The 144,179-nt window shown below is 38.0% G+C and overlaps 6 protein-coding genes across 8 annotated transcripts; 3 read left to right on the forward strand and 3 right to left on the reverse strand.

The window, feature by feature from the left end:
• The first annotated feature begins 7,628 nt into the window (after positions 1–7,628).
• Positions 7,629–8,216, forward strand: LOC122013813 (zinc finger protein GIS3-like). Its single transcript, XM_042570038.1, has one exon. It carries the CDS (start codon positions 7,629–7,631, stop codon positions 8,214–8,216), a length of 588 nt encoding a protein of 195 aa, XP_042425972.1.
• Positions 8,217–29,937: 21,721 nt separating this feature from the next.
• On the forward strand, positions 29,938–30,632 carry LOC122013815 (WAT1-related protein At5g07050-like). Its single transcript, XM_042570039.1, has 3 exons — positions 29,938–30,119; positions 30,207–30,386; positions 30,473–30,632. The coding sequence occupies exons 1-3, from the start codon at positions 29,938–29,940 to the stop codon at positions 30,630–30,632; spliced, it is 522 nt and encodes a 173-aa protein (XP_042425973.1).
• Positions 30,633–53,148: 22,516 nt separating this feature from the next.
• LOC122014503 (exonuclease 1-like) lies at positions 53,149–64,537 on the forward strand. Its single transcript, XM_042570739.1, has 12 exons — positions 53,149–53,324; positions 53,446–53,482; positions 53,567–53,741; positions 54,040–54,118; positions 57,292–57,336; positions 57,410–57,559; positions 57,638–57,752; positions 58,693–58,793; positions 59,288–59,385; positions 59,458–59,550; positions 59,719–59,936; positions 63,668–64,537. Exons 1-12 carry the CDS (start codon positions 53,247–53,249, stop codon positions 64,015–64,017), a joined length of 1,539 nt encoding a protein of 512 aa, XP_042426673.1. The 5' UTR covers positions 53,149–53,246; the 3' UTR covers positions 64,018–64,537.
• A 1,777-nt stretch (positions 64,538–66,314) lies between these two features.
• LOC122017223 (paired amphipathic helix protein Sin3-like 4) lies at positions 66,315–75,765 on the reverse strand. The gene is made up of 22 exons (XM_042574780.1): positions 75,362–75,765; positions 74,777–74,944; positions 74,522–74,690; positions 74,350–74,448; positions 74,098–74,268; positions 73,562–73,871; positions 73,311–73,444; positions 72,882–72,957; positions 72,737–72,766; positions 72,309–72,553; positions 72,053–72,207; positions 71,734–71,858; positions 71,338–71,592; positions 70,568–71,215; positions 70,379–70,467; positions 68,366–68,965; positions 68,188–68,288; positions 67,968–68,106; positions 67,732–67,884; positions 67,286–67,458; positions 67,114–67,225; positions 66,315–67,023 (listed from the first exon to the last, which is right to left on the reverse strand). The coding sequence occupies exons 1-22, from the start codon at positions 75,403–75,405 to the stop codon at positions 66,856–66,858; spliced, it is 4,164 nt and encodes a 1,387-aa protein (XP_042430714.1). The 5' UTR covers positions 75,406–75,765; the 3' UTR covers positions 66,315–66,855.
• Positions 75,766–77,037: 1,272 nt separating this feature from the next.
• Positions 77,038–81,320, reverse strand: LOC122017224 (proline-rich receptor-like protein kinase PERK9). 2 transcript variants are annotated; one of them, XM_042574781.1, is made up of 10 exons: positions 81,173–81,320; positions 79,917–81,110; positions 79,306–79,716; positions 79,139–79,225; positions 78,998–79,068; positions 78,832–78,908; positions 78,587–78,734; positions 77,666–77,827; positions 77,401–77,590; positions 77,038–77,313 (listed from the first exon to the last, which is right to left on the reverse strand). In XM_042574781.1, the coding sequence occupies exons 2-9, from the start codon at positions 80,713–80,715 to the stop codon at positions 77,405–77,407; spliced, it is 1,941 nt and encodes a 646-aa protein (XP_042430715.1). In that variant the 5' UTR covers positions 80,716–81,110; positions 81,173–81,320; the 3' UTR covers positions 77,038–77,313; positions 77,401–77,404. The 2 variants fall into 2 exon arrangements, with proteins under 2 accessions (XP_042430715.1, XP_042430716.1); XM_042574782.1 differs by having other exon boundaries at positions 79,917–80,869; positions 80,968–81,317.
• A 2,305-nt stretch (positions 81,321–83,625) lies between these two features.
• LOC122017226 (phosphatidylinositol/phosphatidylcholine transfer protein SFH8-like) lies at positions 83,626–92,653 on the reverse strand. Of its 2 annotated transcripts, none has more exons than XM_042574783.1 (15): positions 92,429–92,653; positions 92,237–92,346; positions 90,972–91,266; positions 90,289–90,388; positions 89,232–89,498; positions 89,061–89,138; positions 88,865–88,966; positions 88,726–88,775; positions 88,552–88,651; positions 88,377–88,475; positions 88,181–88,297; positions 85,519–85,651; positions 84,483–84,886; positions 84,054–84,128; positions 83,626–83,949 (listed from the first exon to the last, which is right to left on the reverse strand). In XM_042574783.1, exons 2-15 carry the CDS (start codon positions 92,268–92,270, stop codon positions 83,929–83,931), a joined length of 1,875 nt encoding a protein of 624 aa, XP_042430717.1. In that variant the 5' UTR covers positions 92,271–92,346; positions 92,429–92,653; the 3' UTR covers positions 83,626–83,928. The 2 variants fall into 2 exon arrangements, with proteins under 2 accessions (XP_042430717.1, XP_042430718.1); XM_042574784.1 differs by having other exon boundaries at positions 92,237–92,357.
• Positions 92,654–144,179: the final 51,526 nt, after the last annotated feature.

A 144,179-nucleotide genomic window follows, 5' to 3' on the forward strand; every position in this document is an offset into this window, starting at 1 on the left:
CCTCCTATACGTGCTTATATCTAGAGTCCTATGCAATCATGCTCGTATACATTCCTATAATTGGAGGATTGGCGGGCACCTAAAGAACATACGCTCTTGAGTCTCTAGCTCCATCCGGTAAAAGGAGTAGACTTTCTCCTCATCTGCTAGGTTCTCCAATTGATCCCTGGTAGGTAACCTATGGTGCCCTAGTAGCCATAGCATGAATGAGTGAGTAGGAAGTGCATGTTTCCTTCGTACTATCCCTGCCCATGGTTTGTGAGCTCTAGCATCTTAGAAGAAATCATATGTTGCATTGATGCCCTTGTGGTGTTGACTATACAATGCAACCACCCTGTCAATTTTTGATGCGCTAAATCCGCAAGCCCCAGTGATATCACCATCTGTCTCTGATCTGAACGAACTTCTTAATCAGAGGTGAATTTATGTGCTTCACCTGCCAATGCAAAATGTCTACACTCTGCAAGTATGTGTGATGCACCCATCTGATCCACTGTGCATCCTACTTATCTTGTATTCTCTATAGTACTTTATCTAATTAGAGTGCATCATTCCATACATTAAGTTGTGTGCATCACCAGCCTCCCTTCCTCTTTGGGCTTATACATCTCCAACCAAGCAATTGGAGGCCTTTTGGTTGTCATAGGAAGCTTGGGCCAAGGTTGTATATCTGGTTTATTACCCCACTAGGCAATAACAATATTGACATTCAGTAGTATTCTAACTCCCTAGAAGACTGACTTGATTAACTAAGCTTTACCTGTATAAGTTAGAGTGTTTTTGGGCCAAGCGTTGATCTTTTTTGCAAAGGCATCAATCAAGGAAGTATAGTCAGCTATCTTCAACTTTTTTGTGCCATTGATATCCCCAAGTATTTGAAAGGCATCTCTCCAAGCTGAAATCCTATAATGCTAAGTAAGGCTTGTCTAGTGGCTGCATCCATCCCAATCATGAAGATGAAGAAATAATCTTTTATTGATTATTTCTAGGAGTGACCGGTAGTACGCTTATTAGATGATATTCAGCCTTACCGTTTGACGTAAAGTCATCGCGCTGCTTTTTGGTCCAGAGGTGTTTTTCAATTTCTTTTCCGCTTGTATTCTTTGGTGCTTCATTATCATATTTCATTATTAATAAAATATTAAAATCTATTTTAGAAATACCTCCATTCGTCGCTTCCAAAATTTGAACTCCCTCTCGAACGTTGGTGGGTAGATGTTAGCTCCTGCATCTCGGTGCTTCAGTCCGCGGTTAGTCCTTCTGAGGCGTCCTTGCTCTAATACCACTTGTTAGGACCCTTGGCAATCTGCTAAAGGGGGATGAATAGCCCTTGCACAAATTAAGCAAAAAGACCTTTCTCGACTTATAGCTTAATTAAAAAAACACTTGCATAAGAATAATAAAAAGGACTAAAAGATAGAGGCACACGAGTTTACTTAGTTACAACCGGAGAGGTTGTTAATCCAAGGCAGTGAAGTCGCACTAATTTCTCCTTGAAGCGAAGAAACTTCTTTACATCAATGAAAGCACAGAAAAGATGAAGCTAAACAGAAATGAAAGTGTCTACAAGTGTTGCTTAAGCATTTCTTGTTGTTATTAGCTTCTGGGAGCAGGGTTGTTTATATAGCTTTGCTCGGGGCATCTGGAATGAGATAATATTTTATCCCCGACGTAACGGTACATGTCATGTCAAATTTACGAAGAATTGGGTTCCAGGCACCCTGGACTGGTCAGAGCACCCCGACCTGATCCGGGCGCCCCGGATCAATCCGAGCGCCCCAGATCAGTCCGGGCACCCCAAGCACAAGAAATCAGCTTTTGTTGATTTTTTGTCCCGGTCTCCTACTCTGGTTCCACTCGCATCGATCCGGGTCTTCCACTCTAGCTCCACTCTCTTGGGTGATTTTGGCCATCCAGAATAGGGCTCACCCGAACCCAACTTCTGACCCTCTTGCAAGCTTCTTCTCCGACTTCTCGCCCCTTGGAAATGCCACGCGCATCCTTGTCGTCCGCTCGCGTGCTCTTCCTCAGCGCCTCGTCTCTCAAACGCATGGAGCCCGTCGGCTCTCTCCCGTGCCGTCCTTCTCACTAACTGCATTTTTTGCTCGACATCCTATGCTCCTAAGTTCCTGCACAATTAGACACAGGGTTAAACATAACATGACCTAACTTAACTTGTTTAATCATATCAAAACTACCTTGGGGTACCAACAAGTCATGGCTAGGTGTCTCACCTGCGTCAACCTACTAGTGCCACAATATTGCCTGATAAAGACACGGAACATCCTCCGATACGTGCTTATATCCACAGTCATATGCAATCATGCTCGTATACATTCCTATAATTGGCGGATTGGCAGGCACCTAAAGAACATACTCTCTTGGGTCTCTGGCACCATCCGATAAAAGGAGTAGACTTTCTTCTCATCTGCTAGGTTCTCCAATTGATCCCTGGTAGGTAATCTATGGTGCCCTAGTAGCCATAGCGTGAATGAGTGACTAGGAAGTGCATGTTTCCTTCATACTGTCCCTGCCCATGGTTTGTGGGCTTTAACATCTCAGAAGAAATCATATGCTGCATTGATGCCCTTGTGGTGTTGACTATGCAATGCAAACCACCCTGTCAATTTTTGATGCGCTAACTCCGCAAGCCTCAATGATATAACCATCTATCTCTGATCTAGATGAACTTCTTAATCAATGGTGAATCTGTGTGCTTCACCTGCCAACGCAAAATGTCTACACTCTGCAAGTATGTGTGATGCACCCATCTGATCCACTGTGCATCCTGCTTATCTTGTATTCTCTATAGTACTTTATCTAAGAGCGCAGCATTCCATGCCTTAAGTTTGTGCATCCCCAGCCCCCCTTCCTCTTTGGGCTTATACATCTCCAACCAAGCAATTGGAGGCCTCTTGGTTGTCCATAGGAAGCTTCAGCCAAGGTTGTATATCTGGTTTATTACCCCACTAGGCAATGACAATATTGACATTCAGTAGTATTCAACTCCCTACAAGACTGACTTGATTAACTAAGCTTTACCCGTATAAGTTAGAGTGTTTTTGGGTCGGGTGTTGATCTTCTTTGCAAAGGCATCAATCAAGGAGGTATAGTCAGCTATCTTCAACTTTTTTGTGCCACTGATATCCATAAGTATTTGAAAGGCATCTCTCCAAGCTGAAATCCTGTAATGCTAAGTAAGGCTTGTCTAGTGGCTGCATCCATCCCAATCATGAAGATGAAGATATTTGATTTGGCCAAGTTTGCTCTCAAACCAGCCATCTTCCCAAACCTCTTAAGACAGTCCATAAGAATGCTAACTAAAGTAGTGTCACATCTAGAGAATAGTAGCAGGTCATCTTCATAAGTGTGTAATTCTGAGTTCCCCAGGTTTTGGATGAAAATGGAAGTAAGCTCATCTAGTGCTCTGATTTAACATATGTGTCATGTACTCCATGAATAATCTAAACAAATATGGGGAGAGTGGATCTCCTTGTCTGATCTTTCGTGCACCCCTAAAGTAGCCATGCATACCACAATTAATGCTAAGTGAGTAGGATGTGGTAGTGGCACATTCTCGTATCTAAGTAATGTAGGTATCGAAGAACCTAAGACTTGCAAGCACTTCCAATAGGAATTCCCAGTTGAATGTGTCAAACATCTTTTGCAAATTCACCTTGAGTAAGCATTGGGGCAAGATTCTCTTCCTAGTATAATTTCTCATGAGCTCCCGGGCCTATGAATATCATCTGTTATGGTATGGCCATGTACAAAAGCAGTATTCGCTGGATGGAAGTGGCGCTCTACAACTCTGGCAAGATTGGTAACTAGCAGCTTGGATATGACCTTGTAGAAGACAGTGTAATAAGAGATAGGCCTATAGTCAGTTACTTTGCTGGCATGATCTGATTTGGGCGCTAGTGATATGTGCGAGCGGTTCCACTGCTTTAGCAACCTGCCATTCTTGAAGAATTCCAGAACCGCCTTTACAAAATCATCCTTGGCTGTATCCCATGCATACTTAAAGAATTTCGCTCCATATCCGTTTGGGTTGGGTGCTTTCTGATCACCAATGCTAAAGAGTGCATGCCTCCTGCTGATCCGTGGAGAGTGTTCTCCCAAAGTCAAAGCAACTCTGAAGTATAGGTTGACATTAAATGCAAGTGCCAAAAAGACCCTGATAAGTATCAATGAATTCAACCACAATTTCACTCCTAGTGGTTGTTTGGCCTCCATCCGGCTTTTCAAGCACAACTATCTCTCTTCTTCGGTTATTCTGCTTGACCAGTGCATGGAAAAAACTTGTGTTCCTATCTGCTTCCTTAAAATACTTGGTTTTTTACTTTATGTGCACAGAATAGATAGTTTGCATTACTAAGTTAGGTTGCCAGTGTCTTTACGTGTTTATAATTATTCTCAAAGACTTCCTCTGTGAACCCAGCTTCTTGCAAGTGATGACGTTCGTCTTGTGCACGGCTAGCTTTCTCCTTGATGCGCTTAAAATGGAGCTGATTCAATTATTTGAGTTTCTTCTTCAAATGACTGAGTTTCGATTTCAAAATGTATTGTGTTGTACCCTCCATTTCCTACCAATGGGTTGTAGTCCAATTGCTAGCTATGAAGGTACTAAAATTAAAAAATTTGAAAGGCTTCTTCTCTGGGTCAACCTCCTCTAATAGTGATGAACCAAATAACATTGAATTTAAGGTGACCGATATAATTTCACGAAAGTTTTTCATCGACCGTCAAGATAAATCGCAAAGTACTCATGGTGGACTACCCAGAAGCCCAACATCTCATGCATAGTTGCGCGCCCCATTCGAAGAAAAAATAATCTCTGCAAATGCTCCGTAGTTAAGGACCGTGGGCACCTGGGTAACAACTTGACGTTCTTCCGTTACATCATAGTCCCCGGGCCAACCTCCTCCAATAGTTTTGCAAAAAAAAGGTAAAATTTGTTACCCTGACGGCCCCACGACTGTTCCACACTATTAAAAGAGAGTAAATCAGGAAATCAAAATTAGTCATCAGATGGAAGAATAATTCCTCAGATTTTATCAGAATTTGACCCTTACTCAATTCTATAAATATATCGTATGATAACTAACTCGACTATATCCAACATCCTCCAATAGTAAAAAAAAATGATAATTTCAGTTAGTCTTATTGATTCTCTCCGGGAGTGACCGACTCGGCCTCATAGAATTTTTCCATCGATCATCAGGTAAAATCGGAAGCGCATGCGGTGGTCAGCCCAGGAATCTAGTATCTTTTAATTACACCCACTATTTAGAAAAAAAAATTTGACAAATACATTATACTGGATACTGGATGAGTTTGCTGTAAACTTTTAATCATATTTGCATTTGTGCTGGTATAGTAAGTCCATCCAGGCTACAATTGTACAACAAACTGATTTTGATAGACAAAAGTTGTTGGTATATTCCACTGCAATAGAGCATATTGTACCGTTTTGGTTATATACGGTCTATTTTTTATGATATAATAGTCATTATTTACCATCTAGCTACCGTACACTGTTATCAAAGTGCACTGGCTACGTTCCTTGTGCTGGTCATATGCCTTCTACCAAATGACCGCATGTTAAAAACACACGTGGCATGCGTTCACATGCCGCCCTAGGTTAGCTCACATATATTTGAGTCAGATCTGACACTTGTATATGTATCCAAATTTTAACTCCAAGCTATCCTATCTACCATGGTCTTTTATTTTAAGAAATAATCAAAAGGCATTTTAAATTATATAAATCATCAAAGGACATTTATAAAAAAAAGGATACCTATCCGATGTTTTCTAAGATAGTCTTTTTTTAATTTAGTTACAATGTCTATTATAAATTACTATAAAAATTTAACTATTTCACTTTAATAAAAAATTATTATATACAAAATATTATTATATTAAAATATTTTTTATCAATCTTATCAAAATTACTTAAATTTCATTAACATCACTTTAAATTGATCAAATTATATTGTAGCAACTATTTAAATAGTTGTTATACAATTATAATTAAACTCTAAAATCTTAACCTTAAATCATGAATATTAAATTAAAATATTTTTTTATCAACTTAGTAAAAAATATTTAAATTTTATTAAAATTATTTTAAAATAATTATAATAGCTACTTAGATTCACGGTGTATCAACAACTAAAAAGTAATTGTTACTAGCAGTTAGTCGTAGCTGATACAATAGAGTTAGAAGTAAAATACAACATTATAACAATTACTCTGTAACTATTATACATTATAGTAGTTAGTCGTAGCGGCTATAATAACTTTTAAAATAAAAATATTTTTGAGAAAAATATTTTTTATAAAAGATATTCATTTGATGATTCATTAAATATGAAAATGACTTTTTAATTTTACTTTTTAGTTTATATACTGGCGAACTATGAAGTCATCAACTTAGCGTCTGCTCTAGCGTATCTCCACACTATAAAAGTGGTTAAATCATAGAGATTTAATCAACCTTAGCCAGAGATGGATCCAAACTATCCTAAGCTATAGCTCAATTCTTCTTGGATCCTTCCCTGGTTGTCTCTATCGAGCAATTACAGTCTGCCAAGATGAGGGAGAAGACGAAGGGAAAAGAAGAAAAAGTAACCAAAGTTTTCCTTCCTAAAGTTTATGAAGTTTCTATTGATTTTGCATTGTCAAGGAGAAGATGAAGGGGAAAGAAGAAAAGTAACACTGATTTGCATCGTGATAGATAAGGAAGATAAAGGGCAAGAAGAATTGTTTAATTTCCATTGAAAAAAAGGGAACAAACAAAAGGTACGGATTAATTAATTAAATGTTCTAACTCAAAAGGACGAAAAAAGTTTTAATTGATTGATTGAGAATAATTTTAATTTATTAGTAATTAGAAAAACAATTAAATTGTAAATTTGAGTTGTCAAGTAATTAAGAGGGTAAATAGTAAATGATTTAATAATAATAAAATTAAATGATTTAAATTGATTAAATTATTTAATTAATTTAAACAACTGTAGGAATTAATTACTCATAATATTTAGGATTATATTAAAATGTTAAACTTCTTTTTATATAGATTCGAGTTTTCAAAAAGCTCTACAAAATTTTAAGATAATTCTGCACATATAAGCTTTCCTTCGTCGACACTTTTCACTTTAATTGTTTGAGACCAAATACGGATTAAGACAAAGACTGTCTTGAATTATGGCAGATCCTAATATTATAGCTCCGGAGACTCTAGTTCATGTACAATGCATGTAATGGAACCATGCCGCTGGGGAGGCATCATAAAATTAAGATAACCAATTTAAAAAAATAATTAAAGGCCGAGACAGGCGCCGCAATCTAAGGGCTTCACTTCATATGTCCATCCCTTTAATTCTCTGGGGATGTCCCAACCCTTCAAATTCCATCACGTGTTATAAAGCCTATTAGAGTTCTTTTTATTTTTCATGATTTATTTATTTATTTATTTATATAATGAGAATTTTTTACTTTGTTCATCCTTGAATAATTAAATCCAGTTAATTTCCTTACAAAAATTCTCTCTATATATATAAACACACCAACTCAATCTTGTTCCTCTTCCTCTCCATATTTTCATCTGCCAAGTAACTGGAATGACGACAAAGCTGTTGGGGATCGACGCCGTTTCCGAGGCGGAGAAGATTTGTCCGGACTCCGATTCCTCGTCCTCCACGACGACGATCGCCGCCGCCGGCAAGCCAGTCTGCAGGAAGTACGACTGCCAGTACTGCGGCCGCGAGTTCGCCAACTCGCAAGCGCTGGGCGGCCACCAGAACGCCCACAAGAGAGAGCGACAGAAGCTGAAGCGCGCCGCCCAGATGCGGCAGCGCTACTACTACCGGATCCATCACGGCGGCGGCGGAGGGACCGGCTTGCTCCCCAGAAACACGATTTTGCCGGCCCTCGAGCCGCCACCGCACCTCTTCCAGGAGTACCCTCCGGCCGCCTCCGGGTGGATCTACTTCTCACGCGACGCGCCGGCGCCACCGCAACCGCGGCCGTCCTTCACGTCTACTCGTCTCTCGGCGATTATCCCCGAGCGCACCTGCTCGGCCACCGGCCACTTTCACGGCGAGCCGTCCTCGGAAAGGCTCAGCGTATCCGGCCAGAGCAAGACGGCGAGGGCGGAGGAGGCGTTAGAGTTAGACCTCCAACTCCGCCTGGCTCCGGCCGGATCATAAAGATAAAACCGCAATCAAGGGCTAGCTAGCGATGGCCGTGCATGGCTTGTAGTTGTAATATTTCCATGATCGTTTAGTTATAGTTTTTCATTTAATTCCCGTTTGCGGGATTGTCTCTAAGATGTTATATTAATTAGGGGAGCAAACCAATGAAGTGTATTTGCGAGTTTGTTTTAAGTTTGAATTAGTCTGTTCTATTTAACTCCCGTGCGTGTTTGGAGTCTACAAACATAACTAGAATATATTCGATAATTTGTTCGAGACGAATTTGAATGCATAATATTTCGTTAGAACGAGTAGCTTAAGAACTCTGATTATTTTTAAGGCAAAAATCAAAGGACCCAATTTCCATTTTTTATCAAAACCCGCCCGCGCCTCCTAAGATGATCCTACTGTTCTCAAGTAGGGATACAAATGAATCGAATCGAGCAGAGTAGTATAAAAAAAATTAATATTTGAGTTTGAACTTGAAAATATATATGATATTCGAAACTCGATTCAAAACTTGAAAATACAAACAAAGACTGAGCCAAGAATTTCACATCGACAGGGCGAAATGTATGTATTTATGTTGAGGGGAGGGGATCATGTTGTTGCCTCCTATTTGCCTCTCTTTCACCCCCTATTCCTATGCCTCATATATTTCTTATTCTTAAAAATTGAGGGAGGACGACAGCCGCAATCGCCCCTGGCTCCAAATAAAATTTGAGCTTAAGTTCAATTCAAACTGTCCCAACCATATTCGAAATACCTTAAATTTAAATTCGATTCAAATTATTCAAATTTTAATTTGAATATATTTATGTTAGAATTGTGTAAAAAATATATATATTTCGATTTGAATTCAGCTCACAAGTAGCTTATGAACAATCGAACAAAATATTATGGGTTCAAATTCGGCTCGAAAAAATTATTGAATATGTTCAAATTCAATAATTCTGTATGTGAATCGAATATTTTTTTAATCGACTCAAAAAGCTCACGAATTGACTCAATTCATTTAGACTCCTATCCTCAAGTACATTGTTCAACATTATTATCTACGATCATACATAGCAAATTCTGAACTAGTCAACCAATTATATGAACAAGATAATTTCGCATCGTCACAACTTATGATATCGTAATTGTTACTGTATAGTTGTAGCATTCAGTTAAACAACACGGACTGATCTTGTTCAATAATATTCACATTTAACAAATATAATATTGTAGCTGTTATAATGCATATCTATCTTGTTCATAAAATTAATCGGTCTATTTAGGATTTAATGTGTGTGTGGCAAACAATAATAATGTAAAAATATAATTTTAATTTTTTCCCCCTTTTTATATAGTTTTAATTTAAAGTTCTATTGATATTTGCCTTTTTATGCCATTTTAATTTAAATATATTCAAATTTAAATCATATTACAAAATATAATTCAATTATGTTCAAATCAGGTTGGAACAATTCAAATCAAATCGTACTCGAGTTTAAATTTTATTTCGGACCGAGCCAAAAGTATTTATATTTTAATTTAAACTTCAAATCTAATTCGAAATATCTCATATATATATTTTTCAAATTCCGACTCAAATATCAAAATCAATTTGATTTCTCTAAACAATTAATTATTAAATTTCAGAAACATGGAAACAAATGCGAAAAGCACTACTGTGGAGTTAAGTAATATCGATCGACGCTAGCTGCGAAACGTGGATGACACAATGTGCGATTGACAGAGAGCAGGTTGATAATTTGAAGAGGTTCCCGCTACGTCTCGTTACCTCATTGGCCATCTTCCTAAACCCTAAATCCTAAACTACAAACCCTAAACCCCATCCAAACTCCTACCTGCAACTCCCACTCTACGAGGAGCGATAGGTCTTCCAAATCCTTATAATATAATAAAAGAAGCAACTACGTAAAACATGGCAGGTTTATCATTCATTCTTTAATTAATCAATCAATTAATTAATTAATTAATCCTTGACAGGATTATTATCTATGGTATGACGTTGCTATTAGTCAACAAGTGATCAGAGAGTTGCTGCAAAGATCATCCTGAGATTCGCATCGAATATATTAATCATCATCAGCTTATTTTTATAATATATCCACCAGCATTTGGAGACCTACCCATCTGTCTTTGCCCTAAAATACATGCAAACTCGAGATGGATTTGAAACACCTGGACTGGATATTAATTGATGCATGAATTTAAGATAATATTGATGTTGAGCATCTGCTTTTCATGAATGGGCCATTTAATTAATTAAAGAATGAATCATGAGTACTAGAAAATATTTATACTCAGGCTATAATTGTCACATTCATCATTTATCACTTATCAATAATTGACACCAAATATATAGTAGTGTTTAACTATATTGATATCATGCTAATTATTAAGTGATTAATTGCTATTAGAATCATGACTATTATGATCGTTACGGGTGTGCTTTTTTTATAGGTGAATGTAAGTACATTAAGTTGAATAACCAAAATTATAAGTCCTTCATATAGAGGAGTCTCGCCGTAACAGTAAAATTGTTGTCATGTGACCTTGAGGTCACAGATTCAAAACGTGAAAACAAACCACTTGCACAATACAAGATAAGGCTGTGTGTACGACTCAATGTGGTTCGATCTTTTCTTAAGACCATGTATTAATGAAAATTTCGTACATCGGACTATCCTTTATAAGTCCTTCAGATGTACAATACGAGACTACATCAATACTTATCTCTTACTTCATCTATCCCTAACATCATCATACTATAAAAGGGGTTCTAGGGCTTCTTCCACTTACAAGTACTTTTGAGTGTAGTCATACTCCTTGTGATTAACTATGTTAATTATTATGTTAGAAGCAACATGTTGTCTGATTAGATCACGAATTACAAATATTTGTAAAAGCTCTATCATTGTTATTTCTCGAGGTAATCCACATTGATGTAAGGAACATGAAGGACCCACGATAATAACAAAACTGTTGGCGATAGAAACATCTCGAAAAATTGACACGTTTACGAAGCAGAGTTTCACGAAATCTTCCTTCATTACCTTCAATTATATATGATATATATTCTACTATTGTAATCATTAAAGGTGTTTTGAAAAATTGCTAGTGTTGAAAATGGGTTCTTAGATAATTTTATATAGGCATTCAATGAGTGTATCAGGATTTGTCATTGATTTATTTTTGTTTAGTAATTAAGCGTAAATTTGATTGAATCACTGGCTCGCAATCATATATAAGTACACAAAATCAGTATTAGACTAGATAGGTACGTAGCCATATGATTTGATACAAAGTTGACTAATATAAGTACAAATATGTGACATTAGAGCTACTGATTTTGAGTTCATTATATAATATTAGACTACTACTATTTTTTTTTATTAACAAAACTTAACGATGATTATATTTATAAATAAAATTTTGTTCTAAATTTTTATAACTAGTGTATCATTTAGTTGATGATTCTTAAAAACATAAGTCGCATAAATTCTAGATAGTCAAAATAAGAATTTGTATATATAGGAAATACAAGAATATATGAGTATGAATCATCGTTTTATCGAGAACATGTCATCAGAAAGATAAATACATAAACAAATATGATAAGAAACCTAATTGAAAAGTCATCTTTGTCTTTAGCGTCGTCCAGAAATAATCCTTGTGGAAGAAGATGCAGCAGAAAGAAAAGGAAGGTCTTCCAAGGGGCTTAGGAGTGACGGTACCGAAATGCTTTAGGTAAATGAGGAACCAAAAGCTCTGTCAAGATTAAAACCCTAAACCCTTGGGGATCAACCCTATATATAGTGGGCATCTATTATCAATCCATAGATGATAATAGAAGCGGGACTATATGTTCTACACATACAAGATCTACATCCAATAACCGAAACCCAATAAGCCTAAGTTAGATCACTTTAATAGATTCGATTTGTACTCATATACACAACTTATAATTAAATCCACTAATTAGAGATAATAACCAACAATCTCCCACTTGGGCTATTTGTGAGTTATATATGAAATACAAGTAAAACTTCAGTTGATATCAAACTTTATGGGTATAGAATACCCCTGTAAACAATCTGGTTCATTAACTTCATTGGTATAGAACTAAAAGGTCATAACTACTATATATAATCATAACAAGCCCCAACAGTAATCATAATACCAATGTCATTAATGACATAGATCAAGATGTAGATGTGTAGAGTGAAAATTACATGAAATGCGATCGGTACATGTCAATTTTCAACTAGTCCTAAGATGACCTTAAAAGAGGTTAGATCATATTTGTAAAATACTTTATGCTAAACTGTAATAGTAAATCATGATCAACTTTATGATTCTAAAAGGAATCTGTATCATATTTACAAATACTAAATGCTAAACAACAATAGTAAATAATGATATCGCAGTCAAAGTGTCAAACAAACATATAAATTCTCATTAATGTTTTGAACTTTAAATACGTACAATAATCAAAATAAAATGTTTATCTTTATTATCAAATATAGAGAATAAAATAAATACAAACTCCCACTAGATGAGTTCTTCTTCGAAAAGAATGACTCCCGTATCCACAACATACGCATGAAACACCTTAGGCACCAAGCCTTTGGTGAGTGGATCAACCAACATGGAATCTGTGTTGATGTGCTCTACCATAATCTGACTACTATGAACTTTTTCTTTAACCGCTAGAAACTTGATATCGATGTACTTGGACTTCGACGAATTACGATTGTTCTTGCCACAAAGTTCTGCAGCTTTATTATCACAGTAGATACTCAGTGGTCTGTCAATGCCATCAACGATCTGTAATGTTGTGATGAAGTTATGTAGTCAAATCTCATGATTAGATGCTTCATAGCATGCTACCAACTCTGCCTCCATAGTAGAAGTGCTACTAGTCAAAACATTCAATATAAGTCTAACTTTTGTATGAACATCTGTTTTGAAATATTTTGAAATGAGAATCACTTTGGTCAAATGTCTGCATTTATATATATGTCAATGTAGTTGTCTATTTAATTTATATTGTTGATAACATGGTATGTAGTGCCACACAGTAGATCATGTTATCGGTTCCTTATAAATTATAAATAGTAGCTCACAACCAAGATGGATTGGGACAAACCATTAGAACGGTTGTAGTGTAATTTGGTATTAGTTTGTCTTGACTATAAAATTATACTAGTACACTATGTGTGTATTGAGCAGGACAATTTGAGGTTGTTCGATTTATACTGACTACATAAAAGAATAAACCCTCTATTATTATAGATGTGTGTCCTCTTAATCCCTATATAACAATATGCACGTATACTTAGTATTTATTTCTTTAACTTATCAATGGGTGAGATTTATTCGTTAAATCAATAGGTCCGATGAGTTGGGAAATAGTACTGTTTATATGGTGTGTTGTTGATTATAGAAGGAAATTGTGTCCTAATTATTTAGGTTGATGATGTCCCTTTGAGGAGCTCATAAGGATTATTATGTAAACCCTACAGGTGGACTTAGTCTGGCATGTAATAAAGTTGAGTGGTACTACTCTTGGAATCAGATGTTAATTAATTGGGTTGTTAGAAACTCAATTAATTAACGACATACGATATCTTAAACACAGAGAGATTAACGCACTCATGATAAGAAGGATCTCATATTGTAATATGAGATTGGTGCGGTAGTTCAATAATAACCCTTTAGTGGTATGAGTTATTATTGATGGATTTGGGTTAGGTGTTCGTGCCGAACACAGGAAGCCTAAGCCCATCAGGAGGTCTAAACCAATTCTTCCTCTAGGTCCCTATTGTAGCCTCCATATAAAGCCTCGCATCCACCCATCCACAACTTGGTTTAGTTTAACTTAACTTGGTTTGGTTTAACTTAACTTGGTTTGGTTAAACTTGGTTTGGTTTAACATAGTTTGGTTTAGATTTTTTTTAAACAAAATTCTGTTATTTTTTATTTCTTTGTAACCGACGACAAGCCTATAAAAAGGAGTAGGCGGTGGCCCCAAAAATCTAACTTTATAATTTTCCTAATTCTCTTTTCCCTTGCTTGTGGTCGGCGGCACCTCTCTCTCCCTCTAGGGTCGGCGCCCCTTTCCCCCTCCTCCTTGCTTAGGGTTGGCGCCCCTTTCCCCCTTCCTCTCCTAACTAGGGCAGGCGCCCCTTCTTAGCAATCCATTGGTGGCCAGCGGCAAGAAGAAAAAGAAGAAGAGGAAAGAAGAAGGAAAAAGATTAGAAGGTGTCCCATCCTAGAGCCTCCTTTTGTAGCCGTCGGTTTGGAAAGCGAGAAGAGAAGGAGGGTGGTGTTGTCTTGGTAGATCGTCGCCCACACGACGTCAAAGAAGAGGAGAGGAATACGTCAGAAGATCAAGAGGTCTTTAGCTACAAAGAAAAGGTACAACTAGTTCTTAATTCCGCTGCGTAATTAGTTAGTTTTCTTTATATTATTTTTTGGAATACCAACACAAGAGGCTAGCGATCTTGTACTTCGATCAAGGTGTGCTTTGATCCATCAAGAACTTGCTTGATTGATTAAACACATGTCTGATCGAACATGCGGGTTGCTAGGAAAAGTTCTGTACTTGTACAATTTTTGTGCAGGGAAATTTAAGCTGAACTGAATTCCAGCGCCTTCAAAACAAAGGATGTTTCACCAAGATCTTTCATTTCAAAATTACCATATAGAAATGACTTGATTTGATGTAGCATACCAATTGATTGGTAAGATCCTAATCGATTGATCAATCGATTTGGAAAGTTTCTTTTCGCTAGGAGAACTCCAAATCGATTGCATCAAATGATTAGATCCTTCTTAATCGATTGGCAATCGATTTGGAAAGCTTATATTCACAAAGAGAATTCCAAATTGATTGTATCAGTCGATTGTCTCCTTCCTAAGAGATGGGTCGATCGATTTGGAAAGCATCTGTTCACAAAGAGAATTCCAACTTGATTGCATCAATCGATTAGCTCATTCCTAATCGATTGGTCATCGATTTGGAAAGTTTCTGTTCGTGAAGAGAACTTTATAATCAATTCAATTGATTGCACCAATCAATTAGGCAATTCCTAATTGATTGCACCAATCAATTAGGCAATTCCTAATTGATTGGTTGATCGATTAGACTACTTCTTTCTACTCGAGTTAGATATATTGCCCATCGATTATCATAAATTGCCAATCAATTGGTGCACCTAAACTAGGGTTTTTCAACCCTAATCTCTAGAACACATTTCCAATCGAAAGCAATTACCCCATGCCAGATGAACCTTCTATTCCATGGACTTTGTGTCTGGAGCTTCCTTATCTTCGGGTCTTCATTTACCCTAGCATCTGATCTCGCAATCTGCTCGGGTAACCTTTGCCAAGAATCTGGTCCTCGACCTTCTTGGAATTTTTTTACCTTGCATCCAGTCTTCCGACTTACAAGGACTTCTTCTTACCAAAATATGGTACTCAACCTTCTTGGACTTTATTTGTCCTGCAAACTTGTAACTCAACTTAAATACAACATATTAACTTAAACTCAAATAATTGTCAATCATTGAAACTTCTCATCTAGGGCATGATTGTACCAACAATCTCCTCCTTTTTGATATTTGACAATTTATTAAGTTTAGGCTAATTTCCAACATATTATAATATTATCAAGATGTATGATATATATGCATAAGAATTGCAATCAACATGAAGTTAATCAACAAGCATGAAAAGATTATGTCATAAGAACCCTAAACTTAAATGCATTAAGTCTCCCTCTTTACCAAACATCAAAATGAAATTAATACAAAGGAAGACAATAATGATAATGAACTCCCCCTCAATATATGCATCCAAGATAAATTGACACGCCCCTAAAACATATAGAAACATAAACATAAACAAGACAAGGGCACTCCCCTAAACTAATGAAATGATAGGGTACACCTCTACATATAATGCAAGCAAACAATCAGTAATGGAATAATATGACGAAGGACACCTTCGTCACAACATCAATCCATAAAAATGACTTATATCACACAAAAATGGTAACTACAGTACAACCAATAAAAGAACAAGTCATATAAACACAAAACAAACATTCATTCAAAGAGAGTGAATTGCATGTGTCAAAGAGGGACATAAAAGTCAACAATATAATCATCAGCAGGATCAATATCCACTGGAGGGTTAGCAACACTCGGAGGAGTGTTGACAATAGGAGGGATAACACTTGCTGGATGATGAGGAGGAGGATGGCCCGACGTCCACGAGCGCACTAGATCAGTCAAAGAAACAATGCTCGTCTACAAATCAATTTGTCGGCGTCCAATGGTCACAAGTTTCGTGTGCACCTCAATCATAACAAGAGTGTGATCCATATGCACCTCCTCGAAGCATGTGTCCATAGTCTCCTCGAGCACAACTGCACAAGAACATGAAATCGAAGATCATCATTATCTCCATACACGTCATCGGTAGCATCATCATCTTGATTTGCTGTCGTCAAATCCCAAGCTAGTTCATGCCCCATAGCTCATAGTCACGACCCCTCACCCAAGTGATGATCATCAATCCATCTCACGGTATCCCCGTCGGTCTCAATGCCAGCCAATGAGAAAGATCGAGCCGAGAGACTCTCGAATACTTCTTTATCATCTGCTGCAGCTTGCCACGCGAGACATCTATGCCCAAAGATGCTAACCATTTCGTGATGATATGTTTAAATGTCATATAAACAGTACCATGGGCAGGCATGACAAAATGAGTGATGTAGTGAAAAATGTTTAATGCTATGTTAATGTCAAGAGAATGACGGAAAGCATATAACATGAAAAGGTGAGAGGGTCGAATAACAACTAGTGTGTCATTCATAATAGGTAAAAGGCAATTGACAACAACTTTGAACAAAGTATTGTCTATCGTTGATATCTCAAGTGCCAAAAAATTAATGATCGAAACACTAGGGTCGTCCAAACGAGGTCGTTGGTAGAAGTGTTCATACATAAAAGATAAAAAGAGATGGTCAAAAGGTGGAGGCAGTAGATTTGGTAATGTGGGATAGAAAATAAGAGTATCCATCGATGGACAACAATGTAGAAACTCTTGAAGAATTATGGGAGAAAAGTCTATATTGTTCGATATGTCAAGTAACATCAGTATGCAAATTATTGTAGAATTCAACTACTAATGTTTCATTGATATGATGTTCATAATAAACAAGCTTTTTCAACTAATAATGGGTAATGATCCGAACTACATTGTCACAATGATGACAAAAGAATGCAAGGTCAATTGACCCAGCCAAAATGAGTTTGAACTTTTTCGAGTTGAATGTATGCTGTATAATGACATTTGGAAAGCGAGAGCCCGTGGGTGGTTAATAGTGGCAGGATGAACCCTCACCGTACTCGACCTACTTTTCCTTCTTCGTAGGGTGAAGAATGAATGCACCAATAATGCATGAGAAATAATAGCAATATGATAGAATGATGCATGAATGAGATGCAACAAGCAAACCGATTAGCAAATTTTAACATGAGGACTTAACTAACTGAATGAAAGCTAGGGTTTAGTGTTTTACCTTGGTAGCATTGGTTGCCCAGCAGGGTGAATGGATAAGAGAGAAAGACTAGTCGACACAAGTTCACCGAAGGAGAAAATAGTCATTAAAAACACACCGGCATCAAAAGACACCTATGTTTGAGGACAATGAGAAGCTATAATCGGGAGGTTGGATGGGAAAATCAAGAACACGAGAGGAGAGGAGCCTAGAGCTTACTGGAGTGACCTAAATGACATAGGCACTGCTGAAGAGACGTTGGAGATGAAAGACAACGAGCACGGCGATCATGGGGAAAAGTTCGAAGGTCTAGGGCTCGGGAGAAATAGGAAAGCAAAAGAGTGAATGAATCGATTAGTTAGGGCACAAGTTTTAAAACAAACCTCCTAATCAATTAACAAGTTACACCAATCGATTAGATGGGGTTTAATCAATTGGCTGATCGATTTTGATTAAATTTTGGGTGCAAGTAAATAAATACCAATCGATTGGTATGGTCTTAAGCGCGATCGGTTGATTGATTCAACAAGTTTTTCTGTGCGCGAAATGATGACTCGTAATTGATTAGACCAATCTATTGGTCTAACAAATAGATCATTGTAATCGATTAAAATGAGATTATACGTCGCACAATGATCATTACCAATCAATTGATTCAATCGATTGATAAGCAGTAATTTATTAGCCTAATCGATTTGCCCTAGTTCTTAATCGATCACTTGATCGATTCCATGAGTTTCTGCTTGTGGAAATTCATTACCAATCGATTGCCCCTGTCGATTGATGATCCAATCGATTACCATATATGAATTTCTTGATTTCAATTTCAAACTAAGATTTTGAAAATTATAAATAATTCTACGATTATCAAAAAATTATGAAATTTATGTAGACATTACTTATGTCATATACTATCAGAAAAAAATAATTTTCTATAAAAATACATCCCATTTTCAAAGATTGATATAAAATTAGAAATCATTGAAAACTTTAATGTTTCACTCTACTTTGTATCTAATTAATCAATGGTGACTCCTATCAAATGATAGACTTTACCAAGATTTTTCAAAATAATTTTGAAATAATTTTCAAAATACAATTTCCAACCATTATCATTAAGCTAATTAAATGCATATGACTTGTACACTTACTTTCCCCATGATTGAACACGTCAATGATTTATAAAAGATTTCAACTCTCTTGCTCAAAGTAATACATCATAACAAGCATTATGATCAAGAGGATTATTCCTAGCATATCACTCTCATCTAGATAAATTAAAAACAAACAAGGTAAAACCTATGTTCTTGTGAGATGCATTTTAAGGTAAATTAGTTTTATTGTGCTTCATCCTTGAAAAAAGGTAGATCCGCTACCTTAGCGGCCCCCCTAGTGCCGGCCCCACGGATATGGAGGGAGGTTCATGCAGGTACACAGGCCATAGGCGCATGGCGGGGTAAACCCCAGGTCGTCAGTTCCTGAGAATCGACCCCTGGCCATTACGTATTGTGCTTCATCCTTGAAGTGATCATGAAAGGTTGTTTAATTAACAAAACTCATTCTAAATTCCCTTTGTAAATATCTAAATTCAACTTCGAAAAGTGATTTAGTGAAAATATCGGCCAAATTAGATTTTGAGTCAACATAACTAAGAATAATATCGCCTCTAGTCATATGATCTCGAATAAAATAATATTTTACCTCAATGTGCTTTGTTCTTAAATGGTGAACTAGATTTTTGGTTAAATTTATAGTACTCACATTATTACAAAAGACTTGTATAGTTTTATAGATGAATTTATAGTCCTCCAAAGTATGAGTCATCTATAATAATTGAGACACACTCTCCTATAGCTATGTATTCAACTTCAGTTGTAGAGAATACTACACAATATTATTTTCTACTTGACAGATTAACTAAAGAAGATCCTAACAATTGATAACTATCACTAGTACTTTTTCGATCCAATTTACACCTAGTATAATTGGAATTAGAGTACCCTATAAGATCAAAAGTTTCGATTCTAGGATACCAAAGACCTACATTTTTAGTGCCCTTAAGATATCGAAAAATTCGCTTGACGACATATAAATGTGACTCCTTTGCACCATATCTTGTACATATACCCATGATAAACAATATATCAAGTCTACTAGCTGTGAGACAAAGGAGGTTACCTATAATACTATGAAACAACTTTGGGTCAACTTCTTTACCGTCAAGATCACTATCTAGCTTTGTGTTAGTGGCCATAGTAGTTATTTCTTTAGCATTGTCCATTCCAAATTTCTTGATGATTTGTTTAGTATATTTAGATTGATGAATGTATATTCCTTCTTTAGTTTGCTTAATTTGTAGTTCTAGAAAGAATGCCAATTTACCAACCAAATTCATTTCAAATTCACTCTCCATGTGATTTATGAACTCATTTAAATAGTTTTTGTTTGTAGAACCACAAATAATTCATCTACATAAACTTGAGCCACAAAAATATCCTCCCCACTATTTTTCAGAAATAAAGTAGGATCGATTTGTCCTCTATGAAATCCTTTTGACACTAAAAATGTAGATAATCATTCATACCAAGCATGAGGTGCTTATTTTAACCCATACAAGGTCTTTTTAAGTTTACACATGTCGTTTGAAAAATCTAAATTTTCAAACCCCGATGTTTTCTCAATGTAGACTTCTTCTTTAATGAAACCATTTAAAAATATCGACTTCACATACATTTGATACAACTTAAAACCTCTGTGAGCAGCAAATGCCAACATAATCCTAATGGACTCCAATCGAGTTATGAGTGCATATGTTTCATCATAATCTAACCCTTCTACTTGATTAAAGCCTCTAGCAAGCAATCTAGCTTTGTTTCTCACAACCACTCCCTTATCATCAAGTTTGTTCCAAAAAATCAACTTTGTATTAATAATTAATTTTTCTTTGAATCTAGGAACTAAATCCTAGACTTGTCTTCTCTCAAATTGAAATAATTCATCTTGCATTACTAAAATTCAATCTGAATCAAGCAAGACATCATCAATAGATTTTAGTTCAATTTTGGAAATTATGGCTATTTAACTCCCCTCATTTCAAAAGTATGATCTAGTTCTTACACCTTGTGTAATATCTCCCACTACTTGATCTAAGGGATGATTTGCATTTGTTCCAGTGGATTTTGGTTCTTAAGTTGTGGTGATTATCACATGCTCAAGTGGTAACTCTTCTACTCTTTCACTCTCACTCTCTTGATTTTCTTCCCTATTATCATTTTTCTCATTTAATGTTAATTTGTCTAATTCAAATTATAATTTAACCTCGATTGTTTTATTAGGATTTGAAGTTGGATTTTTTTTAAACACAACATTTAGAGATTCTTCAGCTATTTTATATATCTTATTGTAAACTCTACAGGCTTTGCTGTGATTAGAGTATTCTACAAGCATATCCTTATCCGCTTTAGAGGAGAATTTTCATAAGTGATCTTTGATATTTAAGATGTATATTTTACATCCAAACACTCTAAGATGTGTAATTGTAGGTGGTTTTTCAAACTATAACTCATATGGTGTTTTGTTCAAAAACTTATATATTAGAGTTCGATTTTGCATATAGCATGTTGTATTTATTGCTTCGGCCCATAGGTAACTATGAAGTGAATATTCATTCAACATGCTCCTAGCGGCCTCTTGTAAAACTATATTTTTTCTTTCAACAACTCCATTTTGTTGAGGAGTTCTAGGAGTTGAAAACTCATGTTTATATCCATTTTGTGAGCAAAAATTTATAAATATCTCATTTTCAAACTCACCTCTACAATCACTTTTTAATTGATTTATTTTTATATTTTTCTCATTTTCTACTATTCTATAAAAAGCAATCAATGTTTCTAAGGTATGATTATGATGTTTCAAGAAAAACACAAAATCATCTATCACAATTAAGCAATATCTACTACCATTCAAGAAAACATGCTTACTACTATCAAACAAATCCATGTGTAGTAGTTCTAATGCGATAGATGTACTCACAATAGTTTTACCTTTGTGGGTAGCTTTGATTTGCTTACCCATTTGACATGCATCACACAATTTGTCCTTTTGCAACTTCAACTTTGACCATCCTTACATCAACTCTTTCTTTGATAACCTTTTGATGTTTCTTATGTTGGTATGAGTAAGTCTCCGGTGTCAAAGTCAAGTTAATTTCTTCTTCTTTAGATATGAAACACTTAGCAAATACATTAGTAGCACCAAATAATTCAACTTGATAAATGTTTTCCTTTCTATTTCCAATAAGCATGGTAGTGCTTAGTTCACTATGTTTGATTTGACAATGAAATGAGTTAAACATAACTCTATATCTCAAATCACATAGTTGACTAACACTTAAAACATTGAAAGTCATGTCTCTCACTAACAAGATATTTTTAATCACAAATTGTTCATAAATTTGAATGTCTCTTATTCCTATAACCTTTAATTCACCATTACTATCAAAAGAGATAGTACCTTTATTTTTATTTTTAAGTATTGTGAACTCTGATAAGTCCCCCATTATGTGCCTAGAATATTTGCTATCTATAAATCATATTGTTGGATGCTCCCCCTCGGTGCATGCCTATTAAAATACGATGAACTAAATGTTTTGGTACTCAAATGTTGAGTTTGGTAGCATCAATAACATATTGCTTTGGTACCCAAGCTTGCATAGTTCTAACTTTTGAAACATGATTTATACTAATTAGGAACATGAATTTAACTTCTTTAAGCTTTGGTTTGTACTCTAATCCTACTTTGTTATAAATCATCCTTTGAGCTCCTAAAATCATGTCTAAATATTTAGATCTTAAAGTAAACTTTTCCAATGTACTTCTAAGATCATCTACTTGTAATTTCATGGATGCATTTTCATTCTTGAGTTCATCAAATTGATTAGCAACATTTTCATAATGCATGCAAGTCTCACATGATACTTTTCATTGCTAAATGACTTCAATCCATTTTGCAATTTCCTAACCTTAATTTTTCATTTTGACAAAGCATTTGTTAAATATGTAATAGCATACATCTTATCAAGTTTGGGAGAAGTTACCTCGTCATCACTAGATGATGACTCACTTGAGAATTCAACATCCTCACTTCGGTTATCTTCGTCTTCACTACTCTCCTCATTGCTTAGCGCCATGAGTGCCAAGTGCCTTGTGTTTTTTCCTTCATCTTCATCTGATGATCAACTTGAAGAGGAGTCATCCCATGTGGGCTTTCAAGGCCTTCTTGTTCTTAAGTTTCTCCTCTTGCTTCTTCAATTTTGGACATTCAGATCTGATGTGTCCTTTCCTATTGCACTCATAACAAACCACATCAGTTTTAGACTTTGAATTCATCGGAGGTTTACCTCTTCTTTTGTTGTCATTAGAGATCTTCTTAACATTCTTCTTGTTGAACCACTTAGAGCGTCTCATCATTTTTCAAACAAAGTTTGTCATCTCACTTGATGATAGCTCCTCGTCGCTGTCACTCTCTTGTTCAAATTCGGAAGAGGACTCTTCCTTCTTCTCCTTCTTCACTTCTTTATTTTTCTTATTGTTCTTTTCACTTGCAACCAAAGATATACATTTCTCCTTATGGCTTGCATTAGCTTGTTCATGTAATTATAGTTTATAAAATAATTCATCTAGTTTAACAATTGAAAAATCCCTTGAAACATTATAAGTATTAACTATTGATGACCATAATGAGTTCCTTGGGAAGGATTTTAGCGCATACCTTATGAGATCTCGGTTCTCCACACTTTCTCCAACCAAATGGAGACCATTTAAAAGTTCCTTAAACTTCCCATGTAGTTGGCTTACCATTTCTCCTTTCTTCATGATGAAATTTCACATTTAATTTATGAGAAGATCCCTCTTTGCGATTCTTGAGTCCTTTGTGCCTTCATCTAGTTCAATAAGCTTGTCCCACAACTCCTTGGCACTTTTCAATGGACCAACCTTATTTAGTTGTTCCAAACTCAGCCTGTATTGAAGGGTTACAGTAGCCTTAGCATTTACTTGTGCTTTCCACTTTTATTTAGTGGACCATTTTGAAGATTTCAGAATTTTTTCCATCTTGAGTTGGCACCATGAAACCCTCGATTACAGAGAACCAATTGTCGATTTCAGTTATGAGATAGTTCTTCATGCAACTCTTCTAATAGGCAAAGTTGCTTCCTTCATAATAGGATGGTCAAGTAGTACTATGACCCTCTTTCAAAGACATCTTTTCAGTTTAAAATTTTTGTTCTTTGGATGCAAGTCCTTCAAAGCAACTTTGCTCTAATACTATTTGTTAGGACCGGTAGAGCTAGAGGGGGATGAATAACTCTCTTTGATTCTTCTTTGCAGCGGGTACTTGAAACTTAAAACACACTAATGCTAACACATTTGATTTACTTGGTCTTCACCTCCTTGAGGTGACTAATCCAAGGGTTCATGCCAGCAATCACAAATTTCACTATGAACTCTCTATCGGACCCTTGGGCAGCTGGCTAGAGGGGGTGGATAACCCTGCAAAATTTAAACAAACCTTTCTCGATCTTTATAGCTTAAAAATAATCAACACTTGCATAAACAAAATAAATGACTAAAAAAATAAGAGTCACGAAAGGGTTACTTGGTTACAACCGGGGGCGTTGCTAATCCAAGGAAGTTGGAAGCGCACTAAACTCTCCTTTAGGTGGAGAAGCCTCTTTACAGCAGTTAACACAATTAATTACATAACAGAACTCAAGAGTATTCAGTTACAAGTGTTGTGTTCTATTTCCTAGGTCTAGGGGTCTTTTTATATACTCTGAAAAATCTTATCCTGGGTTGGAAGGCGCCTCCAACAGGCTGGAAGGCACCTCTAGTGAGGCAATAAAGGATAAGGCTTTATCCTTTGCCAACGACAAAATTTGCCCAGTCAAAGGCGCTTTCAAGTGATTGAAGGCGCCTTCCATGAAGGGTTGAAGGCGCCTTCAAGTGCTTGAAGGCGCCTTCCACTAGAAGGCTATGAGGGTACCTTCAATCCATTGAAGGCGCCTCCAGTAGCTACTACTGAGCTCCAAACTTCTCTTTTGGTTCTTCCGCTACTTCGCTCACTTGGGTGATTTTGGCCAACTAGAATATGGCTCACCCGAACCCAATTTCTGACCTTCTCCTCGAGCAGTCTTCCTCCCAATTTCTCATCCCTCAGACTGCTGCATGCGTCATTCTTGTCCGTCAGTGTACTCTTCCGCAGCACCTCGTCCCTCGGATGCACCGAGCCCGTTGACTCTCTACTATGTCGTCCTTCTCGCTAGCTGCGTCTCTCGCTCGACTTCCTATGCTCCTAAGCTCCTGCATACTTAGACACAGGGGTTAAATGCTAACAAGACTAACCTGACTTGATTAATCACATCAAAACTATCACGGGGTACTAACAATATCTTCCTTTTTTATGTGATCAAACCCAAGTTAAGTTAGGGTAAACCACAAACAAAAATAGTTTTAATTTTTGCAAGTAAAAATTTGCAAGTAAAAAAAAATTGAGATCTTAACTACTCCTTTTGATCATATTAAAAATGGGGTATCTAAAAGTCTAAGGAAAAATTTTCAAAAAAATATTAAAGTGTAAGCCCAAAAATTCGAGTCAAAAGAAACACTTTGAAAAAAAAATTTAACTATTAAAAAAAATATATAAGTGATGAAATTAAAAAAATTCTAAATAATTTCTGATAGAATTTTTGATAAACATTGAAAGTATTAGTTAATTTAAATGCTTAACAGATAGTCAATTAAATATTCTTTTCATTAATTAGCTTCCAGGCTATGGCAAGGCACTAGGCCTTCTTGGTTATTGGAACAACAACCACTTTCTAGACGAAACCTCTTAAAGAAGTTAAATATTTAATTTTCTCTCTGAAAGCCCTGATCTTAAAATTTAATCCAAATATGATTTTGGAACCCAATATTGTTAGGATGTATACTAAAAGCCTAGTTTTTTGTATAAACATTTATTTTGAAATGAAAATCACATTGGTCAAATGTCTGCATTTATGTTAAATGTAGTTGTTCATTTAATTTATATTTTAGATAACATTGTGTGTGATGTCACACAGAAGATCATGTTATCAGTTCCTTATAAATTATTAATAGTAGCTCACGACCAAGATGGATAGGGATAAACCATTGGAACGGTCGTAGTGTAATTTGGTATTAGTTTATCTTGACTATAAAATTACACTAGTACACTATGAGTGTATTGAGCAGGACCATTTGAGGTTGTTCTTTTTATACTGACTGCATAAAAGAACAAGACTTCTGTTATTATGGAAGTGTGTGCTCTTAATTCCGATATAATAACAAGCACATATCACTACAAGAAAAACCCTCATAGACATCGGTGGAACAACAACGGTTTTAAGCAAAAACCGATGTCTTTGAGTATTTTATACCGATTTTTCTAAAAACTGGTGTCTATGAGCGCAGATTTTCGCTCATAGACATCGGTTTTTTAGCTGGTGTCTATGAGCGCCTTTTTTTTTGTTAATAGACACCGGTTTTAACAGCGGTTTTTAAAACCCGGTGTTAATGAACAAAAAATAATAATTTAATTTTTTCACCGGCCAAAATTTACAACACTTCACAAAATTCCCTCCAAACCTAAACCAATATCGTGCCCCTTCTCTCAGCCTAAACCTAAACCTCAGCCTCATCTCCCTCTTCCCCTTCCGCCGCCTCGCCCTCGGAGATCTCGCCGTCGCCGTCCCCTTCGTCTGCAAGTCCTGGTACCGCGCCTCCCTCGACCCTAGCTGCTGGCGCCGTCTCAACTTCCGCTCCCTCGATTTCACGCCCTGGAGACCTTTCTCCCGCGCCTTTGCGCTCCGCTACTGCCTCCACTCCCCCCTCTCCTTCTCCGCCTTCCTCCGTTTCGCCCTCCACTGCTCCCGCGGCGTCGTCGACCAACTCGCCTTCCCCCTTTCCTCTGCCGTCTCCATCCACGACCTCGCCTATGCCTCTGTCAAGTGAGTCTACGCCTCCGTCTGGTTTCGTCGCCCTCATCGCTCACTACCTGTTCGACGAATTTGCTCATCGATTATTAGCGCAGATACCTGAGATTGAAGGCGCTGGCTTTGCCAGACAACCTGATGCTGGAGGACGACCTTCGAATCCCGGAGCTGGTGCGGCGGTGGAAGGATCTGGAGCATTTGGAGATGGAGATAGTTGGCATTTCGCCCCGCCCATCCTCTCTTCCTCGCGCTCCTGCAATCTGTCCTTTGCTATCCCCATCTCCCTCCCCAAACCTTTGTCTTTCGCCACCTCTTCCCTCCCGCGCCTTCACTCACCTCCCTCGCGAAACCCGGGGCCTTTCCGTGCCCAAGTTAGTGTCTCCGCTGCTCAGAAGACGAAAGATAGGTTGCCAGCCAACCTCATTGTGACGGAGACCAAAGGGCCTCACTCCACTGTCTGTACCTTTCCTTTTTCTACCTTCTAAATCGTTTTTACTTCTAATTGATCTGATAGTCAAGTGGAAGTGGTAGTCTTGCTTCAAGGCTATAATTTTCTTACTTTCTACCTATCTTCTTGTATAATTTGGAAATATGTTTGTTTCTTCATCTGGCAATTGAAATGAAGAGGCAATCTTGCTTCAAGGCTATAGCTTTCTTGCTATCTCTCTTCCCCTTGCCTGAGTGCATTCAATCGATTATTAGTCCTACAAGTTCACGAGAATCAATTTGTCCAGGAAGTATGGTTATGTCAATTCCCTGATAGCTCATCTTATTTGCAGATTAGGTTAAGCGTAGAAGTTCCTCCAGCAATAAGCCAAGAATGTTACGGAGAAGTCTTAGATGAATTTTCTAAGAAGGCAAAGGTATTATTTTCAGTATGCAGTCATTTAAGGGGTCTATTACTGTTACAGGATGAATAGGAATTCATCTGTAGGATAATTTTGTACTTAAATTATTTTCCATTTTCTGTTTTGATCATTATCACTCTATAGTAATCAGAAAAATTTGAATATGCTACCTAACTTTTACTAAGCCCTCTGGGCTCTGACATATACTAATCTATATTTCTTCTTTCTTTCTTTGGAATGTCAAGGAATTCAATATTGTTCTCCCCTTTTATCTTTTCATCCGATCCAAGTTTGTTGACAGTTATGTTTTCCAGTACTTGTTATTTACTTATTTCCACTTAAAGCATGATTGGAATTGCTTGTACTGGGGTTTAGTCATTTCTATGCTGAACTAAAGTTGAGGGAAGACCAAGCTAAGTAAAAATGGCCTTTTAAATGTCACTGGAAGCTTCTTCTCTTTTTCTACCTTCTGTCTCTAGTACTAGATTCTAATTCCTTTATCTACCTTTTCTTCTTGAATACTCATTATTGAAGTAGTATGTTGTGATGCCATGCAATTCCTGATAAAAAACCTTATTCATACAGGTTCCTGGCTTTCGGCAGGGAAAGAAAGTTCCAGAAAATATTCTTCTAAACTATATTGGTAGACAGAACATTCAACAAGCTGTAGTTGAGGCAACTTTGAAAAAAACTCTTCCACATGCTATGTCTTCCGTACATGAACATAACATTAGCTTGCCAACTTGTAGTAGAAGGCAGTCATTTATCCATCCAATATTATGACAAATTTCTGTTGAAATAACGAGTAGAGATTGTTGTCATACTTTTTTATTAATCCACTAGCATAAATCTTTTAATTGGTAGAAATTACCTTCAATGTCATTATTGTTTTAAGTGCCAATCCCTAGAAGTGGCAATGGGCATGGGCTGAGCGAGATGTGGCCAGCCCGCATTCCATGCCTAATATCACGTCGGCTTATAAATGAATGGGCTGGGTTAGGTTAATCTAGTCTTGAGTTGGCGCGACAAGTAGGTTTGGAAAGTTTAGCGTGCATGACATGCAAGACTAAAGCTAGTATGGTGCACTTTTACACCTTACAACAACAACCAAACCTTATCCCTAGGTGTGGTCGACTATATGGATCATTTTACGCTAGCTCTATCTCCTACTATATATGGATCGTTTAATTGGTTTTGAAGGACATCTATTGCAAATGATCTTTTCATGAAAACCTCTTCTTTTTTTTTTCCTGAAACTTGTCTCTTCTTCTCGCTTCAAATCTTTATGGTTCTTGATGGTTTCTTGAGATTATCCTGTAGTTTTGCCTTTCTTTCTTTAATTTCAATGACAAAGAGAATAGCCAGTCTGATGACTTGGTATCGTTCTTAGCATCTTTAGAATTGTGACATCGCTGCGTTTCCTCTATAAAGAAATGTCGTTTTGTTTTGTGTAGGATATTCTCGGACGTTGCTGGGGATGTAACTATTTATGTGGATGGCCAATCGTTCCTATTTCACAAGGTATACATTCTTAAACTGGCTCTGCGGACATATCTTGATATTGTTTTTCATAACTTCCTTTTCAATTTTTGCATATTGTTGTCCAAGTTCCCTCTGGTTTCACGAAGTGGAAAAATCTGGAAAATGGTAGTTGAATCCAGGGAGCCAGACCTTTCCAGATTAGAACTTCATGAGGAGATATGACTTGCGTGTGTGAACAATTTTTATCTTCTTTGAATTTTTATATATGACTTGCGTGTCTAGCAGGGCTGGATAGAAGATATCATGTGTGAACAATTTGAATACCACTGCTTTATATGTTAATAAATTTGAAGAAATATAACCACGGCTGGCTATACATAGTATAATCTCATCATGGTCTAAGGCCTTCATCAAAAAATGGTTCAGCATCAAAATCAAAGGTCAGGAGAGCCATGTCGACGAGATTGATAGCAAAGGTATTCCTGGTTTCTTCTTCTTGTTCAATTCCAGAAACCCTAGTCGACGAGAATAAAGTGCACTTGTTTGCCTGCTTTTCTCCCTAGTCGTCTTCATCTTGTCGACAAGATGATTTATTTGTCTGTTTGCTGGAGAAAATGATACAACAATTAGAGGAGTCTGATGTAGCTTGTTGGCACTTGTTTGCCTGCTTTTCTCTCATCTTTTTTCTATTCCTAGCTTTCAAATCATTTGTCTATCTTAGACTTGTTTGTTTGACAGAATCAATATGATTTTCTTCCTTTATAAAGAACCAAGGACAATAAAAATTGTCACAAACAATTTGGTGAGGAGATCATGGCCTCTGTGAAAGCATGTGCTCCATACTTCTATATGATTGTGTCCCAGTTCACGTATGTTGGATCCAGCATCCTCGGCAAGCTTGCATTAGGACAAGGACTAAGTGCACTTGTCTTCGTAGTGTACAGGCACCTTATTGCCATGCTCATCTTGGCTCCTCTTGCTTATGTGCTCGAAAGGTTCAAGGAGCATGTCTCATTAGAATTGTTGAGAATAAGATATATGAATACAAATTGAATGTTTTTAAACTCATCTCATGGTTGTAGGAATCGAAGACCCAGCTTCTCATTTGGTGTCATGCTAAAAATATTCATTCTTGCTATGTTGGGTATAACAATTCAGCAAAATGTATACTACGTTGGACTCCATCTCATTTCTCCAACTGTTGCCAGTGCCTTGGGCAATGTCATTCCTGCTTTTACTTTCTTATTGGCAATTGTACTGAGGTTGATTCAAATATTAATTCCAAGTAATTTTACAGTGAATTTAGTTCATTCAAATATCATTCTATATTTGGTCTTTTTTTGCTCAGGATGGAAATGCTCAACTTGAAGACTGTAAGAGGGAGGGCCAAGCTTGCAGGGGCCATCTTCTGCATCACTGGTTCCCTGATCTTCACATTTTGGAAAGGTCATTTTGTTGGGGGCCTTTGTTACTTCACCTATGATCCAACTTCATTTCGAAAGTCCTGAGAAAGGCGATGCCTGGCTTAAAGGCTCTGCTCTTATGCTATTCGGCTATTTTGCATGCAGTGTATCACTTGTTCTTCAGGTATTGCGTCAATGGTGTCCCTTGTGTTGTCACATGTATCGCTTTTGATGTAAAAAGAATGTTTGGGTATTTTATGGATATTGTTGTAAGAAGATTATTTATATAATTTGTGAATATTTGTGTATTTTATGGATATTATTGAATGAAGAATATTTGTACAATTTGTGAATATTTGTGTTTTTTTTTTTTGTTATTGTCGGTTTTAAAACCAAATTTGTGCTGTTAAAATATATACATATTACATCGGTTTTCCACCGATGTAAAACCGGTGTTATAAAGTAATATTACATCGGTTTTACACCGTTGATGAAACGGTGTCGTTAAGTGATACTACACCGGTTAATAACCGATTCGAAGACCGGTGTCGTTAAGTGATACTACACCGGTTTTAACCCGATGTCTAAAATGGCAGACTTTTAACATCGGCTTCATAGACATCGGTCGAAAATCAAATAGACACCGGTGGAAAACCGATGTCTATGAGCGTTTTTGTTGTAGTGTATACTTAGTATTTATTTCTTTAATTTATCAATGGGTGAGATTTATTCAGTTGGATCAATAGGCCCGATAAGTTGAGAAATAATATTATTTATATGGTGTGGTGTTGATTATAGAAGGAAACTGTGTCCCAGTAATCTAGGTTGATGATGTCCCCTTGAGAAGCTCATAAGGATTGTCAAATAAACCCTGTAGGTGGACCTAGTCCGACATGACAATGAAGTTGAGTGGTACTACTCTTGGAGCTAGATGTTAATTAAATGAGTGTCAATAACTTATTTAATTAATGGGCATTCAATATCTTAAACACAGGAGATTAACACACTCATAATAAGAAGGAGCCTGGTGTAGGCCTTTTTGCATGTCACGAGGCACTCCAAATTAATAAAGATTGGAACTCATTTAAACTAAAGAAAATGCGTGTAGTAAGGAGTCCCAAGTCGTGTTTTTCCAAGGTAACTAGCTAATGTGTGAAAATTCTATAATTGATTCAAATTGATTTTTCTTCAAATGAATATCAACTGAATTCTGTTTCTTATGCAAAGTCGAATCAATTTATTCAACTACTATATCTTCCACTCTTCATAACCATATCCAACTCCAACAATCAAGCTCAAACAAATTAATAGTGATAGAAGTAACAATCAAAACTTAAGGCAAGCATTCAACACTTAAACAAGTTCACAGTCCATAATAGATCCAATGAAGAGAATTAAGACTAGCTAACCAAATAACCTGACTAATCAAACTAATGTTAATCCAAGCATCTAATTTAAAGCACAAATCGGTTAGTAACTAATCCAGTAGTTAATCAAGATTCGGATTGCAGAAGTGCAGCAAAATTTAGAACACAGTACCAAATTGCAAACTAACCAAAACAAAGATGAAATTACAAAGCTAAACTATCAGATCTGGGTTCCAAGTAAGAAAATCAAAATAGAATTGCATAAGAAAAACTCAAACTAATCAAGATAGCAAAATAAAGGATCAGATCTGAGGATCTGAGCAAATGTGAGAACAAATTAAAGATAAAGACAATGAAAACTAAACCCTAACATTCCACAAATCCAAACCCGAATCAAAACTTCTTCAATCTGCCAAGAAACAGAGCACCTCTGAGAAACACCCTTCGGGTGACCACCAACGAAGAACAGAACTTCCAGCTAATGCATCTTCTCGTTCACTGCCTCTGGAACCCGCCCTTCGGGCTCACGAATCGGCTGCACACACATCGCACGAAGAACAGGAGCTCAACTCTGGAAATTTGCTTCATCCGGCCAATTGATCAGATCGGTGCGAATTCAGCAAATGGTATGAAGATGGAATGAAATCCGGAGCTTCTGAGAAACACCCTTCGAGCTCCGGTGGCTGATGAAATCGCAGAGCATGGGAAACACCCTCTGCCTGGATCGCGGGAAGGGGAACAGAATCTCGAGCTCACGGACTGGGAAACACCCTCGACCGCTTCCTGACCTCGGACGATGAACACCAGAAGCTAGGAGATCGCCGGCGACGAAGAAGATTAGCTCACGGATCTGGAATGTGGGAATGGAGACTGCGGCATCGCGGCGGAGAAGAAGAACACTGTAGCTAAAATCGCGAGCCGAGTCCAGGAAAGCACTGTAGCTTCTCAACGTTTTTAAACCTCTCCTCATCTGATCCAACGGTCCAAATCGATCCGGGCTTAATCAACGGTTGAATGAGCTCAGATCTGGATCAAAATCTCTGGATCTTCATCAACGGATAAGATCTGCTCTGCATTAGGTCAGATGGTCCAGATCTTCAATGGATGGTGTAGATCTACTTAAAACTTCAATGGACGATCCAAATCAATCCAGAGCTTGATCGCCTCGTTTAACCCTAAATCTGAACCCAAATGTAGCCTAATCTGATCGGGTCCATGACCCTTTTGATACCTACAAGATAATGAACAAATATCAGCATCAAAATACCATGAAAATAGACTAATTTGCAATTAAGTCCAAAATTAACACAAAGTATAAAAATGCAGTGTAAATATGGGTTCTATATATGAAACTATATCAAACCATGATTGTATGAATGAAAATAATAAAGTAAAATCATGGTTATCAGAGCCCATAATGTAATATGGGATTGGTGCGGTAGTTCAATAATAACTCTTTAGTGGTATGAGTTATTATTGATGAACTTGAATTGAGTGTTCGGGTCGAACACAGGAAGCTCAAGCTCATCGGGAGACCAAAACTAATTTCTCCTCTCGGTCCCTGTTATAGCATCTATAAAGCTTTGTATCCACAAAGTCCACTTCTTACCCAAGTAATGGGTCGAACACATCCTTGCTAGGTGTAAAGGGGTCGGCCAAGCATTAACTTGGAGCCCAAGAGGTGGTCGGCCAAGCTTGGTGCCCAAGCAAGGGGCCGACCACATAGGATTAAAAGGAGAGATTTTATTTTTTGTTAAAAATCTTTCCTTTTATAGCCATCCACATGGTTTTAAAATAGAGTTTTAAATTTTAAAATCTTTCCTTTTATAGCTATCTACAAAGGTTTAAAAGAGATATTTTAATTTTATTAAAATCTTTCCTTTTTTGTAGTTATCTATAATGTTTAAAAAGAGATATTTTAATTTTGACAAAATTTTCCTTTTTTGTAACCATGATTTAAAAGAGAAGTTTTAATTTTAATCTTTCTTTTTTAGCCTTCTACATTCTTTAAAAGAGAGAGATTAATTTTAAAACTTTCCTTTTATAGCCATCACAATAGGAAATTTAAAAGAGAGAGATTTTAATTATTATTAAATTTTCCTTTTTTTGCCATGACCAAGGATTATAAAAGAGAGGTAGAGGGTGCCTTAAAAAATATATATACATATCTCTACAATTTCTCTCCTGTCTTTTCCTTGGTGACCGACCTCTCTCCCTTTCTTCTTCCTAAGGCCAACGACACCTTGTTTCTTCTCTCCCTTTCTTCTTTCTAAGGCCGCCACCCATCTCTTCTTGGTGGCCAAAACTTGAAAGAAAAGAAGGAGCACTTGGTGGCCGGTTGCTTGAGAGGAAGAAGAAGAGAAGAAAGTTTCCTATTTTAGCATTCCTTAGTGGCCGAAATTTCTTGGAGGAGAAGAAGTGGTTCGGGTGGATTTCATCTTGGTAGATCGTTGCCCTCACGATGTCCAAGAGGAGGAGAGGAATATAGCAGAAGATCAAGAGGTCTTTGTTTACAAAGAAAGGTATAACTAGTTCTTAATTCCACAGCGAAACTAGTTTTTCTTTGTATGGATCCTAAAATACCAACACAAGAGGCTAGCGATTTCGTATTTCATTTTTGTGTTTCGATTTAGTGTTTTGATCTTGTGCTTCTATTAAGGTCTCTGTAGTTAAACCTAGGGTTACTGTAAGAAGTTTAAATATCCAATTTCTTTGAAAGACTTTGTCTAGGAAGTGGTGGATGATCCCATACCCAAGAAGGTCGAGTGTCTCGCCAGGTTTAACCTGGAAGCCAATCCTTGAAATAAATATTTAATCAACTTCTGTAACATGGGATGAACTTGGATTAATAATGTTAAGTATCGTTTGATATCTAAGTTTTAACTACTGAAGAACACATGAGTTGAAATTGAAGTGAAAATGTTAAGTTCCGTTTCCAATTCAAGTTTAACTCATGAGGAATACAGGTTGTTAGGAAAGTTCTGTGCTTGTACAAATTTTTGTATAGGGGAACCAGAACGGAATTCCAAGTAGCGACCAACAAATATATGTCCTTCCTACTGGGTTAATTAAAAATTTCTTAGGTATATACTCCTTTGATAATTTTCTAATTTGGCCCTTGTGATATCTAAAGTGTCAATTTAAACTATTATATCTTATAATATGTGAGCATGCATGATTTTTCTAATTTTCTATTTCTATTTTCAATTTATCATTTTCCAACTTCATTTTATCAAAATCTTCTAATTGACAAGATTTAGTTAAGTTTGATTTTAGTTCCTTATTTCCTTTTTCTAACTTACAATAACTTTTCGATAACAGTTTTATGAACTGAAATAACTTGTCAGGAGGAAGAGACCGTACTTGACTTACCTTATCGATCCCGTGATCCAAAGCTCCCCCTAGGGTACTACTTTCTTCTGATGTCGCTCTCCCTTCATTGATGCTCTCGATGCTCATTTCGAACGAGCTTGCGTCGTCTCCGTCTTCTTGGTGACTTTCCACTAGCGCAAGTCTGGCAAGGGCTTCTATCTCTGATTCGGACGACGTTTCATCCCACGTCTCCTTTAGGTTTAGATGCTTCATTTGAACTGGTCTTTTGTCCTTGCTCTTCAATTTAGAGTAGTTGTCTTTCACGTGCTCTTCTTCATTACAGTGATAGCATCTTATTTTTCTTCTTCGTCTTTTATTCTGCACTTGATTAAATCCATTAGATTTAAATAATTTTTAAAATTTTCTTACCACGAGCATTGTTTCATCATTGTTGAGAGAAGATTCAATGTCTCGTTCATCTGTTTTTGCCTTTAAGGCAATGTTGTGGTTTAACTCCTTCAAATCTGCACATCTCATTTCATGGACTTCAAAAGTTGAAAATAATTCTTCTAAAGTAGTTAATTCTATATCCTTAGATATATAATAAGCATCTACTAATGATGTCCATTCAGTATTTCTAAGAAATGCGTTAAGCGCGTACCTTAGCGAATCTCGGTTGCTTACCTTTTCTCTAAGATTCATGAGTTCAGTGATGAGCTCCTTGATTTTTGAGTGAAGGTGTGCAATGGTTTCACCTTCTTCTAGTTTGATATTGCTAATATGGTTTTTAAGAAGATCCTGTCTTGCGAGTTTCACCTCTGAGATTCCTTCGTGTAGTTCTAGGAATTTCTCCCAAAGCTCCTTGGTAGACTTGTAGACTCCGATCCGGTTAACTTCTTATGGCGATAAGATGCTCAGTAGATGGAACTCTGCTTTATCGTTTGCCACGAAGTTGGCCTGCTCCTTCTTCATCCATTGATATTCTTCTTTGCCCTTAGGTGCTACAAAATCGAATTTCATTATTAAGAGCAAATCGAAATAAGTTTTAAGAATATCTTCATCATTTTCTTCCAGCTCGCGAACCCCCCCCCCCTCCGTCTTAAACTTCGGTGGATAGATGTTCGGTTCAACCATCTCGTGTACTTTGTTCAGCGGTTAGTCCTCCTGAAGTGAATCTTGCTCTGATACTAATTGTTGGACCCTTGGGTGGTCGGCTAGAGGGAGGTGAATAGCCCTAGAAAATTTAAACAAACATTTCTCGATCTTTATAGCTTAAAAATAATCAACACTTGCATAAACAAAATAAATGACTAAAAAACTAAGAGTCACAAAAGGGTTACTTGGTTACAATCGGGAAAGTTGATAATCCAAGGAAGTTGGAAGCGCACTAAACTCTTCTTCAGGTGGAGAAACCTCTTTACAGTAGTTAACACACTCAATTATAGAACAGAGCTCAAGAGGATTTAGTTACAAATGTTGTATCCTATTTCCTAGGTCCAGGGGTCTTTTTATAGCCTCTAAAAAATCTCATCTTGGGTTAGAAGGCACCTCCAATAGGCTGGAAGGTGCCTCCAGCGAGGCACCAAAGGATATGGCTTTATCCTTTGCCAACGGCAAAATTTGTCCAGTCGAAGGCGCCTTCAAGTGATTGAAGGCACCTTCCATGAAGGGTTGAAGGCACCTTCAAGTGCTTGAAGACACCTTCCACGAAAAGGCTACGAGGGCGCCTTCAATCCATTGAAGGTGCCTCCAGTAGCTACTACCGAGCTCCAAACTTCTCCTTTGGCTCTTCCATTGCTCCGTTTGCTTGGGTGATTTTGGCCAACTAGAATAGGGCTCACCCGAACTCAATTTCCAGTCTTCTCCTCGAGCAGTCTTCCTCCCGGCTTCTCGTCCCTCGGACTGTCGCGCGTGTCCTTCTCATCCACCGGTGTACTCTTCTGCAACACTCGTCTCTCGGACGCACCGAGTCCGTTGACTCTTTCCCGTGCCGTCCTTCTCGCTAACTGCGTCTCTCGCTCGACTTCCTATGCTCCTGCATACTTAGGCACAGGGGTTAAATACCAACAGGAGCTAACCTAACTTGGTTGATCACATCAAAACTATCATGGGGTACCAAAACTCTCCTTCTCAGAATAACACCGAAGGTGGAGAAACCTTTCACAACAAACTTTCAAAGCTTTGAAAAGACTATATCAACAAAGGAGAGGAAGAAATGAATGATTATAAATTTTGACTTTGTTTTCCTTCTCTTGATTGCTTGAAGATTGAAGATCTGAGCTTGGCACTAGATGATAACAATGGAACAGTGTATCTTCTTCGTGCTCAAATCTCCCCTTTTTAAAGCTTCGAAATCTAGCCATTTATTTAGCTTTTCGTCGCTACTAATTGATTAGCAAAATTCCCAATAGATTACAAATTTTCTGACTTATTTGTTGAACGGTCATTAACTTTAGATGAATAGCTGAGATTACTCCATTTTGAATTTGAATCGATTAATAAGAGCCCCCAATTTATTTGCAGTCTTAATTGATCCAGCCGAATCAATTAGGAAACCTTCTTTTGTCGTAAACGACACCAATCGATTGCACCAATTGATTGGTAAGATTCTAATCGATTGATCAATTGATTTGAAAAGCTTCTATTCACGAGGAGAACTCTAAATCGATTGCATCAATCGATTAGATCCTTCCTAATCAATTAGTCAATCAATTTGGAAAGCTTTTGTTCACAAAGATAATTCCAAATCGATTGCATCAATCGATTAGCTCCTTCTTAATCGATTGGTCAATCAATTTGGAAAGCTTATATTCGCAAAGAGAATTCCAAATCAGTTGCATCAATCGATTAGCTCCTTCATAATTGATTGGTCAATCAATTTGGAAAGCTTCTATTCACGAAGAGAACTATACAATCGATTGCGCTAATTGATTGATTGATCGATTAGACTATTTCTTTCTAATTGAGTTAGATTGTCCATCGATTAGCATAAATTGCCAATCGATTGGTACACCTAAACTAGGGTGTTCAACTCTAATCCCTCATACACATTTCCAATCTTAATTAATTACCTCATGTCAGATGAACCTCCTGTTTCTTAGACTTTGTGACTGGAGCTTCCTTATCTGAGAGTCTTCATCTACTCTAGTATCCGATCTCGTGATCTGCTTAGATAATCTTTGCCAAGAATTCAGTTCTAGACCTTCTTGGACTTCTTCTTGCCAAGAATCTAGTACTAGACCTTCTTAGACTTCATTTGCCCTACAAACTTGTAAGTTAATTTAAATCCAACATATAACCTAAACTTAAATAATTATCAATTATTGAAACTTCTCATTTAGGGTATGATTGCACCAACATGATTCAATTGACTGATAAGCCTTATCAGTCACTAAACTTTCCTCTTTTGTCAGATCCCAAATCTTCACTGTGCTTATCCCTTTGGATCAGTCGACTAATCCTCTTGATCAGTCAACTGGATATGTTCAGTCAACTGCATCTTGGATCAACTAGAAACTCACTTGTTGTAAAACTAAGTTAGCATAACAAGTATATAAATGATAATGATTATGTAAAATAAAGTTAGAAAATAGATAATATGTATGAATGAGATTTACAGATATCACTTTCTGATCTCGACTTAGAAACCTCCATTGGTTTCTTTAATCCAATTATCACCTAAGGTTTGTTCCAACTGCCACTGGGACATGACCTCATCACTCTACTCCAAGAGTTTACCTCAACTTATTCGCCAAATATCTGGTCCTTCAGACCTATCTAAACTTTCTCTGCTAGTGTCTAATCATCTTGATCCACTAAGACTTTCCTGCAAACTAAATTAGCACAGTATTAAATAATAGTAATGTATAGTGTTAGCAACATTATACTTAGGTTTATCAAAATCTATTGGCCCGGTTGAGTGTACGTTGTCGACCGAAAACCTTTTAGTCACACTTGCTTGGAATTTACTCCTCTAAGATTTATCACTACCTAGGGTTCACTCCCCTAGGATTTTCCCTTTACTTGGACTCCTCTAGGGTTTTCCCTTTACTTGAAATTCACTCCTTCAAGATTTCTCACTTGCTTAACATCTAGATAGGATTTTTTTTCTTGCCTAACTTCCTATTAGGACTAGTCACCGAGTAGACTTCTCATTTACCTAACCTCTAGTAAGGATTTTTCACTTGCTTAATCTCTAGTTAGGACTTTTCCTTACCTAGCCACCAGTTAGGATTAGTCACTTAGTAGACTTCTCACTCTTACCTAACCTCCAGTTAGGACTTTTCATGTCTAATTTCTAGTTAGAACTTTCTTTTGCCTAACCTCTAGTTAAGACTAGTCACTTGATATACTTCTTACCCTTGGTTAGGTCAACCTTGACCAAATTTTATTAAACATATTGACAAACAAACATCAAAAACTTGAAGGTCTATTGCACCAACACGGACTTTCCCTCAAACATCCAATCAATCGAGAATTCACATATTTCCATAATGATATGATATTGTCCAGTTTGGGCCTAAACGTAAGCTCTCATGGATTTAGTTTTGGGTTTACTCAAAAGGTCTTATACCAATGGAGATATTTTCCATCTTATAAACTCATGATATTTTCTATATATTTTTAATTTGAGACTTTGATTGTATTCTCAACAGATTCTTAATAAGAAACTAATATATGTTGGAAATCAAAGTTAATAAATAGTTCACTTTTGAGACTTTTTCACCTAAGGTTTACTCCATTATGATTTTCACCAAATATCTGGTCATCCTTGATTTATACTTGTATTTATCTTAGAGTTCACTCCTCAGAGAGTCCCCACCTTGTTCGTTCAAGGTCATGTTAACTTTGGTTAATTTTTCTAAGACTTTTTCACCACCTAGGATTCGCTCCCCTAATATTTTAGTCAAGCATTCTATCATCTTTGATATGCTTAAGCTTTTCACTTAGAGTTCACTCCTCTAGGAGTCCCCACCTCTTTTGTTCAAGGTCACTGTTCCACCTACATGCTCGATCTAGACTATGGCTTTAATACAATTTATTAGGACCAAAAAAATTTACATATCTTCACAAGGATATGTCATAGTCCACATGCTCGATCACCTATTAGGACCAAAAGAATTCATATATCTCCACAATGATTTGATATTGTTCATTTTATACCTAAGCAATAAGTCCTTGTGGATTTATTTTTGAACTATATTTAAAAGATTTTATATCAATGAAGATATTTTTAATTTTATAATTTTAAGATATTTTTATATATTTTTAAAGTGAGATTTAATTGTATTCCTAACCGAGAGTTATTTTTTTGCAACTTGGGCATATAACTTGACCAAGAAACTAATAGATATTCGAAATCAAGTCAATAGGTAGTTGATCTTGGTCAATTCCAACCAATTAAATCTTAAAAGTAGCTCCATGAATTTGACTTATTTAGTCATAATCCTCGTTGATGAGATGCTTCATATTTTTTCCTATAATTATATATGCTTATTATTATGTTTGTTTCAAATATTTCAAATTTATTTATTAATATTTAGAAAATAGCAAGTTGGTTGACCAGAGTACAACAATTAGTCAACCGCATTGGACGCAGTCAACAAAAAATTTAGAAATAAAAAACTCAAAATTATTTGGAGTTGGTCAACCAGATAGAAGCAGTTAGTCGACCACATTTGTGTATCAACAATTTTTTTTTTTTTTGACTAAAAATAAATAACTCCAAAGAATTCAGAGTTGGTTAATTAAAGATGCCGAATGGTCAACCAAAAACTCGGTCAACGATTGACTTTATCGTGCTTAAAATCTAAAGATTAGTTGACTGCAACAATAAAGTGATCCGGTGATAAAGATGGAGGGATTATTTGTTGGCAGGAGGTCAACGACATGTGGAGATCAAGGGTCAAGAGGGTCAACATCAAGGTCGTACCGAGCGGACTGGCGGACCATCCCCGGACATCCGGTCGATCGGGCGCTCGGTCCGGGTCTCCCAGGCGACCAGACAAAAGACAACCCGACCATGGGGCGGGTTTCCGATGCTCAAGGTAAAAGAGTCTTTAAGCCGAGCGGCCAGGACGCTCGGCCAAGCTGCAGGACAGTAATCCTCAATCCCAGCCGAGCACGTGAATAGGACTTCTTGGAGGACATGAGCGTCGAGCGATCGTTCCGCTCGGCCCGGGAACAGATAAGAGCGCTAGGAGACAAAAGGACAGCTGGTAGCTTCATCCTGGAGACACCTGTCGCCGATAAACAGCATGGTCGGCGGCCGGAGCGGACATAATATCGTACGGTAGAAGCTTCCACAGTCACATCCGGGATATGCTCGGACGATTGCGGAATGACGTCAGGCGTACTTTTCTGACACAACCCTACTAAGGTATGTTTGGGGAAGCGTGCATGCATCGAGAAACGTGCCCATGCCTCCCCGGGGGTCCTATATAAGGACCCCTAGACTTCGACGGAGGTATGCAATCTTGATCACTGTAGCCACAGTAACGTTACTCTGCTTCTTCGCTGCCCTGACTTAAGCGTCGGAGGGTCGTCGCCGGGAAACCCCTCCAGGGTCGGCTTCTTTGCAGGTTCGCCGGAGATCTACACCACTAGTCGGAGACAGCGGAGAGTTCCACGTTCCCAGCGTCCGTCGACTCAGCGCTCGGGCAGGATCAAATTGGCGCCGACTGTGGGAACTCACCTGAATCCGAGCCTAGAAGATGGAAGAAGCTGGACGTCAACTCCTGGTAACGCTCTCTCCTGAGGAGCTCGAAGCACTCATTCAAGCGCGAGCCGCAAAGATGGTCGAGCAGCAGCAGAAGGCTCAAGCAGAAAGGATAACGTAGCAGGCCGCATCCGTCTCTGGAGGCCGAGCGGCAATGGAAGACCGACCGAAACAATATTCAACGTGGGCTCAGAACAAGGGGCAGACCGGCACACCAGGAGACGCGTCGGCCTCCCCTATTCCATTCCATCGAGCACTATTCCAGACGCCGTCAGAATTGGCCCTAGCCAACCAGGGATCGTCCGACGAGGCGCCTATCCATGACGTTAGGAAGGGCAAGGCGCCCCGGACGGATTCATCCCCCGAGCGGATCAATCGGCAGTTCTCCGACGCCATCCTGAGAGACCCACTACCAAAGCATTATGCGCCTCCGGCGATCGGAGAATACAACGGGACCACCGACCCGGATGACCATCTGGGTAAGTTCGACAACACTGCCACTTTACATCAATAAACAGATGGGGTGAAGTGCCGAGTGTTCCTCACCACCCTTTTTGGGTCGGCACAACTGTGGTTCCGAAGGCTGCCGGACGGATCAATAACAAGCTTCAAGGAGTTCCGCACGGCTTTTCTCCACCACTTCGCGAGTAGCAGACGCTATCAAAAAACTAGCGTCGGCCTATTCGCCATCAAACAAGGACCGAGGGAGTCGCTCCAGGCCTACATCCAACGTTTCAACCAGGTGGCCATGGACATCCCGACGGCCACCTCGGAAACTATGATGAACGCATTTACACAGGGGCTTGTGGACGGGGATTTCTTCCGTGCGCTCGTCATAAAGCCGCCCCGCAGCTACGACCACATGTTGAACAAGGCCAATGAGTACATAAACGTGGAGGAAGCTCAGATGGAGAGGAAAAAGGAAGCACCAGCCGAGCCGCCCGTCCTCGCCGAGTGGAAGTCACCATCCAATTATCAACCGCCAAGAGGACCCCGCGCAGAGATGGCGCGTCCGCATCAGCAAGCGAGGTCGCACGCTGTTCAACAAGTAGCGGCCGATCGGCCTAAGCCAAAAGGGATGGTGTGGACTCCCATGTTCTGCTCGCTCCACCAATCCGCCACACATAACACTCGGGATTGTCGGAGTCTCCCTCCAATCGCTCATCCTGCTCCTAGGAGTTATCGTCGCCGAACCCCATCGCCTGATAGGCAACATCGGCACCAAGAGGCCGGGCGGCGAGCAACCAGAGAATCACCCGAGCCGCACCTTCACCAGCCGCACAGATCTAATCCCCGGGCGTCGCATGAACGACCTAAGTCGTCCGCTCAGGAGGAAGAGAACAGAGGAAATGCCCCGAGGGGCAAAATCAACATCATCGCCGGAGGCCCAACCGGAGGAGATTCCAATAGGGCACGGAAGGCGAATGCAAGGCAGCTCACGATCCATGCAGATGGCTGCAGTAAGGAGCGGGCGAACGGGCCCGAGATCAGCTTTGGGCCGAGGGACCTCAAAGGAGTCGAAGTCCCGCATGATGACGCCCTCATCATTCGAGCGGTAATAGCTAACTACACTATTCACCACATTTTCATTGATACAGGCAGCTCGGTCAACGTCATCTTCCGGAAGGTATTTGACCAATTGCAAATTGACCGAGCCGAGTTGTTGCCGATGACAACCCCCCTCTACGGATTCACCGGTAACGAAGTTTTGCTGGTCGGACAAGTCCGGCTGGCTATCTCGCTGGGGGAGGAGCCACTCAGAAGAACGCGGACCGCCAACTTCATCGTGGTCGACGCTCCCTCCATGTACAATGTTATCCTGGGACGACCGGCTCTCAACGAGTTCCGAGCGGTCGTCTCCACCTTCTGCCAAAAGATCAAGTTCCCGGTGGAAGATCAAGTTGGGGAGGTCCGAGGAGATCAGCTTGCAGCCCAGCGATGCTATGTAGAGATATATGGTCCGAGCCAAGGCTAGATCCGCTCGGAAAGTGCCACGAGTCGAGGTAAACGCTATAACCGAAAAGCCACCTTCTCTAGTTTATGAAGAAAAAGAGGAGGTACAGATCAACCCTTCCCGACCGGAGGTCACGACTTTCATAGCAGCCGACCTGGAGGCAAGTCAGAAAGAGAAGCTGATTGGCTGCCTCTAGAAAAACTGCGACGTTTTCGCTTGGTCGACCCATGAGCTGCCAGGAGTCTCGCCGAGCATAGCGCAGCACGAGCTTCATGTCCGACCCGATGCTCGGCCGGTAAAGCAAAGGAAGAGGGACTTCAGTGCCGAACAGAATATCATCATCCGGGCGGAGGTGGAGAAGCTCTTGGAGGCTGGCCACATACGGGAGGTGCAGTTCCCGAGCTGGCTCACAAACGTAGTGCTGGTCTCCAAACCAGGCAACAAGTAGAGAGTCTGCATCGACTTCCGGGATCTGAACAAGGCCTGCCCAAAGGATTTCTACCCCTTGCCCCGAATCGATCAACTGGTAGACTCCACGACCGGATGCGAGCTGATATGCATGTTGGATGCCTATCAGGGCTACCATCAAGTGTCGCTCGCCCGAGAAGACCAAGAGAAAGTCAGTTTCGTCACTGCAGACGACACTTACTGTTACAACGTAATGCCGTTCAGACTGAAGAACGCAAGAGCTACCTACCAGCGGCTGATGAATAAGGTATTCCGGGAGCAGATTGGGCGCAACTTGGAAGTGTATGTGGACGATATACTTATCAAATCCTTCCGAGCGGTGGACATTTATGTGGATTTGGAAGAAACTTTCTAGACACTGAGGAGATACGGGGTCAAGCTGAACCCCCAGAAGTGCTTGTTCGGAGCAAAGGGCGGGCGTTTCTTGGGCTATATTGTGACCGAGCGGGGCATAGAAGCGAACCCCAGCAAGGTAAAAGCATTGTAAGATATGTCTCCTCCCAGAAATCTTCGAGAAGTACAACGCCTCACCGGTCGAATAACGGCGCTATCACGATTCATCTCCCGAACGACCGACCGAAGCTTTCCTTTTTTCAAGATTCTGGACAAGGCTACCAAGTTTCAATGGGACGAGGAATGCGATCGGGCGTTCGAGGAGCTGAAGACTTATCTCAATTCTTTACCCGTGCTGGTCAAACCGGCTGTAGGAGAGTCGCTCCGTATTTACTTGTCTTCGACCGAGCATGCTGTGGGCTCGGCATTAGTAAGGTCGAACGGCGAAGAGCAGCCCGTGTACTTTTTAAGCCACATTCTAAAGGATGCTGAAGTTCGCTACACTGGTCTCGAGAAATTGTCTTTTGCCTTGATCCTCGCCGCGCAGAGATTACGCCCTTATTTCTTGGTGCATACAATCATCGTGATGACGAACAGCCCGCTGGGAAGAGTGCTCCTGAATCCAGAAGCGTTCGGGCGGCTCATCAAGTGGACAACGGAGCTGAGTGAGTTCGACATTCAATATCAGCCCCGCTCCGCGATTAAGGCCCAGTCCTTGGCAGATTTTGTGACTGAAGTGCAAAACCCCGAGCCCGAAGCTATGTGGAAGGTATTTGTAGACGGATCGTCCACTCGGCTCGGGAGCGGAATTGACATCCTGTTGCTTTCCCCTCAAGAAGAGCGGATGCACCTGTCCGTCCGGCTAGACTATCGAGCAACCAATAATGAAGCGGAGTACGAAGCCCTAATAGCCGGCCTGCAGCCGCGCGGCACGTGGGAGCCATCCGGGTGACTCTGTTCTCAGACTCCCAGTTGGCCGCTCGGCAACTCTCAGGGTCCTTCGAGATAAACAATGCGAGGCTCAAGCTCTACGCGGAGGCCTTTGAAAAGCTCAGGGCCAACTTTGTAGAAGTTGTCATATAGAAGGTCCCCCGAGCCGAGAACCAGTTTGCGGACGAGCTAGCCAAGCTTGCCAGTTCGATATCGCCGGTCGTCATCCAGCAACCAATCGAGCAAGTGTCCCTGGTGACGCACATCGACCGGATGGAAGGTCTCACATTCCCGAGCGATTGGAGGACATCCATAATTGAATTTTTGCGATCGGAGGCCACGCCGTCCGATCGGGAGGAAGCCTAACTATTGAGGAGGAGAGCCGGTCGATTCACGCTCATCGGGGACCAACTCTACAAGAAGGCATTCTCCCGACCGCTGATAAAGTACGTCAGCTCGGAGGACGCAGAGTACATTCTCCAAGAGGTACACCAAGGATCTTGCGGAGGTCATCCGGACGACCGGTCTTTGGCTAGGAAGATCCTGCTGGCCGGATATTTCTGGCCTACTCTACAGGCAGACGCCGCTCAGACCGTCGCTACCTGCCTTTCTTGTCAAAGGTACCACAATTTCTCCCATAGGCCTACGACGGAAATGAAGGCGTCCACAGTAGCCTGCCCGTTTGACCAATGGTGTATGGATATCGTAGGGCTTTTCCCTATGGCAACTGGTCAGCGGAGGTTTCTACTAGTGACAGTCAACTACTTCTCCAAATGGGTCGAAGCCGAACCACTAGCCAAGATAACCGAGCGGATGGTCAAAAAGTTCATCTGACAGCATATAATCTGTCGGTTCGGCATTCCTCGTCGACTCATCTCGGATAACGGCCGACAATTCGTTGGTCAGGAGCTCGGAGAATGGTGCAAAGAATACGACATCGAACAACACTTCACTTCCGTGGCGTATCTTCAAAGCAACGATCAAGCCGAAGTGGCCAATCGAGAGATCCTACGAATACTTCGGGTTCGGCTCGATCACATAGGAGGAAGCTGGGTAGATGAGCTGCCCGGCGTACTATGGGCCATCCGTACAACCCCAAAGGAGGGAACGGGAGTAACACCGTTCCACTTGGTGTACGGCGGCGAAGCGGTCGTCCCAGTCGAGGTCGGAGTGAAATCCGATCGGATCCAAAGCTACGATGAGGACAATGCCGAGCGGAGGCAACTGGAGTTGGACCTGGTGGGCGAAGCAAGAGCTAAAGCAGCCGTCCCGCTGATGGCGTACAGGCAAAGAATGAAACAGAATTACAATAGGCGTGTAATTCCCAGAGAATTCCAGGTCGGTGATCTTGTATGGAAGAAGGTGAAGTCGGTCGGCGATGTGAGCGAAATGGCAGCTCCCTAGGCGAGGCCCTTTAAAGTCATCGAGAAGCTCCGATCGGGTGCCTACTACTTGGAAGATGAAGGCGGACGACGGTTAGATCGACCATGGAGCGCAAACCATTTTCAGCCATACCGTGCTGGATAAAAGGTGCACCAGTGTAATTCATTTCATGTACGTTCCATTCGTATGTATCCTTTGGCTGCAGGATTGAAGATAAGAAAAAATTGTGAAGAGTCTGAGTGTTATTCGCCGAACGGCAACCTACATGAAGACCGTCGAGCGGCGACGTTAAACTCTAGAGTTGAATCAGCGACTATAAAAACCCCGGCTTGAAGACCGTTGAGCGGGGACGTTAAACTCTAGAGTCGAACCGGCGACTATAGAAACCCCGGCCTGAAGACTGTCGAGCGGCGACATTAAACTCTAGAGTCGAACCGGCGACTATAAAAACCCCGGCCTGAAGACGGTCGAGCGGCGACGTTAAACTCTAGAGTCGAACCGGCGACTATAAAAACCCCGGCCTGAAGACCGTCGAGCGGCGACGTTAAACTCTAAAGTCGAACCGGTGACTATAAAAACCCTGACTTGAAGACCGTCGAGCGGCGACGTTAAACTCTAGAGTCGAACCGGAGACTATAAACTCCGCGACTTGAAGACCGTCGAGCGGCGACGTTAAACTATAGAGTCGAACCGGCGACTATAAACCCCCCGGCTTGAAGATCGTCGAGCGGCGACGTTAAACTCTAGAGTCGAACCGGCGACTATAAAAACCCCAGCCTGAAGACCGTCGAGCGGCGACGTTAAACTCTAGAGTCGAACCGGCGACTATAAAAACCCCGGCTTGAAGACCGTCGAGCGGCAACGTTAAACTCTAGAGTCGGACCGGCGACTATAAACCCCCCGTCTTGAAGACCGTCGAGCGACGACGTTAAACTCTAGAGTCGGACCGGCAACTATAAACCCCCCCCCGGCTTGAAGACTGTCGAGCGGCGACGTTACACTCTAGAGTCGGACCGGCGACTATAAACCCCCCGGCTTGAAGACCGTCGAGCGGCGACGTTAAACTCTAGAGTCGAGCCGGCGACTATAAAAACCCCGGCCTAAAGACCGTCGAGCGACGACATTAAACTCTAGAGTCGAACCGGTAACTATAAAAACCCCGGCCTAAAGACCGTCGAGCGGCGACGTTAAACTCTAGAGTCGAACCGGCGACTATAAAAACCCCGGCTTGAAGACCGTCGAGCGGCGACGTTAAACTCTAGAGTTGAACCGACGACTATAAAAACCCTGGCCTGAAGACCGTCGAGCGGCGACGTTAAACTCTAGAGTCGAACCGGCGACTATAAAAATCCCGGCCTGAAGACCGTCGAGCGGCGACGTTAAACTCTAGAGTCGGACCAGCGACTATAAACCCCTCGGCCTGAAGACCGTCGAGCGGCGACGTTAAACTCTAGATTCGGACCGGCGACTATAAATCCCCCGGCTTGAAGACCGTCGAGCGGCGACGTTAAACTCTAGAGTCGAACCGGCGACTATAAAAACCCCGGTCCTAAACTCTAGAGTCGGACCGGCGACTATAAACCCCCCGGCTTGAAGACCGTCGAGCGGCGACGTTAAACTCTAGAGTCGGACCGGCGACTATAAACCCTCCGGCTTCAAGACCGTCGAGCGGCGACGTTAAACTCTAGAGTCGGACTAGCGACTATAAATCCCCTAGACGAGGCAGCGTCGCGTTGAAGCACTTCAGCAAGACACTAGCAGAAAGTCCATGCAAAACGTACAGTCGTTTGACCGATCGGCGTAGTAAAGAAAAACACTACAGCGAAAAGCTCATAGAAGCCCCAGGTATAGTGGGAGGTCGTTGGACTAATCAGCGCAGTAAATAAAAACACCCCAGCGACAAACTCAGAAGTCCCAGGCAGAGTGGGAGGTCGTTTGACTGATCGGCTAAGTTAAAAAAATTTCTGTGAGAAAAAGGTCGAGAGACCGGTCGACACAGTTACAAGGAACACCCAGAATGAAAGGTTAACGCAGCAAAAGTTGGCATTCATTTAAAAATTACTTTTAAAGGTCCGCCGACCGGTACAAAGGCCACTCATTAGCATTAAAGTCTAGCCGATCGGTAGAATTATAGAAAATACTTCATTCAAGGTAGTTGAAAATATGTTTCGGGATGGTAGTGAGAAGCGTCGCATGCTCTGTGGCAGGGATGACCACGGAGTCGGGGAGATGGCCCTTGGACTTCAGATAGTCCGTAGTAACGGTGATGGCCAACTCGAAGGCGATGACCAACCGGTCGTAAACCTTCTCCACAAACTCCGCCGAGCGGATGTAGTTTTGCCTCAAGGCGGAGACGCGGCCCGACTCTGCCTCTTGGTACTCCTTGAAGGCGGCACGAGAAGCATCAAGAGCCTCCTGCAAGGCCTTCAAATCATCCTTGAGTTTGGTCACCTCCTCCGAGCGGCCTTTCTGCTCTCCTTCTAGCAGCTTGGCTAGCTCATTCACACGCTGCTCCAGAGCTCAGGCTTCCACATTCTTTTTATCCAGATTTGCGATAGCGGTGTTCTTTCAAGTGGTGACTATCTCAATCTTGCGGTCATAGGTTTTGACCTGCTTGTCAAGCTGGTCCAACATGTATGCCTGGTCGGCCTTCTTCTTCCTCTCGGCCTCTAACCGATCCTTGGTTTTGGCGAGCTCCTTCTGCAGCTCGGCATAAGAAGGGCCTCGAGAAGAAGACGGGCCGCCCTGACTCTTCAGCCTCTTCAGCTCCTCCTCCACCATAGCCAAGCGGTTGGAGATAGCAATCTCTTCCACCCATCGCTGATGTACACAGAAAGGTTAAAAGGTCGATCGGGAAGGCTACATAAAGAAGAGGAAATAAAGCTTACCCCTGTGGACTGCTGCATGTGGTTGTCCGCCAGTTTGTCAAGGGGTATCATAGCCACGCAGGCCCGGGCATCCGCCCACATCTCAGCATGGGGCCCCTTCATAATGATCATATGTTCGGGAGCTGTCGGCCGATCGGACTCGTCCATAAACGCCTTAGTAGGGAGGTGCAGGGTAGCCCTAATAGTGCGGCGCTGGCCCAGAGTCGTCTGAGTGGACGCCAAAGGATCAGAGGTCGGGCTGGACATGGTAGACAAAATGCCCGAGCGGAGGACTCGGCGTGGTGCAGGAGGAAGGGAGGTAACCGGCACCGCTTTGATGGGGGCCGCATGCGCATCCAACTGAGAGGGAGTCCGGTCGGAGGAGAGCGCCTCGACCGATGGCTCTTTACCGCGTTGACAGGCAGTGCCCGTCCGCTCGGACTCTTGCACTGCGGAGGTTGCCGAATGGAGAGGCATCTCAACTCGCCGTCTTTTCCTGTCGAGCAGGAGTTCGCCCTCCGGATCGGAGTCTTCCTCCCGAACGGTCGGTTCCTTGCTAGAAGTCGCACCGCCAACCTCATCCATAGGCGAAGCCTGAGCGGCCGACTCCCCTGCCTGCGCTTCACTCTCGTCCTCGTGAGAGCCGACCAGAGCAATGCCCAATTGCTCCATTTCCTTGGCCGTTGCCGCTTCGAGCGCGACCGCTTTCTTTATCAAAATCTCGAACAACACCGACTCCATTACGATGTTTGCTGCAAGGAAAGGAGAAAGAAATCAGTTAGAACTCAAGGCAAATGTACAAGTGAAGTTCTTACCAAAGCTGCTCGGGAGCGGGGTCCGGCTCGGACTCAAGCCGAATATATACATCACTCCTTCAGGTAGAAGCTTGTTGATGTCGAGCTTCAGACCGGCTAGCAGATTCGCTACTTGAAGATAGTCCGGTCGAGTCTTATATTTCTTCAGCTCGGGGGAGATGGGCGGTCCGACCTGCCATTTCGTACGGAAGGGGAGCCGCCCAGGAATACGAAGGTAGAAAAAGTTCTCTTTCCAATGTTTATTGGAAGAGGGCAGCTTATTAAAAAAGACTAAGCCGGGCCGAGCTTGAAACAGATAAGTACCCGGCTCGGACTGTTTGGAATAATAAAAATAATAGAAGACCTCCGGGCGGAGGGGAATGTTGTGTATCTTAAATAAGACCACAACTCCGCACAGGAGGCGAAAAGTGTTGGGAACCAATTGGGCGAGCGGAATGCCAAAAAAGTTACAAACTTCAATGATGAAGGGGTGGAGGGGAAACCGCAGACCGACTACGAATTGGTCGCGGAAAAGACAAAAGGCGCCGCTCGGAGGTTTGTTCGGCCGAGTGGAAGGTGAAGGTAAAATCAGTTCAAAATCGGAAGGGATATCAAAAGCATTCATCAGGCTCTCGACATCCGCCGATCGAACCGCGACTCCATGGTGGTATACCATGGGCCGAGAGCGAGGTCCGCGGGTTGAGAGGAACTTGCCATCGCCAGAACAACGGAGGAAGTAGAAATCGAAAGGGAAAGCAAAGGCGCAAGCAAAAAGATGAACAGAACAATAACCAAAAGACGAGAATTCGGCAAAGAATGCAAAGAAAACACAGAAAGAAAGAGGGAAAGACAAAGAACCTTACAGAGAAGATGAGAAGCGAAGGAAGAAGGCAAGGGATCGTTGGAATGACGAGGAGTAGGGTCGCCGGGGCACTAAGCAGGAGGAGGCTTCTGGACGCAAAGGCGAAGGTGCGGCGAAGGAGAAGGGCGAAGGCTTTATAGGGTTATGCCTGGGCGTCCTGAGCCATCAGATTCAGGTCACAGGAACCTAGGCCCACATCGCGTTGTTCATTTCAAACCGACGGACGTCACATCAGGCATAAGGTGGCGGCCGTACGAAGACGTCAGCCGCACCACGTGGCACTTGGTCAGAGGAAGGCATTTAATGAGCTCCATCACGAGGGAGAACCCGCATGCTCAATCATAATGGCGGAGATTTGCACGCATTCTGAGAAGATCCCGAGGACATCATCACAGGCCATTGGGGCAGCCCTCGGTAACTAGCCGACTGGCCCATAGGGACCGAGCGGAGGTATACTTTCGGTATTGGTGGGTCGGTTGTCGATTGGCCAGACTCATAGTCCAGTCAGTTGGACTTAATGCCTCCTTCGACTAGACTTGAGGGGGAGGCATGTGATCCGGTGGTAAGGACGGAGGGATCACTCGTTGGCTGGAGGTCAACGACACGTGGAGGTCAAGGGTTAAGAGGGTCAACACCAAGGTCGTGCCGAGCGGACTGGCGGACCATCCCCGTACATCCGGTCGACCGGGCGCCCGGTCCGGGTCTCCCAGGCAACCGGACAAAAGACAACCCGACCATGGGGCGAGTTTCCGATGCTCAAGGTAAAAGAGTCTTTAAGCCGAGCGGCCAGGACGCTTGGCCAAGCTGTAGGACAGTAATCCTCAATCCCAGCCGAGCACGTGAATAGGGCTTCTTGGAGGACATGAGCGCCGAGCGACCGTTCCGCTCAGCCCGGGAACATATAAGAGCGCTAGGAGACAAAAAGGACAGCTGGTAGCTTCATCCTCGAGACATCTGCCGTCGACAAACAACATGGTCGGCGGCCGGAGCGGACATAATATCGTACGGTAGAAGCTTCCACCGTCACATCTAGGATATGCTCGGACGATTGCGGAATGGCGTCAGACGTACTTTTTCTGACACAACCCTACCGAGGTATGTTTGGGGAAGCGTGCATGCATCGAGAAGCGTGTCCACTCCTCCTCGGGGTCCTATATAAGGACCCCCAGGCTTCGACGGAGGTATGCAATCTTGATCACTGTAGCCACAGTAACGTTACTCTGCTTCTTCGCTGCCCTAACTTGAGTGTCGGAGGGTCGTCGTCGGGAAACCCCTCCCGGCTCGACTTCTTTGCAGGTTCGCTGGAGATCTACACCACCAGTCGGAGACAGCGAAGAGTGTCACGTTCCCAGCGTCCGTTGACTCGGCGCTCGGACAGGATCAAAGAATATTATCTGAAGAAAATATTTGATGGGTCGTCCTTTAAAAAAAAATAAATGAGGGGTCCTTTTGACAATTTACAAAGGTTGGGCGCATTTTCAGAAAGAAATTAAAAGATAGGGGCATCGTGAAAAGTTCCCTGAAATAATAAGGCGGGAAAAAGCACGAAGTGCGGAAAGGGAAACAAAAACAAAAAGGGAACGAAGTGGCGGAACAAATTGGCCATTTTAACCCCGGTGCCTGTCTTTGATTGCTCCTTTCTCCGCTTACTCCCCAAACGCGCGCCGCCGCCTACCTTCAATATCCTCCACCGCAGCGGAGCAAACTTAGGGCGGCTGCCGCGGACCGAAGATGGGCATCCAGAACCTCCTCAGATTCCTCAAGCCGTTCATCCGCCCTGTCCACATCAAGAAGTACGCCGGCAAACGGGTAGATCTTCAGCAGGACATTCCCCATTGACCTTTTTTGCGCATTTGAAATTTCGAATCGATTTCTGATGGTCTGTTTAAGGTTTTCTTTAGCTTATCTTTCCTTTTTATTTCTTGGTCAGGTCGGCATTGATGCCTATTCATGGCTTCACAAGGGAGGTGAGCCACTGCTGCAAAATGCCTCATTTGACTTTGAGAAAGTTAAATGTTTTAAAATGTCTCCTTTTTCCTTGTTTTTGTTAGCTTATTCTTGTAGCATGCAACTTTGCCTGGACATGTCGGGGGATGTAGCGAATAGGTACCTCAGTTACTTCATGCACCATATTAATCTTCTCCGGCATCATCAGATAACCCCAGTGGTAGTATTTGACGGTGGCAAAATCCCTTGTAAGTCAGCCACGGAGCACGAACGGCAGAGGCAAGTAAAAGAGATACAAAAAGAGAATGTTTAGAAGCTAGCTATAATTCTTTTGTCCCTTTTCTTACTCGTGTATATCATATTGATAGGAGGTAGCTTAGAACATATGCCATCTTTTTTTACGCCTAGCTAGTTCCCTGGTGTTTATTAATTATACTCAGACAAATTGCTGAAAATGGAATATAAATAGAACTTTTTTTTTGGGTTTTCAATTTTTTTTACCTTTGTAATACTTAATTGTCAGTATAAGCTGTATGTTTTGAGAGTTTGTGTCTGACAGAAATTTACTTTGATTTAGCCGAAGGAAGGCTAATCTTGAGATGGCAAAGAAAAAGCTTAAAGAGGGCAATGCTGCTGATGCAGCTGAGTTTTTCCGAGTAAGATGTCTCTTTTATACACAATAAGTTACTGAAACAGAAACACGTTTCAATAAACTATTGAAACTTATGTCCGTTCACATAAGTGGCAGTCAAAACTGAAAAAAAAGCCCTCAACTCCTTTAGTTTCTAAAAAATTCTTCTTTTGAAACATTCATTTTTTACTGATTCTTAGGTTATGACATAAATTAGTATACCTTGAAAAAGATTCAAATACTGCAAAGAAAATAGTACTTACCCAAGATTCTGATTTTAATATACAAATTTAAATATGTAACTAATGTTGGATATGAAAACCAAAATTATTCAACTTGGTATCTTGTCCATTTTGAGAAATCAATCTGAAGATGACCCTATTAGAAACTAAGATAAAGCACAAATGTAATATTAGCCTTGTAGGAACATGACATTGATAATTGGGATTAGGAGCTAAGTAGTGACATGTTAGCCACTTGAACTTGGTGGCATGGTTGGGCATAAGGATTTGGGTGCTGCTCCTTTGATCCAGCCTATTAGGCATGTGAGTTGAGCATGCCAATCAGTACCAAGAATTGCGTCAGTGTGCATGGCTGTTGAGGCACAAGTTGGGCATGAGGCAGACTTTAGTTTTTACTAGCAAATGTAAGGATTGACATGATGGATTTGAGCATTTAGCCAAGCAAACATTTGACAAATGCAAGTCGAGGCATGCGGGAGCACATGCAATGCAACCTGATAGATTAGATTGTGTGTTGCTTTTGCTTGTAATTAAACAATCTCGTTTAACTATATGTGTTTGTAGCTTTCCTATGAGGATTGTGTGAAATATTGGTTTGCCGAATCAAGTGTTGAACTTGGTTGCCACACTGTTGGAATTTCTAAGGTAGAAAATTAACCTTGTGACAATTGATACAAAAGCACACAGAAGATAGCCTGAGGCAACAACAATATCAAGTAAAGAACGACGAGAATTGAAGGCTTGATCCATACTACACTTGTTCTTGAGGGAGAAGATGATTTTAATCTGATTGCGAAGATTGCTAATCTGGAGGCTGATGTGGATGAAATCCAGAGTTCTCTAGTTGAGGAAATGACACAAATCTGCAAAGACAACGATGATGATTTGTGCTGAAAATTGATAATTTAATTTGTTGTAGGACATGGAGCATTATTATATTATTGCTAGAGTGCTAGAAATCAACAAGAAGGGGAGTCTTGGCGCAATAATAAAGTTGTTGCTTTGTGACCAAAAGGTCATGGGTTCGAATCCTAGAAACAGCCTCTTGCAAAAAAGTAGGGTAAGGTTGCGTACAATAGATTCTTCCTCGGGACCTCGCATAACGCGAGCTTCGTGCACCGGGTGCCTTTTTTTTTGCTAGAAATCAACAAAGTGATAATTTCTAGCATGTACCTTGTGGGTGATGTGAAATTATAGTCGAGAACTTGTATGGTAGATGATGCTAGTGCTAGTGAGCCAACAATTGACACTTGGGATCAGTTGAAGAGGAAATGAAGGATTAGTTCCTTCTAAGCAACACTTCATGGGTTGCACGAGATAGTTTAAAACGTCTTAAACAAAAGGGGACTGTAAGGTATTATGTTAAAGAATTCAGATATTTAATGCTTTAGATTTAGATTATATCTGAGGAGGACAAGTTGTATAATTTCCTCTATGGTTTGTAGCCTTGGGCACAGATAAAACTTCAAAGCCAGAATATGAAATCCCTTTCTAGGACAATTGTTGTTACCGATGCCTTGGTTGATTTTCAAGTAAATAAACACAATCCAAACACCCCTTCATCTTCCAAATCCAAGAACAATCAAAAGGATAAGAAAGGGGAGTGGAAGAAGGATGGTAAGAAGAAAGACATGGAAAACAACTAGTGGAAGGGCAAGAATGATCATGCTACCTCCCAAGGCAAGAACAACTACAAGAATAACCAAGGTTGCTTCTTGTGTAGTGGGCCTCATCCAGCCAAGGATTTTCCCAAATAAGAGAAGTTAAATACTCTCATGGTAGAGGAAAATTTCAAAAGCCGAAAACAGGAAGTTGCTACTCTTGCACATTGCTGAAGAGAATGGGAAGGCTATCCATGTTATGGTTAACACTGGTGGTACTCATACTTCTGTATTTGCCAAACTTGTGCAACAATATGGGCTATCAGTGAGCAAAATGCCCAAGTTACATCAAATAGATGAATGCAAAAGCATAGGTTGTTGTGGGTATGATTTACAATGTCCTTGTAGTTGTTGGCAATTTGGTTGGAAAGACAAATATGATGGTAATTCCACTTAAGGATTTTGATTTAATTCTAACACATGCCTCACTTGGATGGTGTAATGGTGATGTAAGCCCTTGCTTTGTTTAATGTGTGCATCCTCATGGTAAGGGTTAGATAAGCAGAAAATAGAAGTCATATCTGCCTTGTCACTTGAGAAAGCTTTGAAGCGGGGTAAAGAAACTTATTTGGCTGCCTCGATTGAGATCAAATTTGATAAGAAGGTTGAGTTGCCTATTGTGTTGAAATTTTGAGAGAGTTTGTTGAATGTGATGCCACCAGACTTGCCAAAAAGCTTGCTACTGAGGAGAGCTATAGACCATAAGATTGAGATGATCCTTGGTATTGTTCCTCCTTCAAGGCCCTCTTATTGCTTGTCTCCACTTGAACTTGATAAATTGAGAAAACAATTGAATGAGTTGTTAGAGGTAGGACTTGTTCAACCATCCAAGGCTCCAACCAATGCCCCTTTGTTATTTAGAGGAAATAAGATGGCTTCTTGAGAATGTGTATCGACTATTGTGCTTTGAACAAGGTGACGAAGAAAAACAAGTATCCAGTCCCTTTAGTGCAACATTTGATGGACAAATTAAATAAGGCATCATGGTTCATGAACCTTGACTTGAGATCAAGCTATTGGCAAGTTAGAATTGCTACGGGGGATGAGGTCAAAATAATTATTGTTGGAACGTGTGACGTGGCAAAGGAGTATCATGGTGAGGCACTATTGATCCTTTTCAAAGTTCTGTTAAGTTGCTAGTTTTCTCTGCATTATCTAGTAAATTGAGCATGCTTATTTTGTTCACTGAATGAATAAGAGTGATGTCTGTTTTACTGTAATCATTTATCCTGTTCGTAGCTACATATGTTTCCTTTTTGATGCTCTTTTGGTAACTTGTGAAATTGTATTTCCAGAAAGCTATACATGTTACTCCATCAATGGCATATAAACTGATTCAGGTAAAGTTACCATCATAACAAGCTATATCCCTATGTTTGATGCCAATTAATTAATGCATATTTTTTATTACAGAAACTAAGATCAGAATCTATTGAGTTCGTTGTTGCTCCTTATGAGGCTGATGCTCAATTAGCATATTTATCTTCGCGTGAACCTGATCAAGGTGGCATTGCTGCTATAATTACAGAAGACAGTGACCTCATAGCATATGGTTGCCAAGCTGTATAAATGCTAGAACATCCTCTAGTGTTTTTTTTTTCTTGACTTCGTAGAGTGATTAATCAGAATCTTTTGTTCCAGATTGTATTCAAGATGGATCGTTATGGATACGGAGAGGAAATTATTATGGATAGACTCTTCGACACTGATTCTGATGAACTTTCTTTCAAAGACTTTGATAAAGAATTGCTCACAGGTCAGAGTTGCATTTATTAGGCATTTTAATACAACTATTATTCTTAAGTAGTTCTGTAAAATCTGTTCCAAATTCAAGGTTTGATTTAAGTAATCACTGAAAACTCAATTAATAATGGTTTGCACCTCTAACTTGCTATGATAAAATTAAAGAGGTAACTTATAACAACTTTTTTGACCTGGATCACTTTATATGCCATTGATGGAGTAATATATATAGCTTTCTGGAAATCAATTTTACAAGTTACCAAAAGAAGTAACTTATAACTTTTTTTAGTTTATGTGCCAATGACATTTTCTATGAAGCTCAAAACTATGATAAAGCTAAAGAGTCAACTTGTAATAACCTTTTTCAGTGACAAATTCATCTGTTAACTACAGATACAGGTGGTGGCACAGTTAGGTGACATCCAAGTAATTTGATTTGCAATGTTGTTTGAATATGGAGACGACTTTCATATCAACCCTTCAAAATCTAAAATGTTTTCAGTGATGCTTTTGTTATCTGTACTTGCTGCCTGGCCAAGGAAAATAGTGACTTAATTGACATGCTTTTTAGTCTGTTGGAATTTTCTGTTATTACACCCTTTTTTTCCCATCTGCAAAGAACATTAAATATTAAGGAATAACGAATACTGATCAGCTCATCCAAATTCTGGACTCGATATCTTTTGGTTGGGCAACCTGATTTTGCTAGTTCACACTAATCTCTAATTTAGCTGAATATATGTTTACCGGTTTGTCCCCTTTATATCCAGGTTGGTCCTTATTTTCCTTGATTTTCATCAATTTATAGTGCATACCTCTATTTAAAGAATCATAATTATGTTATGTATTATATGTGATTTAAATTTCTTAGTCTTCTATTAATTTTGTTAGTCATTAGGTTTATTATTAAAATGGTTCATGATAATTCTCAAGGTCTTCTCATGTGTTGACAGGCATGTGTGTGCTGGCTGGATGTGATTTCCTTCCTTCTATCCCAGGCATTGGAATTAAAAGAGCTTATTCTCTGGTTGCCAAGTATAAAAATTTGGATCGTGTAAGCCTGTTTGTTCCATTCTTATGTTTTAAGTCAAATCATTATCACCAAATCTCATAGAAACAAGAATCAAATGTTCCTTCTTAGTGAGCCTATGAATCTTGCAGTCCTAATAAGCATATTTGGATGTTAAAGAAGTTATGACTCGAGTTTGATTGGTTGTTTCTGTATCATTGATCAAGTGTTTGGAAACTATTATTCTAGTGGGCTGTAGGAGCAGCATGTCGTGTTCTGTGCAAAGATTGGCAGATGGACCATCCAGTTTCTGTTGTTCATTTTGGCACCTATACTATCTGGTTGAATTTCTCATACATGCCATTAGGCTTCGGCTTCAATTGCAAAAATGTTTAGTCATTTTTTATTCCTTTATTTTGTATCACTAGTTATAGCTGATGATAATAAGAAATGTCTTGGAATCCATCAGAAATATGATAGGAATTACTGTAACTGATATTTGATCATTTACTCATGCTAATGTTCTAATATTGTTTCAGGTACTTTCAGTTTTGAAGCTTGAGAAGCGATATAAGATGCCAGAACATTATTGTGATTCTTTCAGAAAAGCAGTAGCAGTCTTTCAGCATGCTCGTGTGTAAGACATGCAATGCAACAAATTTTTCTCTTCTAGAGTCTTGGCTCATTCATTATTTATTTATTTTTGCAGATATGATGCTGTAACTCGAGCACTTACGCATTTGAAACCTTTGGATGGGGAGCACCTTGAGTTACTAACGGGTGATCTGGATCTTCTGGGACCGTATCCTACATTAAAAAAAAATTCTCTTAACATTTTTAAAATTTTGTTTACCAAACCAAGGTATAAGCTATCTATTGAAGTATATTTGTTTTTCATTGATCCCAATGGTCCTCTTCAAAGTATCTCCGATTCTTATTTTTGAGAAAATTTTCCTTGATTATAAATAAGGGAACTCCAGCGGTCAGTAGCTGCTGCTATTGCAGAAGGAAAGTTAAACCCTATTACCTTGCAAGAATTTGATTACCTCCCAGAAGTGGAAGCATGCTCGGGTTCAGCCAGCACCCCCTGTTTCAACTCTATTCCTACCGATGAACTCAAAATACCTTTTGAAGAGGATAGCTGCATTATGTTATTGTCTCAGCCAGCCGACGAGGAGGATATTGAATGTAAGTCTGTCTGCATTTAGTCAGCTCTTCTTTATTAACCTTACCAGTCATATTATGCTAGTGATGCATATCATTTAACACCAAGAAATAGGATCCCAGTTTTTTTGCTACCAGCTATATTTAAGAGTACTTGACACTATCGTTTGGAATTAGGAAAGATCGCATGTCTTTATAAAAGTATTATTTTACATATTTGCCACTTTAAAATTTAATTTTTCAAAATTCTTGCACATATTCCATTAGGGTTTATCTTTTTTAAAACATTTATTGAATGATGTTTCTAATAGTGTCCTTTAAACATTGTAAATAATTTGAGTTTAATTATTGTAGTGTATTTATTTGATGACATTTAAATATGAAGGATATCAACAATATATTGGCATTTTTGGGTTAATTAAATGTTAACACGAGTCTAATTTAAAGTAATGTTATGTCTGAGCGATTTATAGTTTTTATTAATGTTAATTTTGTTTTGTTAGATGATCGGGATTTTTAAGTGGAGTCAAATCTGAAACAATTTTTTAGATTAAGTCATATTGATGCAAATTGGGCAGAACAAGTCAAATAGTTAGAATCCAAAATCAATGTGGAAAAGTTGAGGTCAAATTCATGATTGACCATCTTCAAAAATTGAATTTGTTGTGCATCTCCAAGCATCAAACACTAGCATCCACATATAAAAGTATTAACAAAGAAGAAAATGTGTGCACCACTTGGCTATTAAAATCTCTCTACAACAACTTGCTAAATATTAAAGAGAATCTCAACAAAATATACAAGTATATTTTTATGATTTGAATGCGGCAATGAGTTGTAGTTGAAGGAATTTTTTACAATTTACCGAGAATAGATTCTATACATGCATTGTCAATAAAAGAATGACTGCCATAAAAAAAGATGAGAAATGACAAGGGATCCAATATTGACTCATTGTCATGCTGATGCCAAGAAGACTCAACAATACATTGCTAATGTTTACCGAGAGTTCTTATGGAAAATATCTTGCTATCAATGAAGGCGACAATGGGAAAGAATAAGAAAGGAAAAGAAAGCCTTGGTTAAGGCATACCCTCTAACCTAACTCTATCTATCCCCACACGTTCTTTCCAAAAATAAGGGCGGAGAGCACCTCTATTGGGTTCAAAAAAACAAAAGAGAATATGAAACTAGGTAAGTAACACTATGGCTACAAGCCAGTGATGTGAAGTAAAACCATGGCCACAAGTCAATGATACAATGAACAACTTTGACTACAACTGATGATATAATAACAATCAAGTCTATCCCACTAAATAAAGTTAACTATATGGATCCTCCTACATTATTGATTGACTTGAGTATATGTTTTTTATCCTTTAAAATATATCTCTAGGGGTTTTTCCTCAACAATTATAATTCCAATTTTTTTAAAAAATATTTTTTATGTTGTCCATCTTCGTATGGTACATCCATCTTAACATCTTCATTTTTATAATTCTCATCTTTTACTTGTGTGCTTACTATATAGCCTAAAATTTAATCTCGTATAACATACATGTCTAATCGCTATTTTGTAATACTTCACTTTCAACTTTCGAGGTACTTTACGGTCATATTTAGAAAATACTTTAAAGTGTCATATTTATTATGGTTAGGTTAACTTCCCCTTCAATCTAAATTAACACACTTTAAATCCATTTAGTATGAAGGCATCATACTTACACTCTTAAAAACCAACACCTATTAGAGCTCCTTGAGTATATTGTGTATTTACCAAGGATAAAGCTCCTTGGGTATATTGTGTATTTACCAAGGATAACCTCCAAATATCTTTCTAATGACTCTTCTGGGCTTCTTAGAAATCTTACTCATGCTAATCTCATCCAAATCAACATTAGGGGTACCTCCCTTACAACCTTGATTCCACTCCTACACGGCTACACCTAGGATTGGTTTCATAGTTGTATGAAATTCTATGATGGGATGTCATACTCTCTTTGAACATTGGTTTGTATCCCAAAAGTTTTGAACTCGATACTTAATTTTCCATCTCTAAATCCTCAATTCTTGATTTTTCATGTCTAGTTTGGATCTTATTCTTTCTAGGAATATGTCCATCATTCTTAGGATTCTTGTTTAGATTTCTCTTTAGCTTCCTATCCTTGGTTGATGTAGGTCTACCATGACATAATTTAGAATTGTCCTTAAATTTATCATACTTTCTATTTTCATGATAAGGAGCACTAAAATCATAAAATTTAGTTCTAACATGCTTTTATTATTATAATAAAAAAGAATTTCATTATAAAATGATATCTTAGATTTTACCATAAAAGTCTAAAGCTTGAGTTTCCTCCCTTATCCTTAGTTGGGTGCCTTCCTCTTAGACATTGGTTTCAATAGTGTCCTCGTTGGTTGCAAGAGAAGTACACGATACACTCTTTGCCCTTCCATTCCAAGGGTTTGATTTCTTTTTATTTAGGTGCCAGTTAATCGGTTAACCATGGGTAACTGACCTGTTTCGGGCCAAGTTCGGTTTGGACCTCGCCCGGGGTTGGGTCTACCTTGGTCTTGATTTGATGTCTATAAAATTGATATGGACATGCTAAAAGGACCAAACCAGCTCAAATTTGAATCACTAAGCATGTCTTACCAAACATTGCTCACATATTGCCCATACCTAAGTCATGAGCTTCTCCACAAGCTCAAACCCAGATCTTAAAATCTACCTTTCAACTTCAAGTATGTTGCCAAGCTTCTATTGGACTCCACTAAGCTCTTCCATGTTCATATTTTCAATGTTTTTTCATATGTTGCAAAATTTCCTTTTCATGTAACAAATGACATGATAAAGATGTTCATGAAGGTCTTGAATGTTTGATGATTATGTTTGGTTGCTTAATTGAAGGCTCTCTAAGTTTTATTCAGTGATAATTGGCAGCAAGGAGTTGCGGCCATTGGAAGTTCTAGGATCCACATAAACAATGAGGGTGGATTTGATGAAGGTCAATCACTTATTCGTGACATCCTAAATTTTCTGAATCCAAACAAGGCCAAATTTTTAATTTCATGGTTTTGAAGGAATATATACACCATATTAAAAGGGTTTTCCTAAAAGAGGTGTTTCTTAAAAGACTTTCCATTGACATAATAAGTTTGGGTGAATTAGTGCCTTAGACAAAGTGAGATTTGGATCGTCTAAATATCTAAGGGCTTAAGATTAAGTCTAGTTGGGTGCTATCCAAGAGGCAAACTATTCAAGAGGTGTGGACAAGTCAATAATTTTAATGCATCAAATTTAGTAAGAATGCAACAATCATCAAGTCACCTATCTCCCTCAAGCAATAGCAATCCACTTCCTCTTTGTAGACATCTCCATCCATTAAATTGCATATTCTGGATGTCAAATTTTGGTGGTGGTGTTTCCAAGAGAGGTGGATCATATGTTTTTTCTCTGCAGTGCAATTCATAGAATGACAACCAATCTTATTGTATCCAAAGAAAATGTCAGATAATGGTTTCACATTGGCGGAGTTGAATCAAACCTCAAGGAAAGTAATCATGTGCTTCGAGATTGACAATTGCTAGAACTCACTTTTCCAACTAACTGATAACTATTTTCCAACAAATATTATATTTTATGAAAGCAAATAGCCCAAGTATCTATTTTCCCTAGTCACCATTCCGCATGATATCTGCATTAGCATTTCATGTTCTTTTACTCATCTCTTAATGTATATTGATGCGTTTAGTAATCACAAGGGTCGCACAGTTGGATCCCATGTATATTAAAGAAGCTGTAGCACTAAGCAAGTTGGTTGCACCGAAGGAGTGCCAACGAGTACAAGAGATTGAACTGAGTGAAACTTCCTTGGTACCTGATAACAATCCATTCAAGAGGAGGAAAATGGAAAAAAGTGGTCCAGAAAAAATCAATTTCTTCATGCCGGAATCGCAGAGAAGCATGCAATCAAATCCCGTAACACCACAAGCTGAAAAGGACAAGATTCAGAAGAAGCCCAAAGTGAAGACAGAGAAAAAACAGAGCTTGAGAAATGAGAAAAATGGTATACTCAAGTTTTTCCAGCGTTTGCTACAATAACTTATGTTACATTTTTCATCCTCACATCTTTCTTTAGCACGGCTTTCGATGTCTTAAGGTTCTGGAGAGCTTTAGGTTGCAGAATGCCTCCAAAAGTTTGGAATCATCTTTTACTATCTGCCTGACTGCCTTATTGATTGGTTCATTAAGTTAAAATGATTAGCCATTTGGTTGAGTTGTCTTTCATCTTAGTCACTTGTCTTATATGTGATATTGCATGATCACATTCAGCCACTAATACTTGGTGTTGTGTGATATCTAACTGGGAAATAGAATCACTTCACTGCTCCATTAAGTAATCAATCATTGATTCTGTAGACAATGTATAATTTAGCAATTTTCCAGTGAGGCTTAAGTTTTGATGTTACGCTAGTTTCACAAGTATCGAAGATGATGATTAAAAGACCAGACAGACAGCAGGGGTATTGAAGATGATGATTAGGGAGCTTAGACAAACATGAGATCAAATGTCGAGGTTCTATTCTCATCTAAGGTAGCATTTTCAATTAGTATCCTTTCCCTCTTTTGCTTTTGAAAATCTGTATTTATGTTAAATTTATTTTTAAATTGTTAATTGATACTACTTAATTTTGAATTAAATAATTCAATAGGCATACGGTTTTTAAAATATTTTATTATTAAATAAGTTTATGTTTATTACATTTATTTTTTTTCGTGGATTTGATACTTTTAGTGTATAGCTTTGAAATTTTTATATATTTTTCAATTAATATTTATTTTACTGGTTTGTTTGAGGCTGACTAAATTAATTTATTAATATCTTCAAAAAATAAAAGGCATTATATTTTTCTATTAGTTTTTTTTTTCAATTAAAACATTTCCTTTAATGCGTGAACAATAATCTGTTTTCTATTTTAAATTTTATTTTCCAGTCAACTTATTGCTACGCAAACAAATAGAAAAGTTGTAGAATCTAACGAGGCTATAAATACAACACCTTGTAGCCAAGCTTAACAACCAACAACTTCGAATACCCTTTAAAAAAAATCATTCCAAGTTCATTCTTTATGTTGTATATTCTTCTCTTTCTCAACTTGTTATTCTTTTGTAAGGAGATCAAATCGTAAGAAGCTTTTTCACCTCCAGTGTTGTCATGGTGTAGTTAATTTGATACCCAAGTGGTTAGCCTTATATTAATGGACAAGGGTTCAAGTGGTAGCCTTGTATCAATTGACAAGGATTCAAGTCGTGATTCAGAAAAATAACCCTCCCATTTAGAGGATCACTCAATATTTGATTTGTCTTCTCACCGTGAGACTGGAAGAACACTCGGTATGCACATTATCACATTTTGCATGAACAAGATATTAGAATTTTCAAAGAGTATTCCACTGACAGATGTTAAATCATTGTCTTTGGTTTGCTATTTTATTTTATTTTGTACTCATGTTGATTTATTATTTTATATATTTTTGTTGCACATACTATCATTGTAGACAACAAGCAACACAAGTAAACAAGTTTATTCACCTCCTAGCCTCTCTTTGCTATCCAATAAATGGTAATAGAGCTCAGCCACTCCACTCCAGAGGACTAGTTGCCAAAGAAGCATATTGTTAAAGAGATGGGGAAGGTAGGATGTGAATATTATTTGATGATTGAAATTGATAACTAGTTTATCATCGAGAAGAAAGGTTTTCCGATATCAACGTAAATGAGTTGAACATTACTACAGCCATTAGTCACTACAGCAACAATGAGAGGTAACAGGACCTCATCAACATTAGAGCTTAATTCAGTTGTCTGAGTTGCTACAGAGATTATTGAAACGTTAGTAGATCCATCACCTTAACACATTAACAGTTACAAAGATGTGAGCAATCATTTCAATACCATGAAAATCTTAAAAATAATCCTTGCAGACAAAGATGTCTACAATGAAAAGTAAGAGTAATATAACTGATTTTTCATCAATCAAGTCCAGTATGAAATTTTCTTATCAACCGCACCAGTAAAAAAAAAACAATAAAAGATTATGCACGATGAGAAAGCTACTATTGTGGGGAAAGAGATTGCCTCTGAGAGCTTCGCAAAAGCTTTTGCATATATTGATTTGGATGCTAAGAATATTGGTGATTCAGTCCTTTATCTGCATATAGTTGAATAAATTTTGTAACATATAATTATCACATCTGATTAAAAGGGTGAACTAAATGCTAAAAGTTTTTCCTTGTTCGATAATCTCTCTTGACACTACATTTAGAAGACATGTTTAGAAGGAAAAAATTTACCTTGTCAACCTGAACCTATGTCCACATAAGCAACTTGAACAGACATGAGCACCTGAAGTGCTTAATGTAGCAGAATAAACATTTAACATCTGAATGCTTACATATTTGCTCTGGTTGAATAGCAAAATGTTAACATAAGGTGGAGGTAAATTAAGCATCATATGAGAAGAAAGTTAGGGGCTGCATATGTACAAATTTGTTATGGAAGGGAAAAAAACACTAGAATAATGTTTATATGCTGATGTATGTACCAGAATGCAACCAAATGCTATCTGGAAATGGAAGGTAGTCAAAGTAAAGCCACCTAGAAGATCCATCAAGCTTGTTGGTGTGTTTGACTCAATTCAGAGACCACCTAAGAAATGACGAAGACAAATACATTGTAATTACAGACTGATTAAGCTTTGCACATATCGGACATCGCATACCTTCTCATATTTAAAATCATATCCTAATAACTGACAGAAACAAGTTACAGAGATTCCTGGGACAAAACTAGATGCTGGAAACAAATGAATAGAAACAATGGAGAAAATACTATTCCCTCTTTATGAGAGAAAAATCATACCACTAGAGGCAAAATGCATTAGGAACCTGACATGAAACTGGATATGAAATTATGGAAGCGCTGTACTTTAGAATCATTTACTTGTATGGGGTGTGCTTGGCTATTTAATATGATCCTTCTACTTGAGTACCGTCTTCTCTTTCTCACTCGGAATAACAAGTCTTCAGTATCTAGCACAAAAGAAACCTAGGAAGACAAGCAAAAATTACCCAAGTTATTGGATTTGCAGGTTAAAGAGATTGGCAGACTTAAGCTTGCAGAAGTTCAATGGAGTACCTTAGACGAACAGCAAGATATCTTGCACTCCAAACCATTGAGTACTTGAATTCCTTTCATAGCCTTGCAAATAGTGGAATACTCATCAGCTCTGCCATATTTACGCTTGTTCCTGCAAAACATATCAAGTCAAAACATTCACTACCATAAGAAAATGTGTAAATAACTTTACCTTCCCAGGAAGGCACCATATAATCCTTTCCTAACTGAGACACTTGAGAGAAATTCACTGTACAGATAGCAAGAAAAATTGGGATCTAATGATACAGCAGTAACTTCAGGTTTTTCATGTCCATAATCCATTAGCTGGATTGACAGCTGGGTCACATCTGAGGATTGAGAAAACTGGAAAAAAATATATTGTATGAAAATCAAAAAACAATTACAAAAGAAATTAGCTGATTAGTACTGTTTTATGTTTTATGTGCGTTGACTCTTATAATGAATATTTGAAGTGAGACTTCTATTTCACTCTTTACAATCAAGGATGCTACTTCTCTCTTAATATAAATAAAATTCATTGTTGCAACCAGTCTCAGTTAGTACAAACAAAATAAATGAAGCCATAAGTGGAAGTTTGTGTCACTAAGCATATTGACAAAAAAAGTAGCAACTCACACATTCAAATCTGTATATGTTCTCATCATGCAAAAGTACACGAGCATTTTCATGATAAACTACATCAAAAGACCTCCCAGCTCGCCTTGATTTTTCATACAAGTATAGATGGAGAAGTTTAATATCCATTTCATCTGAGGCTATTGCTTGAAGCTGAAAGCAAACATGCAAATGCTCTATGTTAAGAGGAATAACCACTTTCAAGACCTTTTATTTATCGTATTCAAAAAAGGTACCTGTTTAACGACTTTAAAAATTAGCTTGTCTAGTGTAAAAAGTACATAAGATTGAGTTCCTATGATAGAACGGCAATCATCTTCAAACTTGGTATTGTCAGAAGAACCATCAAGTAGATTGTATAGGGCGCTCATAAATCTGCAAACTCATATATTGTAAGACTCGTAAGAATCCATAAAACCAAAATAAATGAGGAACATGGTAGTCCTGTGACAGTACTTGGCATATAGATTAGGAGGATTTGAATCTTTAGAATTTCTCCATTTATTTTCAGCAGCTGATGAGTTTGTCTTAGCAGAGAGTATCCTTTCATATAGCATCTGCATGAAAATGGCATTCATAGTCTACTGCTGCAAACATGAGCTCAAAGAATTCAAATATAGACAGACCGCCTTACCTGATGAAGCCGAAACAGCACATAGAATGAATCATTTCCATAAAATATCCTAGAAGATATATCATGGTTATCCTGTAATGTTGCAGGCACATGTCTTGCAAGAGGTTTCACTGTGTTAATAAATCTTTCTGAATATGGTAATGATGTAATTTCCCCTTCGGCATCATGTGCCTCAACCATACCATCAGCCTCACCCTCACTTTCAGCCTTTACATCATGATCGTCATGCTCTGCATCATCATCTTCCTCATGATCATCAGGGGAACATTCCTCACCATTGCCAGATTCACTGCCAGATGCATCCTCACCAGCCTCTGATGCATTTTCACTGACCTCAGTGGACCGTTGAGCACTTTCTTCATCCTCATCATCAACTTCAGCATTAGAAATATCCTTTTGCTCAGGGGCTGCAGTTACAGAAGCATCTTCAAAAGCAACAAAATTATCCTCTTCAAAATCTCCAGTAGGTGACAATTCACCTTCTTCTCTTTCAATTTTGAGATTATTAAGTGAAGCAGAACCTTCACGCCTGAGATTGTTGTTGCATTCCACACTGCCACCACCATTTGCTGATATACCTAGCTTTCCAGAATTTCCAACCTATCACACAAAGACAACATTGAGTTTACATGAAATTGTCATCTCTAAGTTAAACATAAAAGTTCACTTGCAAAGTCAAAGGGTCATGGACACTGTCATAGGAGGATAAGTAATCGATGGTTGAAAATGGAGATGAGCTTTGGAAGTTGTGTGATAGTTGTGTTATCCTAGATGAAATATGCTTTTATAAAATAGGGCACAATCCATCATACTTAATTAAAAAAATAACAGGCAATTTAGAAAACTCATAACAAATGAGAATGTGAAGATGAATGTGCAGGATTCCTAGAAAAGATAAGATCAAAATTATTCTACCAGAAATAATTTGACAAGTACAAATTATTTCTAGTAGAAATAATTTGTGATTTCATTTTTACATTTTTGACAAGTACAAAACTACCAAGAACACCATGATGACCCTACATTGCTCCTATAGCCAAAATGAGAATAGACACAAATTCCTGGGAGAGTCTAATAAGCAAAAAATATGATCTTATCTTATGCTTTGATCATTGCATAGTCATCCTACACATACAATTGGTATAAAAGCAAATATGAGCAGACTCCTAATAGGCTAAGGAGCATCAATATAATCTCTTCTTTTTACAAGAGCAACAAACACCTTTTTATCATGAACAACATCTGGGACAAGGTGTTTGGACCCAAGGCGCAAAATCATTTTGCTGATACTGCACTACCCATATGGTAAAATTGAAGGCAAATATAGGTTCTTGAGAGTCCAAAAAGCGAAAATATGTTCTTGTTTCGTATTCTAGCAAGTTAAGGACAAGAAAGTGCTTTTGTTTTCAAAACCACTTTGATGACCCTACAGTACCCATATTGTAAGAACTTAGTTCGGAGGAGTTCAAGAAGTAAAGTATTTAATATTTTTGGCAAGCATTGAGTCCTAAAATGTTCGTGCAAAATCACCTTCATGATCCTTTTTAAACCATTTCAACTCAAAGAGAAATTTTTTTAAAAAAAAAAAACTAGGTGTAGCACTCACTCTCACAAATCCACACTTTTTCATAAAAATAATTAATTTAGGACCATAGAAAAATTTATATATAATAAAAAAGAGATAATTTTGGTACTTAGTGTTTGGGTAGATATCACAATGGGTTCATTTAGGTTTTCAGCAGATTTTCCAGCAGGCATAGGCGCATACCTAAGTTTTGCTTTTTTCACATATTACACTCCCTACATTGTTTCATTCACAAATCACACTCTAAAGGAAGATGTAAAATAATAATAATAAATAAAAATAGAGGTGCTTGATTTGGGAGAAGCCAGAATAAGGGGTGTAATGTAGCAAAAGCAATAAAAAAAATGGGTTAAATTAATGATTAAAATATATATCAAAGTTGTTAGTGGGGTTGAGCAAAAAAAAAACTATCGAGTAGAAATTAGCACCTCCACTGTAGGTAACATTTCACTAGTTACTTGATTTTCCATTAGAATCTCTGTTCCAAGATGCACTGTTCTTAAAGCACCAGTGATCCCTTCCAAAGCAAAATGACAGATGGTGAGAAAAAAAGGTGAGAAAAAAGTGAAAACAAAAATTGGATAGTTTCTAAGAACAAGTAACAGTTGAATTCATACCTGATGTATTCTCCAGGCCTGTTCTGGTGTGAACTTCAGCTCTAATTGCAACATTGTTACCACCTGGAAAATGTTCTGCAAGAACGTTTAGCACAGCTGCTCGAGTACCTTCATCGGATATAGGAGGACTACTCTGCACTCTTCCTTGAATGACATGATTTTCACAACGGCGAGTGCCTCGATCCACATTGTGGGAACAATTTTCAATATTGGTCCCATCTTCATTTACTAAACCCGGTCTGCATGTACCTACTTGTTCATGTAGATTGTTCCCATCACCATTACATTGCTTGGTAGCACCAGGATGTACATTGTTTTCAGCCAAACCTGCGATACTGGTTTTGACAGAGCACCCCTTCAGTTTTACATCTAGAGCATCTGAACTTTGATTTCGATTGGGAATGCCCAACAAGGGCTCCGAAAATGTACTCCATAATTTCATGACTTTGTCCAACTGATCCAAAGATGTGCACACTTCTCCACTTGAGTATTTTATGATCTCGTATAAATCCTCATGCATGTCTACATCTGCATACTTAAATTCCATATTGGCAAAGATTGGATGCCTATTTTTGGCAGCAACTGCAAGAAGAATGTCATCTTCCTTCTTCATCTTGTCATTGATTTCTTTAATTTCACCCAACAAAGCTGTCCAGAACATACAGCAGACGTATTAACAGGGTTACAAAACAAGAAAGGAACCAATGTCTTTCAATAAATGTTTTCTCTATAACACTTCAAAAATTGTAAAAGATAAAATAACTACATACTTTTCGTGCTCAAATTCTTTGAATCTTGTTGCTTAAAATAGAAACTGCGATGGTCGAGTGATTTGTGATAATTTTTGGTATATATTTCTGCCCACACTTTATTGAAATCTGAACGACACCTAGACCATTCCTCTTGCTTTTGCTTCAGGCGAGTCAATATCACTGGCAATGCAAGACTAGCATTTTTCCGTAGTATATCCATAACATCAAGACCATGATCTCCATATAATCGTTCAATGCATCTCAAATTCAGAGCTATTTGAAGGGACAAAAGAACACAAAGAAATTCAAAACAATTGAAAGATAAGCATTATTTCAAACCAACACATTAAATGATTAAAAGAAACTTAAGATACTTTATAGTGAGAGATCTATAAAATCAACGTGTATACTAACAAGTGAGGTGGTCTTCAATATGAACAGGATTCTCTGGCTTGACAGGGTCTTGCATCATCTCCAGCAATTCCTCCACGCATTTAGTTGTTGTATTAACTGATTCCAGTAACATATCCATCTCAAATCTACATTCACATCATGAAGAAAATGTCACTGGAAGAAAATGTCACTGTGAAAGACCCAATGACCAAAGTGCAGAATGAATAAGATGAGGCAAAGAACAAAATACAGCCAAAATATAAAGACATTATTTATCATTACAAAGTGGCCTTGGCTACAATGAAAGAGAATTTAACTAGGAAAAGATCTATGTCAACACCTGTCATCTTCACATCTAAATAAACTTTCTTCATATTGATTTTTTCGCATGTGCTTGAAAGAGTAGTCCTCACTTCCAGAAGTCACCGACACCCAAAAATCATTTAGTACTGACTCTCCGAGTTCTGTTCGGTGGCTAGTAGGAGGTATAGGATACTGAGAAACAACAATCAAAGAAACAAAGATGAAAATAAAGTGACACAAGACTAAATTGCAAAAGGATGGCACAGATGCTCGAACTTTTTGACAAACATTACATTTTTTGGAAGAAGGCGGTAGCTTGGGGTACATCGCTGACAATTTGAAAGGTCAAGCTCTGAAATTGGTTTCCACAAATTATGTTTTTCTTTGTTTGAGAATAAATTAGTTTTTTGTGAGATGCCTTTATCAACTTTTTCCCTTTCAGTGACTCTCTCCTTTTCACGATCTTTCTCCCTTTCAACCATTTCCTGGTCCCTTTCTTTGTCTTTATCCTCTATCTTAACAGGCTTAGTCATGTGTCCTTCATTGCAAAAGGGTAGTGTTAGGACAAGGAATAACATAGTAGAAAACAGCACAGGAAAAATGATATTACTTGAAGTAGTGAATTTGTTGAATTTATATCAATAACTCTCCTAAGAAGGAAACATAGTTACCAATTTCAACTAACATTAACAAGTAACAAGGACAAGATTTTTGGACATACTTTTGTTGAAAACCCCTTCAAGAAATCCATCTGCGGAAAAGGTTTTAATTAGAAAAATCTGAAAATCCATATAAGAAGATCTAGACAAAACAGAGAAAAAAAAAAATAGATGCACTACTGGCATCATGAAGATGTATAAGCCCACCTATATTCTCACAATGGGCCAAAAATTCATAGAAACCTTCCATAAGATCAGGATACTTTCCAAGGATGTCATTTACCTGTAAACAAACATAGTTTTCAGAGCATATCTCTTAATCTATATCTTTCCAAGGGCCAGGAGTATGTCTGAGAAATCTGCTAAAAAATATGTTACTAACAAAAATTTTTACAGCATCATGTCACTAACAACACATGCTAAATTATCACATGAATACTATAATAGTCAAGCTATCAAGTGCAAAGGTGCAACTATGATATGTCTCATTTGGGGGATCTAAACTGGAGAGATTAATTAGATACTACAAAATTCAACAGGTTATTGCAAATTGAAATGGTTCTATTATTTAAGGCATGCTAAGTGAAGTATGGTCACATTGCATATAATTCAAGATTTCAAGTATTAATAGCCTACCAGATTCTTTAGCTCTGTTCTATTTATTATCTCTTTGCTGTATATATGAAGGCATTTCAAAAATTCCTGATAGGTGTCAGGATGCAATTTCTCCTTCACTTTTTCGCAGAAATTAAATTCTCTAGTATATACACCTGCCACAAATAAGTTGAGCAAAAGATGAAATATTCAGAATATATGAAACATATGCAAGCATATGTAGCTTAATGGAATAAGACATCTGAATCAACTGGCATGATAAAAAGACTTACTCTTTATAGCATTTTTATCATCAATTGTTGAAGATGAAATGCTATACATGTCAATGTTCTCAGGACCATCAGCTCCTTGCTGCACATGTTCAGCAATAGAATCATCAGGCCTTCGAGATAAAGGTTTATGCCTATGCTGTAGATTATCTAAATCCCCACTATCATTCTCCAAGTCCTTCTCATCTCCTTCATGATCTTTCCTATCATTATCTGGTTTTCTATCCGGACGCCTTCTCTTTCTATCATGCTCTATATCAGGGCAATCAACACTGAAATCTTGATCAGTTTGTGATGTATAAGCTCTGTCCCGCTGGAAACAAAGGAAAGGTTAATTTTCAAAAAATCAGTGCTATGTTGTAAAAAAATACACACACATGTATGTGTGTGCCCGAGCATATACATAAATAGCTGAAATGTAGCCAGCAATTTAGGGATGTAACATATGAGATTATCCCACACAACCAAAAATGCATCAATTAGTTTTAAAAAACATCTGCAATTCAGAACCACAGCATTTATGATGACAAGGTCTGTACCTTGTCCACATGAAAATGCCTTGATGGAAGCATGATAGAGCTCTTGTCATCTCGACGTGAAAAAGCATGACCAGGATATCTGTGATGTGGAGCAGATATTGCTGAGGCATCTGGCAAAAAGTGTGTGAATTCCTCGAGCAAATCATGATGGTTCAAAAATAGGGCTGCTACCTATGAAGATATTCATTGTGAGATGTTAAACTCACAGATTCGTATTGGCAGAAAATATGTAACAAATTTAGAGAAAATTACCTCTTCATAGACCTCATGGATTGACTTGTTCTCTCTTCTGTACATATTCAGTATATCTAAGAATGACTTATAAACATGCTCATCATTCTCAAAACGGCTCTGCAATCAAAGAAAGGCATAAAGCACTTGCGAAAAATATTCTGCCACAGAATAATTTTTAAAACCTTCATACCTTGATTTTATTAACAAAATCAATTGCCTCCTCAAACTCAACCGGTTTCTTTTCTTCTGGTAGCTTAATCTCATAACCCTTTGGCAAGAAGGTGTTAAACCCCAAGATCAAATCTCGGTGCCCTTTAAATAACTCCTTCACCCTCATAATAACTCCATTGGTATCAATCCTGCAAGGAGTTCAATAAAATGCATTAAAAAAAACGTCATAAGAAAAATATAAAAGTATATCAGTTAAAAGGAAATCGAGTTGAACCTCTGACTCTTGAAGTCCTTCATGACCTGAAGAAATTCATCATACTTTTCTCTTTTGTCTTGAAATATATCCTTCACAGCCTTCAAGTAGGCTAGGGCATCGTTGGTTGTGAGCTTCGGGGTAATTCCAACAGGCGCAGGTGCTGGCGCCATATGAGTTTGCCCAGACCTGTAAAGAAACACAAAAATCCGTTGAATCGCAACAGATCTAAGAACCATATCATCCCCTACCTAAATTAAAGGCGACAACCACCATAAACAATAAGTAAAGCAGATGAGCAGCCTTTATCGGTATTCCTCTGCCTTTCATGATTGCAACAACTTGTATACTAAATCTAAACAGAAATCCTAAAGAAAAAAAAATAAGAACAATAAACCTACTTACGACACAAAAAAAGACAATCTTTTTGTACTTTCATCGGACAACATGAGCATTAAAAATTCGTAGAACTACAATATACGAGCAAAAATATAAACTATGAGAGAAAAACAAAGAACCGAGAAGATGCAAGCCCCCCAAATAATAGAATCTCAAAAAATAACAAATCCACAAACTACCGATACGGATAAGAGGAAGGAAACTTACAGATCCGCTCGAGAAACGTTTGGCCACTTGAGCTGAGAACCCATCAAAACCTCCTCCTACGTTCTTCTCATGCACCCATGAAATAACCGACAGTGGAAAACCAAGCACTCTTAGCAAACTCGCCTCCTTCCCTACCAAGAGATTGCAGAGATAAAACCTGGAAAAAGAAGAATCCTTGATCTCCACCGGCGGGTCCAATTCGGCCGGCCCGATCTGACAGCGAGAATTGGGGGGTCAAGGTGAAGAAAGCTCGCGCGAAAAGAGAAGCATTAGGCGTGCTGGTGGTGAGGAAGAGGGCGTAAAGAGCTCCAGGTCTTGGCCATCGCCAGGAAATGGAAATGAAGAGGGCGAGGCAGAAGCGAGCGGGGAAGAAAGGGGCTTGAAACCAAACAACAGAAAAAGCACAGCGATGGGGTGACGAAACCCTTATATAGAACCGAGAAGTTTCCGAAACCTCCAGCTCTCCCAGTTCTCCTGTCGTGGCCGTTGGATTTGAAGGTGGACGGCAGATAAAGGGATGAATTCTAGGGTAGGAAGTTTTGCTTCTGGCACTGGCACTGGGAGTCTGGGACGCCTATCGAATGACCGGTAAGCTTACCGTCTTTATCTGTTGCATTTGTAATATATATATATATATATATTTTATTTATTTATTAAACCATAATTTTAGTATATTTATTTATTAATCCGATAATAAGTTTCTTTTCTACGTGTTAACATAGCAAAACATGAATACAAATACTAAATAGTAAAATAAATATAAAATTACTATTTAAAGGTAGTTAACATAGTGGTAAAATAGATTACCTTTTGTATTGGTTATAATTCGAGTGAGAACAATGGAAAATAGAATAACTCAAACACAGTGATATCAAAAATGGATGAACATTGTATATCAAAAGTGATATTCACCTCTCCTATTACTACCATACGACGCACAATTTATTATATTAGATTTTTGTCTGTCATGCGCTTTTAATTATGTATCTATATTTACTTCTCTCTATATCCGTGAAATCGGCTCTAAGGGAGCCGCTGATGTGACAATTCCATATTATATTAAATTTTTGTTATTATTATCATGTGATGGTTAATTTTAATTTCCTAATTTACTTACTTCCAATGATATGTGGTAATCATCTTTTTTGTGACATTGTATTATATTTTTCATCTCTCAACTCTATAGGCTTTTTATCTATCAATATTATTGGACTTTCTACTTTTGCCAAATTTTTTGTCCACCTCAACTTATTTGAACATCATTAACACTAAAGATTTAATACGTCTAACTTAAACTTATACCAAAATGAGTATGATTGTACCAACAATTTCCTTAATAAAACACCACCATTCTTCTCCATAAATGCCTTTTTTTTTTTTTGGATGGCAATCAAACTATATCTAGATTGCTAATAATTTACGTTCAAAAATGATAGAATGGGGCACATAGAAGTTAATTAACATTTCATTATACCTATTTTCTTTCTTGGGCCTCCTAATGAATTAGCATTTTCTTTTATGATAGATTTGAAAGATATCTTTGAAAATCCAGTGAAAAAGGATTGTAATAGAAGAGGAACATGTATGAAATTTAGATATTTATATGCAAAAAGAAAAAAAGCAGCAACCCTTAATTCATTTTCTACAAAGACAGGATTGTCGAAAAGGTTGGAACAAAATGAAAAATAAGGACTTAGATATCATCAAAATCAATGTGACAATTTTGCATCTACAATGCAGATGATGTTGATACCAAATACAAGATCCTCCTTGAGCTGAGAAACTCTTTCAAAAGCTTACATCTCTGATCCTGATAAGGATCAACAGAGTAATAGGAACCTAAAGGCTCCAACAACGTTTCTGAAAAAAAGAAGAAGAAGAGTAGGCAAGTAGTGGCTAGTGCAATGTGCCAGCAGAGAGGTAGAAACAGTTCCAAGACCAACAAACTTATCCTGCAATATAACATAAGGAGTACAATCTATCAGGAAAAAAGCAGCATTGCTATTAGAATAATTCGAGAATCAAGAGCCCAAGGACACCTGATCACAGCTCTGACTGGCGACTCCAATTTGACTGGCTGTATTCGGCACTAAATTCTTGGCTTCCAAATGCCAACTTCTGAAATAGTCTGATATCGGCGGTTTGTGCCACATTGAACATTTCACTTTGGCCTGGTTTGACGCCGTTGGTGAGGTCGATGTCTGCTAAGCTATCGAGAACTCGCACCACCTGAAAAACAAATCAACCTGTGTGCAATGTAGCTAGAGAGCATAGTGTGTCGATTCGGTTCTTCTTCGTGCTTACCTTTCCCATACGAGGCCTCATTGATGCAGAATGGCGTGTGCATGCTGCAGCTGCTTCAACCATACGGAACATTTCAGTTTCATTGTAGTTATTTCCAAGCCTGGGGTCAGGCAATTCTCCGAAATCTCCGGTTTCAATTGCATGGGCGAGCAACGGTCGTGCCTGGAAGATCACAATTCAACCAAATTAAACCAAATCAAATGTCACACTTAGCCTACATTGCATATCTTTCAGAATGCATGACTAATGTTTGTGGAACTTAAATAACTTGTATAATTCTTGGATCCTCTTCCCACATCATCAACTTATTTCTTTGATCAATGTAGAAAGTACCAAATTGTGGTTCTCAGAAAGTCCAAAGTAAAAGAACATGCTTTGTAAACTAAATAGGACTTGAAGTAGAAATGCTTTTGTGTTACAAACACATGTCTCATAAATAATACATAAATGCTTAACTTAGCAAAAACAGATTATTGAGTAAATTTCTCTAGTGACTGACAAATTGATTATTGTTTTGTTTCATTTGCCTATCTTAGAGCTAAATAAATGCTTCAGCACAAAACATAAATTCATAATGAAGCATTAAAACTAAAGTGCATCTTTGAAACTATGGTAGGGAACATCCCTTGAATTCAGTGTTTTTTTTGCATTTCCTAGATGAAAGTGAATCGCAAAATGTCCTCCAAAGAATAAAAGGAAAAGAAAAACTTGAAGCACCAACACATCGCTTTAAGGTGCTCTCAGTACTTTGAATATGATACCAGTTTTGATGGTTGTATAACTTATGTTACTTCATTCGCGATGAATGTCTAATTGTGTTTTAAAAATAAATGCATTTTCACCAGATTTTCTAATACAAATAAGCGACAACATCTAAGCTGATATGATCAAAGAAACTAGGAAATTAGAAATACTTCTTACCCACTCAACAAGACTTTCATCACCTAAAGGGCGAGTGCCATCAACAGGCTTCTTTCCAGTTATTAGTTCCAAAAGCACAACGCCGAACGAAAATACATCGGATTTCTCAGTCAACTTACCACTCGATGCATATTCTGGGGCCAAATATCTAAATTTAGGAAAATCATATCAAAATAATTTACACAATCCACCAAACAATTTTGAAATCTTCTACTTGAATTATAGTTTTCTTTGCATTCACATACCCAAAAGTTCCCATTACACGCGTAGTAACATGTGTACAGGCATCCATAGCTAACCTTGCGAGCCCAAAATCAGAAACCTGATAAATGACAACAAGTTTTAAATATAACTAAAGGTATAGAGAATGTTAATTATGATCAACAGTCTTATATAAGATGACTTGACTACCTGTGCTTCAAAGTTGTTATCCAGTAGAATGTTTGAAGTCTTTATATCTCTATGAATAATTCTTGGATGACCTGGTTGAAATATCAGATCACTAAAAACAGATCACTAATTCATTACTACATGTTAGAGAGGAAAGCTTACAATCTTCGTGCAGGTACGCTAAGCCACGAGCTGAGCCAGCTGCAACTTTAACCCTAGTCGTCCACTCCATAACTAGCTGTCCCTTCCCTACAAATGGTAAATTTCACAGGATCAGTGGTCTTTACATGAGCCATCAGTATGTAGTTGTTGATAAGGGAATTCACTACCATGTAGATGAGACTCGAGCGTTCCATTAGGCACGTAATCGTAAACGAGTAATCTTTGGTTATCCGATATGCAGTAACCAACAAGTGAAACCAAATGCCTATGGTGCACACGGCTAATTATTTCAACTTCAGCTTTGAACTCACGTTCTCCCTGCCCACTGCCGACTTTCAATTGCTTCACAGCTACTTCTCTTCCATCGGACAAGCAACCTTTGTAGACACAACCGAAACCTCCTTCCCCAAGAACATTTTGAGGCGAGAAGCCGTCAGTGATCTCGTATAACTCTTCGTAAGAGAACCACGACGTCGAGCCAGCCATTGCGCCGCCTATTGACTCCGATACAAGGCTTGCAGACTTATGGTGGGTGTTGGATACAAGAGGAGCAGATGGAGATCTTGAATAAGCAGAATCTGATAAATAAAGGAATGGTCATCCACAATGAGCATATGCTAATTCAAAAATGAATTGTTTGTTAAACTCAAAGATGATGACTATGATGGAAACACAAATCTACAATATAGTATTCTAAATCCGTATGAAAACAAAATAGATTCATGTATAAAGATCCAGTTTCATCGAAGTAATTGCTATGAGGAAGAATGAGCATTACCTGACATTATGGATGATTGGTATGGTGATGGGTTGGCGAACCCCGTTTCATAGTTGAGAGCCGGCTTCTTACGCCTTCTTGCCATCCATAAGACGACGACGACAAAACTGAGCAGCACCGCCACAGTTACAACAGCAATACCAGCAGCAGTTCCTGAATTCACGCCGCCAGGAGATGGACTACTGTTGCGCTCTATGGGCGAACTAGGAGTTCCTGAATTGTTGGAGCTTGGACTGATCGGAGTCGGTAGAATTTGGGGTGTGGAGGGAGATGGGAGCGCAGAAGGGGGGTTTGGAGGGGCAGGAGGTGTTATGCCTGTAGAGTTGTCAGATGGAGGTGCGGCCAGCGACGGTGGAGGCGGAGAAGTCGTGGCTGGCGTGGCAGGTGGCGGCGGCGGCGGTGTGTTAGAAGGAGGCGTTGCGGAAGGCGGTGGCGGTGGATCAGGGAGGGGAGGGGTAGAGGCAGAAGGAGGAGGGGGAGGAGGCGTCACGTCTGGAGGGGGAGGAGAAAGCGACGGCGGTGGAGAGACCAGAGGCGGCGGTGGAGAGACCAGCGGCGGCGGTGGAGGAGGAGTAACAGCAGGCGGAGGAGTAAGGGCAACAGGAGGAGGAAGTGGTGGCGGTGGTAATGGGGGAGGTGATGGAGCTGGCGGTGGAGCGGGAACTGAAGGAGGAGGGGCGGGAGGAGAAGGAGGAGGGGCGGTAGGAGGAGGGGGCGGTAAGTCAGACGCCGGAGGAGGGGAGAGAGAAGAAAGTGGCGGCGGTGATGGAGGCGAGTCAGCCGATGGAGGGGAAGCCATTACTAGTTTTTTTCCAGAGAAACAACTCTTACTACGATTCCGTAGTAGAGTTCATGGTCAATGATGGAAATCTCTTCTACTGGTATTGCTTCCCAATCAATTAAACACGAAGATTGCAATGCCAAAAACAGCAAATTTCAAGAACACGAACTCCCTAGCGGTCGCAGACGTAGCACAAACTAAGCAAGCCATTCATATTCATCCAAAAGATCTGAACTTTCTTGGAGCAAAAAAAAAGTTGCAAGATCCCACCTTTTACAGAATTTCTCCATGCAAATGTTGATCGAAATGAGCAGGGCAGAGCTTCATAAAATTCAGATTTTGATCAAGATGGTGGATGGGGAAATGCAAATTAACGATTAGGAGGAGCAAATCCAGAGCGACTTCCGCACGTCCTGAGAAGCGAATTTCAAGTAAGATTTGAAAATAGAAGTTAGAGCTGTCGACAGGCAAAGACCTCGCCTCCTCTGCTCAGACGTGACGGCAACTCCAGCGATCTCGTAAGCTCGTCAACGCCACCAACTTAAACTACTTACGTAGCTCTTGTATTGTATTATTCCCTCGGTACAGGTTGCTAATTTTTGACCCAAAAAAAAAAATCTCTCCATGTGAAATTATATAGTGTATAAAGAAGTATAACTCATAAATGTAAAAAAAAATCTAGTAAAATATTACTGGAGAAAAAAAAATGAATAAGTAAATTGTTGTTTTTCTGACGATGCGCGTTGAACGCGCAGTGATTTGGGCTAAAGTAAAAGCAGTGGACTTTTGACTCGTTCAGAGCCTGAGCAAACGCGTTCCTGGGTGCTGGACCCCACCAAAATCTCCTTCACCTGATATTTAATTACATTTACAGCTGATGATTGATCATTGTGGTGCAATTCTTGCCTGTCCCCGTGCTACAGTGAGAAGAGAAGGTAAGCGGACGGACTTCTTAGACGGAGTATGAATCTCATCTAAAGTATATCACATTTGGATAGTTCGCAAAACTTACGAAGATAGGCTATCTGTTAAGATCCATCTGTCGAAGAGTTGAGCTGGGTAGGCCAAGTTGTCAAGGAAGATCGAATTGTAGGGAAGATGGAATTGGTTGGGAAGGTCTAGCTATCTAGGAAGACCGAGCTGCTAAGGAAAGATAAGTTGTCAAGTTGACTAAGCTGGTTAAGTGTTGAGTGGGACAAGTTACCAAGTGGGGAGGCCAGACAATGAGGTCGAATTGTTGAGCCTGGAGGCCAGGCTAGGAAGCCAAAATGTCAATATGGGATACCTAATAGGGAGTTGCCAAACTACTGAGCCGAGAGGCCAACAAGGGAAGGGATGACAAGGTTGTCACGCAGGCCAAGCTACCAAGTAAGAAGTAGGGCTATTGAAGCGAGAGGCTAAGCTACCGACCGAGGAGGTGTGTTGAGCACTGCAAAGGCTTAGAGACAATTTATTTAAAATACATTTGTCCCCTCTTCCACTGTACTTAGAGATTACATGGATGTGTGTTTTCCAAAATACAATGCGTCAACCAAATTAGCAACCAAATACTTGCTATTTATGGCAAATTGAACAATACTTGAATACTAACATTGGGAGAACTCTCAAGAAGAAAGCCAAACTGTCGGGTGAGAGATGGAGAACATGGAAGAGGAGTTGATGAACTCTTCTTTTCTCCTCTTTTTGCTTAAGATACGAACCTCCTTTGATAACTCTTAAGATACGAGCCTCCTTTAATAACTCGGAACAAATTGTCGCTTAACGCTTAAGAAATAGCCATTCACTGTCTCTCACCAACTAGCTTGAAACTCCAAGAGTTGATCGAGAATTAATGATGGGGTGCTACATGTCGAGCCTAGATTTTTGATCTATTAAAAAGTAAATTAGGAGATACATCATTTATAATTACGGTTGAATCATAATTATGATCTCATCATAATTGATTGTAATCTTTTTCTATATTCATCATCTCCTCAGATTATAGTTTAAGGTGGGATAGATGACCGGAGGTCACCCAGAACTTCTCCTCACTCGACGCCAAGCTATCTAGCCACTTGCCTATCGTCAACGGCTTCTAGCCATCTGTCCCGATCCAAATTATAACTTGGAGAGACTGTGAACTTAGGAAAAAATCACAATTAATTATAATCATGATCCGACTATAATTACAAGTGATCCATTTTTTAATTCATTTTGTTATGGACCAAAATATCTACCTCTACATCTATCATAAAAATAATCTAAATGATAGAATATTGATTGATTTACTCAGGCAATTTTTATCTGGACCAATCCTACATTCAACGATAGCAATCGTGCTCAAACACGAATCAATGAGATTTAATGCAATCTAAATTCTCAATTTACATTCCCTACCGAACTTTAAAACTGAGTAATAAATCTAGAGAAATTGAAATCACTTAAACTTAAACTAAAATAATCCTGCAAGCCACGTTAATGTAGTTATGCCCTTGAATCTCGATTTGACTGTGTAAATTGAAAATAATAATTTTTAAACTTGTCACAACTAGATAAAATTTATCACAAGTTTATTATAAGACAATTTATCACAAATTTATTATAAGACTTAGAACACTGATACACTCATTACAAATAATACTCACTAACCAACCTCACAAACACCAATCTGACATCTATGCCTTCCCATCTGAATTTAATAATGTAAATTAAGAACAATAATTAAATGGATATAGTAAAAATATATATATAAAAAAATCCCATGATTATTTCATTAAAAAAAAGAACATTTCAAAATAAAATATAAGTTGAGTATTATGAAAGTTATGCATGCAATTCACTAAAATAATGCCATTTTTTTTCTTTGACCATTCAGCACCGGCCCTATGCAGACGTTAATACATAGCTTTCTTGTGCCCAAGGACAAATAATTTCAGAGTTCACGAGTAGTTGACAGCGAATAGATTGAACTAATAAGAACATAATATTTGTTTATTTACGATAGTGGAAATGTGCTTTGTATCTGGTTCCACCATACAGCTTGGACAAATGCAAACTGAATCGATGATAAAAAAAATTAACGTAAACCGAACAGATATTTACTTCGTATGCTTCATGGTCAAAGTTTTAAATTTTTAATGTCAGGGAAGCCAATGTGCTTTTTTAACAACTCATTAAAAGAAATATCTAAATACCATTTAACCGCAGCAACAACAGGGTTTGTGCATTGAAAGCTATAATTGGACTCTCGCCTCAAAAGCAAAATCTCTTCTTCTGCAGAATGCACAAAAAAAATTTGGTATGTCTTGAGAAGCAAAACAAAACTAAACTAAACAAAAAGACTAAATAAACAAAACTCCAGATCAGTATTCACTAACCTGCATCTTTGCCTCTTCTTGACGGTCGATGTATGCAAGAAGTTCATCCTGCCTCATGAGAGCCTCATGCAGTGCCTAAGTTCGCCATAGATAAAAGGATCAATTGAGAATAATTTGCAAAGTATTATAATTTGACACATCTCAAAAATATCACTGGTCTATGAAGGGGAATGAGTAAATGTAACTTGACAATACGAGATGAAACCTTGAAATCATAGGAACAAAAACTAATAAAACAGACTGAGAAGGGCTTCACTCGACAATACGACATGAAAACCTTGAAATCATAGGAACAAAAACTAATAAAACAGACTGACAACACTTGACAAGTGTGTCCGCACCAAACAGGTCTTGGTTGAGCGTGAAGTTCCACTATATATATGTAGGATTTGAGCTTCATAAAATGAATAGGAAATAAAATGAAATAACCTTTTTAGTGACAATAAGCTCAGCCTCAAGTGCATCCACTCGACAAACAGCTGCATTGAGCAACTCATCTTTCTCTGAGGGCATTTCAAATGGCTTTGCTTGAAGAACATTCACTTTTTCTTCTAGCTCTCCTAACCTCCTCATAACGCAGGAAAGGAGGTCTGCCTCTGTAAATGCAGGGGCAGGGGAAGGAGGACGGAATTCTTCTTCAGTGATAGTGTCAACAGATGGCAGAATATTTTGCCCATCTGTTTGAGAAACTTCATTCTGGAACCTCTTCGACATATAATTGGTCACTGAACAAATCATTGTAAAAACAAAGGCAATGAGAGTGATGACGAATTGAGTCATTCGAACTTTGACTCCTTCAGAAGACTCAGGGATTTCAGGGATGGAGCATTCTCCTGCAATGAGAATAAACCACATAATTGCAAAGAGTCATGCAATAAAGCAACCATAGGTCTTAGGATTAGCCCACATAATTGCAAAGTGTCATGCAATAAAGCAACCATAGGTCTTTGGATTAGCTCATCTAAGTTTTTCTAGAACACTGAATTAAACAGAATTTATAATTTGTAGGCGCAGGTTTAATCAGATGCCGAAAATTACAAAATATTGAATTTCCAGATTACATGATCAAAATGATTAAAACCAGCATTTGTTTTACTTAGAGTTTGATGATTGGGATAGATTTATTTATTATAAGACAATTTGTTAACTATTGGAACCATAAATGAAGGACCATATAGTTGGGACAAGTACGTTTGCAAGCAAGTACATACTGTTGGGCACAAAAGCTGATCATCCTCCAACAAGATGATAGCAAAAGAGTATTGTTAACACTCCAAGGGAGACTTATATATGAAAAAGAAATAAAGAACTAAGCTAATTCTATTTATATGAATGCACAACCAAGGTAAATCAAATTGACAAAAATATTTAAACTTAGTTTCCCTGTGTTAGCATAGAAGTAGAAAACCAACTAATATAAATTAGGGCATTTTAACAATTCAAAAACGATATTTGGTTCATCAACCTTTAGGCGCATAAAGCCTTCTGCTAGAAATTTCTTTCTTGGATCCACCATCAACAGCCTTGTCCACTATGGGAACCTGTTCATCATACTCTTGAAAACCAGAAGAGAAACTAGTTGTCTTCATCATTTTGGCCTGCAAAGATAGAAAAATGCAAAGGTAACAATGTGAATAACTTCTATCAAAATCCATAAGATATTGTTATGAAGTGGCAAAACTGGAGCTGTGCTATCAATTAAAAAAGGTAAACCAATTTTCTTCCAGAAAGTCCTTTCTATATCTTTAAAAAACATAATTTTGTAGCACAAAACAAACACAAAATCAATAAAAGGAGTACACAAACATACATTTTATACTTTTGAAATACTGAAAAGCCAATGTAATTCCAGAATTAGGTTTTCAGTTAAATATAAAGTGAAATTGGGAAAGGAATTCCGTTGAACATGTCACTAGCATGAATGATCCAAGACTTGAATCTTTAATGCTATACCAAGCCTACAAACATCAAAAAGACGGAGCAAAAACCAAAAGAATTATTGCATGGTCATCCTGTACCACACTAACAAATGGAAACTACATATCTTTTTGTTTCCTACCGCAAGCCTCAAGCACAAAGATACCTAAATTCCACAAAATTCACAGGAAATTGAATAGACAAAGTTTTTTTTTTTTTTTTTTGAGAAATATGCAAGTTACACTTATCCCAACTACTGAAATCAGCTACATGAAACTTACCTCTCCATTGAGCTCTATAAGATAATATCACTAATAGTATTTAATTCAATCAAATCAATTTTTTATTTTTTTGTATTTTCTATACTAAATTTCCACTCAAATCAATTTAACTCTTCCAACAATAGAAAGTATTAGTTGCCTTTGCAAATGTCCAAAGGAATCTCAACCTATTTTCTCTCTTTGTATCATTTGTTGCTGCAACAGCTAAATACTTTCAGATATTAGTCTTCCTAGGAACTCCACATCCATATTGGCATTCAAATCTCTATTACATTAAATTATATGTGGTATTTGCTCATAGCTCGGTATTTTGATCAACAAAGTAGACTGAGTTAAGTACCTGGCAGTTGCACTATGGCTATCAATATCGGGATGGGTATAAGATGTTCTAATACATAGGCACTGCCTATAACAGATCTGTGGGACTGGTAGAATCAAAATTGGTGAGAAGAAATTTAAACAAAGAAAAATATGAAAAGAACAAAATAACTTGTTTAATGAATAATAAGATAACAAAATATATTCAAAGAACCCAAGAAAAATACATATTTTATTTTATTAAATATGAATACTAATATTGAGAGTATAGGAGTAAATTTTTTGATTGATATTAAGTAGTCCTCATTCCTGATTTTAACTAAATTAAATCTGAATTAATCAGCATTTAGTTAAATCCAACTTTAAATAAATTAAATATGAATTTAATTAAAATAATATGATCGTAATTAAATTAATCTAATTTTAATTAAACTAATATGATTTTAATTAAATATAATTTTAATTTAAACTATATTTGATAAAATTATTTTTTTAATTTAAATTAAAATGACTATAATTAAATTTGATTTAACTTAGTTGGATTTAATTAAATCTGAATATAAATAACTAAATTAGATTATATTGTCAATAAAAAATTAAGATTAATTTAGATTTAATTAAATTAAAGCTTGTTAAATCTGATCTACCGAAGCCTGATTTTAGTTAAAGTTAATCTGATTATATTAATTTAAATCTTATTTTACTAATTTTAAATCAGATTTCTTTGAATTTGATTTTAAATAAATGAATTAAGTTAAATATTATGTTAAATAAATTGTATTTAAAAAATAAGTTTAAATAAATTAGATTTAATTGAATTAAATCATTAAATCTGATTTTTAATAATTTAATTAAATTCGTAAAAGTAAATTGGGATGAATTTGATTTTAATTAATTTAAATCATTTATCTTTAATAAATAATTTAGAATAAATTAGTTATGATAAATTTCGTTCAATTAAATTCAATCTGATTTTATTCAATCTAAACTAATAAAATTCAGCGCTCCTCTTCCTTGTCCTTGAGAGTCTGATTCTTGAAGTTGAAGCTTGCACGAAAGTGACAATTTTATCGCTTCTCTTCTCAAAGTGACAGAATTGGCTGATTCCTTTATTTTCTATGTTTCTATCAATTTTCCTTCTATTCCATTATTAGTTTTTTTTTTTTTTGAGAGAGAGTGAGAATTTCGGTGTCTCAGAAATCAATTGGAATGAAATCAACCAATGTAGGTAAAATCCAAGTCGACCAATTCATATCAGGATTTACCAATTTTGCTAAAATAAGGATACTCTCCATTTCACCCATCCATTCTTTATCCGTATCTTCATCAACATCTCCTTGAACAATAGATTCCAAATATCTAAAAGTCTTGCTTATGAAAATTTCATGCCCACAAAAGAAAATTGTCATTTAAGTTAAAGCTAAGAGAAGAAAAAGGTCCAATCATCACAGATGAATATACAAGTAACTAATGTATATGCCACAAAAGAAATATGAAGGAATGTAAGCCATGTTATAAAATTAACACCAAAATCATTTTGAAAATCCTGGGGCACCGCATTTGAGCAGCAGGAAATGAAAACAAACAAACAATAAAGATACAATTGAATACCTCTTCATGTACTGGGGTCAAGCGAGGATTTGACAGATAATTCCTTGGTGCTTTTGGAGAAGTGATGTCTTCAGCTTCTGAACCAGATTCAGCAGTAGATGTATCACTGCCTTTTATCTATTGCCATGAAAAAAAAATAAACTTCAATGCATAATAAATTAGATGTCAGCAAGGAAAAAATGGAAATACAACTCACTGTTGGGTAGGGTGGCTTTGCATAGGCAATGATCTTTCCCACACCATTGGAAACAGTTACAATTTGCCTGACACATTGTGCTTCACCACTAAGCACCATCTGAAAGCAAACAAAAGCCAGTTGGCATACAATACATGAAGAAAAAAGAAAAAAAGAAATTGTGAAGGACAGAAACCTTCAGTATATTGGGCTCCTTCCAAGGACCTTTCTCAGCTTGTAAGCATCCTCCATGCTCTAAACAATTGCAAGAACCACCAAGGAACTCTGGCAGCTCACTAGAAATAGAAATCAAAGATAAGAGAACTTTCTTAATTCTCAAATTGCTACAAGACAATGTGAAAGCACACACCTGGGCTCAATTATCTCCAGGAGCTTATTCTGGTACTTCGTTCCAAGAACCTAGTGAAATTTTGATAAATAATCTTTAATATGCATCCTCCAGTTTCTGATTAAAGTGATACTCTATCAGAATAGAATAAGAAACTTACATGAATTTTTGTAGTAGTTCTTGGGTCAAGAAAGGATTTCACAGTATTCCATAGTAGCCTAAATCCTGGGCCAGCATTGACAATAAACATACGATGCAGGGTCTACAAACATTTTCACACAATTATATCTCTAATCAAAACCTATATTGTTAAACAAATCTGAAAACACAACTGAAAAAAAGATTCTTCAGAACACCTCAGGGTAATTATCACTGTCAATTTTCTGTAATCTCTGAATTAATTCTCTAGCAGTTTTGCTGAAGTTCTTCAATCCCTATAAACCAGGAGCGCCACAGTAAGAATAAGTGATGTTCCATGACATGTAAATTCATAAATTCAGCATGATATGGAGTCTCTGATACCATACCACTCCTTGAACATCAAGAATAGTTGTACTTGAATCAATATGTCTTTTTGCAGCAAGTGAACAAGCTGGGAATTTAATTGCAAAGCTCTTCTCAAACTCCTTCACATGATATCTGACATATCGCTCCATTGTGGTCACCTGCATTAATTTGTTAGGATCAACTTTCCCAAGCCTTTCAATATAAACTGGTCTTCCCTCCTTATCCACCCCATGGTAACCATGCGGATAATACTTCAGAACTTCATTTAGTTCGGAATATTCAAAGTCCTGGAAAAAAAAACTCAAGAGTTACAGTAAAAATAAAGCCAATTGGTTTTGGCAAGTAGGGTCTGCAATTTATAGTTCAGAAAATATCCCATGGATCTAATTATAGATATAGTACCATACTTAAGGAAATTATAAATATAAATATAAAGCAATTCTTCATGTTAATAATCAGGTCACAATTATGATAACTTGCAGTTTAACAAGCTGCTGACAATATTGTGAATACCATATAGTTCATCCATGTTTTTGATATACAGGGATCTTGAATTTGAATACCATATAGTTCATCAAATTTTCAATATTTTGAATTTCTTCTTTATGGGGATCTTGGTTTTATATGTTGTCAGTACAAGAGCAAGACAAATCAAGTTATCAAAAGCAACAACAAATCTCACATAGTTACGCATGCAATCCAAAACAACCAGTTCAGTGTTCATATCTGATTAGGGACGCTTTTACCCAAGTCCTTATGTTCCATTTTTGCTGAACTGATGATGAAAATGTGTGGTTGTTGATATTTATGTGACCGCAAACGCTTTGCTATTGTTAAAATAAGGAGTAAGTGCATTTCTGGCATGTATTTAATCTCGCTCTTGATGCAACTGTGGTTGATCTTAAACTTGTGGCACTTTGCCATGTGTATATAGTAATTTTTGCTAGGTATTTCAGGTAAGAGACGTATTTATTAGTTATAAGAGTATCAAGAAGAGATAAAGGTATGATATAATTCTCAAAAAAAAAATACTTGGCAAAAGATGAAACCCACATGCCAACACAGAACAAATCCTACCTCTATAACTGTGTCTGCACAAAACTCCTTTCTCCACTGAAGCATTTCAGCCCACATGTGCTTTGCTTTCTCTATATCAAATTTCCTTGCTTTAAGAAATCTAAGCAATAAGAAGGCTTTGAAATATTAGGCAAGAAGGTTAGCTACATAGCAAAGAAAAGAAAATTATTTCAGATGGAAACATAGATTATAGGATATGATGCTTGGAAAAGCTATAATAGGAATTTTAAAATATTAGATCTATAAAAAAAATGTCAGTTTTATTATGCTAGGTAGGAGAAATAATGAAATTAAATCAGAAATCGAATAACTAACATGAGAAAAGGAAAACATGCAAGTCAAACATCAAAGCACAATCGTGTCTTAACTTAGAGTGCACAGCAAAAACAAGCAAAGTTTTAGAAATACAATGGAAAAGAAGACAACAGTACGGGAAGAAAATAAGTACAACTAAATCAACTACTTCAAACTAAAAATGCAAAAAGAATGAGATAATTCTGAAAGCAAATTTTTTGATATAGTATCATTATGAATCTAGTTAATCATGACTGGCTACCAGCAAGAATTGAAAAACAAAGGCACAATGGGATTAAGCAACACACAAAAGGAACACTACTGAATAATGGCAGAAGAATATTAAAGTTATGTAATGTCAAAATAATTACTAAAGCCTACTAATTTACCTCAACATCATATGATAGTCATCATGCTTAGCTATCAACAATTCATCTAAAATTAATGATTGGCGAAAAGCATCAACAGCCTCTAGCTCCTCGATATTTCTAATATCCTCAATAGAAACAACTCTTCTGTCGCTCTTCCTCCTATTCCTTTTCTTCAAAGAATGCTTAAATCTACTAGATGCATCCAAAGCTTTTTTCTTCAGCGACCCAATTCTTGTCCTTCTTTCATCTTCTGAATTTTCAATATCTGATTTGCGCTCCTTTCGCTCATCATGACTTGAAAAACCCTCAAAACCTATGAGAAATTAGTGAAGTATAAGATCCATGTAGCGGACCCCAATAGTTGGGATTCATGGCTTCTTGTTGTTATTGTCATGTAATTTATCAAATGACTTTTTTATCAGCAAACAAAAAACAAAGGAACAAATTGTAACAAGGAAAATTCTACTTTATTTTAACTAGAGAAAAGTTGAACATAATTAAGTGAGGACTTCTTGATCAGCCATAAGAATATTTAGAAAATTTTCAATTAACCACAAAAACTTAGAATGAAATTTGAGAAATAATTTACTTAAAGATTATTATATCCTATTTAACTTATCAAACAAGTAATGGTCAAAAGAAATAAGAGATACGATCAAAGGCATGGGTAAAGCTCCGAGTGCACTTGAGAGAAAATTCAATCTGATTAAAAATTAGACAAAGAATTCGATTACTAAGCCAAATACTTGGGTAAAAAACAATGCAATTAGCAACCTCAAGTAGATTCTTACGTTAACTGAGAAAACTGATACACTTAAATACACCCCCTTCACTCTCTCTCTCTCTCTCAAAGTGGCCTAAAATTTTTGAACTCCACTAACATTTTGATGAAGAAGCTATCCATTGATTTGGTAGGCTTGAACCACTAGTTGAATTTTTTAAGCTCGTGTTTATGATAATAGACTGACTAGACCCTCCAAATCCTCTCAATTAGCGAACTAGTTGATGGCAAATGCGAGGAAAAATTGGGGTGGCACATACTTGGCATTCATGAGAGTGGTGAAAAGTAAACAATGCGAAATTGAAGCTGACAGGCGGCCCCATTACTATGATCAAAAATTCGATAACATAGTCAGCTAGTTGCGTGTATCAAGTAATCTCAATTTTTAACAAAGCTGCTAGGTAACCTGGCATATCAGATTGATCTACGACAAGTATCTAAAAAAACACGCACATTTTCTAACGGTCCATGTAATCTGACATAGAAGGGGAGAGCAACTCACAAGGCCTAGCGAACCGGTCCAGTGGCCCTGACATATTTACCAACCAATTACGAGAGAGAGAAAACCACTCGGAGGAAGATGACTGATAAAAACCAAATTGGCCAATTCCCCTGGAAAGAAACTGCATTCAGTTCAAAAGCCCCAAAATCTTCAGGATCTCGCCGAAACCCTACCAAAACCAGATCGAAGTACCTCAAAACGATCAGGCTGCACGCGGAACCAAGTCACAACTCCGTGGATGATCCTCCACAACGGAAGACCGGCTTATGCGCGAGATCGATGGGAGGGCGGTGCGCAAGATGAAGCGCCGACAGATCGAAGACGAGCCGAGGAGCGGGCGGTTGTGAGAGAGAAAGTAATAAGGGAGAAGGGTGCGCGATTAAAGAAAAGGAGGAAAAGAAGAAAAAGGAAAAGGAAAGCAGTGCGGAGTATTCGAGGGCAATAATTCGGAAATTGAAACGAGCCGAAACGGCAAGTAGGAAGCAAGTCCGAGTGTTGGTGGTCCCAGCGAAACGAGAGGACGCAGTGTGGTGGGGGCCCGCGCACCGTTGCCGAGGCGTCGGGTTTATTATTTTGGCTTATGCATACGTCCACCTCGCAACGTACCCGCTGGTTCCAGCAGCTGATGGTTGGGCCAGAGTCGATTACGGTGTGTAAGAAGGTGGTAAATACGGATATGTGTGAATGTTGACAATTGACGTGGAGAAGAATCCTATGTTGGAGCTAGGGCTAGCTACGATACAGCAAGTGGCCGTTACATAGACGCCATTGCAAGCATAAACGTCAACATATTAAAGAGAAATAACCACGATATATCATAATTATAGCGGTCGCTCAGGACTAGTAGTTAGGAATTAGGATCATAATGCACCGGCAGGTTGCAAGTCTAATCCTGCCCAATTAATTAAGCTTTGACTTAAGAGTTAGGGTCCCAACTAAGTTTTTTCCCGTAAATTATGAAATATGGACGGAAAAAATAAACGAGTGTGAAATTGTATGAAGAGAGTTTTTATTATTATTTAAAAAATTGTACTTAAAAAATTTAAAATGACATTTTTATCTATCCAAAATATCCTTTGTCGTTAATTGGCCTAACCATATGAATATAAATAATCATTCAAATGATTTTAAAATAACTTTAATCAAAGTAAATCAGAATAATTTGAATCAAAGCATCTTTCATATTAGAGCATTTTCCAAAACGGGTAATTGTATTTCGAAATTTCTCCATCATAATTTCATTAAAAAAAATCAAAATGCACACTTTTTTTGAATTTTTTATTTTAAAAAAATAGGTCGTCTCATGGTCAATAGAGCTATAAATGAACCAAGCATTCGTGAACAAATTTGGTGTTCAGCTTGATAAGAATTTATTTATGTTCATTTAATATACATAAGATTAATTAAACAAACAAACTTGAACAGTTCGTTAAGCTAAACAAACAAGCTTGAACACATATGTGTTCAACTCGTTAATATTCATCAATCATATTTATTAATAAAACTCTTTTCAATATGCTAAATAAACAATAAAATTAAATTAAATAAATAAATAAATTTAAATTATCAAGCTCAATAATTAATCAAACAACTAAAAGTTTCAAATAATCAAACAAACTTGCATTGAGAGTTTAATAGCATCTAAACGAATCAAGCTCAAACCAAGTTCAAGCAAAACTTGAATTGAGAGCTTGATAACATATAAATGAACCAAGCTCAAGCTAAGTTTCAAACAAGCTCAAGCTCATAAAAAATAAATCAAGTCAAGTTTGAACACTCATTTTAAAAGCTTAATTCATTTTAAGTTCGGCTCGACTCGACTTATTTACAGCCAAGTCGAGCACTAGGGCAATCAAGCGATTGAGTGGCGAGACAGGCTACCAAGTGGCCATGCGGCTAGACAACCAGATTCATCTAGGTCATTTGCTAATTGTGTAACTTGATTTAACGGCCAGGGAGGCGCAGTCGTCTGGCGGCCAGCAAAGATCATAATTTTTTTTTTAAATAAAAACAGCATGTTAGGAAAAAGCGCACTTTGAAAAAATATAAACGTATGGTGGGGTTTTTGAAAAAAATCTAAACTCAGATGCCTCTTTGATAAAATCGATGATAGGTAAAATGCCGAGATATAATTTTGATTAAATCTCTTTAAAATGGTGCACTTTTAAAGTGGTCTAGTTTAATTAAACTTAATCTAAGATGAATTTCAAATACAAAATTTTGAGCATATAAATTATAGATGCAATATTATTTTAATATCTTTCTAATGAAGTGCTCTTTAATGATATTAATTCAAGTCCGTTGTATTATGAGCTTCGAGGTAAATCCATTTTTACTTCCACTCACAAGGAATAGAATTTATTCCAAATATATTTTTGCTGCGGATAGAATTTGCTTGTTTGAAAGTGAAAGGGGGCAATTTTTTTTATTACTTGCTGGGTATGCCAAATTTTTCATCAAATAAATACAAGGAATAATTTTTGAAATATATTTCTCCAATTAATTATGACATTTGCTATGTTCCATTGCTTTAGAAGGAAAATTTATAATAGGAAAAAAACTAAAGGAGAAAAATTAAAGATAACAAAGCTCTTGGATTTATTTTCTATCTAATTTTCGATCTTAACCCTAAATGACACTCGTAATTCTCCTCCTCCTCCTTCGACCCCATGTGCAACACATGCAAATTGAGTCATTAGGGCATCTCTTATAGGAGTTTTTCAGTAGAAATTTATTCCTGGGAATATAGTACTATTGTAAGATATTTAAATTATAATTTAGATATTTTCAATATTCGAGTCTTAGATATGGTATATTTGTGAAAAAAATTCTTCTAAATAGAATAAGTAACCAAAATATTCTGAGTAATCCATCACACGCATTTCTCGATTTACTTTGGTGGCCGATGAAAAAATTATAATAGGAAAAAAATTAAAGGAGAAAAAGTAAAGTTAACAAAGTTCTTGGGTTTATTTTCTATCTAATTTTCAATCTTTCCCCCAAATGACACTCGTACGAATTCTTCTCCCCCTCCCTCGCATGTCTTGCACGTTGGGTTAGACCCCACGTGCAACACATGCCAATTAAGTCATTAGGGCATCTCTTATAGGAGTTTTTCAGTAGTGTCCTTGGGGACATGGTGTCACGGTAAGATATTTAAGTTGTCATCTAGGTACCCATGGTTTGAACCCGAGTTACGACGTATTTGTAGAAATTTTTTCTCTAAATAGGGAGTGTAACCAAAGGATGCTGGGCTTCTAAGTTGGCCACTGCGTGTGCTTCCCGATTTACCCTAGTGACCGGCGGGAAAATTTCGTGAGATCGGGTCAGTCACCCCTAGAGATAGTTAATAAGACTAACTAGGATTATCATTTTTTTCAGTATAAATTTGTTCTTGGGACTATAGGACTATGGTAAGATATTCAGATTATAATCCAGATGTTTTCATAGTTCGAGTCTTAGGTATGTCATGTTTGTGAAAATTTTTCTTCTAAATAAAGCACGCAATCAAAATATTCCGGGTAACCCATCACACGAGCTTCCCGATTTATCCTGGTGGTCAATGGAAAAATTTTGTGGGGCCAGACCAATCACCCCCAGGGCTAGCCAATGAGACTAACTAAGTTATCATTTTTTTTCCTAGTGAAAAATTTTCCTGAGACCATATCAGTCATCCAAGATTTGATATCAAAACTAATTCATCATTTTTGTATGCTTCACATGGGGTCTAACCAATTGAATCATTAGGGCATCTCCAATTGGAGCTTTTTGTGTTTAATTTTCTCTATGTTGATGTGCCAATGAAAAATAAAGAGCATGGTTCAAAATTTTAGACCCGCTTCTAGTTCACTTTCCTTTATTTTGTGGTGGGGCTCACACAAAAACCTCTCCACATTGGAGATGACCAAGAACCTCCAAAGTGGGTTTTTTATGTACTCCTTCATCGTCATCACATGTTTTTGCATCTCAATTCGTTCTCTTTATAATTCCTTTATTTTTTACCATCTATTATCGAATTTCATGTCATTAATATCTGTACTTTTAAATTTACCCTTTATTTTCACTACATTTTGCCCCATTAGATGAGTATAGACTTTACAATCCTCCACGCCTATAGAAGCATTCGGATTGCATGAGGATGTGTGCCCCCTTGATTTTGATATATTGGACTGTTTGTTAGCATAATGACCAACTTTATGTGGAGCATATTTCTCACAATATCTGAGAACTCGTTGAACATATTCATAGTTGAAGGACTTGTTGTCATGATTTTCCATCACATTTTATAAGCACATCCTCATCGCTCCACCCACTATCACGATATATATAAAAGTTATTGTATATGGCTATAAATTTATTTGTCATCGGACAAAGTCTATAAAAATATGATTTTAACTTCACCCAAGGTCATTCCACAAAATCATTAGGCTGATACTTATTGTAGTAATCAATAATTCATTTCTAAAAGTTTATTCCTTTTGATCATTACTGATGATTGGATTGGTGTTAATATTGACCCATGTCTTTGTAAGGTATATCTCTTCATCCATTGACCACTTTGTTCATTTGGTGTCATGCACACCCAAACTCGCTTCATTGCCCAACTTTAAAACCTTAGATGGTGTTACTAATTCTTTGTCGATCTTGGATACATCTATGTTATCCCTCCTTGATTTGTCTGAGAGCAAGAATGATGATTGAGAAGAAAAAAAAATCATAAGGAGAGGATGATATTACAAATTGGCTTGATATGGATTATCAATATTCGGGAGGATTTTGTTGGTGCAAATTGCACTAATAATCTAGTTTTGATGTATAACAAATAAGTTAAAGTTAGATGTGTTATTTGTCTAACCCTTCTAGCAAGTGTGCAGGAGTTGATTGATATAAAGGACCTAACACCAGGATGAAATCCAACTACGTCCGCCAGACCCGATAGTAGGTAGGAAGTCTAGATAGGTCTATGGGGCCCGATGTCTGACAAAAAATCCAGTTGGGTCCGCGGGACCTAACAACCGGCTGAAGTCCAGTTGGGTCTGTGGACCTGACAATTGGGAAAAAGACCTAGCGGGTCTAAGGCAAGTCAAACGATTGCAGTTGGTAAGTGGAGGTAAGCAAATGGAGGAGAGATCCAGTGAGGACGCGTTCCCCGTTGAGGGAGCTGTAGGTGTCAGTCTAGCTTAGGTCCATTTAGGAAACCTAAGTTGAGACCTTGACTAGATCCTGGTCTCGAAGAAACAAGATCTAATTACTACTACTGTTTAATTATGTTGCACGAACTCTATTTTGCAAGGTAAATATATTTTGTATTGCCTGAACTAACCTTTTTGCAGGGAAGAAACTACTGAAGAAAAGGAGAGTCTGGGCACCGCGCTTGGACCAGGCTCGCCCGAGTGACTGCTGCAAGCACCCTGGCGGTCTGGGCGCCTGGAGTCGGTCCAGGAGCTCGAACCCGAAAACTCATCCATAAGCTGATGTGGAGCGCATAGACTGACCAAGCCACATGGTCCAGGCGCCCAGAATGAACCTATATAAAGGCCTTCAACCAGGAGCTTTAGAACAACAACTACTATAAGTTTCTCACTTGCGTGCTGCTCCAAAAAGGCTCTGACAACACCAAAAGGCTGCTCCGAAGTTCGCGGAACGAGAGACTATATTTTGTTTTCTTTCTATTTGTTGATAACTTTATTATTTTCAGTTCTTGTACTCAACTTTTGTAACACTTTTTGCGAACTGATAGTGATTGTCCAACGAAAACACTCGACGAGTGTGAGTCTTGGAGTAGGAGTCGTCAAAAGCTCCGAACCAAGTAAAACTTTGCTTTGTTAACGTTGTCTTTTATTCTTCCACTGTGTACCTATTTTTAGTCGTAATTTTTCGACAAATGCTATTCACCCCTCCTCTAGCATCTTTCCAGTCCTACAAGTAGTATCAGAGCAGATACCGCTCTAATTTAGTGCACACCAATCAGGCAAGCGGATGATTTTTTCTTACTTTTAATACTTGTCTTTTGGGGGTTTTTTAGCTTTCTCGATAAAATCTAAATGGGTACAATTATTTCTTTGGATAAATTTTTCGTTGCAAACTACTCTGATTTGGTGCAGCACAAATTGAGTTTTAATACCTTTATTTTTCTTCCACACTGCTAATCCAAGACCTAGTCTTGGGACTTCTTTTCCTTTCCTTCTTTTGTGTGCAGGGTTTATGGCCAAAAATGAGGGATATAACACCGTTCATCCTCCCCTCTTTAACGGTGATGATTTTCTGTACTTGAAAAAATGAATGGAGGTGTACTTGAACATCGACTTCGACCAATAGTTTAACGTCACCAAAGGATACAAGGCTTCAATCAACCACAATATCGAAATTCCAATAAACCCTGAAAATTAGAATTCAGAGATGAAGAAAAATACCCAGATTGACTTCAAAACCCTCAACACAATCCAGTGTAGGCTAACGAAGAAAGAACTGAACTGTGGGCTAGTCATAAAACTACACGAGGGAACCAATGACGCAAAGGTAACAAAAAGGGACATATTTTTAAATAAATTATTTAATATAAAAATACAAGAAGGAGAATCTGCTAGTCAATTGCACACGAGAATAGAGGACATCCTCAATGGGCTCCACACAATTAACTATCAAATGAAGAGTCGAGATTTGATAAGGTATGCTCAAAACGTGTTTCCTCGAAATGCACTATGGGCATCCATCGTGGATGTCTACAAAATCTCGAGGAATTTATCTAAATTAAAACTAAATGAGTTATTTTGTGAACTTGAACTCTATGAACAGACTAACTTAAAGCAGGTCGAGAAAAGCATTGTACTCTTTACAGGCCCCTCAAAAGAGACCAAACACGAGAACAAATTAGAACCTGAATCTGAATCTGGCTTGGAAGACGAAGAAGAACAACTCGTGAACATGGTCAGAAAAATGTTCTCAAGAAGAAAGAACAATTTCTCGAAGAAAGACCTACAAAAGGTAATCAAATCAAATGACACGAAGGTGGAGATCACATGCTACAGGTGTAACAAGAACGAACAATACAAGCACGAGTGTCCAAATATGAAAGGTGACCAACCCAAAACAACCAGGAGGAAGAAGACACTCAAGGTGATATGGGACGAATCATCTTCAGAATAATTGGATATCGAAGATCAGAAGCATCACAACTACCTCACACCAATAACAACTGAACTATAATCAGAAAGCGAGTCGGAACAAGATGACTAGTCCAAAAATGAATAAGCCACGAGTCTGCACTAATAATTGTATGTTTGAATAAAAAATTAATTAAATATGAACAACAAACTGAATCACTTCTTGAGGAAAATCAATGCCTCAAGGAACAAATTAAAAATAGAAATCCAAATCAAGATACAATAAGTCCAAGCTCAGATACAAGTCCAGCTCAACAAACATAACTTTTATATCACTTATAAGTCAAAACAAAAATCTAACTAAAGCTTGGGTTCCGAAAGCATGTCTATCTATGCAAGTAGGACACAATCAATTCTATGTGCCTAAAAATGAAATTCATTATCTAAAATCAAATCTAACTAAACCTATTAACTCGAAACTAAACTAAAATAAACCTTCAAAACTAAATTCCAAACTTAAGAATAAAATCAAATAAAAACTCAAATAGAAAAAATAAATTTAAATCAAATAACTACAGGGCTAATTTAAATTACCATCAAATTTATTATAACTATAAAAATAATTGACATAAACCTAAAAGTTCAATAATTCAGGGGGAGACTTTAAATTAATTGGCACCTCCAAAATAATAGTTTACTTGGCTAGGTAATTAGGATTAGGTTAAAAAAGGATAAAAAATTTAACCTAAATAATAGTATTGGAGAAGTTTTGGATGATAGTAAATTAGGAAAACTATGTCTATGTATGTCTAGGAAGATATGCCTTCGACTTTGTGTATTTGGCTTAGTAGAACTAACTGAAGCTACCCTTTACCAATCCTAGCTGGTTAGACCAAAATTTTATTATTAAGTTCAGTGGATAAGACTATTTGGAAAACCTAGAAGGTGTGGTTACTCTAATGATGTCTAGGTGACTCACCATAACTTAGAAGTTTATCCAAAAAATACCTATTTATTAAATCCAAAACTAAACTTAAATCTAATAAGTTAAACCAAACCTTGAAATATAACGTAACTCATCTCACAAAATCATAGGATCCCTTTTTATATGAAAATTTAGACTGGTGAGATGAATAAGGTCAAATTAAAGTAAATAAAATTTTGATTAATTAATCCGAAATCCAATGATCATTTTTTTACATGAACCTTAGATTAAGGGGGAGGGCATTTATACGACTAATTTTCAAAATTTAGGAAAACTATTTACTTTTAAAAAAAAATCTCATTTCTCTAGTGTTGCAAAAAATATTTTAGCCTTCGTCTAGATCGTACCCATAGAAAGCATTATCCTACAGACCTAAGAATCGAGCATCTCACAAACACATCAGGTTTATCTTGATTGTGTATTCAAAAATATAGAATGACGTGAGATGCATAAACATCTTGCCTAAACTTTAGATGCCTATATCAGTGCATTAACATATCTAGGTGAAAAATATAATAGTATATTAATCAAGTTAAGCAGTCATTTTTTAGTTATTTCTAATTAGACATTAATACTTAATTGACTAACCAAGTTAACATTGCTATCTTCTGCTAGTCAGGCAGTAGTTGAAGGTTAAACATTTAAGGACCAATCTTAGATGAGTACTTTTAAACTAAGTTTTTTTAAATTAAGTTTTTTTTTAAATGTTAAATTATTCTTAATTAAATTTTTATATAGTCAATATTATAAATAAATTCCTAACTTAAATTAATTTTTTTAAAATAACTTAATTACTAAACAAATAAACTAATTACTTATTAAACAATTTAATTAATCTGTACCATAAATTAATTCTTAACTTATATGAATCTTTTATTAAACAATTAAACTAATTAATCTCTACCCTAAATCAATTCTTAACTTAAATTAATTATTAAACAATTAAACTAATTAATCTTTATCTTAAATTAATTCTTAACTTAAGATTAACTTAATTTTTTTAATCACTTAACTAAAATTAATTTGACTTGAAATTAAATTTTAACTTTTAACTTAAACTAACTTGTTCTTAAAACAATTTATGCAACTTAAATTTTTTTAATAAATTCAGGAACAAATCAATTAATTTTTAACTTAAATCTATCTTTCAACTTAATTAAAACTATTAATTAAAATTTTCTCTAATTAATTCTCTCAACTGAAATTCTTTTAACCCTAATTAATTTTTAAAACAACTTAATTATCCTTTAAAATAACTTAATTTTTAAAATCTTCCTTGCACCTCTCCCTTTTTTCTTTTGCAAAAGACTCCTCACTGAGCCTTACAGTGAAAGCAAACAAAATGGAAAAAGAAAAATTTTTTGGTTCTTACGTCGGTGTTGCGGATCAACCGAGGTCATGAGTTATGTTATAACTGTTCACGATACGTCGGTAATTTTTTTTATTTTAAACCTTGTTTTATTTGTTCTAGTATTTTATTTTTAGGATATTTTTGTTAATTAGGAAATGATCACATCTTGGTGTTGGCCCCTCGATTGTTAGTACGAACCTTAGGTTTTCTATTGATGAACTTAGGATTAGATTTTCCTCCACTATATACGTTCTCTTACTTTCAAGATATCTAGATAGACATTAATTTCTTCATGCGATCATACATTCCCGCTGTAGAGGTTATTGATCATTACAACTTACAGCGTTTAGTTTATTGCTCTAGTTTAGTCAACATAAGTCTGTGTGCTGAACTGTATAACAACTTAGTTCGAGTTGATGATCTTACCTACACCACTAGGGTCATCGGTATGGATGTTACGTTATCCCTTACTATCGTCCGAGACTTTTTGGAATTACAACCATCCACATGCCCCTTCCCGTGCTACCCTCCTCGGGATCCACCATTTGGTGATCCCTACTCACATATTACGCTTGATACGATCTATTCGTATTTTTTTAGGGGTCAGTGTGTATTGACTGTGACCTTGGTTCGATCAGTCACCCTTAGAGTTCAGGACTATGCCTTTTATTGGCTTTTAGTCACATGCATTTTACCTCTGACCACTCAAGCGATGATGCATCTTTTTCATTCATTTCTCCTTTTATGCATTATGTTACAGGTTAGATATAGACATTAGTTTGCACATATTTCATACCATCCTCTATTCAGCTGGTATTATCATTAGTCGGCGGGTCCACATGCCGTATTACCATATTTTGACCACCTACATAACCTCATTAGGAATTGATATCACCACAAGTGATGTCAGAGCCCTAAATGAGTTTGATCTGGTGTATATATAGATGATGAGGGTGTCCTATACTGGAGAGAGAGGCCCAGCACTAGCCTGACCCAACTGATCAGCCTCCACCTGATCTGGCAGCCCAGCCCCAGCCTGAACCTGTGACCCAGATCAGCCTGATCCAGCTCCAGGAGAGGAGGCAGAGCTAGATGAGTACATCACTGATCTTGTTGGGGTACCTGCATCTCCAACCTCTTGTACGTTAGACGACAGAGTTACTGGACTTGAGAGATCCATGACGAATCTTCGACGAGAGGTCTCCAGCCTTCGACAGAGCATCTCCAGCCTTTGACAAGATGTCTCCAGCATTCGAGAGGAGGAGCGGACTTATCATACTGAGTTAATGGACTTGATATGATCCCTGGGCTCTAACCCCTCTTCATCATCTTCTCAGTAGATTAGCGTCTAGTTTATTTGTTTAATATTATTTAATGTTCACTTTAGATTTTTTTTTGTTATATTAGGTTGAACATTTCAGTAGTTTTGCTCATTGTGGTTACTAGATGCTTTAGTTCTTTTATCTTATCCTACTTACAATTTCATTTACTTTTCCTTTAAATTATTTAATCAAAATATCATTTTTAAGGGGAGGATTGAAAATTTTTCCAAAATTTTTTTCCTTATAAGATTTGTTTTAAAATTTCCTTTAAAAATATTACTTAGAGACTTTTTAAAAATATCTTTTGAAAATCTTACTTAAAGAATTTTTCTTACATTGTTTTCTTATTTAGAAATTTTTCTATACAATTTTTTTTAATCTTACTTCAAAAAATTTCTTCCAAAAACTATTTTAAAAATCTTTCCTAGAAAATTATTTTGTTAAAATTACTTTAAAAATCCTTCTTAGAATTTTTTTTGTTACAATTACCTTGAAAATCTCTTTTAGACGATGTTTCTTTGAAATTACTTTGAAATTTGAATCTATTTGAGAAATTTTTTAAATCATTATGGTTAAAAGTTATCTTTAAACTCTACTTATAAAAATTCTTGCCATCTTTGAAAAATATTTTTGCACAACTTAAAAATATTTGCTAAATTTACTTGGTAATTTATTTCACAATATTTTTGCAAAGTCATTATATATATATTTTTTTGAAGAAGTCTTACCATTTTTTTAAAAAAATATTTATTCCTCCCTAAAATGAACTTGAGTTTTTACCATTATTTTGGAAACACTACTTGTGAATTTTAAAAAAAATGATAACACTTTCTATTTGAAGTAATTGGTTCTTCGAAAACTTACTTGCAAAACTGTTTGCGGTAGTTGATATAATTGTTTAAAAACTTGTTTGAAACACTATGATTGTAAAGTCCTTTTTGATAAACTTTTGTTTAATTATTTCTACTTCATGCATTAATTTTTGATGTATGTCAAAGGAGGAGGATAGTGGGTTAGGTTAGAAAAATCAAATCATGTTAACTCACTTTACTCACTTTTTATTGCTTGCTTTATTACTTTATTGCATTTTTTATAACTTTAACCCAAGTTGTCATTACATAAAAATAGGGAGATTGTTGGTACATGTTATACTAATAATATGATTTTGATGTATGATAAATAGGTTAAAGTTAGATGTGCTATTTGTCTAGCCCTTCTACCAAGTGTGCAGGAGTTGACTGATCTGAAGGACTTGACACTAGGCTGAAATCCAGTTAGGTTCGCGGGATCCGATAGCTGGTGGGAAGTCCAGATAGGTCTGCGAGGCCCGATATCTGGTGGGAAGTCTGATTGGGTCCGCGAGACCTAATAAACAGGCTGAAATCTAGTTGGGTCTGCGAACCTGACAACTAGCGGGAAGACCTGGTGGGTCAAAGGCAAGTCAAGCGACTGCAGTTGGTAAGTGAATGTAAGCAACTGGAGGAGAGATCTAGTGAGGACACTTTCTCCATTGAGAGAATTGTAGGCGTCGATCCAGCTTAGATCCATTTGGGGCGATCGGAGATGATCCAGACGCCCAAACCATGCCACGTCAACAAATGGTCAATTTTGACTAGTGGACTATAAATAGAGCCCTGGTCTTCTTATTTTCTTAGAACACACTTTGTACTTCAAGTTTCTTCCTATTTTTCATATCCGAGCATCATTTTCATGTACGAGGCTTCTCCACCTCCAATGTTTTGTTTGAGAAGGAGATCTTCTTACTATGCCGACTTTCCTTGGAGTAGCAATCCTCTGATTGCAAATCAAGTAAACTTTGTGTGTCTCATACTCATTTTAATTCTATTATATTTTAATTAAGTGTGTAATTGTGTTAAGTTTGATTGTTTGAGAAGAGTGTTTGTTGTTTTATTTTATGCAGGACAATTCACCCCCCTCTTGCCAGTCGCAAGGGACCTACAATTGATATCATAGGCCAATCGCTTCAAAAGGAGTAACCGTTGAATGAAGTACAAAAGGCGATGGCTGAAACACTCATCTATTCGTTGAAGTTTGAGGAAAACTTCGCATATTGGAAGAAGAAAATGAAGGTATATTTCAAAACTCATTTTGACATATTTTTAATCTTGAAAAATAGTTTTGCAATGCCTACTGATGGCAACGAGGAGCTAAAGAAAGAAGAAAGCTGGACAAAGAAGGAACAAACTGAGGTTGTGGCCAACGGGAAAGCAGAATTCTATCTACTAAGTACGATGCCATCACAAGAGGTAAACAGAATCGGAGTCTACAAGTTTACAAAAGACCTCTGGGAAAAATTCTTGGAGCTTCACGAAGGATCCTCCAAAGCCAATCTCACAAGAAAAGATCTTCTTTGGAATCAACTGATGAATTTGCTACTAAAGGAAGGTGAAATAGTCCCTCAACTACATGCCAAGCTAAAGGAGCTAGTCACTGAACTCACGAATCTTGGAGAAAAGGTAACCAACCAAGATTCGCTAAGGTATGAGCTTAACGTTTTTCCTAGAACACTTGAATGGTCAACTCTAGTAGATGCATATTACATCTCTAGAGACTTAGAGATAAGTAATTTAAAAGAGCTATTTTCTACATTTGAAATTCATGAGTCCTGATGTGCAGATCTAAAGAATGAGCCGAAGCAAAACATTACCTTAAAGACAAAAATGGACGAACCAAATTCCAAAATATCTCTCAATAATGACGAAATGACATTTATGGTAAAGAAGTTTAAAAGACTTTTTAAAGCTAATAAGTTTAATCAAGTACAAGTGAAAAGAAGAAAAAGGAAGGTGAGGTGCTATCACTGAAATGAAGAAGGGCACGCCAAAGACAATTGCCCAAAATTCAAGAACAAGGACAAGGACAAGGACAAAAGATCGACAAAAAAAAAACACAAGAACCTAAAAGCAACATGGGATGAAACGTCATAAAAATCAAAGATTGAGGCCTACGCTGGACTTGTGTTGATGGCAAGTCACGAAGAAGATGATGAATCAAGCACATCCAAAATGAGCATCGATAAAGGGGGAGCAACATTAGAAGGAAGCAACACTACAAGGAGAACTTCAGATAATGGGATCGACGAGTGAAGTCAGGTACGGTCTCTACCTCTTGACCAACTATATAAATTTATTAAAATGTTATCAAGAAATTCCTATTAATTAGAAATTAAGAATAAAAATTATTAAAAGAAAACAAAAAGCTAAAAGGAACTTTAGCAAAATCATGTCGACCAAAAGACTTCGACAAAATAAGAATAGAAAATAACAAATTGAAATAACAAATAGAAAATTTTAAGAATTGTGCATGTTCAAATTTTATGCATGCTTTATTTTTTTATTCAATATTTTTCTTTCTTAAAATTGTTTAATATTTTTTTGTTTTGTATCATTTCTACTCGAAATTAATTTGATATTAATGTTTATGAGATAGAGGATTTCATTACTTATATGTAGAAAAAAAATTGAAATTTTTTTCACTATTGCATTAATTTTATGATTTTTTACAAAAATTATATTTTTAATTTTAAAAAATATTTTGCAAAGTTATTTTTGTAAACTTTATACTTCTATGAAAATTTATCATATTCTCCATCAGAAAATATTTTTAAATTTTTTTCACCGTTATTAAATTTTCTATGAATTTTTTATAAAAATATAAATTTTTAATATTAAAAATTCTTGAAGATTAAATTTTTAAAAATTTATATTTTTTGTAAAAATACTTGCTCTATTACATTCTCAAAAAAATTTTAAAATTTTTTCAAGGTTAGAAACTATTTTTAAGCATTTTTTTTAAGAAAATACATCTTTTTATAGAAAAGAATTTATTATTGATTAAATTAATTTCACTTTTTTTTTGAAATTTTTATCACTATTTTGGATATGTCTGTTTAACTGTTATAAACAATTTTAGAATTTTTGAACAATTAAAAATTTTAAAATTATTTTTTCCAAAATTATTTTATAAATCGCAGAAGTTTAGATTTTAAAATTTACAATTCATAATTTTTCAAAATGTTAGTACATTTTTCTCCTTAGAGATTATTTCATATCAATTGTAAAGTTATTTTTCAATATTTCTCCTATTTTTTATGTGATCAAAGGGGAAGAATTAAATATTAAATCTAGAGGAAGGGTACATTTTTGATTTCGCATTAAATGTTATTAATTACAAATTATATACTTGTTATTTTACAGTTATTTATTTTTGATTTATCCTAACTTAACTTAGCTTGTTCACATTAAAAAGGAGAAGATTATAAGTACCCCGTGGTAGTTTTGATGTGATCAACCAAGTCAAGTTAGGTCCTATTATGTTTTAATTCTTATGTCTAAATGTGTAGAAACTTAGGAGCATATAAAGTCAAGTGAAAGACACAGCTAACGAGAACGATAGCACGGGAAGGAGTTGACGGGTTCGGTATGTCCTGAAGGATCGAGAAAGTGCGATAGAGGGGGGGTGAATATCCTTTTTGAAAAACTCTTTTCTTTTTAAACGTTTAAACCAAAGTAGTGCACCGGAAAGTTAAAGCACGTTTTGGTTACTTGGTTAGGAGTCTAGGTCAACTCCTACTCTAATACCTGTAATCCTTGACCACACCGTTGATCAATCTACTAAAACTCTTCTTTCCGAAACCCCTAGAAAGAAGCAATTCGTACAATGAAATGAGTAAGATAGTAACAACATACTATCTTACTTAAAATTAAGTACAAAGTAAGCTAAATAAAATATATCGATACTAGATGTAGGATGAAGCTCGGTCGGTACTTCTTGGATGGAGTAGCCTCTTGCTTGGAGATGAGTAGTAGACTAGTAAAACAACAATTTTATAAGGGATGCACTTATAACCAATTCATTTTATAGACTCAGATGTCGAGCTCCTTTTTATAAGAATGGTCAACGTTCAGTCGACTGATCCTCAAGTTCGGTCGACCGAACCCGCTCCCTTCCTTCTTCGCTGAGCTCCGATCAGATCCAATCTTTAAGCATTGATGATATTTAATGATTCGGTTGACCGATTCCATTGTTCGGTCGACTAACGGTGAGCTTTTCCCGTTCGCCGAGATTCTTCATTAATGCACCTTTAATGCAACGATCATTCGGTCGATCGATCCTCTGCTTTGGTCGACCGATCCGGCTAGCTTCCATCTTTGCTTCTGATCGATCTGTACTGTACCACATTATCAAGGTTCGATCGGAATGTGCTCTGTTTTGGCCTGAACTGATCTCTGGTCTAAGTCAAGTTGGTTCGATCGACCGATCCCTACGTTCAATCGGTCGATCAGGCCGAACCTGCAATACAGAGTTAAATAGAATATTCCTACAACACAAAGGTTAACATAATAATATATATAATACATGAGCAGTATTAAATAGTAGAACTATCTTGATCTCAACTTGGAAACCTTCCCGGTTTCTTCAGTTGAATCAGCGACCTTAAATTGTTCCTTTCAGGAACACGATCTCACTGTCGCTCCTCCAGTTGCTTACCTCAATCTACCTGCCAAACCTTGGTCCTCCAGACCTGTTTGGACTCTGCCGCTTAGCATTGGATCAGCCACCCAGGATTTTCCCTCGATCTTCAGTTCTCCAAACCTATTAAGCTTCCCTGCCAAGTGTCGAGTCCTTTCTACCCGCTTGGACTTTTCGCCTGATTTTCATGATCTACTAAGTCTTTCCTACCTAGCCTCCAACTAGGACTTTCCCGGTTGAGTAAACATCCTGCACACTTGCTCAACTTGTTATATCACAACAAGACTTAACTTGAACCTTTGGCAACATCAAAACTTAGGTTTGATTCTGCTAGGGGTGTCAAAAATGAACCCGACCCGACGACCCAACCCGAGTCGACCCGAAAAAAATCGGGTTCGGGTCGGGTTCGGGTTGGAGGGTTGGAGAGTAAAAAAATTTCGGGTCGGGTTCGGGTTGACCCGGGTTGGCTTAAATATAGGGTTTTGTGAGTTTTTTTGGGGTTAAATCAAATTTTATTTTAAAATTTTAGATGTTTTTATGTATATTAATATCATGTTTGTATGATAATGATGGAATATTGAGATAAAAGTGAAGAATTATAGGGAAAATAGCCCAAAAAAGTTATTTTGAATCGGATTTTCGGGTTATATGGGTCGGGTTCGGGTTGATCGGGTTGGTCGGGTTCAGGTTCGGGTTGAGGTGTTTTGGGTTGAACTCGGGTTCGGGTCGGGTTCGGGTTGGGTTAAAAAAAAAAAAAAAACTCAACCCGACCCGACCCACCCGAATTGACACCCCTAGATTCTGCTACTACCTGCACCAACACGTCCGAGGGATGAGATGTTGCAGAAGAGTACACTGGCGGATAAGAAGGAAGCGTGAGGCATTTTTTGAGGGATAAGAAGCCAGAGCGGAAGCTTGCTCGAGTAGAATGTCAAAAAATAGGTTCGGATGAGCCCTATTTTAGATGACCGAGATCACCCAAGCAAGCGTACTTAGCGCGGAATACCGAGACAAAAAGTCAACTCTGAGTTGACTAGTGTCTGAGCGCCCGGAGCTATTCTGGGCACCCAGAGTCCGCCCGCCCAGACCACTTTGGTCCAGGGCGCCTCGCACCTCGTCTAGTAGATCACCATTGGGTCTACTTAGGCAATGGTCCGACACGCCAGGAGCAGGATAAAATTTTATCCTTTTGTCGTTACATAGTCGTTTGCGAGAAGATAAGATTTGCCACACTTGGGGTGCTCGGAGAGGGTCTGGACGTCTGGACCGTGCTACGTCAGCGAACGGTCAGTTTCGATCAGTGGACTATAAATAGAGTCATGTCTTCTCCTTTTTAGAGAACACATTTTGTACTTCAAGTTTCTTTCTGTCTTTCATTTTTTAGTGTCATTTTCGTGTATGAGGCTTCTCTGCCTCTGACGTTTTGCTCGAGGAGATCTTCTTACTAGTTGACTTTCCTTAGAGTAGTAATCCTCTGATTGCAAACCAAGTAAAACTTTACGCATCTCGTACTCATTTTAATTCTATTATATTTTGATTAAGTGTGTAATTGTGTTAAGTTTGATTGTTTGAGAAATGTATTTCCTATTTTATTTTGTGCGGGGCAATTCACTCCTCTTATCGGCCATAAGGGACCTACAATAATTCTCAACGAAAGGATTTCAAAGGATTCAAGTGGTCGTATAGGGTCAAGACGATTAGAGGATATGGGCGACCAGAGAAGCTTCTAGATGACAAGGAGATGGCGTTATCAACAATCTAAGTAATGCGATCAAGATGAAGTTTGACCCCTTTGACGATCGGAAAGGCTCCAGGCGACCAAAGGCGTCCTATATAAGGAGTTTTAAGGTAGAGGTTGAAAAACACTAATCCACTCATCTTTTAATCTCTTGAGCTCATGTTCTACATGCTCCTTCATCTTTTGTACTGTGGCAAGCTGCAACATGCACTTCATTTCTGATCGACAACACCTAGAGTTAAATTTTCATTTATTTTAGTATTTCCTTATTTATTTTATTGTACTTAAACTTTAAATATTTTTTGTAAGGTTTCTACGTGTATGAAAGTTTATAAATAAGAATGATATTTATAACTGCTGTGTATCTATACTTCTAGATCGATTGATCAACTTGCATGTTTAAATTATTAGCTAAATCTATTGCATGCTTTTATTGCCTTTGTCTTACTTCATTGAATCAGTTTAAGTAAATTTTATTTTCTCTATGCAAACTCTCATTGATTCAACTATTTTATTTACTATCTGTTTATTTTTAAAATTCATAATGTTATTCACCCCCATCTAACGTCGAGTTCGATCTTACAATTTGGTATCAGAGGGAGTTGAGCTGATAGTATGCCAGGAAAGACTTGGTTAGGTGCATGTCTAGGCTGGACAAGGACTACCCTACTTGGTACATCTAGTCAAGTGGAACTAGAAGAAGCTAACTCATCTCACATTAAATCAGTTAGACCAAGACATTGTATTAAAGTTGATTTAGCTCCAGATTTTTAAAAAGATTTTGTCTTAGAAAGTGGTCGTTATTCTAATACTCAAGAAGACCTTTGTGTCTCACCACGACGTGGAAGCCAATTTTAGAAACTCTTGCTCAATTAGCCTAAAGCAAAATTCGAATTTAACATAGGGTGAACTTTGTTCTTTAGAAAAAGGAACAAACAAACAAATTGATTAATAATCTAAGTCTAATCCGAACCTAAATCCAAACTCTAATTACAATCATACCAAACCCAAACTAAATCCACATCCTATCCTAAATCTTAATACAACTTGAATCAATTTTGCTTTTGAGATATGTCTTTGTAGGAAGAAATTAGCACAACCCGCCATTCTCTCTTCAATGGTGGCAATTTCGCTTATTGGAATGGGAGAATGGAGTACTATTCATGAACGACAAAGAAAACTATTTGAGCATTAAGACAGACTTTGAGTTTCACAAAAAAGTAGATGCCACCCTAGTTAGTTTGGAAAATTGACAAGTGACCATAAGAAAACAACTCAAGCCAATGCTAGAGCTACAACTACATTACAGTGCGGACTAACATAGGATCAACTGACTAAAGTCAACCAATTCAACCGTGCTAAATAACTCTAGGAAAACTAATTGAACTATATGAAGGTTCAACCGACTCAAAAATTACTAAAAAGGATCTATTATTAAGCCAACTTTAAAATATCTGAATGAAAGAAGATGAAACGGTAAATCAGTTGCACAACTATTTGAAATAAATACTAATTGGGATCCATGCAATCAGTGAATAGGTAGACAACCATGACTTGATCAGGTATGCACTTAAGGCATTTTCAAAGATCACCTTATGGACATCAATGGTTGATGCACACAAAGTATCTAAGGACTTGTATATTGTTAAGTTAGATGAATTCTTTTTATGATTTTGAACTTTATGAATAGACTAATCTTGATAAAATGGAGAAAGGTATAATTTTAATTGCAAATAAATCCAAACCAAGACCTAAAACCAAAGAAGAGATTGAGTTAGAACCTGAGCCCGAATCAACATCTGATGAAATAGAATTATCTTCAAAAGTCACACTTTTAATAAAAAGAATGATCTGATGGAAGAAATTCATTCAAAGATTCGTAAAGAAGGAGATCTCAAATAAGGATCTGACAAATGTTCGATACTTTAAATGCAAGAAGAAATGACACTTCAGAATCAATTGTCTCTTATTACAAGATAAAGAGAATGAACTTGAGAAGAAGAAGAAGAAGAAGAAAGTCCTAAAGGTAACCTAGAACGAGTTATCATCTGAATCTAAATCAGATTCAGACCATGTTAACCTGTTAGCATTAACAGTGATCCAAGAAGATTCACGTTCGAAGTCTGAGTAATTTAGCATCATATTCAAGTCAAGTCAACGACTCAAATAAATCAATTAATGAGATAACAAATCCAATTACTGAGAAGTTATATGCTACTGTTGCTTATTTGACTAAAATTCTAGCTAAATACAAGTCTAAAGTTAAGACTTTGCATAAGGAGATCAAAGATCTTAAGAAAAAGACTAACTAAGACTCATTGACTTATGTTAGTCAAGTTGAAACCTTAACTCAGGTGTCAAATATTGAGAACGAGAATCTAATTTGAAAAACCAAGTCAATGAGTTAAAATCTACTTTGAGCAAGTTCACGTGTTGGTCCAAATATTTGAATATGATGATTGTGACTAGACGGACTACATATAACAAGACTGGACTTGGTTTAGCTCAAATCAAAATCATCCTTCTTACCTTACCTTAGTCAAAATAAATGCTAGAAACAAAATTGCTTGAGTTCCAAAATCATGCTTAATTAAGCAAGTTAAAAATAACTACTATTGGATACCCAAACAATATATACATGTGGTAAATACTTCTTGTGCTAACCCAATTGCCAAATTGAAAACCGTTAGTGCTCCAACTTAGGGGGAGCTATCTTTAAAACCATTAAACTTATTCTTTTGAACTTAATTTGCACTTGCAATTTACTCTTGAATATGACTAAGTTATTACATACTCAATTTGTTTAGTCTTTTAGCCTTTTGACTATGATTTGACTTTAACTTTGTTTATAATTACAAACTAATTATTAGTTTATCTGCTTGTTTTATTTACACTTGACTATATACAATTTCATTCCTTTATTTGCTCTATATTTATAATTTTACCCATTTTGATATATGAAAAAGGGAAAGAACGATAAAGAGTTCAAGTATAAATTTGAAATTGCTTCTTTAAATTAAAGTTGTTTCTCTTAATTAACTTCCCAATTTAATTCATTATCTGATTAAGAGAGAGTTATATTTCATTTGTTATATTAATGTATGACTGTACTAACCTTATCTTGTTTTTTATATATTGAATATAAATTTGAGGGAAGTACATTATGGTACCCTATAGTTTGAAGAAAATACATCCCGGTTCTCATACTTTCGGAAAACTACATCACGATCCCTAGAATTTAAAATTTGTAACAACTCAGACATTACAACCATTCACCGTCAATTTAATTTTTGACGCTTTAATACAAATTTTTAATTAACAAAACCACCCTCGTGGTATATTAGGCATGTTTTGTATTATTTATTATATGTTGGCGCCTTTTTATTGTAACGACCCGACCCCTCGGCCCCTTGGGTGGTCACAATGGCGGCCCAACTGGTCGACGACCCTCGGCCGTGCTGTTACTCACTAGGTCTTCCCACCCCCGGCCAGTGAATTTTTGCGTTCCCCAGGATTCGAACTCTAGACCTCCAGGTTAAGTACTAGAGTTTATGAATCCTGGTAGCCAAGGGAGCAGCTCTAGTACTTAGCCTGGAGGTCTAGAGTTTGAATCCTGGGGAACGTAAAAATCTACTGGCCGGTTTGGATTTTGAAGCCAAGTGAGAAGACCTAGTGAGTAACGACACGGCTGAGGGTCGTCGGTCGACGACATAAGGGGTCGCCAGTTGGGCCGCCCAAGGGACCGCCAAGGGGCCGAGGGGCCGGGTCGTTACAATAAAAAAAAAAAACAATCATAAATGACCCGGGCTAGGATTGAACCCTAGACCTCTTACTTGGAATTAGTTTAAGTAGCTATTAGGTGGTGGTAAAGCATCCTGGTAGCCAAGTGAGTAGCTCTCACTTGACTATTAGGATTCATAAACTCTAGTACTTAGCCTGGAGGTCTAGAGTTCGAATCTTGGGAAAGGCAAAAATCCACTGGCCAAGGGTGAGAAAACCTAGTGAGTAACGGCACGGCTGAGGGTCGTCGGTCGATGACATAAGGGGTCGCCAGTTGAGCCGTCCAAGGGACCGAGGGGCCTAAACTTTTCAACGTCGCAATTCTTGCATCCTAAAAGAAGCACTAAGCACCGAGTGAAGAACTACATCGCGGAGTGCAAGTATTTGATTGTAGTAGTTTGCACATTAACAATGTTTCAATAGGATGAAGATTTTCAATATAGTGAGAGAAAAAAATAGGGTTCGAGTTTGTTAAAATGCTTACATTATTTCATTGTTGTAGGTTACATCAATGAAGTCTTCCTATAATAGCGCCGCAGTCGATAACTTACCGTTTGAAAACATCTCGTGTTTGTGGTAGAAAGACAACTGTTTTGATATCAAAATCTTTTTTTAAAAAAATCCAAGTAGGTTGTATTATTATTGTAGCACTAGTGGTGTATTATTATTGTAGCACTCGTGGGTGGTCGAAGTGGATTGTTATAGATGTGGTAGACGATAACATTTGCTACGCAAATGGTAAGAGGAAATGGAGGACTGAACATGGTTATTCATCAAGGACACATGAAAACAGAGAGGAATAAGGAATATAACTCTCCACCAATGAACTTCAATTTGAGCACTATATTGTACAGTTTGGTGTTGGCGAATTTGATTTTGCTAGCTATCTATATGCTTGGATTGGTGGTGTGATTGTTTAGGGGATGAATTGGAACACTATAGTTCTATCAGTTTTCTTGGAATGCTTAGAACACTATGGCTATGTATATGCTTAGGCTGATTATGATTTTTAAATTTGTGAGAAATGTTGTAAGAATATCATATTACTTCTACTTTTCAAATTGGATAATAATGTTGTAGGAATTAAATTACTCTTGGTTTTTAAATAGGTCAGGAATAGATGTTTCAGGTTGGAGTTTTGTATTTGCAGTATAAATGTATGGTATTGTATTGAATTGTAAGCTCTTATTCATTTTACGTCTAATATATGAATTCTGTTGGGGCAAATGTTGAGAATGTCAAATTGATTATTAGTTTTAGTAACTTTTACTTGTGTGAGATAGGGTAATTAGTTGAAATTTCTTTCAAGAAATGACAATAAAGAGTTGTAAAGCTCTTTTGTACCACATGCCAAAAAAGTAAAGCTTTTAAAGAAACCAAATCACTGATAGAAAAGTACAACATTGAAATTCAATAAGAACAAAGCAAATCATTCATTGGGTTTTCATGAAATTAGCAAAATAATAAATATATTACGTATATCCTTCAAAAATCTATTTACATAATACATAATATGAAGTACACAAAAGCCTACTATATAAAGTACATTATTGCCTTAAAGATAAAACTATTCACTGAGTTTCTTATAAACAAAAAACAGCATCCAACATGTATATGTGCTGCAACACCAAGAGTTTACACATCTATCCTAAAATAACATGTTGGTCCAATGAGTCTTGTATTGTCTTCTATTTGCCCTTTCTTTGTTTTGGAGTTGTGAATGAGCATCCTGTAACTTTTGCGCGCTTGGATAGTATTGTGTTGAAGGATGTCCATATATCTTCATAATGACATGATATTGTCCACTTTGGGCCTAGACCCTCATGACTTTGCTCTTGGGCTCTCCCCAAAAGGTCTCATGTCAATGGAGATATCTTGCATCCTTTTAACCCTATGATTTTTACCAAATCTTTTCAATGTGGGATTTTGATTGAAACCTAACAATTCTCCCCTCAAACGAAGGACCACAATTACTCTCATGGTCTGGGCCTCCCTGCGAGCATCCGATCATCCTGACCTGCTCTGGGCCTCCCCGCAAACATCCGTGTCCGGTCACCTTGACCTACTCCGGGCCTACTCCCCTCACCGCAAGTACCCGGTCATCCTGACCTGCTCCAGGCCTCCTCGCAAGTACTTAGTCACCCTGACCTGCTTCGGGCCTCCCCGTGAGCATCCGCGCCTGGTCACCTTGACCTACTCCGGGCCTCCCAGCGAGCATTCAGTCACCTTGACCTACTTCGGGCTTCCCTGCGAGCATCCGGTCATCCTGACCTGCTCTGGGCCTCCCGCAAGCATCTAGTCATCCTGACCTGCTCCAAGCCTCCCCGCGAGTATCCGGTCACCCTGACCTACTTACTTCCGCACAAGTATCCGATCACCCTGACATACTCCGGGTCCACCCTTAACTTTGTTCAAGGTCATCCCACATGGTATCTGGTTCGTACCATATCTCTGATACCATTTGTTGTGCCAAAGGATGTCCATATATCTCCACAATGACATGATATTGTCCACTTTGGGTCTAGACCCTTATGACTTTACTCTTGGGCTCTCCCCAAAAGGCCTCATGCCAATGAAGATATCTTGTATCTTTTTAATCCCATAATCTTTATCAAATATTTCCAATGTAAAACTTTAATTGAAACCCAACAGATAATTCATCACCCAACAATTTTTACACCCTTGAACTTCCAAATATTTGTATAAGTTGCTATCCCACGTTCTTTTGTGATGCCTGTGCTTGTTGTGTACTTTGAGATCCCTATTTAACAAAGTTTTTGGTTAGTCAAAATGTGCACTACATATATGTAGAATATATTGTTCTAAATGCATGATAGACGAATTAATTAAATGCGGTAAAAACTTACAGCGATCTCCCGCAGATCTGCAATCGACAATGACGAAGCTCGCTATCGGAAGAGCGATCACAGGATCGGAAAGCCCTCCGCAATTCCACAAACCAAATCCCGCTGCTTTGGATGTTCTCCTCTTACTCTCGTCGCACGATCGCGATTTCTCACACCCTGAGCCTTGGACGGACCCCCTTTATATAGGGAAATACCCTAGGGGCATAATGGACTTTCCATTATGTGTAGTGGGGAACATGGGCCACGTTCCCCACTATCCCCATTTCTAACATCTCCCACTCGTCCAAGGTAAGTCACTAAGACTAGTTCATTCAGGTAAGTCACAAAGACTTAATAAGTCACATAGACTATTAGAGAGTTTGGTCACATAGACCATATGAGAACATCCAATCCATACTTAGAGAAAATGGTTCGTGCGACAGTAAGCACACTGAGCGATAGTTGCTAAGAAGATTGTTACACCTTGACTTAGCCGCTCGTTGAGCAATCAATGCTAATAAAGTTGTTACACTTTGCTTAGCTGCTCAAATAAATTAGAGACACACTCTTCATGGCACATAGCCTCTTTCCTGGTGGCACACAGCCTTTATCCAGGATCCATCCAATCTTCAAGTGACACACAGCCATTATCTTGAAGATATCCATGTCTTGCTATTTACCCAGATTAAATAATTTTCATTTACATCGATATGAACATCTCTAATCCCTTATAATGACCACTATGTCATGAGCATGTTCCATATCCTATATTCACATTCATTTCCATACATAACAGAAATGGGTCGACCAGTGAATAACAACAAAAGATGTAAATATATTTAATCTTCCTTTTTAGCTAGAATCAATTCATTTTAATCAGTCGCTTTCCTAGTTATGCTCCATAGACCGAATCATCCATAGCCATAGGATACACGCTAAAGTAGCAGACACTGATTAAAACTTCAAGTAGACAGCTAAATAGTCACTAAGGCAAAAATTGAGATTAACATATAATCTAAAAGGTCTCACATAGTAGAGAAACGAGGATTCATCCTCCTACTACCTTTATTGTCGCAATAGCCCATGTGGTATGAATCACATGCTACGATTTTATTCTCTTTACTAAAAAGAGTGCATGTTGCCTTCAAATTTAACATCATACAGATTTTGATCTAGACATACCTAACGTCTAATCCTGAATTCAACATATGAATTCTAATCTGGCTTTCAACAGGTTCAGTAAATGGTGGGTTCATTTACTTCGATCATTATTTACACATAAATGATCTCATCTTGACACAATTATCAAGGCGACCTCAACTTATGAATCTGTCTCTAATTTCATAATTTCAGCTACGTAAGCTGTTTCATAAGTAACGGTCTTACCCCTATTTGTACTTAACAAACAGAGATGATTGTCCATGTGAGTGGACCAATCTCCACCTGCCAACATGCTCACCGAGATCTTACATGAATGTAACAAATACAACATATACACTGAATAAATTATGGCAAATTACATAATCATAACACAAAGTTTGATTGTTATTTCAATATTGTTACATTCTACGAAGTCCCAAAGACTTTACATGTTCTTTAAATGACTCTTTAGTCATTGGCTTAGTAAAAGGATCTAAGCATAACACGTGTAGGGACATACTCAAGGATGACTTTTCTTTTAGCCACAATATCCCTTACATAATTATATTTAATTTCTATATGCTTGCCTTTGCTATGATATTTGGGATCCTTGGAAAAGCTATTGCAGCTTGACTGTCACAGTAGAGAGATTCTGGATTCCCACTATCCTCGCAATTTTCGGATGCTTGAAACCTTCTCAACCGATCGCTTCTTGCACTTGAACATGCCACATATTCACTTCCATAGTCGATAAAGCTACACAAGCTTGTTTCTTGCTTCGGAGATGGCGCCACCATTCAACAAGAATGCATAGCCTGATGTGGATTTTTCTATCATCCAGGTCTCCAGCCTAATCTGCATCTGAATAACCTTTCAGACTCATATCTGATCCTTGAAAACAAAGACAATAATCTGTTGTCGCCTTCAGATATCTGAATATCCTTTTATCGCCTTCCATTGTCTCGGTCCGAGTTTGACTGGAAGCGACGACCAAGCCCATAACATAGTCGATATCGGACGTGTACACAACATAGTGTACATTAAACTACCAATAACATTGGCATATGATTTTTTATTCATCTCAGCTATTTCCTCACGAGTTTTAGGACACATACTCTTGCTCAACACAATACCTTTCACAATAGGTGTATGTTCTATGTTGCAATTAGACATGCTGAAATGATGTAACATCTTATTTATATAAGACTCTTGTGACAGACCCAAAAGTCTTTTAGGACGATCTCTTATGATCTTTACCCCTAAGATGTATTCACTTCCATATCCATTGTATCAAATTGTGATGACCACTTCTTGACTTCATTCACATATCCTATGTCATTTCCTTCAGATATCATCAACATATAATGATAAAATGACATATTTTCCTTTTTCCCTTTTCAGGAAAACACAATGATCCTCATTGATCATCTCGAAACCATAAGATAAAACGACTTCGTTAAATCTTATGTTCCATTGTCTTGACGCTTGCTTTAGCCCATATATAGACTTTCTAAGTCTACATACTTTTTTCTCTTGGCCTTCAGCAATGAAACCTTCTGGTTGAACCATATAGATTTCTTCGTCAAGATCACCGTTAAGGAAAGCGGTTTTTACATCCATTTGATGTAATTCTAAGTCATAATGTGCCACAAAGGCCAAAATAACTCTTATTGATACAAATTTCACTACGGGAGAAAATGTCTCTTCAAAGTCAATACCCTCCATTTGGGTATATCCTTTTGCAACTAAACGAGCTTTGTATCTGTTGATCGATCCATCTGCTTTCCTCTTTATTTTGAGAATCCATTTATTCCCAATAGCCCTTCGGCCCGGAGGAAGATCGACTAAGTCCCAAACATGATTTTGAATCATGGACTCCATCTCTTCAACCATTGCAGCTTTCCATTTTTCTCTAACTCTACATCCCAATGCATCCTCAATGGATTGAGGCTCGTCGTCGTCAATTGGAAGTGTAACCAATGCCTCATTCTCAATATCAAACCTCTTCTTAGGTTTGATCTTACGAACACTTCTCCGTAAGTTGGGCTGTTGAGAAGTCAACTCATGACTCGGCATATCACTCCCACTCGGTTGACTAGACTCAGGTATCCCTTTTGACACCTCTCTTGTTGATAATATCTCATCCTCCTCAAATAGAGGAACATTTTTATCAACATCACCTCTGATTGGGAACTCTGTTTCGAGAAAAGTCGCATCTCTCGAGTCTATTTCGGAGATGGTTCCATCTAGTTGCTCACCTATGAAAACATAACCTTTGGAGGTCTCATGATATCTTATAAAGATACATTTCTTACCTCTAGGCCCTAGTTTTCCATACTTGTGAGAACTATCATGAACATAAGCAGCTGACCCCCAAGGTCTCAGATTACTCAAATCTGGTTTTCTGCCTATCCAACGTTCATATGGGGTAGATGGAACTGACTTTGAAGGCACTTTGTTAAGTATATAGGCTGCAGTTAATAATGCATCTCCCCAATAGGAAATTGGCAAATTAGCTTGCGCCATCATAGACCTAACCATTTCAAGAAGAGTCCTATTTCTTCTTTCAGCTACCCCATTTTGCTGTGGAGTTCCAAGGATTGTCAGCTGTCTAATAATCCCTCTATCATTACATATTGTCTTGAACATATCAGACAAATACTCCCCACCACGGTCAGTGCGTAAAGCTTTAACTTTACGTTCCGTTTGATTTTCAACTTCGTTCATATAACGAATGAAGCAATCTAATGCTTCGGATTTGTGAGAAATCAAATACACATGACCGAACCTAGAGAAATCATCAATAAATGTAATGAAATAGGAAGCTCCATGTCTAGCCTTCACATTCATTGGACCACAAATATCCGAATGAATTAACTGCAATGTTGATTCAGATCTAATAGCCTTACCAAATGGTTTCCTAGTTGCTTTTCCAGCAAGACAATGCTCACATATAGACAATTGAATCTTAGCTCGAGTGCCCAATAAACCCTCTTTAGCTAATCGATTCATACGTTCTTGTCCTATGTGTCCTAATCTAGCATGCCAAACCTCATCAGTTATATCTGCATCACTAGTTAAAGCAATGTTTGAAAAACAACCATCAATAGCATAATTGACATCTGGTTCTACATCAAGAACCATAAAACCATTTGTTAAATAACCATATCCGATTGACACTGAGTCAATCTTAAGTTCAACACATCGTCTGTAAAAATTAATACAATACCCTAAATCAAGAAGACATGTAACGGAAACAAGATTCCGTCGAATTTCAGGAGCATACAGGACATCATGTAGAAATAAAACTCTACCACCACGTAGGTTGAGTTTGCAAGTGCCGACTCCTTTGACTTCAACTCTTGCATTATTTCCCACATAGATCCACTTGTTGCCAGCTGGTACCCGACGGTACTCAACAAATGTAACTCGTTCCCGAGCTACATGGTTGGTTGCTCCCGAATCTATAATCCACAAAGGATAAGAATCAGCTAACAACACTGAACTAGCAACAAAATGCTCTTGAAAAGAAGACACACTTGGATTTACCTTTTTCGGCTCAGTGCACTCCCGAGCAAAATGGCCCTTTTTGCCACAATTAGAACAAGTCAACTTGTTTTTAGGTTTCTTTCCAGTCTTCTTGACTATCTTCTTGATTGGGCCCTGTCCCACACCAGCAGCTTCCTTCTTCTTTCCCTTCCCTTTCTTGAACCATTTCTTTTTCTTGGATCCATATGATCCTGCAGAACCTTCAGCCACATAGGCTTGTCCAAAAATCCTTGCGGATTCAACTCTCTCCGCCTCCAATTCTACATGGCGTGAGACATCAGTGAAAGTCTTGATACTCTCACTGTGAGTTAAGGTCTGCTTCATGGTTTCCCAAGAATCTGGAAGTGAACGTATAACTGCTTGAACCTGTTGTTCATTAGTCAACTCATGACCAGCAGTTTTAAGCTCCCGAATCATGTTCGACATCTCCCTGAGGTGTTGAACCATTGACACATTCGGACGCTTTTTGTAGCTGTCAAATTTAATTGTCAGCTGTCGAAGCTTGCTCAGACTTACTCCACTGTATTTTTCTTTAAGGGCAACCCAGACTTCATGAGCCGTAAGATATGACTCATATTCAAAAGCTAGGTCGTCTACCATTGAACTAATCAATATACCCTTTGCAGTGGAGTCCTTTTTCTTCCATGCCTTATAGGCATCAAGATCTCGTCTATGTTGTGCAGTGGGACCATCTACAGGTACTTCCATAACCTGATTTACAACCTCTAGAACTTCTTGTTCCTCAAGTACATATTGTATCTTGAGGTGCCAGATCTTGTAGTTATCCCCATTAAGTTTTTCACCTTTGTTGAGTTCAGCTATTATGTTTTTGGTTGCCATAATCTATCATAAATAAACAAATTATTTAGTATTCAGTGTATCATATGTATGCAATTTATGATTGACTTAATATTACTTTGAGTTGGTTTACAAAATCAAGTGACAACTATGTTTTCACTCATCATCCGTATGACCAATCAAATTAATATTAATCAATTCTATTACATACATCCCAACAAATGAACTAATCATTTATAATATCATGAATTCATTAATTAAATGAACTAATCATTTAATATATCATGTTTTTTTTTTAATTAAATGAACTAATCATTTAATACATCATGAACTAATCATGTATCATGTCAAGCAAACAGCATAAATAAATGAACATATCATTAATATAAAATTATGCTGCAAATTGTTAACATATAACCAACTGACATGAATGAAATGGACTAACTATTGTTCATACAAAATGACAATAAAAATAACAGAACTCTAATAAACTAGATAGGCAACTACCACTCCCACTAGGACAGACACTAGTGCAGTAGCTAATATAATCCCTCTCAGCCTGGACTCATTTGGGGTAATCCCAGGCAAGACAGCTTCAAGATTTTCAATTGGATCCCACACACACTCTCCCAGATCCTCTTCAGATTCATCTGGATCTTCAGGCTCTTCTGAATGCTCTTCAGATTCTTCTGGATCCTCCTCTGGAGGATCTTCTGAATCCTCTTCAGATTCATCTGGATCCTCCTCTGGGTCTTCAGGACCCCAATAGAGATGAAGCAACTGTCTGCACATCTCTGAGTACGAGATGTGTCCATCATAATCATCCCAAAGTTGGAATGCTATCTGCCTAAGGTTTTCTGGCAGTGAATAGACTAGAGCAAATCTTCTGTGTGTGTCTTCTACTGGAAATTCTTCTCGCTCGAGTTTCCAGAACAACCGATCGAGCCGACCAATAAGCCATCCGAGTCCTAGAACAGGGTCGAAATCAAGCTCCTTAATCTCCTCCCAAAGCTCATGTTGTCGTGAATCACGACTAGCCATCTGAAAAATTGAAAAATAAATAAGTCAGTACAAAACCGACTAACCAGTACAAAACCGGCTTATTTCAATTTATACAGGCATAGTATCAACATAATAAATCAAGAAAAATAAATCTTCTCGATTTTCAGGAGTTTAAGTCGACAATTAGAACTAATCTAATTGGTCAGACCCATTAGATCGGTTGATTAAGGATCCAGATCCTAAGCTCAGTCCATTGTCCTTAATTAGAACTAATCTAATTGGACAGGGATTTTTTTTTTTTTTTTACCTATGTTCTGTTAATTTTTTTAAAATCCATTTCAACCAATTTCAGACTTATTGATCAAACTCTGATCCGTTTGATCAAATCAATGTCCATTGGTTTAAGTCCAACCAATTAGAACAAATCTAATTGTTTTGATCAAATCTGACTCAATTGAACAAATCTGGTCATTTGATCATATTTGGTCCAAGTCCAATTAATCAACCCAAATTAATTTCGGGTTTAGATCAAATTGGTTCGGTTAAATCAACTAATGATTTATACTTGAACCGGGTCTAAATAAACCAACCAATTTAAACCCACCTAATTAATTAAAATTAGACCAACAATCATAATTCTAATTAATTTTAACATGCATAATATATATATTTTTTTTTAAACACAGAAGCTTAAAAAAAAATTTACAGGAAGAGCAAAATAAAAGGTTTCGTTTTTTTTTAAAATTGCATGCAACACCTTTTATATATATATAAATTTGATTTTTTTTAAATCAAACTTTTCCTCATGAAATGTTTTCACGAAGCACGTTCTTCCCTTTTTTTTTTTTTTAGCATCCCGTTTTCTCCGCCGCCCGCTGCCCGCTGCCCACGCACGCTGACCACGTTCGCAGTTCACACATCGTGCACGTTGTGCACGCCGTCTCAGCCGCGCACCAGCGACAAACATGGTACAGAAACGGCAAGAGGCCGAGGCCGCCTCAAGCACGAAGTTGGCATTTTCTTCACCACAATCTATTCGCCGCCCATCACCACAGTGCCTCACCCACGACGAACGCAGGTAGCAAGTCTTTGCTTGTGCAGAAATTGTGAGAGGCAGCAGCCATGAGCACTCCGTCAACCAACCAAGACGCCATCATAGGCCACATAATGCCTTCACCAGTATTTCATTGCGGCCTAAGCCCTGCTTTGATGGAAATCACTAGAGCAGCGACGTTAACGCCGATGGTGACTCTTACCAGCGACCCTGTCGCTGGTGAGCGACGTCGTATGCTACGACACATTAGTCGTGCAAAAGACAGTGACGAGAAATGGCAAATCGAGAAAACATCGGAACAACGATTTTATAATTCGTCTTATGCATTTAGAAATAACTACGTGCTCTGATACCAATGTAGAATATATTGTTCTAAATGCATGATAGACGAATTAATTAAATGCGGTAAAAACTTACAGCGATCTCCCGCAGATCTGCAATCGACAATGACGAAGCTCGCTATCGGAAGAGCGATCACAGGATCGGAAAGCCCTCCGCAATTCCACAAACCAAATCCCGCTGCTTTGGATGTTCTCCTCTTACTCTCGTCGCACGATCGCGATTTCTCACACCCTGAGCCTTGGACGGACCCCCTTTATATAGGGAAATACCCTAGGGGCATAATGGACATTTCCATTATGTGTAGTGAGGAGCATGGGCCACGTTCCCCACTATCCTCATTTCTAACAATATATATATTTTTTCCCTACATAAACAATATTTTTAACCCGCATTATTTATTATGAGGATGACCGTTGGACTCCGACAGGATAACTTTGACCTCGGGTAACATTGCTAGATATTGCTCCACCAGTCTTAGTCTTAAAATAAAAATAAAGAAAATTGTTAGTCCTATGTCATTCAAGATAATCTTAATAATCTCAGTGACTACTAGAAGTTTATGACATGAAATTTGGTTTTCTTTTTGCTTCATCTCATGGTAGCTGATGCATCCATTTTAAATTGTGATGACTATGTTATGGGTGTATTTTGAGTCTGTATAACATTCGAAGGGGGTTGAGATATCTAATTACAAAACTTATGTTAATGAAGAGATACAGAAAAGCTATGAAACATTTTTTCTCCTAACTCAAAAATACTTATATACTGATATCTTGAATTACTTCTTGTTGATGCTGTGATTGTTATCTTCTTTTAGGTTGACTCTGTGCTGTGATAGTATTGTTGGATTCAGCATCAGTAGTCTCAGTATTAAAGGAAAATAATTTAATTTCATAAAGATGTTAGTAAAATATAATTCATATGTTATTGGTGAATAAAGAGCTCCATAATTAACAAAAGTTTATAACATTATTTTTGGACTTCTTTTTGCTTTGTCTTTTGGAAGCTGGTGCTCCACCTGCACAAGTCCTTTTATTGTAGCCAAATTACAAACATCGAGCACATCTTAAGATTAAGGCTGTAAATGAACCAAGTGTTCATGAATAAGCTTGGTGTTCGGTTTGATAAGAGCATATTTATGTTCGTTCAATATATACAAGATTAATTAAACAAACAAGCTTGAACAGCTCGTTAAGCTAAACAAACAAGCTTGAACACATATGTGTTCAGCTCGTTTACGTTCGTGAACAACGTTCATGAACAATGTTCGTGAACTATATTCATTAATAAAATTCTTTTCAATATACTAAATAAATAAATAAATTTAAATTATCAAGTTCAATAACCAATCAAACAACTAAAAGTTTCAAACAATCAAACAAGCTTAAATTGAGAGCTAGATAACATCGAAACAAACCAAGCTCGAACCAAGCTCAAGCCAAGCTTCAAACAAGCTCAAGCTCATCAAAAATAAACCAAGCCAAGCTTGAACACTCATTTCAAAAGCTTGGTTCATTTTAAGCTCAGCTCGTTTACAGCCCTACTTAAGATTCTAGACTTTTTATTCCTTCAACTAGTACTCTCCCCCCTCACTTTTACACCTTGCATTTTTTTTTGTCATCCAATTATTTTTTGAAGTTCTAGGGGGACATACATCAGACACTTGAGTAGGAACAAATTCTGGACAAAAAAATGAATCTAGAATTAGGTGTATCAGATTTGTATAAGCCCTTAAATAAGCATCCTTGGTAGTCAGTCAATATTTGGTGCCTATCAATGAGCACAACACGTGCATGCTTGCAAGGAATGCCTGTGAGATTCCACTCTTTACGGTCACATGACCTATTGGCAGTAGCAACTATAAATTTCTTACTTCTTAGCTAGATCTCGTACATTGTACAACTTGCATATGTAAATATCAAAGTCCTGCAACTTTGTGCATTCTCATTCAACTTTAACATGACTCTAGGAACCATTGGGAAATTCTAGGAGCAAGCAGTCTCAAATCGTTTATGGACTATATTCATTATTTTGGTTTACAATAAATCAATTAGGGCAATAATTGATTTTTCTCTTAAATCACCTATCCATTATTAAAAGACTTACTAGGGTTATTGGTGATGTGGTCCATTTTGACGAGATGAGATCCTCTGTCCCAAAAATATCGTGTCCCCGTGTCTTAGTGTCAATCGGACGAACTAAATCACATCTCAAGGATTTAGTGTACATCATGAAAATGTCATAGCCGTCCGATCGACGCTGAGACACGGGGACACGACATTTTCAGGACAGAGAATCTCATCTCCATTTTGACATGATGAGGAAATGTGTATATGTCCCATAACCCATCCCCTATGCGATCCAACCACTCATATACATCTGCACTTATACTCTTTTAACTTACTCATAGCCTCCTTAAAATCTTGTTCAGTGTATGATCTTGCAATATCCTAGAACATATTTCGATAAAGGATTGGGGGAAATTTTGACCTGAACTTACTGAAAATGTGCATGCAGCACTTTCGATGAACATCACGTGGAACCTTATCAGCTAGCCTCTATCAAGCCATGAATACATTATCAAAGTTTATTATTAATGCAACAAAAAAAAAATTATACAAGTAGTCAAATCATAATGTTATATAACATGTTACCTTTTGATGACCAGTCATAAATATCCATGATTTGTTGTTCATTGGGAATCCATCAAGCAATTCACTCAACCACTCAAAGAAGAACATCCAGCTATCCTTGTCTTCACTTTCTATGACAGCAATTGCAATTGGATATAACCCTTTGTTCCCATCAATCCTTATGGCGGATAACAACACACCTCCATATGGGCCTTTTAAGTGGCACCCATACAATCCTATGTATGGCTGACAACTAGATAGAAAACCATTTTTCATTACATCAAAACCCAAAAAAAACCTCTTAATTAAAAGGATTATTGAACCAAGACTGATATGATAATCTATTCTTGCCACACTACCAAGATTGGTACTCATAACCATGAGACAGTATTTAGGCAATAATTTATATGACTCCATGATTCCCATCAATCATCTCTAGTGCTTTTTGCTTAACCTTATACAACTACATTTTTGTAGGTTGGATACCAAACTTAGGTACTTCATCTCGAAGTACTTCCCTCTTAATATGCTTATCTGCCCTAACAATAGCCACTATCTTTTTAACTATCTAATGTGTTGAGGCCTTAAGGTACTCAGTGGTCTTGCAATTGTGGTTTATATCACAAGTCTTTATCATACATGTAATTCCATCTTACATAACTGATGCATGAACTCTCCAAAGACACTTAGGCTACGTTTGATTGGATGTAATGTAATCGATCTTGTAATATAATCAAATTTGTAATGTAATGTAATCTTGTTTACATTACTACGTTTGGTAATATAATGTATGTAATCTTTGATTACAAGGGTGATTATATTCTTTTATTTGATATCCATTATTTTTTATAAGGAATGTAATTCATATTATTATAAAATGACAAAAATATCTTGCGACTTCTATCGATGGTCGTCGCACTTCTGTCGGAGCTTGCATCCGGTGATGCCTGGCGACCGGCGGCGACGACCGGAGGCAGTGGTGGCGGCCGACCGACGACCTGTGGCGACGGCGACCAGCGTCGGTGGCGGCCGACGACCGGCGGCGGCGGCGGCGGCCGGCGGCAGCAACGGGCGGGTGGCTGACTAGGGGTATATTCGACATTCAAATTTTGGTTAAACAATGACCTCGTAATGTAATCGGATTACATAGTATTTGTTTTCTAATCCATATTACAAAACTTCATTACCTTTTGTAATCGAGATTATATTACATTACAGGGTTAAAGTTAAAACAAACAAAATAATCAGCTTATAATATAATACTGATTACTTTACAAGGCAGATTACACCCTACCAAACGTAGTCTTAGTATCAGCACACTCGACCGTAACTCTTACTTTATCATTTTTTTCTATTTAAAGTAATACCTCACAAAAGTGAGTATTCATATAATACTTTCCTAAATGCCTCTAGATTCTCAAACATTATATTCAGAAGTAACTTAAATTTCTCACCCTAGGGAATTGTAAACTTTTTACATTTAGGCATGATCCTATGAGATCATTTTCAAACTCACTATCAGATATTTTTTTTGGTGCAAAATCGTTGACTAATAATTAGAAATATCACTCCCACTGAGATATTGATCTTCTAACCCCCCATATCATATAGTTGCTAAACAACTCATCATCTATTTTGGGATCCTCCTCCTCCTCACTCATCACATAGAGGTCATCATCATTGTTTAAGTTCATATTATTGTTGGGATATGCCCAATGCGGATGCGTGCTAGAATACGTTTCGTAAACATACACAGTGAAAAATAAAACAGTAATAATTCCTAATTATGGCATCACACACACCATGGATACAAGGATACAACACGCCAAACATGATCGCATAATTAAAATTTTACAGAAAGTAAATTTACGCAAAGTATACCTTAGGATGACCTATAACAAGGACATTAACCGTAACGACGTTGTCAAACCTCACCTTTATTAATATCCACGCCAATCTCCTTAAGATAACTCTTTGAGTATAAGTCTCTTCTTCGAAAGTTACTTAACTCATTAACCCCTTGGTTTGGTTTACAAATAAATCAAGTTGGTTCATAACTAATTCATGATTAAACCAAATATGGTTCAACTCTACCATAAGAGATGTCGCCCGTCCGTGTTTCCATCATGACAAATACTTTAATATTTGTTTTATACATGGTCCAACCAAACATTTATTTCTTGATCTAAAAATCTTATTCTTTAACTTGTTTTACGTCTTTTAGAGACTCGTTCGTGTGTATGGCCCAATAGGTTCCCGATTTATCTTAGTCATCCATAATTAACTACTTAATTATAGAACAATCATGAGTGTCATTTAGTAGTATATCATGATATCCAATTAGCCGAAAAATCATAGTTGATCTTAGAAATAATTCTAAACCCTTCGGTAGTTATAGTAAGTCGTGCCTCATTCCTTTCACTCATCTTATACCCACTTGATTCCGGACATGATCTATGTGTATGTCCCCACTATACTGACTACGTCATACCTAGCCTAAGTAATATTTTCTCGTTTTATGGATTCAAATTACTCGTACATGTGTATAAGAGTCTCGCAATCTTAACATATGATGTTTTGGCCAAAGACTTTGAGTAATAATCCTAACGAGTGGTCATAGGATATACATCTCCTCGTAAGGAGCGGTGAATCCTCTGTGAGTTATCCAAACATCTTCGAGAATTTTGACTTATACCCAAGCATCTCGGGTCCACACCTCAATGAGGTGTTTGCTTAAGATTTCAAAGTATAAGTTTCTATTACCAAGATGACTTGTATACCTCAAGTCGAAGGAAACTTGCACTTGAGCTATAGTAAGAGTTTTACAGATATATTTATATATATAGATAACTATATGAAGTCTTGCAGCGAGTTACTCCAATGAATTAATTATCATAACTAGCATCCACTTTTAACTCTCAACACCCCAATGTCTCTAGCTAGTGAGAAAATCGCTGCTTGGCGAACCAAGGAGTATAACTCATGCTAGTCTTACAGAATTAGTGATGTCCGAATGCATCAATTCGACGACTAAGAAAATTTTAATACGTTTATAATTGCACATGTAAAGATGATCACTAGTTGTGATCCAATCATAATTTCTCTCATGCTATAAATTTTTGGTGTAGCGGGGATCGGCAAGAGGGGGGTGAATTGCCTGCGATAAATATTATACCCTCCTCAAAGCTTTTCAACTCTTAAGATAAAGCAACAATAATAAGATTAACAGCAGAAATAACAGGAGACAGAATTTAACCTGGTTACAACCAAGAGGGTTGTTAATCCAGGGCAGTAAGAAAAGCGCAGTAAGAAAACTCCTTCTCTGAAGGCGGAGAAGTCTTTTACACTTTGATAGTACAGTAGTTGCTAAGAGAATGAGAGTACAAGAGTTGCTATTTCGTTCGTATTCGTTGTTCTGAATAGCTACCCGAGACCTCCTTTATATAGGAGTTCTAGAGCTTATCACATAACATGAACCTTCGGGATCAGGTTTGACTTGAGATGGGATCGGTCGACTGATCCCCAGGTTCGGTCGACCGAACCTGCTGTACCTGCCCAGTCTTCCGTCCAGGTGCAGTCTCTGAGGATCGAGCTTTGGTTCGGTCGACCGATCCTTATGTTCGGTCGACCGATCGACCAACGGTCTTTAGCTGAGTTGGCCCGATCAATTTGCTCGACTAAGTCTCTGGATTAACTTCGGTTCGGTCGACCGATCAGTTTTACCAACGATCAACTTCTGACGTGGCATTGGCGGTTGACTGCTGATTGAGAGGGGTTTGGTCGACCGATCAGGAGGTTCGGTCGACCAAACCATTGACAAGTCACCTGCTACGGATGTAACCAGAAGGGGCACTACAAGCCGGATTGTCCAAACAAAAAACAACGCAAGAAGAAGGCAATGAAGGCAACCTGGTCCGAGTCGTCAGATGAATCCGAGTCCGACAAAGAAGAACCGACAAGCTTCCTCGCGCTGCCGGTACAAGTAGACCTTGACGAAACCGAGTCCGAATTCGAGTCCGAAACCGAGAGCGAGTCGGAAACTGACTCCGAGCGAAGCCATGGATCCGCATTTGTTCCCGAAGGACTGAACACCATTGTAAGTGCCTTACTTGCTGAATTTCAATTAGATAAATTGCATGAATTAGTACCTTGATTTTTGAAAAATATTTTAAGTTAATTGAATTTTGAAAAATATTTTAAGTTAATTAAATTTTGAAAAAAAATATTTTAAGTTAATTGAATTTTGAAAAAATATTTTAAGTTAATTGAATTTTGAAAAATATTTTAAGTTAATTGAATTTAAAAAAATATATTTTAAGTTAATTGAATTTTAAAAAATATTTTAAGTTAATTGAATTTTGAACAAATATTTTAAGTTAATTGAATTTAAAAAAAATATTTTAAGTTAATTGAATTTTGAAAAAATAATAATTGAATTTAATTACGAATTTACTTTGAAATTGAATTAACTTTAATTACGAATTTAATTTGAAATTGAATTAATATTAATTATTGAATTAAAAAAATTAAAGAATTTCTAAGGAAATGTTTAAAAACTTTTCAAGACATTATTTAATTCTAATTTTAATGCTTTTATCAGTAAGTTAATTAAACATTTTTATTTCGATATTTCGGCTTCCAGGTCGTGGCGAGGCACTAGACCTTCTTGGTTATTGGAGCAACAACCACTTCCTTAGACCAAGCTTCCATAAAAAAACCTCAATGTTTAATTTTCTCACTGTAAGCTTTTAACTAAAGGAGAAATTTAAACCAGTAAAGATTTTGGAACCCAATAAAGGTTCTTACCTACAGGGTTGGTCAAAAACTTAGGGGGTACATAGTTTCTTGGTATTTTCCTAAGTTGACCCTGATGCTTTCTTATGCACCAATTTCATTTTCCATAAAACTTTAATTTTGAATGTGGAAAAATATTTTTAAAACATGCATCAGTTTTCAATTTTTTAATTTCTAATTTTAAAACTTCATTTTCTGATTTCAAATATTCATTTTCCTTTTCTACTTTATCTAATTCTTTAGAAAGAGCTTTAATAAAACGAAAGGACTGTTTAGGGTTTAGGGCACGTACCTTACTTACCTCGTCATACGAAGCTCCCCCTTCATCACAGCTTTCTTCTTCTTCTGTTGTTCCTCCTCCTTCATCTATGCTCATTTCTGAGCTAGACGTTTCTTCTAGCTGATGGTTGGCCATCAATGCTAGTCCCGAGAATTCTTCGACTTCGGATTCGGAGGACGATGAATCATCCCACGTGGTCTTTAGGTTGTATTTGGGTCGAGTTGGCTTCTTACTCTTTTCTTTACTTTTGCTTTTCAGTTTTGGGCAGTCATCTTTGATATGTCCTTCTTCGTTCCAATTGTAGCAACGAACCACTCTTTTCTTTTGCTGGAACTTCTTCGACTGCGATATAAATTTATTAGATTTAAAAAATTTATTAAAGCGTCTTACCAATAGTGCCGCTTCCGATCCGTCGATCGAGGCTTCGGAGTCAGAACCGTTTGTTCTCACCTTCAAAGCGATGTTCTGACTAATCTTTTCTACTCCATTGGGCTCTGCAACTCGAGATTCGTGAAGTTCAAAAGTAGAAAACAAATGTTCTAGAGTACTTACCTCGAAATCCTTAGAGATGTAGTACGCATCTACTAAGGAGGCTCACTCGGGAGTTCTCGGGAAGGCGTTGAGCGCGTACCGGATCGAGTCCCAGTTCGTTACTTATTCTCCAAGATTGGTTAGTTGCATGATCAGCTCTTTGATCCTTGCTTGGAGTTGCACTACCTTTTCACCTTGGTTCATCCGGAGGTTCGTCGACTGGGTCCGGAGGATGTCGCGCCTTGCTAGCTTCGCCTCGGAAGTACCTTCGTGAAGCTCTAGGAATTTTTACCAGAGATCTTTCGCAGAGTCGTAGCTTCCGATCCGATTTACCTCCTGAGGTGACAGAACGCTGAGCAGGTGGAACTCAGCCTTTCCATTGGCGACAAAATCGGCTTGCTCCTTCTTGCTCCACGTGTTTTCTTCTTTATCTTTCGGCGCTGCAAAACCATATTTCATTGTAATAAGAATGTCAAAATCCGTTTTAAAGAATACCTCCATTTTTCGCTTCCATGTAGCGAAATCTCCGTCGAACTTTGGGGGATGAATGTTCGCGCCAGCCATTGTTCTGATCTTTGTGCTTCAGATGGTGGTTAGTCCCTCTGAGGTTGTTGGGCTCTGATACCACTTGTTGGTGCAGTGGGGACCGGCAAAATGGGGGTGAATTACCTGCGATAAATATTATACCCTCCTCAAAGCTTTTCAACTCTTAAGATAAAGCAACAATAATAAGATTAACAACAGAAATAACAAGAGACAGAATTTAACCTGGTTACAACCAAGAGGGTTGTTAATCCAGAGCAGTAAGAAAAGCGCAGTAAGAAAACTCCTTCTCTGAAGGCGGAGAATGAGAGTACAAGAGTTGCTATTTCGTTCGTATTTGTTGTTCTGAATAGCTACCCGAGACCTCCTTTATATAGGGGTTCTAGAGCTTATCACATAACCTGAACCTTCGGGATCAGGTTTGACTCGAGAGGGATCGGTCGACCGATCCCAGGTTCAGTCAACCGAACCTGCTGTACCTGCCCAGTCTTCCGTCCAGGTGCAGTCTCTGAGGATCGAGCTTTGGTTCGGTCGACCGATCCTTATGTTCAGTCGACCGATCGGCCAACGGTCTTCAGCTGAGTTGGCCCGATCAATTTGCTCGACTAAGTCTCTGGATTAACTTCGGTTCGGTCGACCGATCAGGAGGTTCGGTCGACCGATCAGCTTTACCAACGATCAGCTTCTGACATGGCATTGGCGGTTGGCTGCTGATTAAGAGGGGTTCGGTCGACCGATCAGGAGGTTCGGTCGACTGAACCATTGACAAGTCAACTTTGCTCTGGTTCAGCTTCTTTGGGTAATTTCGGCCATCCTTAATAGGGCTCACCCGAACCCAGTTCCCGGCCTTCTTCTCGAGCAGTCTTCCGTCCCGACTTTATGTCCCTCGAACACAGCGCATGTTCTTCACACCCACAGGGTGTACTCTTCCGCAGCTCTCTTATCCTTCGGACGCACTGAGCCCGTCGGCTCCCTTCCCGTGCCGTCCTTCTCGCTAGCTGCATTTTCCGCTCGACTTCCTGCGCTCTTGTACACTTAGACACAGGGATCAAACACAAAGCAGGACCTAACCTAAACTTGGTTGATCACATCAAAACTACCACGGGGTTCAACATAAATTGTATTACAAATATTCAGAAAATTAGTTTAAGATAATCAAACATATAGTATGCACTCGAATAGTAAATCTATATTTAGTAAAAACTATAATCACCTTAGGACATCTCTCAAAATCTAACAATCATAACAATCATCATGAACTAGACTTCCTTTTTTTATTGTGATATGTGTTGAGATACCTACTACCTTTGGCCTTACTCTTTATCTTTGGGGTACCTTTTTATTTTTATTTTTTTTGCTAACCTTCTGAGATGATCGATTTCAGTTTCATCAATCAGTATATGCTTCTCTTCACTATTTAAGCCAACTGTAGTTGTATTTCAACCTCAATACTTGACCAACCAATCTCACCCATAACATTGCCATCAACAGTGTTTTTGCCCCCAATGGTGGCCCTCTCATCCGCACGCCCATAACCCATTGCTCTTATACTACTACCACCAGTGTTGTTTCCCCTAATGGTGCCTAAATCAAACATTGACCCATCAATTCCATAATCAGCACTGCTCCTACATCTACTATTGTTGCCCTCGATGTTGCCAAACTTAGTCATTGGCATATGAACCCCACCTCTAGTATTGCTTCCAAATCTACTAATAGGTACACTAACTTGCACCCTAATCAAATTCTTGTCACCCTGAAGTCTATAAGCATTCTCTAAGTCCCCATCAGATCTAACAACAAACAAATTAGGTCTCCCAGTTATTCCAACAGCAACAATAACGTTACTTTCTTTCCATTTATTAGGATCCTTCCATATTTTTCAAATATATCCAATAGGAGAACTACATATGAGTACTCTTCTGGATAAACATTAGCAATATAGTACACTATTTTTCCAAATGTTACCTCAATTGTAACTTTTTCAAAATGAATATTACCACCTTGACCCTGAAATTCAATAAGCATATAATGACTTCTCATAACCAAATAACAACTCAAATCACAGTTTTCTTTATGTGTCAAAACAAAGAGTCATCTCATCATTACATGTATATCAAACTTCTTACATATTCAAAGTGACTACTTGTAGTCAATACAAAATTTCCAAAATAAAACCCTAACACCCATATTTTTAAAATATTAATTCAGTAACTAACCACACTTATAATTGATTCACCATATGTTATTATGCATGATATTTCATAAAATAAGGAAAATAAAAAAAACCTTCAAATTCCCTAAAAGTATTACACTAAGAAGCATCAATGCATAGCTACACAGACAATTACAATAGATGATTAGATAAATAAACAAATCTTGTTAGATACAAGTTTTTTCGAACTATTAAGATAGACGTGTGACCATCAGTGCATGAAGTTCCATATTTATTCCTTACCATTTTTTGTCTTCCTCAACAATAACAATGATTCTCGACCTTTGATATGCATCGGTTAAGGACCTTTGATTTGTTAAGATTGAAAGAATTTAAATATCTCTACAATAGTATGATATTATTCACTTTGAGCCTAATCCCTCATGATTTTGCTCTTGGTGTAAACCCAACAATCTTCCCCTCAAACAAAGGGCCACAGGGCCCCCCTCAAGTATCTGGTCACTCTTGACCTGTTTAGAGCCTCCCCTACTTTGTTTAAGGTTTCACACACATGGTTCGATTTTGGATCACTAATCTGGCTCCTGCTTCGTCAGGCGATTAGTTTGGTGAAGAGCAATCTCATTCTGATACCAATTGTTAAGACTAAAAGAATTGAGATATCTCCATAATTGTATGATGTTATCCACTTTGGGCATAAACCCTCATGGTTTTACTCTTACACTCTACCCAAAAGGTTTCATGCCAATAGAGATATCTTTTTTCTTATAAATCCGTGATATTTCCCATGTGTTTTCAATATGGAACTATGTTTATAATCTTGTAACCCCAACACGATTGTCGTCACGAGATGAATGATAGCTTTCTAAGTCTCTGAATACCATATTTTATCTAGGATACATAGCTATCTCAATGAGCAGCTTGGTTGTTGTGTATAAGAATTTTTATTTTCTCCGAGTGTTTGTTGGAGTGATGAAGACAAAAAGCCAACACTTTTTTTTGTTTATTCAGAAGATAAAAGGTATATGTTTTCCTTTTTTATTTTTTTTATCAATATTTAAATGTAGGAATTATTGGTGTAGTTTGCATCAATGGTCAAACTTAAGTTTTGATGAATGACAAATGGATTAAAGTTAGATGTTGTGTGATCTAACCTTTCTACCAAGTGGGCAAAACTTGACGGATCTAACACTAGGATGAAATCTAGCTAGATTTGGAGGACCTGATAGCTGGTGTAGAAGTCTAGACAGGCCAAGGAGTGACCCGATATCTGACAATAAGTCTGACTGGGTTTGCGGGACTTAACAATTCGTCGAAGTCCAATTGGGCCTGCAGACCTGACAACTGGCCGGAAGACCTGGTGAGCTAAAAGGGAGTCAAGTGATTCTGCATGCTAAGTAAGGTATGTTATTGGAGGAGAGTGTCCAATGAGGATGTGTCCCAATTAGGAACTTTAGGTGTAGGTCCACTTTGGGTCAATTTTGAAAACCTAGAGTGAGACTGTGACTAGATCCTAGTCTTGGTAAGACCGAATCTAACTCATAAATATATATAAACTATTTATACATATATTTTTATTACTTTGTGTTGTAGAGATATACGTAGATCTTTAAATTCTGGATGCGTGACCACTGACAGAACCTAATTTTGAGTTTGGAGTCAAAAGATATTACCTTTGGAAGAATGCTATATCGAACTAGGGATTGGAGGCACCTCGGAAGGGTTCAAGGCACCTCAGATAGATTGGAGGCACTTCGGATGGGTTGGAGGCACCTCGGATAGGTTAGAGGCACCTCAGATGGATTGGATGCACCTCGGACCAGAAGTTCTATCTCTTTTGCATCGGATAAGAGCTGTTGGAGGCGCCCTGGGTCATTGGAGGCGCCTCTAATGACCTATATAAGGAGGATTCAACCAACTTTAAAGAGACAACACTAATACTGTTCAGCTACTCCTATTGTGTTGTGCTGCTATATTCCAAGCTTTGAATGACTCAAGAATGACACGATGTTATTATATGCTCAAACGAGCCTAGACTAAGGTAACATATAGTTTTTGGTTATTTGTTACTCCTGCTTTCTTTGTTGTACTTGATATTCTAAAGTTGGTAGTTTTGTTACCAACTTACTTCTTGTAAAGAATCGATTGTTTAGTGGATTACCCATCAGAAAGGTTCAAAGGACCTGAGTCTTGGAGTATGAGTCGTCACATACTTCGAACTAAGTAAAAACCGAACGTGTACATTTTTTACTTATTTTCTCGTTAATATGCTGTATTCATACTTAGTTTTAAAAAGTACAAAAGAATAAATTTTTTTAATACACGTGATTCACCCCTTCTCTCACGTACCTCGATCCTAAGAGAGTTTTTGGTCTTTTCAGTGTTTCAGTGACTTTTCGTTAGTTTACACTAACGTTATTCAAGTATAGGGATCGCGATGTAGCTTTCTGAAAGTTTGAGGACCGAGATGTATTTTCTTTAAACTATAGGGCACTGAAATGTAATTCCCTCTATAAATTTAAATTCTAACGTACATATTTTACTATTATTTATTAACTTTAACTTAATTTTCATACTATCAAAAAGGAGAAGATTGTTGATGTTGAATGTATAGCATTTAACTTAGAGTTTTGATATATAACTAAACATAAAGTTATGTTAGTTTATGATATAACTGTTAGGATCCTTCGTACGGCTAGAGAGGGGGGGTGTGAATAGCCGACCCCAAATTCTCGCGTTTCTTCCTACAATTCGTCAGCGCAGCGGAAAAACAAACAAGGAAACGAAAATAAGAAGATCAAACCTCAACGCGTCGATGTAACGAGGTTCGGAGATGATACTCCTACTCCTCGGCGTGTCCGTAAGGTGGACGAAGCCTCTCAATCCGTCGGTGGATGAGTCACCGGAAAACCGGCTAATACAATATACTCCTTGTGGGTGGAGAAACCTCGCCACAATATTCTTGCAACAGCAAGAAAGGAATACAACAAGAGATACAAGAAGACAAGAACAATGAATGTAAAAACACAGGTTTTCTTGCCTCCTTGCCGACTGGATTCGTTGAAGCAGCAGCTCCTCAGAACACCTACAACAGTCGAGAAGCTCACGCGAAGCTTGCGAAGAAGAGCTCAACAAAGCTCAAGCACCAGAACAGCAGCTCTGTAGAAGAAGAGAAGAGGAAGAAGTTATCGCGCAGCAGCAGCCCTCGACCCCTTTATACCTGCGAAGAAGACAGCGAAGAAACTAGCCGTTGCGTCGCAACGGCTAGAACTTCGATCGGTCCGGGAACTCGCGAGAGGGAGAGGATCGACGATGGGTTGGGGAGAAAGGATTCGGCGAAGGCAGAGGAGAGGCTGCATCGCGAGGTGTTCACGTGAGGAGGAGAGGCCGTCGGGGTGCGGGGACTCGCGAGAAGAAAGGAAGGATCGACATTCCCTGATCGGTCCGTGGACCGATCACTGCTCTTTCGCCTCTGTTGAAATTTCAGACGACCGTCGAAATTCAGCAAATTCAGCATGCCCGATCGGTCACCGGACCGATCGAGGAAAGTATCTGATCGGACTGATCCAGGCTTGGCTTTTGCCCAAACCAAGTTCCAAGACTTCAAACCAATATCCGGTCAACCTTGACCTATTGGTACTTCATCCCAAGCATCCTGGTCACTCCCTTGACTGCTAGAACTCCTCGCCAAGTGTCCGGTCAATCCTTTGACCTACTTGGACTTTCCAACACCGGAAGTCCGATCATCCCCGATCCATCTGGATTTTCCCTTCCCGGCTTCACTCACCGGGACTTTCACCGGCTTCACTCACCAGGATTTCCACACCGCCTAACATCCCAGTTAGTTTTCTCACTCCTCGGCTTCACTCACCGGGACTTTCCACACCGCCTAACATCCCGTTAGGACTTTCCACCTGGCTTCACTCACGGGACTTTCCACACCGCCTAACATCCCGCTTAGGACTTTTCCCTGCCAAGTCTCCATACTTGGACTTTTCCGATGCCAAGTCTCCATACTTGGACTTTTCGCGCGCCAAGCTCCCTGCTTGACTTTTCCGTGCCAAGTCTCCATACTTGGACTTTTCCCAAGCTCCTCGCTTGGACTTTTCCGTGCCAAGTCTCCATACTTGGACTTTTCCCGAATCAGGTCAACCAGGTCAACCTTGACCTACGGTTGCACCAATAATCTCCCAAACATCTATTCTTGTCCCACATCAAGAATAGAACTCTCTCACGAGTGTCAAACATCAACATGCAACACAACTAGGTCAACCTTGACCTAAGGTTGCACCGACAATCTTCCCAAGTCAAACATCAAAATACAACTCGAGTCACGTCAACTCGAGTCGGGTCAACCAGGTCAACCTTGACCTAAGGTTGCACCAACAATCTCCCCCTTTTTGATGTTTGACAAAACCATAATCAAGTTAGGTTAAACCGATAACCTTAACTCAGGTTTTCCAATGTTCTTCCTTGAACATTCTTTCCAAACTCCAATATTCTCCCTTGAACGTTTCTCCCCCAAACTTAGGTTAACCCGATAACCTAACTTGGGTTCCCCAATAATTCTCCCCCTTTTTGACACACATCAAAAAGAATTCCAATGTTCTACCTTGAACATTCCTTGACATTCTTCCCCTAGCTTAGGTTAACCCGATAACCTAACTTGGGTTCTCCAATAATTCTCCAATGACTACTCTCCCCTTTTTGACACACATCAAAAAGAAAAAGGAGGATATCAAGGTCAAGAGTTTCTTCCTAATGAAAGTCCCATACCTTTCATTTGAAACTCTTAATTTCCCCCTTGATACTAAACTCAACAATCAACTTAGTGATAATCCCATATCACTAATCCTCAAAAGTCTTAAGGAGTACAAACTCCCTCTAAAAGTCAACTCCTCTTGACAATTAGGTAAAACTCCCACTAAAGGTCAACTCCCCCTTGACCATTGCACCAACAATGTCTTTGAGAGTTCCAAACCTTTAGAAATCCACAAAACCCAACTTCCAGCTGAAATTTCAGACCAACAGCTGAAAGTCAGAAACTGGCACGTACTGATCGGTCCCCAGACCGATCAGAATCCCCCTGGATCGGTCCCCAGACCGATCCACGCTTCACTGATCGCACTGGATCGTCACTGATCGGTCACCAGACCGATCAGAACTTCCCTGGATCGGTCCGGTGACCGATCCACACTCTGAAATCAGAGATTTCTGATTTCCCTTCCCGGAAATTCAGAAACTCCTAATAAATTTCAGAAAATTCCAAAAATCGTAAAATTTTGAGGATACACTCCTCATACCATATACTATCACGGAAAAATAATTTTCTATGAAAATAGTTTCCATTTTTCAATCTTGATACAAAGTTCAAAAACTTTGAAATAGTTCAAGTTTAACTCAACTTTGTATCATAATGTTCAATGATGAATGCTATCACCAGGAAAGCTTCATCAAGGTTTTTCAAATCAATTTTAAAATGCTTTTAAAACCATTTGAATTTAGGACCATAATCTTAGGGCTAGATGTACATGACTTGTACACAAGCTTTCCCTATAATCCTTAATTTCTTGAATTAGGGTCATCTAGGTACAAGGACTATGCACCTTGATCCTAACTCATGATCCTAATATCTCATACACATCTAAGGTGTATCAAACCACATTCAAGTCAATTTGATGTGAGATATGGGTTAAGGTCAACTTAGGCTAAGTTCTCATGCATTTTCTAAACACCAATTTGATCTCAATATCAAATTATATGTTTGTCCTTAAATCAATTTCATTGATTATAATGCAAGAGATGATGACATGGCATAAAATGGTATCATAAATGAACACATGTGCCAATGTCATGATGTCATGGCATAAAGTTTGAAACTTAAATAAACATGGCATAAAAACTAGCCTAAGCATTATCATGACATTTCAAATGATCATAAATTAAATATGATGTCATGACATGGCATATGGCAAACAACCATGGTAAGTTAACACAAATAAGATACCTAGATTACCTATCTAAGTATCCTTAAACACTTAGTTAACTTAAATTCTAATCCTAGATTGCCCAAAGTGCTCCAAGAAAATGTCAAAACCCAAATTGGCATTTCTTGATCTCTTGTTTGATTTATACCATTTTAAAAATTTTACAAGAGTAGCACTTCTAAATTAAGGCCCGGATTGCCTTGATTACCTAAGAGAATATCAAAATCCCAATTTGATATTTCTCTAGGTTTTTCCAAATTGTGTCAATTTAAAGTAAGATTAATATATTCTCACTTTGGCACACTTTACTCTTCCAAGGAGTGAATGATAAAAATTATTCCATTTCATTTTCAAAGGTTCCCAAAAACCTTGAAAATGCTCCTTGAGTGTCAATTTCCTCAAAGTTGGGTTAACTACCCTTCTTATTAGAGTTGACACTCTCTAACCCATCTATGGGGTAGAGAAAATTCTCCTAGGAACCCAATACCTATTTGAGCTCATTGGGTTCACTAAAAATTCACTAGGGATGACTTCCCTAGCAACCCTCCTAATGACCCTCTTAGGCTTTAAAGCCTTGGTCATTTGGGTCTCATCAAGGTCAACTATAGGGGTGACTCCCCTTGTGACCTTGGTAATGGTCTTCCTAGCCTTAGGTTTTGTTCCATAATCGAATGGAACATTATGATAGGTGGGCTTGACCATTTGGGACTTAGGTTTGTGACCCAAACCTTTCTTGTCCTTGGACTTGGGTTTTTGACCCCTAGACCCTAGAGTCAAATCCTTAAGAGTCTTTTCTAGAGAGTCAAGTCTTGACCTCAAGACTTGATTTTCTTTCTCTAATGCCTCAAGTTTTGATTTATCATTTTTCTTTGAGGTATTCCTAGGCATGTGTCTAGATGATTTGGGATTTCTATCTAGATTTTCCTTAGCCTTAGATGAGTTAATTCTAGGGTTAGTATTTCTAGAATTGTTCTTATCTAGGCTAACATGCTTGGCTCCTAAGCACATGTATCGATTTCTAGTGTTAACATGCTTATCATTATTGACAATGGCAATAAGACTACTAGCATGCATCCTACTAGAATTGCAAGAATGAGCTTTAAATGTTACCTTAGGGTTTGCCTTAGCTCCCCCTTTACACGTGTTTGGCCTCTTGTCCTTGTGAGGTTGCCTCCCCCTTGGACATTGACTCCTATAGTGTCCCCGTTGCTTGCATTGGAAGCACACCACGTGCTTCTTTCTCTTGCGTGTTGGGACTCCGGCTTCCTTGACCTTTGGTGCCGGTGGAGTCTTCCTAACTCTCTTTGGACATTTGCTCTTGTAATGTCCACACTCCCTACACTCAAATCATATTATATGTAACTTATTTGAAATTGAGATGCTTGAGTTACCTAGGTTTGGGGATGGGTGTGAGCTTTCTTCTTCAACCCTTCCGGAGGTGGAAACTTCTTCTTCTTGCTCCGAACTTGAACAAGAGGAACTCTCCTCCTCTTCTTCCTTGGATATTGAGTAGCCCTCAACTTCCAATTCGCTCCCTCCATGATGTGAGCTACTTGGCTCACTAGGCTCCTCTTCATGGCTTGAGGTGGAGCTCTCCTCATGGTACTTGGCCAAGTTGTTCCACAACTCCTTGGCATTGTTGTATCCTATCTTACACAAAATGTTAGTAGGCAATGAAAATTCAATTATTCTCGTTACCTCTTCGTTGATTTCGGATTTGTGAATTTGTTCTCTTGTCCACTCCTTCTTCTCAAGTGGTTTTCCTTCTTCATCCACCGGAGGAGTAAAACCTTCTTGTACACAAAACCAATTCATTATGTTAGTCATAAGAAAATACTTCATCCTTACCTTCCAATACGCGAAGTCGCCGCATTCGTAGAAAGGTGGAATGGTGACATCTTCTCCATAGAGATCCATTCTCTAGCTTTGCTCCCACGGGTGTTGATCCGTCGAAGAGCGGCCTCGCTCTGATACCACTTGTTAGGATCCTTCGTACGGCTAGAGAGGGGGGGTGTGAATAGCCGACCCCAAATTCTCGCGTTTCTTCCTACAATTCGTCAGCGCAACGGAAAAACAAACAAGGAAACGAAAATAAGAAGATCAAACCTCAACGCGTCGATGTAACGAGGTTCGGAGATGATACTCCTACTCCTCGGCGTGTCCGTAAGGTGGACGAAGCCTCTCAATCCGTCGGTGGATGAGTCCCCGGAAAACCGGCTAATACAATATACTCCTTGTGGGTGGAGAAACCTCGCCACAATATTCTTGCAACAGCAAGAAAGGAATACAACAAGAGATACAAGAAGACAAGAACAATGAATGTAAAAACACAGGTTTTCTTGCCTCCTTGCCGACTGGATTCGTTGAAGCAGCAGCTCCTCAGAACACCTACAACAGCAGGATATCCCAGTCGAGAAGCTCACGCGAAGCTTGCGAAGAAGAGCTCAACAAAGCTCAAGCACCCGAACAGCAGCTCTGTAGCAAGATTCTAAAAGATGA

Source organism: Zingiber officinale, chromosome 8B (assembly GCF_018446385.1).
Source record: "Zingiber officinale cultivar Zhangliang chromosome 8B, Zo_v1.1, whole genome shotgun sequence".
NCBI classification, from domain to species: domain Eukaryota; kingdom Viridiplantae; phylum Streptophyta; class Magnoliopsida; order Zingiberales; family Zingiberaceae; genus Zingiber; species Zingiber officinale.

Bases quoted from the DNA above. Each gene is read 5' to 3' on its own strand.
- LOC122013813 (XM_042570038.1), top strand. From the start codon at position 7,629: ATGACGACAAAGCTGTTGGGGATCGACGCCGTTTCCGAGGCGGAGAAG.
- LOC122013815 (XM_042570039.1), top strand. From the start codon at position 29,938: ATGGCCTCTGTGAAAGCATGTGCTCCATACTTCTATATGATTGTGTCC. The intron at 30,120-30,206 runs GTTCAAGGAGCA...TCATGGTTGTAG, and splicing joins CTTGCTTATGTGCTCGAAAG to GAATCGAAGACCCAGCTTCT. The intron at 30,387-30,472 runs GTTGATTCAAAT...TTTTTTGCTCAG, and splicing joins TTATTGGCAATTGTACTGAG to GATGGAAATGCTCAACTTGA.
- LOC122014503 (XM_042570739.1), top strand. From the start codon at position 53,247: ATGGGCATCCAGAACCTCCTCAGATTCCTCAAGCCGTTCATCCGCCCT. The intron at 57,337-57,409 runs GTAAAGTTACCA...TTTTTATTACAG, and splicing joins TGGCATATAAACTGATTCAG to AAACTAAGATCAGAATCTAT. The intron at 59,551-59,718 runs GTATCCTACATT...ATTATAAATAAG, and splicing joins GATCTGGATCTTCTGGGACC to GGAACTCCAGCGGTCAGTAG.
- LOC122017223 (XM_042574780.1), bottom strand. From the start codon at position 75,405: ATGGGTTCTCAGCTCAAGTGGCCAAACGTTTCTCGAGCGGATCT. The intron at 74,691-74,776 runs GTTCAACTCGAT...AACTCCTTGCAG, and splicing joins AAGGACTTCAAGAGTCAGAG to GATTGATACCAATGGAGTTA. The intron at 74,269-74,349 runs GTAATTTTCTCT...ATATCTTCATAG, and splicing joins TCCATGAGGTCTATGAAGAG to GTAGCAGCCCTATTTTTGAA.
- LOC122017224 (XM_042574781.1), bottom strand. From the start codon at position 80,715: ATGGCTTCCCCTCCATCGGCTGACTCGCCTCCATCACCGCCGCCACTT. The intron at 79,226-79,305 runs GTAGTGAATTCC...TACCATTTGTAG, and splicing joins GCTCGAGTCTCATCTACATG to GGAAGGGACAGCTAGTTATG. The intron at 77,591-77,665 runs GTAAGCACGAAG...TTTGTTTTTCAG, and splicing joins TGAGGCCTCGTATGGGAAAG to GTGGTGCGAGTTCTCGATAG.
- LOC122017226 (XM_042574783.1), bottom strand. From the start codon at position 92,270: ATGTCAGGGCCACTGGACCGGTTCGCTAGGCCTT. The intron at 88,298-88,376 runs GTGAGTTGTATT...TCATGGCAATAG, and splicing joins CAAAGCCACCCTACCCAACA to ATAAAAGGCAGTGATACATC. The intron at 83,950-84,053 runs GTTAGTGAATAC...TGCATTCTGCAG, and splicing joins AAGAAGAGGCAAAGATGCAG to AAGAAGAGATTTTGCTTTTG.